The sequence below is a fragment of the Corylus avellana genome, chromosome 3 (assembly GCF_965113065.1).
Source record: "Corylus avellana chromosome 3, dhCorAvel1.hap1.2, whole genome shotgun sequence".
In the NCBI taxonomy this organism is placed as follows: Eukaryota; Viridiplantae; Streptophyta; class Magnoliopsida; order Fagales; family Betulaceae; genus Corylus; species Corylus avellana.
This window is the reverse complement of record NC_142492.1, coordinates 35243021-35380908: the sequence shown is the minus strand read 5'-3', so window position 1 is coordinate 35380908 and position 137888 is coordinate 35243021. Positions and strand designations below refer to the sequence as shown.

Genomic DNA, 137888 nt, shown 5'->3' with positions numbered 1-137888 from the left:
CATTCCCTCTCTCTCTCGCCGCTCCCGTCTCACTCTCGCCACTCCCTCTAGTCTCGGAGCACTGACCTAGCCGTTGCTCCCAGGTTTCTCTCTCACATCTCTCTCTCTTTCTTTGGGACTCAAAAAAAAGTTTTTACTATTCCTCTCAAAATTAACTCAAACATTCTTACTTTTTACATCACATCAATAACTTTTTATTATTATTCAAATTAAATAAAAAAATCACTACAAAATAATTTTTTTTTTTTTTTTTTTTTTTTTCACTTTTTCATACAAAATATTCTTACTTTTTTTCTCACAACAATTAAATCTGTTACAGTTCCAGCTCACTTCATTTTTCAAGTCTTTTGACAAACACAGCTCATGTGATTAAGGCTTTTGTGCATTCTCCCACCCATCTCCCCACCATCTCCTCTCAATTTTTTTTTTTTTGAAAAAATCAAGATATTAAAGAGAGAAGTCGCAATCCTCACAAAAGGACGCATCTCTAGAAAATAAAATATTTAGTTCGATAGAGTTTTGCTGATTTTCCAAATAATCGTCAGAAATGTGCAGTTGGACCATTAAATTTCTGACAAATTATAGCTTTGAATGTTGTATTAGTGATTCAAAGTTTCTTACAAATTAATGCGATTGTCCATGTGATTCAAAGTTTCTAACTAAACCATTAAATTTACTTTACAAATTTTATTATTTACTTCATTTATTTCATCTTGAAATTTGAAAGAGATGTCTCCATCTCATTTCTATAAAAGCTAGCTGCAAGCTCGATCTTTAGAAAAGCATAAAACTTCAGTGGGCGGGTTAGCTTCTGGTCTAAATATAAAAGAGATCTATAGATGGAGATGATGAAGGTTGAAATAATCTCAAAGGAAATTATTAAACCATCATCTCCAACACCCCATGAGCTTAGAAACCTCAAAGGTTCCTTCCTAGACCAACTTGCACCCACCACTTATATTCCTATCATCCTTTTTTATCAACCCAAGAGCGGCCATGACTTTGATCAAGCCAAGAATCGCCTTAAAAAGTCCCTACAACAAACCCTCAACAGCTTCTACCCTTTGGCTGGATCCGTCAAAGAAGACCACTTCATCGACTGCAACGATAAGGGGGTCGAGTTTTATGAAGCTCGAAGTGCCTGCAACTTATCACAAGTTCTCCAACACTTCAACTTGGAAATCTTGAACCAGTTTCTGCCATTTGAACCCCTTGGAACCCATGAAGTTCTCTTAGCTGTCAAATATAATGTCTTTGAATGTGGCGGAGTAGCCATTGGTGTGTGTTTTTCGCACAGGATCGCAGATGGAGCTTCAGCCACAACATTTCTTGGCGCCTGGAGCGCTACATCACGTGGGGAATCGGATGAAGATCATGTCTGTCCAAAATTTGATGTGGCCACGTACTTCCCACCAAAAGATTTGCCTTGGGGCATGGGAGACATTAAGGTCACAAAGGAAAAGATCGTAACAAGAAGATTGGTGTTCGACAAATCAAGCATCGCAGCTCTGAAAGAAAAGGCTTCCTCAACGCGCGTTGAGGCGGTTTCAGCGCTCATATGGAAACGTCTGATGGCGATAAACAAATCAAAACCGGCACCAGCAATAGTGCATGTAGCTGTTCATGCAGTGAACTTACGCCCCAGGATGGTCCCACCCTTGCCAACGCATTCCTTTGGGAATCTTTGGTACTTCGCCATGGCTGTATTATCACCGCTTGATCATCAGCTTGATCATGATGATGATCGTACGCTGTCGATCAAACTAAGTCATGTAATAAAAGAAATCGACGGTGATTACGTGAAGAAACTACAGAGCGATGAGTTTCCGGATACGCTGATGAAGGCGGTGGAGGTGTGCTCGATGGGTGACGAGGAGTTGTATAAGTTTACAAGTTGGTGCAGGTTTCCTCTTTATGAAGTTGATTTTGGGTGGGGGGAGCCCACCTGGGCGTGCTGTCCCAGTATGCCTTTTAAGAATCTTGTCGTCTTGACGAGTACAAGAGATGGACATGGAATTGAGGCAACTGTGAACATATTAGAGGAAGACGCTGTCGTTTTTGACAGGGATGAAGAACTCCTTCCATTTGTTTCTTGGAAAATAGCTGAGTAGCTACTGAATGCTAGCAGCTGGGGCCAATATATATATATTTGTTTCTGTCGGAATAAACTTTATTTAATCAATGCTTAATTTGTTTAATTATCTGGTGACGAATGGAGTAATTCATGCACGCATGCATTATTCTGAATGTAATTCGCTCTTCTTCTCTGGTACTGTATCTCCAAATTTAATTGGAGTTTACTTGAATAAAAATTAAATATGCTTGATGTTGATATATATGGACTAGTAAGCTTGTGATTCGATTCAATGATTAATTTGGAGGGGAATATTTGAATATAGGAGATGGGTTAATATGAGTCATATGACATGAATTAATAGGTGGGTGATGAATTGATACATAAGATAAGAGTGTCATGACATGCAGCACACAACATCCAATTAAGCGTAAAAAGAAACGAAGACTTTTATTTTAATTAGTTTGTTTGATTCTATGTTGGATTTCCATAAATCTCGATCCATGAAACAGAGATTCTTTTGTTTCTTCTGTGAGCGTTATAAAGCCCGTTTGGTAGCAAAAAGTTTTACTTAGATTGAATGATTGGATTACCATGAGACTTTCGCACATGTGGCAAAATTGGTAACCGTTGGAACCTTGCTTTATATTGCATCCATCAAGCAATGGTCCCTACATCAACTTGACATTAATAATGCCTTTTTACAAGGCGATCTTAATGAAGAGGTATATATGATACTTCCACCTAGGTTTTGCCGAAAGGGGGAGACACGGATTTGTAAACCGAACAAATCTATCCATGGGTTGAAGCAAAGATCACATAAGTGGTTTGCAAAATTTTCATCTACCATTATGCAAGCTGGTTTTTCTCAATCTAAGTCTGATTATTTATTGTTTTTTAATTATAATGGCAATTCTTCTACTTTTGTCTTGGTCTATGTAGACGACATCATCATTTAAGGAAACGATGATTTGGCTATTAACCAGCTCAAGCAATTTCTCGAGAAGAAATTTTTTATCAAAGATTTAGGAAAGCTCAAATATTTTCTTGGCACAGAGGTTGCCCGTTCGAAAAAGGGCATATTTCTTTTCAAAAGAAATACATCTTAGACATTCTCAAGGATACTGGTTTGATTGGAGGACGTGTCTCTGATTTTCCTATGGAGCAACACTTGCGTTTATCGCCAGATGATGGGACTTTACTTCCTGACCCCACTCCTTATCGTTGATTGATGGGACGTCTTATATATCTTACTGTTACAAGACTTGATATTAATTATTCGGTCAATATTCTTAGTTTATGCATTTTCCTCGAACGGCTCATTCTATTGGTAAGGGGATTTTTTTATCATCATCGAGTACTATTCATTTGCAAGGTTATTGTGATTCAGATTGGGCGGGGTGTCCTGTTACTCGACGATCTAGTACTATATGCTATTGCATTTTTCTTGGTTCCAATCTCATTTCTTAGAAAACCAAGAAGCAAGCTATAGTTTCCTGGTGGTCTTCTGCTGAAGCTGAATATCGAGCCATAACTACTTTAACATGTGAGCTTCAATGGTTAAAATATTTGTTGTGCGATATGGGTATTTCTCACTCTTCTCCAATCACAATATTTTGTGACAACCAAGCTGCCTTACACATCGCTAAGAGCATTTCTAGCAAACTCCCTATAAGAGAGTCTATTCCCTATGTGTAGAGAATATGTCCAAAAAATCATAAAAAAATGTCTCACAGCAGATTCCCTAAATGAGCATCAACCATGAGGATCGTTACAGTGGAATCCAAAGTATAGGGTTCCACTATTACAATCCTTATGATTATTAAAATAAAATTAAAAAAAAAAAAATGTTTCTCTCTACTCTCTCCTCTCTCATCTTTCCTCTTACAATTCTCTCTTCTCTCATATATATAATATAATTTTAAAAAATAAATATTTTAATGATATAGAGAATGATTAAGAGCACTCCCAGCAGACTCCCTATAAGAGAGTTTGTTCCCTATGTTTAGGGAATATACTCAAAAAATCGCAAATAACGTCCCATAGCAGACTCCATATATGCTTCCTTAAACCATTAGCTGCTACAATAGAATCCAACGTTTTGGGTTCCACTGTAGCGATCCAGATGCTTATTAAATTGAAGAAAAAACTCTTTTCTCTCTCCGCACACCTCTCATCATCTGTCTCTTTCCTGTCAACCCACCATCCCTCTCTGCAAAACATCAAAACTCCATCTTCTTCAACCTCTCAACTTTTATCCATGTTCTACACAAGGTAGGAAGGAGACCGAAAAGAGAAAAAGTTCGAGATTGAGAGAGAATGGTGATCGTTCTGTTCAAGTCGAGAGAGAGAGACTGAAGAACGGTGGTTGAGCCACCGTCGTCGTGGAGTGGGCAGCGCCTGGGCAAATCTGAACCAGCCCTCTGGGCAAAGCTGAACCAACCCGATCTGTACGTCGTCTTCATCATCATCATCTCGCCTCTTTTCATTTCCATCCAACTGTGCTTTGTTTGGATTTTGATTGTTTATTTTGGTTGGTTGTGATCCAAGAAATCAGTGATAACGGGGTTTGATAAAAAAGTTAGCTTTATCGACGAGGTTGGGGTTTTGGGTCTCTGATCAATTGAAACAAAAATAAAAGAGGGAGAGTGCGGTGATGATGCTATTTTGTGGACTAGAGTTTTTGATCTGGGTAATCTGATTGACAAACCCTTGGAAGAAGAAGATGGTTACCGGAAGAAGTATGATGGAGAGAGAGAAAGTTTGTTTAATAAATTAAAAGAATAAAATAAAAAAAGTAAAATAAAAAAAATAATATTTTAATGATATAGAGAATGATTAAGGGAAGCTATTGGAGTGTATTTTGACATAGGGAAGCAAAAAGTAGTTTGGATCCTTAAATATAGGAAAAATGACGAGGAAGCTGCTGTGAATGCTCTAAGGGGAGATATTGGGGTGTATTTTAACATAGGGAAGCAAAAAGTAGTTTGAATGCTTAAATGTAGGAAAAATTATAAGGAAGCTGCTGGGAATGCTCTAATAATCCAGTCTTTCACGAACGCACCAAGCATATATATAGAAATCGATTGTCACTTCGTTCAGGAAAAGCTACAGTCCAAACTCATTGCTTCAAGATATATATATATACCTGCATCTAATCAACTTGCGAATGTATTGACAAAGCCATTGGATAAAGATGCATTTCATGGTTTAACGCAGACATTCAATTGTATTTAGTTAGCCTTGAATAATCTTGACGCATGATTGCTTGTAAGGTAGACATTTAGTTGTATTTGGCTAGCTTTGAATTATCTCTTGTAACATCCATGGCGGTAATGTATATAGCTGGATGCTAGTAACGTAGGTACGTAGTAATAAGTAGGTCACAGTAACGTAGGTCTACGTACGCAGTAATGTGTACAGATTGCATTTCATTTGTTTTCTCTTTCCTTGTAATCTATTTCTATTTAAGCTACTGAAAGCAAATCAGATAGGTGTATGAGGAAATTATTCTTATTCATGTGTCAACTTTAACATGTTTGATGTGGTCGTATCAGACCAAAAAAAAAAAATTGAATTTAAAAATAACATATCTGTATGTTCCTGTAGATTGTTTGTCAGCTAAGAAAATGGAGGCAAGGAAAACTCCAATTCTCTCTATTTTCCCGGCGATCAAATCAAGTACTAGTTTTGCAAATTCAAAATTTAAATGGGGCCATTTCTTAATAATTGCAAAAAAAAAGAAAAAAAAGCAAGTTGAGTTTCATAAATATCTGCTCCAACTTGAGAGAGGGAATGTTAAGGAAGAGAATCCAAGGACAAAAGGAAATAAAGCAAGGGCCTCAACTTATCCACTCACCTACTACAAATTAATTGGCGGAGAAAAATATAAAAAAGCTCTTCAAAGTAACAATCGCTTGCGATAAAGTTTCATAATATTCAAAAGGTATTAAAGTAGTCCATCAAACTAATAAATTGTATCAAAACGGTTATTTTTTTAATTATTTTTTTATATTCTTATAATACCCCTATTCTTTTAACAAATAAAATAATTATTAAAAAAAAAACAATTTAATAAAAATACAAAAAAAAACAATGGGCGAATAAAAACAATTTTTTAATAGAATTTGACTCAATGGACAAATTTTTTTTTTTTTTTTTTTTAATATCTCAAGAACCTTTGATTTTACTTTCATACGACATGAAGCAATTTATAATTTAAGCCAACTACAATGACTAATTATTTATTTATTCCAAAGAATTTTTTATTTTTTTCAAATTGTTTGGTTTTTTTACAATTATTTTATTATTTTATTTGTTAAAAGAATAGGGGTATTATAGGAATATAAAAAAAATAAGTGGCATTTTTTATACATTTTGGTAGTTTGATGAGCTACTTTAATACATTTTGAACATTATGAAGTTCTATCGCAAACAGATGTTAGTTTGAGAGGCTTTTTTATATTTTTTTTAATTAATTGAGAAAGGAAACTCCAGGCTCCGGCCATGAAATTTGTGAGCTTGCAAAGAAAAGCTGATCATCTTTTCCATTAACGCTGGCAATTTCTTGTATAATTAAATACCCAAAAATGTAATCAATCAAAGCATGAAGAAAATTAAACACTTCTCTCTATTATTTTATTTTCTCTTCGTCATCATCTTCCTCCTTTGAAATTTATCATTGCCTATTGTGTTTCTTGTATTTGAGTGAGAATTTGAAGCTCTGTTTAATTCGAAATAGGTTCCCATCTTTATTTTATTTTTCTTTTTGCCTCTTGTACGTCCATCTTTTCTCCATAAAAGTGCAAGCTCTTTAGATCAAAGAAACGAACCTTGACACATAACCTTAATGGTCAAATCACCAGTTTGTAAGAATATGAGGTATGGTATTTATGTCATATTTATTTACTATATTTATTATCATTACGGTTACGATATTGAGTGATTTATTCTAGCAAAAAGATGTTAGGAAATTGATTTTTACTGAGTGGTTTTACTCCTTGATGGCAGGATCAAAATCAATTTTGATCCCTGAGAATTTCGTATTACAATTTTATTTGTCTTGTGATTTAAATTGTTCAGTATTAAAATTATTGTTTCTTTAATACATGAACTTATGAATATATTTATTCTTTTTATTTATGTTGTTTAAATATAAATTGCTTGATGCCTAGACCTGAGAATAATTAACTAAGCCACATATGTTGGTGAATGTTTATGATACTATCCAAAATTATAATGTCTAGGAAAGTTCTGACAATGAAAGTCTTGGGATTTAAGAAGAGTGTCCAATGTGCGCCCCCTCACTTTCCTAGTAATTTATTCGGTTGAACTTTGGAAAATGCTTTGGGGGAGGCCAAACCATCCCAAGGGCCATGGGGGTGGGTTTGGCCACCCCTAAGGGCCAGTCCAAGGAGGCTTCAAACCCACCCCCAAGGGCCGGACTGGGGTGGCCAAAGCCACCCCCACCCATGGCCCTTAGGGGTGGATCAACCACCTTAAGGGCCAAATCATTTTTTTTTTTTTTTTTTGATTTGGCCCTTGGGGGGTGGTTCGGCCACCTCCATGCCCAACTGGGGGTGGCATCACAAAAATGGGGTGGTCATCCGTCCCTTAATTTTTTATTATTTTCTTTTAATATTTTAATATTTTGTTTTTAATTATTTTTAAAATATAAATAATATTTTATTATTATTTATATTAATGGAACATATGTCTCATTTATGGTCTCAGAATCTCTTTAGATTATGACCATTAACTAGATACTCTCCAATCTATTTTGAACCGGAAAAAATCCGGTTCCATTATTACAATAGGTAGTTGGAAGTGCTTTCAAGGTACATTATAAAATTCATTAAGAAGTATAGTTGGAATTCTTCTAATTTCGAGGGAATAATATCCAAAGCCTTAAAGGTTTTAAATGCTCCTCACCAAATCCCAATAGGTAGTTGGAAGTGCTTTTAATGTACTTGTTAAGTGAAATTTGTGGATCAGGATCCCCTCCAATTGTGAGTAATTGGAGAATCTCATTTTTTGAAATCTTAGCCATCCAAAATATTCAAGGGTCTAAAATTATTTAAAAACACAAAACTCAAAAATAAATCCAACACACCTGATTATAAATAATAAAAACATTTATTTATTTATTTTTTTAAAAATAATTAGAGGAGAAGCCACCCCATGGGGCGGCTTGCCGCCGGCGGCGGCCATCCCATGGCAAAGGGGTGGCCTCACGCCACCCCTAGATCTATTGGGGGTGGCCGCACGGCCACCCCATGGCCAAGGGGTGGCCTTGTGCCACCCTCAGAAGCCCATGGGGTGGCCATGCGACCACCCCCCAGCAGATCTGGGGGTGGCGCGCGGCTGCCCCATGGCCAAGGGGTGGACTCGTGCCACCCCAGAAGCCCATGGGGTGGCCGTGTGGCCACCCCCAGCAAATCTGGGGGTGGTGCGCGGCCACCCCAGATTTGCTGGGAGTGGCCGTGCGGCCACCCCATAAGATTTGGGGGTGGCACGCGGCCAGCCCCAAAAGGACTAGAGTGGCCGAGCGCCTAGGACCGGCAATTTTGATACGACCCGTGAACCCGACATGAAATTAGCACGTATTGGGTTTGGGCTTATCGGGTTCGGGTCTACCCGATTAAGACCCGGCTAAATTCGTGTCTGGCGGGTCGACCCGGTGGGTCCACAGGTCGACCCGCCAGACCCGTTAACTTATTTAAATAATAAACCCTCCCCCCCAAGCGTAAGTAACCCAACTTGGTAAGAATAACTGAATAAGTGAAACCCTAAAATCAAAATGTCCTAATTCCTAAAGGCTAAACACGACTACTCAGAGCTGCAACACCCCCCCCCCCAGCGCCTCTCTCTCCCTCTCGACTTTCTCTCTCCCTCTATCGCAGCTTCGCAGGCACCAGGCAGCAGCCCCCCCAGGCCCCAACGCCTCCTTCTCCCTCGCGGCTCTCTCTCACCCTCTATCGCACCTTCGCAGAATCGCAGGCAGCCAAGCACCGCCACACCAAGCAGTAGCCCCCCCCCTAGCGCCTCTCTCTCTCTCTCCCTCTCGGCTCTCTCTCCCAGCGCCTCTCTCTTCCAGTCCGCCTCTCGGCTCTCTCTCTCCCTCTATCGTAGCTTCGCAGGCACCACTAGGCAGCAACCCCCCCAGCGCCACTCTTTCTCCCTCTCGGCTGTCTCTCTCTCTCTCATCTCTGCCAATGGCATTGGTAATTTGGTATATTATTAATTTATTATTAATATTACATTATTTTTTTCCATTTTTCATCAAGGGTTTTTTAAACGGGTCGGTTTGTGTGACCTATTTAGACACAGGTCGTGTCGGGTCATGTTAGATTGTGTCTACCCGATATGACCCGGTAATTTTAAACGGGTTAAGCGGGTTGTGTCGGGTTACCCGGATATTTTTCGTGTTATAATCGTGTCAGACCCGCTAACTCGTTTAGCTAAACGGGTTGTGTTCGTGTTTAGGGTAATCGGGTCGCTGGTCTTAACGGGTCGTAATCGGGTCTACCCGATTACCCGTTTTGCCAGCCCTACGCGCGCCACCCCATAGCAGATCTGGGTGTGGCGCGCGGCCACCCTCGGCCTTCTACCTAGAGGGTGGCGCGCGGCCACCCCATGGCCAAGGGGTGGCCGTGCGCCATCCCCAGATGGGCGACTATGGGTGGAGCCGCCCCTTGTTTTTTTTTTTTTTTTTTTTTAAATAATTAATTTTTTAATTTAAATTTGGTATAAAATCCTGTGTGGTTGTGTTTGTGTTTGAGTTTTGTGATTGGAATATTTTGAACCCTTAGATTCATTTAAGGGCTGAGATTAGAGAAAATTCCTCAAATGGAGGGGATCCTGATCCGAAATTTGTGTCGGTTGAACAATTAAATTTATCTTATAAATTTTGTTATCACTTTCGTGTACAATAACATAAATTTATTTCATCTTGAAACTTGAAAGAGGTCTCCATCTCGTCTCTATAAAAGCTAGCTGCAACCTCGATCTTTAGAAAAGCATAAACATTAATTCAGTGGGTTAATTAGCTTCTGAATAAACGAGATCTGTGGCGATGATGAATGCTGAAATAATCTCAAAGGAAATCATTAAACCATCATCTCCAACGCCCCATAACCTTAGAAACCACAAACGTTCCTTCCCAGACCAACTTGCACGCACCACTTATATTCCTATCATCCTTTTTTATCAACCCAACAATGCCCATGATGACGTTGATCATCATCAAGTCCAAAAATCCTGTCACCTTAAAAAGTCCCTTCAACAAACCCTCAACCGCTTCTACCCTTTGGCTGGAACCCTCAAAGAAGACCACTCCATCGACTGCAACGATGAAGGGGTCGAGTTTTATAAAGCTCGAGTTGCGTGTAAGTTATCACAAGTTCTCCAACACTTCAACATGGAAATCTTAAACCAGTTTCTGCCATTCGAACCCCATGGAACCCAGTAACCCACGATGTTCTCTTAGCTGTCAAATATAATATCTTTGAATGTGGCGGAGTAGCCGTTGGTGTGTGTGTTTCACACAGGATCGTTGATGGAGCTACAGCCACAACATTTCTTGGCGCCTGGAGTGCCACATCCCGTGGAGATGAATATCATGTCTATCCAAAATTTGATGCGGCCACGTACTTCCCACCGAAAGATATATCTTGGGGGAAGGGAGACATTGGGGACCTTGGGGTGACCAAGGAGAAGATCGTAACAAGAAGATTGGTGTTCGACAAATCAAGCAGAGCTGCTCTGAAAGAAAATGCTTCCTCAACGCGCGTTTTGGTGGTTTCAGCGTTCATATGGAAACGTCTGATGGAGATATCCAAATCAAAACCGGCACCAGCGAGAGTGCACGTAGCAATTCATGCGGTGAACTTACGCCCGAGGATGGCCCCACCCATGCCGGCCAACGCATTCCTTTGGGAATCTTTGGTACTTCGCTGCGGCTGTATTATCACCGCAGGATCAGCTTGATGGTGATGATGATCATGATAGTAATCGTACGCTGGCGATGAAGCTAAGCAATGCAATAAAAGGAATCGACGGTGATTACGTGAAGAAACTACAGAGCGATGCGATTCCGAATTCGATGACAAATGAGGTGGAGATGGCCTCGAAGGGTGACGTGGAGTCGTATAAGTTTACAAGTCATGCCTTTCAATAATCTCGCGGTGTTGACGAGTACAAGAGATGGGCATGGAATTGAGGTATTTGTGAAGATAATAGAGGAAGACGCTGTCGTTTTTGATAGCGATGAAGTACTCCTTCCGTTTGTTTCTTGGGAAATAGCTGAGCATTGAATGCTGGTGGGGCCAATAATAATTTCTGTCCGGACATGCATGTTTAATAAATTTTATTTAATCGTTTCCAAGATGTAATTCAATCCGCTTTAGACCACACATCTTTCAATCGAAAATTATTAGTTCGAATCTTCCTCCCATTGTGTGGCCATGTCAACAAAAAAAAAAAACTTTATTTAATCAATGTTTTGTTTGTTAACGTTTAATTATCTTCCGAATGTAATCCAATCTTCTTCTCTAGTTGTGTATCTCCAAATTTAATTGGAGTTTGCTTGAATAAAAATTAAATATCCTAATTGTGTTTTTTCAAATATAAGTTAATGGTGAACATCACATACTTAATGGTTGATTGTAAGAGGATATGAGCTAAATATGAAAAATTTATTAACCCCTAGCATTTGCCTTACAATCAATTATTAGATTTGTAGACTTATGTAGATTTCACATAAGTCAATAGTGAACCCCACAAATCTAATTGTTGATTGTAAAAGAATGAGTCAAATATGATGAACTTATTAACCCCTAGCATTTCTCTTCTCTAAATATTTCAAAGCTTAAGCTGATAGGAAGATGTAAATTTAATTACTTAATCAATACTTTAACATTTCCCTCACGTATGAGCTCAAACTTTCTTTTAATAGGTGATGCCCAACACGTGAAATATTTTTTAATTTAAATGTGGTGAATTGACGGAGTTAGTGTTCGATCCTAGCCCTTTGGCTCTGATACCATGCTAAATTATCAATTATCCCAAAAGTTTAAGCTGATAAAAAGAAATAAATTTAATCACTTAATCAATACTTTAACACCTTCAACATGATCAGTCTCTCCAAATCTCTTGTGGACAAAATTTAAATGTTTTCGATAGGAGTAATACTGTAATACTAAAAAGAAAACTCATATTTTCTTTATGTCTTCTAAAGATTAATGCGGCTATTGAAATTAATATTAAATTTGTAATAAATTACTATTATATATATATATATATATATATATATATATATATATTAAGAACATGAATGTAATATTTAGCATTACTCTTTCAATAAAATAATTTGGTTTTGCATGCAAGTAATGGCGCCCTAGATAAACTTGTTCAATAGATGACGACTTTCTTGAAGTTTTTCATCCAATGATAGATATTTGCCCTATATGCACGTCATTGACCAACCTTTGAGTAGCTTCTCCAAATCATGAAGAAAATTAATCAAATCTCTCTATTATTTCATTTTCTCTAGATCTTCGTCATCATCATCTTCCTCCTCTGAAATTTATCATAGCCTTTGTGTTTCTTGTATTTGAGTGCAGTGAGAGGTTGAATTAGCTTTGCTCAACTCGAAATAGGTGCCCATCTATATTTTTATTGTTCTTTTTGCCTCTTGTCCATCTTTTCTCCGTAAAAGTACAAGCTCTTTAGATCAAAGAAACGAACCTTGACACATAACCTTACAAGGTTTTTTCATTTTTCATTTTTATTTCTTCTATTTTCAGCTGGCAATCAATTAATTAATTTTTTTGTTTTTTGTTTTTTTTTTTGTTTTTCATGTTATTAAAAAGCTTTTTCCAACCACAGAATTAAAAATGTTTACAAATATATATAGTTCGAAGTCGGTACCTAACAAATATTCTAGATGCGAGAAAATAAAAGTCGATTGGATTCTGCCTAACTCTTGGAGAACGAGTGAAGGGTTTACTGTAAAAATGTTAGAATATTAATTAAATGATTTAATTTACTATTTTTTATTAATTTAAAATTTTGAGACAAATGATGATTTAACATAATATATATATATATATATATATATATATATATATATATCAAAGTAAATTATGGTTCATTCAAACTTAACTTAAGCTTTTGAGGATTTAAAAAAAATAAAAATAAAAAAAACCTCAACCGGCTTGAATTATTTCTCCACAAAATTAAGATTTGGAGATAAGTTGGTGAAGGATGTGCATATAGATGGAAGGCAACTATCTAACATTGCATGAAAAACTTCAAGATAGTCGTCATCTCGGGCACCATTACTTGCATGCAAAACCAAAGTAATCTGTTGAAAACGAGTGAAAAGTGTGCAAAAATCCCACCAACCACTTGAATTTAATTTGTCCACGAGAGATTTGGAGAGACTGCTCAAAAGTTGGTCAAAGATATATATATAATGCAAATCCAACGTAGAATCAAACTAAAAGAAAAGTCTTCATTTCTTGAACAACTTTCTTTTTACAATTTTCTCTATATATGGATTTTAATAATTAGACAGAAAAACAAGGATAAAAAGTAGAAAAGCTAGATATTGTAATAATTTTTAAAAGAAGAGAAAAACTAGATAAAAAGACACAAGCACACATAACTTCTTGAAATTTTTTAGATATGTCGTCATACTTTCATATGAATTAATTATTATTTTCTCAATTTACTCCTAATAACCAAATTATCTTTCTGAATTTTTTGTTTTGGACTGTTCTTTTAAGTTGAGTTTCTAAATGTGAAAAACTGTCGAAAACAACTAAATAAATTAACATAAAAATAAAAAATAAAAAATAAATCAAAGTACAAATTCAATTTATATATTTTAAACGATAATTAATTATATAATATTTAATTGCTTCATTCATTTTGTTACTTATATTATAATTCAATATTGTTTCAACTCTTTCTTTTAACCTTGTCTCCCCTTAACCCATGTGATTGAATTGAATATACACAGGTGCATGCATATATATATAGTGCATACATGATAAGATCAACGTCACCTACCAGATCCATCGTATCGATCACTTTGCTTCTCTTCTTTATTTATTTGTCGGGGCCAATAAATAGGAAACAGATAGAGAAGCAATGTGCCAAAATAAAGTATTTATTTATACACTCGGTTCATATTATTCATGTTTATCTTACTTACCATTCGACCGCTATCGATCGTGCTTTAACTGTAGATCGAGCTTTTTAGAAAAGAAAAGAAGCATAAACATTCCATCAGTTGATTAGCTTCTGATTAAGAGAGATGGTGATGATGAATATTGTTGAATTAATCTCCATGAAAATAATTAAACATACATACATCATCTCCAACACCCCATGACGTTTGAAACCATTAGCTTTAATTTCCTTCCTAGCTAGACCAGCTTGCACCAACCCACTTGTGTTCCTGTATATCATCCCTTGTATCAAGAATGTGTTAGGTGAACACCGGCCAATTAAGGATAAACACAAAGTCATTTCCCCCCCCCGCACTTTTTTTTTTTTTACTTGAAAAACCCTTGATAACCATGAGACCTAATCCAATTAAAACCACATGCAGCGACAATAAGAAATTCAATATCAAAAATGAAATACAAAATAGCAAAGAGAAAATCACTTAAAATTCAAAGTTTCAATATACCAAAATCTCAAATAAAATTTTTTCTCTAAGTAAAGACAAGAATACAATTTTTTTTTTTGCAGGGACAAATGACAATTTTGTTTCGATCTCTTCTTTTCTCTCATTGTCAATGCCAAGAAGAAAGAAGCAATCTCTCCTAGCACTCTTGTGCAGTGCCTCTAAGAAGGAACTGCATCCTCTACATTTCAAATGGTTCATTATATTTGAAGGGTAAATTTGTCATTTTACTTATCCTAATTGTAAGAAACTGGCTCTTCTCTAGTTCATTTGAGCTAGAGATTAGGATTCAAATTCCTCCGAGAACAAAGAAAAACAATCTCTCTCTTGCAACCCCATACGCGCTAATTATCTATTCAATAACATGGCTACACGTAGAAAACCATAAAAGGCATAACTTATGCAGAGCTGCTATTGCTAGATTTCCCTCGCAACCCCCTCTCTTTTCCATTCCCTTTTTTCTAAAAAGAAAATCAACATATTTTCAAAACTACTTTATTTTTCCTCTCACAAAAGTTAACGTTTTAATTTATTTTTATAATAAATCAATCACTTTTTATCACTCAATCAAAATTTTTTCATAAAAGGAATAATGTTGGCTATTCTCGAAGACCAAAACCAAGTTGGAGTAGTAGTAAAGGTACTAGTGGTAGGATTCATTGACTTGATGGGCGACAGAAATTTTCTCAAAACCGGTCTGGAGGAAATATCCTCAAACTCATGTAAAATAATGCAAGTGTTTCTAAACATTTAAAATGCACATTAAATTCTTAACCTCATTAATATCAGTTTATTAATTTAGACTAAATTTAATATACCTTTTAAATGTTTACAGACACTTGACACTATTTTACATGAGTTATAAGATATTTTCTCCATACTGGTTTGAAGGAAATTTCTGTCCATTGATGGGTGAAAGACACTTTTTTTTTTTTTCTTTTTCTTTTTTTAAGAGGGTGAGACACCCTAGCTCAACAAGAACATGCTTGCAAATGGGAACTAGGCGCAGCCGCAAGCTGCATAGTTAACCTTGAAATTTGATGGGAGGTATCCACATCATGCATGTCACTATAAAATTCTGCAAGCTCTTTGGAAAAGAAGCTTATAATTAAGCAGTGGTTCAGTGGGTTAATCAGCTTCTGAAATCTGAATAGAAGAGATGGCGATGATGAATGTTGAAATAATCTCAAAGGAAATCATTAAACCATCATCTCCAACACCCCATCACCTTCGAACCCACAAACTCTCCTTCCTAGACCAATTTCCACCCACCACTTATATTCCTATCATCCTTTTTTATCATGCCAATAATGCCCATGAAGACGTTGATCATCATGTCCAAAAATCTAATCGTCTTAGAAAGTCCCTAATACAAACCCTCAACCGCTTCTACCCTTTGTCTGGAACCGTCAAAGAAGACCACTCCATCGACTGCAACGATGAGGGGGTCGAGTTTTACGAAGCTAAAGTTGCCTGTAAGTTATCACGAGTTCTCCAACACTTCAACACGGAAATCTTGAACCCGTTTCTGCCATTTCAACCCTATGGAAGCCATGAAGTTCTCTTAGCTGTCAAATATAATATCTTTGAATGTGGCGGAGTAGCCGTTGGTGTGTGTGTTTCACACAGGATCGCTGATGGAGCTTCAGCCACAACATTTCTTGGCGCCTGGAGCGCCACATCCCGTGGAGATGAAGATCATGTCTGTCCAAAATTTGATGCGGCCACGTACTTCCCACCGAAAGATATATCTTGGGGGAAGGGAGACATTGGGGTGACCAAGGAGAAGATCGCAACAAGAAGATTGGTGTTCGACAAATCAAGCATAGCTGCTCTGAAAGAAAAGGCTTCCTCAACGCGCGTTTTGGCGGTTACAGCGTTCATATGGAAACGTCTGATGGCGATATCCAAATCAAAACCCGCACCAGCGAGAGTGCATGTTGCAATTCATGCGGTGAACTTACGCCCCAGGATGGTGCCTCCCATGCCAACGCATTCATTTGGGAATCTTTGGTACTTCGCCGCGGCTGTATTATCACCGCACGATCAGCTTTATGGTGGTGATGATCACGATAGTAATCGTGCGCTGGCGATGAAGCTAAGTAAGGCAATAAAAGGAATCAACGGTGATTACGTGAAGAAACTACAAAGCGACGCGATTCCGAATTCGCTGACAAAGGCAGTGGAGATGTCGTCAAAGGGTGACGTGGAGTCGTATAGGTTTACAAGTTGGTGCAGGTTTGGTCTTTATGAAGCTGATTTTGGGTGGGGGGAGCCTACCTGGGTGGGCTGTCCCAGTATGCCTTTCAAGAATCTCGTGGTGTTGACGAGTACAAGAGATGGGCATGGAATTGAGGCATTTGTGAACATATTAGAGGAAGACGCTGTCGTTTTTGATAGCGATGAAGAACTCCTTCCGTTTGTTTCTTGGGAAATAGCTGACTACTGAGTGCAAGGGCCAAACATATTCGATCTCTTTTCCTTTGTGTATCTCCAGGTTAGTTTCTTGGGGTTTACTTGAATAAAGTACGTAGAAACTTACATATATATATATATATATAATATGTTAGTCATATAATTAATTAAACCATATATGATATTTCTAAAGAAGATCAAAACAAGATATTGATTTGATTTAGGAGTGTTGATTTGAAACGATTCTCGAAAATTTAGAATCGTTTTCAGGATATTGATTTGCATAGATAGATATTAGGTGAACCTTACGGTTGAACCCACTCTCTTTTATTTTTTATTTTTAATTATTTTTTCTTTTCTCTTAAGTGATAATTAATATTATGTTAAGTTGCCAATGACAATAAGAACTTATATATATATATAATATGTTAGTCATATAATCAATTAAATCATATATGATTTAATTGATCGAAATTTAAGGAGAAAATCACGACCCTTATAACTAATTTACAAATATATATTGAAATGATAGATGAAGTTGTTCAGTTCTTCTCGCAACGCTGGGATATATATATTTTATTAAAAAAAATATCATGCTGATAATACTAATTAAAAGAGAAAACTTAATTAAAAGACGAAAAAAAAAAAGAACACGTTGTTTGATCATTAAAAAACTACTTTGTATATATTAATTACTTTGACTAAAAGCTAAAAAAGCTAGTTACTTTGATTTGTCGATTGACTGAATTTTTAAGCAAATTTAAAGGTATAATTACTGTTTGGCAATTTTCTAGGGTAAAAAATAGCATTGAAATTGACAAAAGTTTCAAAATTGACACGGACTCATAGAGTCATAGTGATGCGATAAAAAAAAAAACAAAAAAAAAAAAAAAGCAACTGCTAATGAAACGGTGTGTTTAGTAAAGTAGTAAAATATATCTCACATCGTCTTCTACCTCTTGTCTAACCTAAAACCTGAAACCCTGTAAGAAAAGAAAAAAAAATCAAGATGTCGCCGCCTCACACTTAAGTCATATGCCCTAATATCAGATGACTGATGAGTGGTTCAGGGCAATTTATTCCCTGTAGAGTGTTGAGGGTGGGCAAAAAGGCATTCAGGAAATTTTCAACGGAAAGTGGGGGAAATTTTTGGGTGTGAGGGGGCATTTGACCCCTCTCGACCCCCCTCCCATCCGCCCCTGGACCCAGTGACGGCGTTTCATCTAAAAACGCCGCCATTGCTTACCCATTAGACGGCGTTTCATCTTAAAACGCCGCCATTGATGGCCCATTACCGGCGGCCCCACAAAACGCCGGCATGTGCTGTTTTAGACGGCGTTTTTATAAAACGCCGGAATTGGAAACGCCGGCCTAAGGTGTTTTTTTTGTAGTGACTTTAATATCCTTATTGTGCTGACTAACAATCTCCTGTTAGAGCCTTGTTCATTAACATAAATCCCAAGAAAAAAATGAAGTGACCCCAAATCTTTGTAGCAAACTTTCAATTGAATTAGACATTTTCCCTGTGAATTGCCCATATAAGAAATTGAGAATGCATTTTTACAAATCGATCAATTTGTCGTATGAGCTAGTCGGGAGAAGTAGCTAGCTAGCTTGAGAGAGGATGTGCGAATGGTCGTGGGCTGTACCATTTGGGTTGCATGTATATATAGCCATAATCAAGGCCCGATTATTGGTGAAAACCCTTGGCAACTTAGCAGGCTTTTTGGGTGATCCATAAGCCTCAATTAATGTCTTTTCATCTTGGAAATAAACCCATTTACATTCCACAATGTTCATGTCACGTGTGGGAGGAACAAGAGTCCATGTGTCGTTCTTCATAGCAATTTCACTAGATCAGGTGGACTAATGGCAATAGCATCACATCACCGAGGTAATTTCACTAGAGCAGGTGGGCTCTGTTACGCACCGGCTTAAATATTAAGTCAATAAGTGAAATAATTGTCTTAAATAATACTAATTGTAGACTACATATCAATCTTCATTCATTTAGACTACCTACTTTTTTTTAATTTTTTTTTTTTTTAATAAATTATAGGCTAGCTACCTACTTATTCAAAGAAAATACTAGTTGTATTACATATATTATTCGTACGTAAGCCATTAAATAATACTGAATATTCAATTTCGGTTGGAGTCCTCCTATTGGCTTTCGGACTTGTTCGAACAGACATCTTAGTATAGTACTACAACTAGCTAGTTGATTCCTTGCTCCGAGTCACAATCAGATTCTTTTCCAATTGAAACAAAAGTATATGGCCTGCTTCGACAACATATGATATAGTTTTGCTGACCACCTTACCCCAGCATGCTAAATAAAAACGATAATAACTTAATTAATTTAATCAACATTAATATTAATTGCTTAGCTCGCTTTCCAGCATTATAATAACTCTCTTCACGTGCAGACAATAATGACGGCCCTATATATATATATATATATAGTTGAAAGGCTTAAAGCCTAATTGATATTAAAAATTTTAAAAGCAATTTTTTTATGTTTTTACTCTAAAAATGGCAAAATGCACTTTTGTCAAAAACTTAAACATGAAGTTTTGTTGAAAAGCTTGTTTTGATTTTAAAAACTATATTTTTTAACGTGTTAAATCTATCACTTATCCTAAAAGCTTAAACTGATAGAAAATGTAAATTTAATCATTTAACATTACTTTAATACTTCTCCCTCACCTGTAAACTCAAATTCTCTTTTAATAGGTGGGGCTCAACACATGAAATATTTAATTTAAATGGGAGTAAATTTGACAAAATCAATGTTCAAACTCATGACTTTTAGCTCTAATATCATGTTAAATTAATTACTTATCCTCAAAAGCTTAAGCTAATACGAAAAAAGTAAATTTAATCACTTAATCATTATTTCAACACAGCACAACCCCAAACATGCTTGCACTTGGTGCATGAAACATGCATGCTATGAGAGAACTTTAACCTACACTTACGTTTGATAATATTTTCGAGAGGAATTGATCACTTTAATTAGGCCATATATATATATATATACTCCTAATTGAGTTTCATGAGTACTAGTTCTGAAAGCAAAAAATATGGACAGGGTGAAGGTTGATATAAAAGCCAGAGAGACCATCAAACCATCATCACCAACACCCTACAACCTCAAAATCTTCAATCTCTCCCTCCTCGACCAGATTGCCCCTCCAGTCTACGTGCCAAGGATTTTTTACTACGCAAACAATGGCACTAAACCAAACCTCAAATCCCATGAACGAATTAAGCTGCTAAAGGAATCCCTTTAATTCCCAGGCCTTGACTCAAATCTATCCTCTTGCTGGAAGGGTCACAGATAATCTTTTCATTGAGTGTAATGAGGGGGCAGAGTTTTTAGAAGCCCATGTGAATTTCCCACTCCATGAAATTCTAAGGCAACCTGAAGTTTATGTGCTTGATCAACTCCTTCCTCAGGAGTATCATTCCAATAACTTGGAAGCCCAGTTGGCTGTTCAGGTTAACTTCTTTAGCTGTGAAGGAATGGCAATTGGTATGTTATAATCTTTTCTAGATTTATTTTATTCCTTATATTTAATTCAACTCCGTTTGTTTTGACGTCAACGTAAAATATTTTTTAAAAAATATTTTTCGGTGTTTGGCCTGTACAAAAAATGAGTTATGACAAAAAAAAAGAAAAAAAGAAAAGAAGGCAGACGACTTCTAGCAAAGGTTCGGCAAATTCCTGCGATTTGAAAAGGAGAAGCTCAAATTCGAAAAATTGTTTACGGAAAACAATCTTACAGAAATTAAAGAAGTTTTTTTTTTTCGTCAAATTAGAAATATTTTGAGTTTCACTATGATTTGTAGTCACACCTAACATTAGAAAATAAGAAAAATATTTTTTTAAAAATTATTTTACATTGAAACGAACAAAGCATTAGTCTATGTTTTTACTTGTTTATCACTCATAGCCTCTCTAAAAATACATGAGATTGTAGCCCTACCGCTTTAGAGCATGTTTGTGATTGTATTAGAAAAATAGAACTTTTAAGTTAAAAAACGTTTTTGCCAAAACGGCGATTTTGCCATTTTTAGGCTTTTTAGACCTTTAAAAACACTTTTTTTTTTTTTTTACCAAATGTGTATTTTTTTTCTTTAAACAAACTTTTTAAATGTTAAACGCATTTTTAAACTCCTCAAACGCACATCCAAACATACTCTTATTAGTTTCTCTCTTTTCTCTTTGATATTAATTCCATAGTCTATTTCTACAGGTACATGCATGTTTCACAAGATTGTTGATGGAGCCACATTCTCATCATTTGTCAACATGTGGGCTGCCATTGCTAGGAATTCTGGGGATTCTGTGTCTCCCATCTTTCCAGGGCCACAGCTCTTCCCTCAAAGGGATATATCAGCCTTGGTGCGAAGATTTGAAGTCCCAAAAGCCAAGTGCATTACAAAAAGATTTGTCTTCCCGGGCTCAATGATTTCTTCACTCAAGGAAAAAGTATGTATTAATAATAATAGTGTAATAATTAGTCCAACCCGCAATGAACTGGTGTCTGCACTAATCTGGAGATGCTTAATTGATGGAAGTGTCTAGAGCAAAATCAGGGCAATCAAGTCCGTCTATTATGACACATGCGGTAAATCTACGTCCGAGAATTGATCCTCCCCTGCCACACTCTGCTTCTGGGAATCTTTCTTGGCTGGCAATTGCACCAGCACCGTCGACAGATCAGCTGCAGGATTTGGTAAATGCAATCAGAAATGCAGTGAAGAAGATAGACAAGGATTACACGAGGGAGATGCGAGGGGGAAATGGGATTTCCTTGATGAGTGATTTTCTTGAGCAAATTGGAGAATTGGTGCCAGAAAATGTGGAAATATACAGGTTTGTTAGTTGGGCTAACTTGCAAAATTATGAAGCTGATTTTGGGTGGGGAAAGCCTGTTTGGGAAAGTACTGCTGGGTTTCCGTTCAAGAATGTCATAATCTTCATTGAAACAAGAGTCGGCCATGGTCTTGAAGCTTGGGTGAGCTTGGATGGGCATGACATGACCATTTTCGAGAACAACCTACAGCTGTGTTCATTTGTTTCCTCGATTGATCAGAATGTTTAATTAATTTCCAATGTTTTAATTACCAATTAGTTTAAGTGTTTTTTTCCCCTCTTTCTTAATGTGTTATGTGCTCGTAACGAAAAGGATTAAGATCTCCTACAATTTCAAATAAATTGTAAATTTTCAAATTACAGAATTTAAGTTATTTCTAAGCATTCAAACGCCTAAAAAATGTGCATATAACAAAAACGTGGCATGTTATCAAGGCATCAAAAAAAAAAAAAAAAAAAATCCTCGCAAAAAGCTTCTTCACTTTTCCAGAAGAATTCTTATTCAGAAAACCAAAAAATAGCTTTTGGATCAAAGTTTTTTATAACATATAGAACAAGAATCTATTGAAAATATACTCGATTCTTAATGGTAACATATAACATTTTTAATATGTGGCATTTTTGAAGCGTTTCGATGTTTAGAAATTGCCTAAATTTTGTAATTTGAGAGTTTTACAAAGGATTCTAATCCGAGTTTTGTTAAAATAATCTTTAAATAGACTATAATGAAATAAGATCCAAACTGATAAGAACTCTAATTTTGAAATAATGATAAAATTAATCCTAATTATTCATCATAATCTTAAACTAACCTAATTCTTATATTAAAGATTACTCTATAACTACTAGGAAGGACAGAAGAACATATCCCCTACTCGGATCATATCAATATTAAAGATTATTTTAGTGCCAAATCGTTAACCAAGAGGACCCACAAAAAAGGATTATGAGAATTAATTAAAGTTCTTCGATACTTCGGTCAGAATTTACTTTGGAGAAAGAATTAGGTCGAAGAAGAAAAGTGTTTCGCTAAAATTGAACATAGACCTGAATGACCGTAATTAATCGTTCCCTTTCATTTTTTAAGAGGTTAATGGGTTGTGGCCTCTACTTTGTTGGACATATAGATTCGTCATTTCTTGAGAATAATAGAATGTCAGTAGTCTAGGAAGGACCGGCCGAAATATAGTGGATGCGGCTTCTTTTTATGCCATTTGCCCTCTTTTTCTTAATCAAGCTAGGGTCAGCCAGCCTAATTAATCAGGTTGGGTTCGGCCAGCTGGCCGGTCTAGTTAGCTGGGCCAGGCCAGCCTAGATCAGGTTGGCTTGGGCTGGTTGACGGGTTTGGAGAAGCCCGTTTATACGAAATTTCTTGTGAAATTGCAAAACTGGTTGCACTAAGGATGGGATCTAGCTGTTCCATCAAGGAGTCCTCTATCATACCTTCCGGTTAATTAAACGAGTGAGTTAATCTATTAAGACCCACACGCAAGTTCTTCAATGTTACATGATTTCATGGATGGGCAAACTTTGTTTTGTAATTATCGTTTTGGATCTCTAAATTGTTGGTGATATTGCATTATTGCTAAAAAATTTGTTGTAAGAGACTGATACAAGAGTAGAGGATTGCCCAAGGTGGAATCTCCTTTGGGAGTACCTAAGTAATATTGTTTGTCGGTGCTTGGATTTGTTGTTGTTGTTTTTATTTTATATTTTATTTTTTGGTTTTTCCCCTAAACAAATTGGGAAAGGAATTTAGGATCAAAATACCGAAAAAATGATACGTTCTCTAACAATAAACCCGAAATGAAAAATACAATGTAGAAAATACAACCAAAGAGTAAGAAATGTGCTAAAAAATGACATGATTCTCTCTAGAGGACCGCAAAAAAGGGTAACTCAAACAAAGCCAAGGAGCATGGGAAGGGACACAAACTTCAAAAAGTGATCGGAAGGTGATTGCTAATACCTATTTGAAATTAAAAGACAACTAGGGCGGGCTAACTGAGAACATAGTGTTTGAGATACTAGAATACTCTAACAAACATATTTAGTTTGTGTCATGTGTCTGTGCACACAAAACATAACTTGAGAATGTCAAGCGTTCTTAATTACTGATGTGACACTCTGAACTTGCACCTTATGCCATACTTGTTTGAATGATCTTACTTACCGTTTGAACAGACGATGTATATCTTTATGAATTTATCATTTAAAAAGTCTTTGATTTAGGAATCCTTGTTCTTAAGAATTAAGAGTTTTTAATTGCAATAATTAGGGATTCCAATTCCTCAATTATTAGGCATCATTCATGATTTAATCCGAAGAATTGAGTTAAAAGAATTGCAAAATAATTGTCGATGGTCGGTTAGCTACTTTCCTAGGTAGGTGTTGTTGTCGTCCTTAGTGAAATGAACAACACCTAATCTCTCTTAAGCCTGAGAATTGAAATTTTTTAGATATGTCGTCATACTTTCATATGAATTAATTATTATTTTCTCAATTTACTCCTAATAACCAAATTATCTTTCTGAATTTTTTGTTTTGGACTGTTCTTTTAAGTTGAGTTTCTAAATGTGAAAAACTGTCGAAAACAACTAAATAAATTAACATAAAAATAAAAAATAAAAAATAAATCAAAGTACAAATTCAATTTATATATTTTAAACGATAATTAATTATATAATATTTAATTGCTTCATTCATTTTGTTACTTATATTATAATTCAATATTGTTTCAACTCTTTCTTTTAACCTTGTCTCCCCTTAACCCATGTGATTGAATTGAATATACACAGGTGCATGCATATATATATAGTGCATACATGATAAGATCAACGTCACCTACCAGATCCATCGTATCGATCACTTTGCTTCTCTCCTTTATTTATTTGTCGGGGCCAATAAATAGGAAACAGATAGAGAAGCAATGTGCCAAAATAAAGTATTTATTTATACACTCGGTTCATATTATTCATGTTTATCTTACTTACCATTCGACCGCTATCGATCGTGCTTTAACTGTAGATCGAGCTTTTTAGAAAAGAAAAGAAGCATAAACATTCCATCAGTTGATTAGCTTCTGATTAAGAGAGATGGTGATGATGAATATTGTTGAATTAATCTCCATGAAAATAATTAAACATACATACATCATCTCCAACACCCCATGACGTTTGAAACCATTAGCTTTAATTTCCTTCCTAGCTAGACCAGCTTGCACCAACCTACTTGTGTTCCTGTATATCATCCCTTGTATCAAGAATGTGTTAGGTGAACACCGGCCAATTAAGGATAAACACAAAGTCATTTCCCCCCCCCCACTTTTTTTTTTTTTACTTGAAAAACCCTTGATAACCATGAGACCTAATCCAATTAAAACCACATGCAGCGACAATAAGAAATTCAATATCAAAAATGAAATACAAAATAGCAAAGAGAAAATCACTTAAAATTCAAAGTTTCAATATACCAAAATTTCAAATAAAATTTTTTCTCTAAGTAAAGACAAGAATACAATTTTTTTTTTTGCAGGGACAAATGACAATTTTGTTTCGATCTCTTCTTTTCTCTCATTGTCAATGCCAAGAAGAAAGAAGCAATCTCTCCTAGCACTCTTGTGCAGTGCCTCTAAGAAGGAACTGCATCCTCTACATTTCAAATGGTTCATTATATTTGAAGGGTAAATTTGTCATTTTACTTATCCTAATTGTAAGAAACTGGCTCTTCTCTAGTTCATTTGAGCTAGAGATTAGGATTCAAATTCCTCCGAGAACAAAGAAAAACAATCTCTCTCTTGCAACCCCATACGCGCTAATTATCTATTCAATAATATGGCTACACGTAGAAAACCATAAAAGGCCTAACTTATGCAGAGCTGCTATTGCTAGATTTCCCTCGCAACCCCCTCTCTTTTCCATTCCCTTTTTTCTAAAAGAAAATCAACATATTTTCAAAACTACTTTATTTTTCCTCTCACAAAAGTTAACGTTAATTTTAATTTATTTTTATATTAAATCAATCACTTTTTATCACTCAATCAAAATTTTTTCATAAAAGGAATAATGTTGGCTATTCTCGAAGACCAAAACCAAGTTGGAGTAGTAGTAAAGGTACTAGTGGTAGGATTCATTGACTTGATGGGCGACAGAAATTTTCTCAAAACCGGTCTGGAGGAAATATCCTAAAACTCATGTAAAATAATGCAAGTGTTTCTAAACATTTAAAATGCACATTAAATTCTTAACCTCATTAATATCAGTTTATTAATTTAGACTAAATTTAATGTACCTTTTAAATGTTTACAGACACTTGACACTATTTTACATGAGTTATAAGATATTTTCTCCGGACTGGTTTGAAGGAAATTTCTGTCCATTGATGGGTGAAAGACACTTTTTTTTTTTTTTCTTTAAGAGGGTGAGACACCCTAGCTCAACAAGAACATGCTTGCAAATGGGAACTAGGCGCAGCCGCAAGCTGCATAGTTAACCTTGAAATTTGATGGGAGGTATCCACATCATGCATGTCACTATAAAATTCTGCAAGCTCTTTGGAAAAGAAGCTTAAGCAGTGGTTCAGTGGGTTAATCAGCTTCTGAAATCTGAATAGAAGAGATGGCGATGATGAATGTTGAAATAATCTCAAAGGAAATCATTAAACCATCATCTCCAACACCCCATCACCTTCGAACCCACAAACTCTCCTTCCTAGACCAATTTCCACCCACCACTTATATTCCTATCATCCTTTTTTATCATGCCAATAATGCCCATGAAGACGTTGATCATCATGTCCAAAAATCTAATCGTCTTAGAAAGTCCCTAATACAAACCCTCAACCGCTTCTACCCTTTGTCTGGAACCGTCAAAGAAGACCACTCCATCGACTGCAACGATGAGGGGGTCGAGTTTTACGAAGCTAAAGTTGCCTGTAAGTTATCACGAGTTCTCCAACACTTCAACACGGAAATCTTGAACCCGTTTCTGCCATTTCAACCCTATGGAAGCCATGAAGTTCTCTTAGCTGTCAAATATAATATCTTTGAATGTGGCGGAGTAGCCGTTGGTGTGTGTGTTTCACACAGGATCGCTGATGGAGCTTCAGCCACAACATTTCTTGGCGCCTGGAGCGCCACATCCCGTGGAGATGAAGATCATGTCTGTCCAAAATTTGATGCGGCCACGTACTTCCCACCGAAAGATATATCTTGGGGGAAGGGAGACATTGGGGTGACCAAGGAGAAGATCGCAACAAGAAGATTGGTGTTCGACAAATCAAGCATAGCTGCTCTGAAAGAAAAGGCTTCCTCAACGCGCGTTTTGGCGGTTACAGCGTTCATATGGAAACGTCTGATGGCGATATCCAAATCAAAACCCGCACCAGCGAGAGTGCATGTTGCAATTCATGCGGTGAACTTACGCCCCAGGATGGTGCCTCCCATGCCAACGCATTCATTTGGGAATCTTTGGTACTTCGCCGCGGCTGTATTATCACCGCACGATCAGCTTTATGGTGGTGATGATCACGATAGTAATCGTGCGCTGGCGATGAAGCTAAGTAAGGCAATAAAAGGAATCAACGGTGATTACGTGAAGAAACTACAAAGCGACGCGATTCCGAATTCGCTGACAAAGGCAGTGGAGATGTCGTCAAAGGGTGACGTGGAGTCGTATAGGTTTACAAGTTGGTGCAGGTTTGGTCTTTATGAAGCTGATTTTGGGTGGGGGGAGCCTACCTGGGTGGGCTGTCCCAGTATGCCTTTCAAGAATCTCGTGGTGTTGACGAGTACAAGAGATGGGCATGGAATTGAGGCATTTGTGAACATATTAGAGGAAGACGCTGTCGTTTTTGATAGCGATGAAGAACTCCTTCCGTTTGTTTCTTGGGAAATAGCTGACTACTGAGTGCAAGGGCCAAACATATTCGATCTCTTTTCCTTTGTGTATCTCCAGGTTAGTTTCTTGGGGTTTACTTGAATAAAGTACGTACTTTAATATCCTTATTGTGCTGACTAACAATCTCCTGTTAGAGCCTTGTTCATTAACATAAATCCCAAGAAAAAAATGAAGTGACCCCAAATCTTTGAAGCAAACTTTCAATTGAATTAGACATTTTCTCTGTGAATTGTCCATATAAGAAATTAAGAATGCATTTTTACAAATCGATCAATTTGTCTTATGAGCTAGTCGGGAGAAGTAGCTAGCTAGCCTGAGAGAGGATGTGCGAATGGTCGTGGGCTGTACCATTTGGGTTGCATGTATTTATAGCCATAATCAAGGCCCGATTATTGGTGAAAACCCTTGGCAACTTAGCAGGCTTTTTGGGTGATCCATAAGCCTCAATTAATGTCTTTTCATCTTGGAAATAAACCCATTTACATTCCACAATGTTCATGTCACGTGTGGGAGGAACACGAGTCCATGTGTCGTTCTTCATAGCAATTTCACTAGATCAGGTGGGCTAATAGCAATAGCATCACATCACTGAAGGTATTTCACTAGATCAGGTGGGCTCTGTTACGCACCGGCTTAAATATTAAGTCAATAAGTGAAATAATTGTCTTAAATAATACTAATTGTAGACTACATATCAATCTTCATTCATTTAGACTACCTACTTTTTTTTAATTTTTTTTTTTTTTAATAAATTATAGGCTAGCTACCTACTTATTCAAAGAAAATACTAGTTGTATTACATATATTATTCGTACGTAAGCCATTAAATAATACTGAATATTCAATTTCGGTTGGAGTCCTCCTATTGGCTTTCGGACTTGTTCGAACAGACATCTTAGTATAGTACTACAACTAGCTAGTTGATTCCTTGCTCCGAGTCACAATCTGTTGGGTGGTCCCTCTTTATGTGGGGACCAACCCACGTGGCAGGAAACACAAAGGGTTTAAAACCCTTTGTGTGCTATATATATACATATTTTGTTTTCTTCAGAAGAACGAGAGAAGAAAGAAAGAAGCGTGCGGCGCAGGGGAAAAAGAAAAAAAAAGAAAAAGAACAACATCCGTCAGAGATTGGAAGGTCGTTTGTGGTTCGATCTTGATGCAATTTTAGAGTGTTGCTCCTGACGACGAGTGCTACGTATTGACTGGTGTCGATCGTTGGAATTCCTCTCCAATCGTTTGGTTGCTAATACCTACTTGGTGAGATCTTTCTTTATTCTTGTTGGAATCCACTTTAGGGTGATGAATTTATGTTTAATCCAAGAATGCATGTATTCTTGATGTGGTGATAACCTCTAGATATTTCTCTAGGGAAGACAAATTGTAAACTCATTATTGTTGATAGTGGAAGATTTAACTGGACTAGGTCCCGTGGTTTTTTACCTTCGCATTGGAGGGTTTTCCACGTAAAAATCTTGGTGTCTTGTTTGTGGGTTTGCTTGATTATTATTTTGCTATTGTGTTACTATTTAATTTGCACAAAGAGGGGTAGATTAATTCCGCTGAGCATCTGAAATTGGTGTTCACCCCTAACAAAGTGGTATCAGAGCTTTTGGTTCATTGTTTGTGTGGAGTTCTTGTGTGAATTAAATGGAAGAGTCATCTAATAGCATGGTTAAACTCACAGCTTCCAATTATTCAATTTGGAAGACTAGGATGGAAGATATTTTGTATTGCAAAGAATTGTTTGACCCCATTGAGTTGAAAGGTGTCAAACCAGCTGCTGCAACCAACGATGATTGGAAGAAATTGAATAGGAAAGCCGTTGGATATATTAGGCAGTGGGTTGATCAAAGTGTCTTTCATCACGTAGCCAAAGAAGTTGATGCATATGGTCTTTGGCAGAAGTTAGAGAGTCTTTATGAACGAAAGACTGCTCAAAACAAAGCCTTTGTGATAAGAAGGCTTGTGAATTTGAAGTACAAAGATGGGCATAGTGTTACGGAGCATCTGAGTAATTTTCAGGGAATGTTGAACGAGTTGTCTACTATGAAACTTGCACTAGATGATGAGGTGCAAGCATTACTTGTGTTGAGTTCTTTGCGAGACAGTTGGGAAACCTTGGTGGTGTCACTCAGTAATTCGGCTCCCAATGGTGTGATAACTATGAGTATGGTAAAAGACAGCATGTTCAATGAAGAGGCAAGAAGGAAAGAGCAAGGTATTTCTTCTCATTCAGAGGCACTTGTTATAGAAAGGCGGGGGAGAAGTAAAAGCAGAAAACCTCATAGGTATGACAGTCGTGACAAGTCAAGAGGAAAGTTCTATTCAAAAATGGACATAAAATGTTTTTACTGTAGCAAGCCTGGGCATATAAGAAGAGATTGCAGAAAGTTTAAGAGGGAACAGTTGAAAGGAAAAGACGAAGAACGTCAAGAAGAAAAAGACACTGCAGCAGTTGCATCTGATAGTGATGTGGTATTTGCTTTTGATGAAGCTTATGCTAATCTCGCATGTGATGAATCTACGTGGGTAGTTGATACAACAGCATCTTTTCATATTACTCCACATAAAGATTTCTTCTCTTCCTACACCAGTGGCGATTTTGGTTGGGTTAGGATGGGAAATGAAGCAAAGTGTAAAGTTGTGGGCATGGGAGATATACAGCTAGAAACCAGCATTGGGTGCAAATTGATTTTCAAGGATGTCAGGCATGTTCCTGAAATGCGCTTCAACTTGATTTCTATTGGGAAACTTGATGATGAAGGCTACCACAATTACCTTGGAGGTGGACAGTGGAAACTGAGCAAGGGTTCTCTTATTTTAGCCAAGGGAAAGAAGACCAACACTCTCTACAAGACAGCTGCAAGACTAGTCAAGGGAGATGCGATTGTTGTTGAGAATGAAAACTCCACTGAGCTATGGCACAAAAGGCTTGGTCACATGAGTGAGAAGGGACTTCAGATTCTCGCCAAGGAACAGCTCCTGCCTAATAATAAAGGTACGTCACTAACGCCCTGTACTCATTGTCTTGTTGGAAAACAAAGAAGAGTTTCATTTCAAAAATCTTCTTCATCAAGAAAGTCTAATATTCTTGATTTAGTTCACACTGATGTCTGCACTATGAACACTAAAACTCTAGGTGGTGCACTTTATTATGTAACTTTTATTGATGACCACTCTAGAAAGGTATGGGTGTTTGCTTTGAAAACCAAAGATCAGGTATTGAGTGTGTTCAAAGTTTTTCATATGAAGGTTGAAAGAGAAACTGGAAGGCAGTTAAAATGCGTCCGTGCAGACAATGGTGGTGAATACAGAGGACCGTTTGAAGAGTATTGCAAAAGCCATGGGATCAGGCTTGAGAAAACTGTACCCAAGACTCCGCAGCATAATGGAGTAGCAGAGAGAATGAACAGAACCATCTGTGAGAGAATCAGGTGTATGCTCTCTCATGCAAAATTGCCTAAACATTTTTGGGGTGAGGCAATGAGGACAGCAGTTGACTTGATAAATCTTTCTCCTTCAGTCCCTTTGGATGGCAACATTCCTCAAACGATTTGGACAGGGAAAGATGTTTCTTTTGAGCACTTGAGAGTGTTTGGCTGCAGGGCATTCGTCCATATTCCTAGAGATGAGAGGTCAAAGCTTGATAGCAAAGTCAAGCAATGTATCTTCATGGGTTATGGGCATGAGGAGTTTGGTTACAGACTGTGGGATCCAGTTAATAAGAAAATCATACGAAGCAGAGATGTCGTATTCTTTGAAGATCAAACCATTGAAGACTTGGATCAGAAAAAGGCAGAGTCTCTGAGTGAATACCGTGTTGATTTGGATCCAGTTATTCCTCCTTGTGTGATGCATGATGAACACATGGGAGATGTACAAGAAGAACAGGTTGATACAGTTGGTGAAAATGGTGAGCCTACAATTGATAATGTGGAGTCAGAAGAGCATCTAGAGCAAGCTTCTTCAGAACCATCCGCTGAGATTCAGTTGAGAAGATCTACCAGAAACCGACAGCCTTCTAGAACGTATTCAGTCAATGTGTATGTGCTACTTTCTGATGGGGGAGAGCCAGAAAGTTATCAAGAGGTTATGCTACATGACCAGAAAAATCAATGGTTAGAAGCCATGCAAGACGAGATGAAATCCTTGCATGAGAATCACACATATGATTTGGTGGAACTGCCTAAGGGCAAGAGAGCACTCAAGAATAAACGGGTGTTCAGATGCAAGATTGAACCAAACAGATCACAGCCAAGGTACAAGGCGCGACTAGTTGTAAAGGGGTTCGGTCAAAAGAAGGGCATTGATTTTGATGAAATTTTCTCACCCGTGGTAAAGATGTCTTCTATCAGAGTTGTTTTGAGTTTGGCTGCCAAAATGAATTTGGAGATCGAACAGCTTGATGTGAAGACTGCTTTCCTTCATGGTGACTTGGAGGAGGAAATTTATATGGAGCAACCAGAGGGGTTCACAGCTAAAGGCAAAGAACACTTAGTGTGTCGGTTGAAAAAGAGCTTGTACGGACTCAAGCAGGCACCGAGACAGTGGTATAAGAAGTTTGATTCTTTTATGGTTGATCATGGGTATGAGAGAACTACAGCAGATCATTGTGTGTTTGTGAAGAAATTCTCTGATGGAGAATTTATTATTCTCTTGCTGTATGTGGACGACATGTTGATTGTTTGTCGTGACACTAGTAAAATTGACAGACTGAAGAAAGAATTGAGTAAGTCCTTTGCTATGAAGGACTTGGGACCCGCAAAGCATATCCTTGGTATGAAGATCTCTCGTGATAGGAAGAAAGGAAAATTGTGGCTATCACAAGAGAGTTATATCGAGAAGGTATTGGACAGATTCAACATGAGCAAGGCAAAACCGGTGAGCTCTACACTTGCAGGTCATTTGAAGTTGAGTTCAAAGCAAAGTCCTACAAGTGAGAAAGAAAAAGATGAAATGAAGAAAGTGCCTTACGCATCAGCCGTGGGTAGCTTGATGTACGCCATGGTGTGTACGAGGCCTGATATCGCTCATGCAGTTGGAGTTGTTAGTCGGTTCCTTTCTAATCCTGACAAAGAACATTGGGCAGCTGTGAAATGGATTCTCAGGTATCTCAGAGGTACTTCGAGAGTATGTTTGTGCTTCGGCAGTGGTCAACAGGTGCTTGATGGGTTTACAGATGCAGATATGGCTGGGGATATTGATTCTAGAAAATCTACTTCAGGGTACCTGATTACTTATTCAGGGGGAGCAGTGTCATGGCAGTCCAGATTGCAGAAGTGTGTTGTTTTGTCTACCACAGAGGCAGAGTACATTGCTATCACTGAAGCGGCCAAAGAATTGTTATGGATGAAAAAGTTCTTACAAGAATTGGGTTTACAGCAAGAGAGGTATGTGCTTTACTGTGACAGTCAGAGTGCCATCCATCTCAGTAAGAATTCAACTTTCCATTCAAGATCGAAACATATTGATGTTAAGTGTCATTGGATTCATGATGCACTGGAGGATAAGCTGTTACAGATTGAGAAAATCCATACTGATGATAATGGGTCAGATATGATGACTAAATCGTTGCCTATGCAAAAGCTTGAAATTTGCAGAAGCGCGGCGGGCTTGGTGGAGCCCCCCACATAATCGGGAGGGGGAGATTTGTTGGGTGGTCCCTCTTTATGTGGGGACCAACCCACGTGGCAGGAAACACAAAGGGTTTAAAACCCTTTGTGTGCTATATATATACATATTTTGTTTTCTTCAGAAGAACGAGAGAAGAAAGAAAGAAGCGTGCGGCGCAGGGGAAAAAGAAAAAAAAAGAAAAAGAAGAACATCCGTCAGAGATTGGAAGGTCGTTTGTGGTTCGATCTTGATGCAATTTTAGAGTGTTGCTCCTGACGACGAGTGCTACGTATTGACTGGTGTCGATCGTTGGAATTCCTCTCCAATCGTTTGGTTGCTAATACCTACTTGGTGAGATCTTTCTTTATTCTTGTTGGAATCCACTTTAGGGTGATGAATTTATGTTTAATCCAAGAATGCATGTATTCTTGATGTGGTGATAACCTCTAGATATTTCTCTAGGGAAGACAAATTGTAAACTCATTATTGTTGACAGTGGAAGATTTAACTGGACTAGGTCCCGTGGTTTTTTACCTTCGCATTGGAGGGTTTTCCACGTAAAAATCTTGGTGTCTTGTTTGTGGGTTTGCTTGATTATTATTTTGCTATTGTGTTACTATTTAATTTGCACAAAGAGGGGTAGATTAATTCCGCTGAGCATCTGAAATTGGTGTTCACCCCTAACACAATCAGATTCTTTTCCAATTGAAACAAAAGTATATGGCCTGCTTCGACAACATATGATATAGTTTTGCTGACCACCTTACCCCAGCATGCTAAATAAAAACGATAATAACTTAATTAATTTAATCAACATTAATATTAATTGCTTAGCTCGCTTTCCAGCATTATAATAACTCTCTTCACGTGCAGACAATAATGACGGCCCTATATATATATATATATATATATATAGTTGAAAGGCTTAAAGCCTAATTGATATTAAAAATTTTAAAAGCAATTTTTTTATGTTTTTACTCTAAAAATGGCAAAATGCACTTTTGTCAAAAACTTAAACATGAAGTTTTGTTGAAAAGCTTGTTTTGATTTTAAAAACTATATTTTTTAACGTGTTAAATCTATCACTTATCCTAAAAGCTTAAACTGATAGAAAATGTAAATTTAATCATTTAACATTACTTTAATACTTCTCCCTCACCTGTAAGCTCAAATTCTCTTTTAATAGGTGGGGCTCAACACGTGAAATATTTAATTTAAATGGGAGTAAATTTGACAAAGTCAATGTTCAAACTCATGACTTTTAGCTCTAATATCATGTTAAATTAATCACTTATCCTCAAAAGCTTAAGCTAATACGAAAAAAGTAAATTTAATCATTTAATCATTATTTCAACACAGCACAACCCCAAACATGCGTGCACTTGGTGCATGAAACATGCATGCTATGAGAGAACTTTAACCTACACTTACGTTTGATAATATTTTCGAGAGGAATTGATCACTTTAATTAGGCCATATATATATATATATATATACTCCTAATTGAGTTTCATGAGTACTAGTTCTGAAAGCAAAAAATATGGACAGGGTGAAGGTTGATATAAAAGCCAGAGAGACCATCAAACCATCATCACCAACACCCTACAACCTCAAAATCTTCAATCTCTCCCTCCTCGACCAGATTGCCCCTCCAGTCTACGTGCCAAGGATTTTTTACTACGCAAACAATGGCACTAAACCAAACCTCAAATCCCATGAACGAATTAAGCTGCTAAAGGAATCCCTTTAATTCCCAGGCCTTGACTCAAATCTATCCTCTTGCTGGAAGGGTCACAGATAATCTTTTCATTGAGTGTAATGAGGGGGCAGAGTTTTTAGAAGCCCATGTGAATTTCCCACTCCATGAAATTCTAAGGCAACCTGAAGTTTATGTGCTTGATCAACTCCTTCCTCAGGAGTATCATTCCAATAACTTGGAAGCCCAGTTGGCTGTTCAGGTTAACTTCTTTAGCTGTGAAGGAATGGCAATTGGTATGTTATAATCTTTTCTAGATTTATTTTATTCCTTATATTTAATTCAACTCCGTTTGTTTTGACGTCAACGTAAAATATTTTTAAAAAAATATTTTTCGGTGTTTGGCCTGTACAAAAAATGAGTTATGACAAAAAAAAAGAAAAAAAGAAAAGAAGGCAGACGACTTCTAGCAAAGGTTCGGCAAATTCCTGCGATTTGAAAAGGAGAAGCTCAAATTCGAAAAATTGTTTACGGAAAACAATCTTACAGAAATTAAAGAAGTTTTTTTTTTTCGTCAAATTAGAAATATTTTGAGTTTCACTATGATTTGTAGTCACACCTAACATTAGAAAATAAGAAAAATATTTTTTAAAAAATTATTTTACATTGAAACGAACAAAGCATTAATCTATGTTTTTACTTGTTTATCACTCATAGCCTCTCTAAAAATACATGAGATTGTAGCCCTACCGCTTTAGAGCATGTTTGTGATTGTATTAGAGAAATAGAACTTTTAAGTTAAAAAACGTTTTTGCCAAAACGGCGATTTTGCCATTTTTAGGCTTTTTAGACCTTTAAAAACACCTTTTTTTTTTTTTTTTTTTTTTACCAAATGTGTATTTTTTTTCTTTAAACAAACTTTTTAAATGTTAAACGCATTTTTAAACTCCTCAAACGCACATCCAAACATACTCTTATTAGTTTCTCTCTTTTCTCTTTGATATTAATTCCATAGTCTATTTCTACAGGTACATGCATGTTTCACAAGATTGTTGATGGAGCCACATTCTCATCATTTGTCAACATGTGGGCTGCCATTGCTAGGAATTCTGGGGATTCTGACATTCTGTGTCTCCCATCTTTCCAGGGCCACAGCTCTTCCCTCAAAGGGATATATCAGCCTTGGTGCGAAGATTTGAAGTCCCAAAAGCCAAGTGCATTACAAAAAGATTTGTCTTCCCGGGCTCAATGATTTCTTCACTCAAGGAAAAAGTATGTATTAATAATAATAGTGTAATAATTAGTCCAACCCGCAATGAACTGGTGTCTGCACTAATCTGGAGATGCTTAATTGATGGAAGTGTCTAGAGCAAAATCAGGGCAATCAAGTCCGTCTATTATGACACATGCGGTAAATCTACGTCCGAGAATTGATCCTCCCCTGCCACACTCTGCTTCTGGGAATCTTTCTTGGCTGGCAATTGCACCAGCACCGTCGACAGATCAGCTGCAGGATTTGGTAAATGCAATCAGAAATGCAGTGAAGAAGATAGACAAGGATTACACGAGGGAGATGCGAGGGGGAAATGGGATTTCCTTGATGAGTGATTTTCTTGAGCAAATTGGAGAATTGGTGCCAGAAAATGTGGAAATATACAGGTTTGTTAGTTGGGCTAACTTGCAAAATTATGAAGCTGATTTTGGGTGGGGAAAGCCTGTTTGGGAAAGTACTGCTGGGTTTCCGTTCAAGAATGTCATAATCTTCATTGAAACAAGAGTCGGCCATGGTCTTGAAGCTTGGGTGAGCTTGGATGGGCATGACATGACCATTTTCGAGAACAACCTACAGCTGTGTTCATTTGTTTCCTCGATTGATCAGAATGTTTAATTAATTTCCAATGTTTTAATTACCAATTAGTTTAAGTGTTTTTTTCCCCTCTTTCTTAATGTGTTATGTGCTCGTAACGAAAAGGATTAAGATCTCCTACAATTTCAAATAAATTATAAATTTTCAAATTACAGAATTTAAGTTATTTCTAAGCATTCAAACGCCTAAAAAATGTGCATATAACAAAAACGTGGCATGTTATCAAGGCATCAAAAAAAAAAAAAAAAAAAATCCTCGCAAAAAGCTTCTTCACTTTTCCAGAAGAATTCTTATTCAGAAAACCAAAAAATAGCTTTTGGATCAAAGTTTTTTATAACATATAGAACAAGAATCTATTGAAAATATACTCGATTCTTAATGGTAACATATAACATTTTTAATATGTGGCATTTTTGAAGCGTTTCGATGTTTAGAAATTGCCTAAATTTTGTAATTTGAGAGTTTTACAAAGGATTCTAATCCGAGTTTTGTTAAAATAATCTTTAAATAGACTATAATGAAATAAGATCCAAACTGATAAGAACTCTAATTTTGAAATAATGATAAAATTAATCCTAATTATTCATCATAATCTTAAACTAACCTAATTCTTATATTAAAGATTACTCTATAACTACTAGGAAGGACAGAAGAACATATCCCCTACTCGGATCATATCAATATTAAAGATTATTTTAGTGCCAAATCGTTAACCAAGAGGACCCACAAAAAAGGATTATGAGAATTAATTAAAGTTCTTCGATACTTCGGTCAGAATTTACTTTGGAGAAAGAATTAGGTCGAAGAAGAAAAGTGTTTCGCTAAAATTGAACATAGACCTGAATGACCGTAATTAATCGTTCCCTTTCATTTTTTAAGAGGTTAATGGGTTGTGGCCTCTACTTTGTTGGACATATAGATTCGTCATTTCTTGAGAATAATAGAATGTCAGTAGTCTAGGAAGGACCGGCCGAAATATAGGGAGTGTTTGTTAAACAACACCCCACCACACCGCATTGTTCATAAACCACGGCACTGTTCATGGATTAAAAAAAAGAAAAAAATAATAATAATAATTGGTATAGAAAAATGAAAAAGTAGTATTAGGAAGTAAAAAATTTTGTTTTGTAGTATTTTTTTATTTGAATAGTAATAAAAAGTAAATGATTGGATATAAAAAGTGAGTGATTTGATATAAAAGTAAGAATATTTTTTTGGGAAAAAAATAAAGTGATTAGTGTGGTGGATGTGGGGGAATGTGGGGTAATATTGTTTGTCTGTGCTTGGATTTGTTGTTGTTGTTTTTATTTTATATTTTATTTTTTTGGTTTTTCCCCTAAACAAATTGGGAAAGGAATTTAGGATCAAAATACCGAAAAAGGGATATTTCTCTAACAATAAATCCAAAATGAAAAATACAGTGTAGCAAATACAACCAAAGAGTAAGAAATGTGTTAAAAAATGACATGATTCTCTCTAGAGGACCGCAAAAAAGGGTAACTCAAACAAGCCGAGGAGCATGGGAAGGGACACAAACTTCAAAAAGTGATCGGAAGGTGATTGCTAATACCTATTTGAAATTAAAAGACAACTAGAGCGGGCTAACTGAGAATACTCCAACAAACACATTTAGCTTGTATCATGTGTCTGTGCACACAAAACACAAGCTGAAAGTGTCACGCGTTCTTAATTACTGATGTGACACTCCTGACTTGCGCCCTATGCCATACCCATTTGAATGATCCTACTTACCGTTTAAACAGACGATGTACATCTTTATGAATTTGTCATTTAAAAAATCTTTGATTTAGGAATCCTTGTTCTTTAGAATTAGGAGTTTTTAATTGAAATAATTAGGGACTCCAATGAATTTGTCATTTAAAAAGTCTTTGATTTAGGAATCCTTATTCTTAAGAATTAGGAGTTTTTAATTGAAATAATTAGGGATTCCAATTCCTCAATTATTAGGCATCATTCATGATTTAATCCGAAGAATTGAGTTAAAAGAATTGCAAAATAATTGTCGATGGTCGGTTAGCTACTTTCCTAGGTAGGTGTTGTTGTCGTCCTTAGTGAAATGAACAACACCTAATCTCTCTTAAGCCTGAGAATTGAATCAGCAACCCTCACCGCATGATGATGGTGGATGATGGTGGATGATGGCTGAATCAAGAGCAGAATATATATGTGCTGATACCAATTCATTGTTGTGAGGATTTAGTCCCAAAGAATATGCTTATATAGAACATAACGAACAACATAGAATTCTCTTGAGATATTATATGTACACTTTGTAGCGTCTAGGACTCAAAGGCAGCCCAATGTAATCTCACAATTATGTGTTTTGTCTTTTCTCTTTGTTCACACAAGAGACGGCAACAATAATTAATCCTCATATAAAATGCTTTTCTTTTATTTTTTATTTTTATTATTTTTTTTTTTTTACATGTCCACACAAGAGAAGGGGGATGAAGAATTCGAACTAGTGACCTTCTCTTCATTAGGCGTGGTCCACAGCCGATTAAATTACCCTTGAGAACAAATGCTTTTCTTTTAGGCCAGGAAATTATATAAAGAAAATCCACAACTTTATGTTCATATTGGTCACTTACTGTAGCTCTCAATGTCTTCGGAACAAGAATCATATTCATTTACTTTGGTAGATTTTTCTTGTCAGAGACATTAGAATTTGTAGATTCTTTATGAATATAACATGCAATTCTAGGAATCAGCTCCATTAGTGTATGTATCCTAAGAAACCAATATTGAATATTCTATATATAAAGTTCCCGCTTCTATATTATTATTTTAAAAAGATTATTCAAGTTACAATTTGAGCGGTTTTCTAAAATCACTAAACTAAATATGTGACTTAACACCCATGAGCATCTTTATAATATACGCATTCAATGACAATCTACTCACTCAACATGGAATTAACTTTCAGAATAATCTAGTAACACCATGTGGCCGGCAACGAGTACCTTAATGATTTGAGTGGAAGAGATTGTCAACGTTTCGAAAAGTTAGTTTTACATTGAATTGGTGGATTATAAGTCTCTTACATTGGTTATTTATTAGGTGATTTTAGAAAGTTTCAATTATAATTTGGCTAGCTAGTCCTTATAAACGGTTAAAGCAAACGTGGTTAATCAGTGCTTTCACTTAGTCGTTACATTTTTCAATCAATTCAATTGGTTAAATGAGCCACCTGCTAATTGAAAGCACCTACCAAAAGATCACATTAACGAAACTGATCATGAGGGTATGACTCAATGAACTTGTTCATTGTAGTATATATATAGATTTAAAGAGGTGAAAAAGGGATGAATAGTTTCTCACCAACTGTTCATGTTCAACCAAAAACCGTGGTTGTTGCACTACTGCTTGGGGGCTCCTAACGGAGTCTTTTTGCACTTATATACCGTTTTGTGCGGCCCTTAAAGAAGTTTGGAATCTTTTTCGAACCATTGCCTTGTATTTGTGTTTTCCTCTGTATTAACTTTTCCGTTTGAGTCTTCTTGTTGAGGAATCCACCCCGCTTTGTTTGTTTGTTCTCTTGTAACACTTGTTCCATTATTGAATAAAAAATTCTTTTTTTAAAAAAAAAGAGGTGAAAAATGGATGAACATGTAGAGAGTGGGACAATTTGATCCGAAGAAGACATTCACCTTTTAAGATTCTCATCTTATTATTGCGTATTAAATATGTTGGCGTCCTGCGCATGGAATGGAAAAGTGGGACAAGAAGTAAACATCCAAATCCCTTGGAGAGGGACAGATTATAATTGGTCGATATGATTATATTAATGTGTCTTGGTGGAAGTGAGACACCCATGTGTCTTCTGTTCCCAGCTAGAATTGCTATACCTTGTAATTATCACCAATGCCTCTATATATATCATCCTTATTCGATCAAATAGTCTTTCAGAGCCTTGTTGAATATTTCTTAATTAGATCAAAGGGAAAGAGGCAAGGATAGATTCCAAGTAATGGCTCAAAAATACTTGTCAAATGAGGTCTACAACAATGAAAACTGTGATGCAGAGAGTGCAGATGATCTCTGTATTTCAGCCATGGCTTACTATCCTTTCCCATATATGCCTATGTTAGAGGACAATGATTCTACCTGGATCGATATCCTCTCCTTCCCAGATGAAACAAGAGATCATAAGAAGCTGAGGCGAACTATAACAACTTTTGCTGATCATGAAAGCAAAGATAGTTGTTGTATTGGCCGCAGCAGCAGCAGCAGCAGCTTGAGTAGCATGCCAGGGCAGAATTTCCGGGATCATATATCCACTTATAATCAAAGATATCTTGCAGCTGAAGCTGTTGAAGAGGCTGCTGCAGCAGCAGCCATGATCAATGCTGAGGAAGAAGATGGAAGTGCTGATGGGATGAAGCTTGTTCGACTTCTCATTGCTTGTGCTGAAGCTGTGGCTTGTCGTGACAGATCACACGCCTCTGTTTTACTCTCTGAGCTTCGAGCAAATGCTTTGGTTCATGGCTCTTCCTTTCAGCGTGTGGCTTCTTGCTTTGTCCAGGGCCTTGCTGGTAGGCTGGTCCAACCATTTGGAGCAGTCGGTTTTGCAGCACCCATTATGAACATAATGGATGTTTCCACAGAGAAAAAAGAAGAGGCCTTTAGCCTTGTTTATGAAAATTGCCCAAATATTAAATTTGGTCACTTTGTTGCCAACGCAACAATATTGGAAGCCTTTGAACGAAAGAGTTTTTTTCATGTGGTGGATTTGGGGATGACCCTTGGTTTGGCACACGGCCATCAGTGGCGTGGGCTGATCGACGGCCTTGCCAACCGAGGCAGCGGTCAGCCGCTCTGCCACCTTCGAATAACCAGCGTCGGTCTTTCCATTGACCGATTCCAGATCATCGGAGATGAGCTCAAGAGTTATGCAAAAAGAATGGGGATAAAATTTGAGTTCTCTGTGGTGAAATGCAACTTGGAAAATCTGCAGCCTCAAGACATCAAAGTGTTTGAGGGTGAAGTTCTAGTTGTGAATAGCATCCTCCAGTTGCATTGTGTAGTCAAGGAAAGTCGAGGAGCTCTTAATTCAGTCCTGCAGTTAATTTACAAGTTCTCACCAAGGCTTTTGGTTCTGGTTGAGCAGGATTCAAGCCATAATGGGCCTTTCTTTCTTGGGAGATTCATGGAAGCACTGCACTACTACTCTGCAATTTTCGACTCCCTAGACACCATGCTACCTAAATATGATACAAAGCGTGCCAAGACGGAACAATTCTACTTTGCTGAGGAGATTAAGAACATTGTGAGCTGTGAGGGGCCAGCAAGAGTGGAAAGGCATGAGAAGGTGGACCAGTGGCGCAGGAGGCTGAGCAGGGCAGGATTTCAGGCTGCACCCATTAAGCAGATGGCTCAGGCCAAGCAATGGCTTGGCGAAAATAAGGCCTTTGAAGGTTACACCATTATGGAAGACAAGGGTTCCTTGGTGCTTGGCTGGAAATCCAGGCCAATTGTCGCAGTTTCTTGCTGGAAGTGCTAATTAACTCGCAAACAATTTCCAATAAACAGATCCAACATCATGGGCACAGATGTGTGGTTATGCAACTAAATAATTTGTATCACAAATACAATCAGTGAGTGAAAAACACAGCATTTGGAGTGAAAAATAAGTGATTTGAGTTTGAACTACTTAAAGCTGTTCAGGGTGACTGGACAAATGAAATAAGAGTAGCATCGGCGGTTTGCTTTGCATATAGGCCCGGTTCATGAATTGTAGATACAGGCAAACTTCAATTTGTTTTATTTTTTAATGACCAAAACTGACTGTAATTGGCTCTCTTTTTTTCTGAATCCTTTTGTAATATTGTCAAATAATACAAGTGAGGAAGTAGGGTTTGCATATATTTTCTAGCAAAATCTACAACAGAGAATATTTTCTTTTCCTGTGCAAAAATAGTACAACATTAAGGGGAAAAAATAACCCAGAAAAAGAAGTAGATGTAAATTCTAACATCAGCGCTACCAAACGGTTGTCTCCACATCACTCCAGCCAATTGTAAGTATTCATGCATCATAAGTCATAGCTAACATGTTCTGATTTATGATGTTAGTATTGAGGTGCAATAATGCCATTTTGTTCACTTGGACGGCTCTTACCTTGTAGGAGTACAATTTCGAATACAATAAAAGGCTTTGACTTCTTTTACTAGACACCAATTGATTTTTATATGAGATGGTCAAATGCTCGATCCACCACATGATATCAGAGCTATAATCATGGGTACGAGTTGCAGGAAACTCATGTTGAGAGAGGGATTGTTGAGGTGTAACAATGTCTTGCTATGCTCACTTAAACGGCTCTTAGAATATGTTTTACGATTTGCAATTTCGAATGCCATAAAAAGCTTTGACTATAAATAACTTTTCTCTATGCACATAAAATCACTATGATCAACTTCAATTCTTGGTTTCTTTGTCTAAAGGGTCTTCATATGCACCACTAAAGCAAGTGATTTGTCATCGCTTCAACCCTTATTTACCTTAAGACCAGCTACCATATTTCTACCAAAAAAATGTGCTATTCGTTAAAGTAATGGTTAAGTGATTAAATTTACATCTTCCTACTAAGTTAAGCTTTTGGAATAACTAGTAATTTAACACTCTTTGTTATGAGATGATTTGGTATGGATTCAAAATTCTTAAATATATATTTTTTTAATTTTTTATTTAACTTTGACCATTCGATCGTGTCCTTTCGCGCTTTTAAAATACGGTTTTAACTCATGCATGTTGCTTGATGAGTTCTTTTATATTACTCAATTGAAGGGACAATGTCTGCACTTCCTATATCCATTTCTGAAAAGTTAAATAGAAAATGAGGAAATTAGACGTTTAACTTTTCATAGTCATTGGTGGTAAAGTTACCCTTTAATCAACCAATTGAAAAACAAATAGCATGACTTTAACCCAAAAAAAAAAAAAAAAAACTTTCCTAGCTATATGGCAACATAAATTGTTGTTTAGCTGCTATAAATTGAGGCTTAATACAAGACATTCAAACAACAAAAGTAATTTTACAGAAGGGAGGAGTTTTGTGGCTATAAAGGTTAATTATGAAAATATTTGTTTTAATAATAATGATGGTGTTGGCCATCCTTGTTCAAGCTGCGGTGCAAGCAAACAACCCCTCGTTTTCTGATAATCTCTTTCTGAATCATTCCCCCTCGCTCGCTTCTTTTCCGCGTTCTCCTCCAATTATCTCCTTCTCTCCATATCATGATCCTAAATTTCAAAGTAACCCTTCAAACTTACGAAATAATCCCAAGGGGAAAGAAAATCTTGGTTCAAAAAATACTCAAGATGAAGAAAAACTTCCTGGTTCAGAACTAACATATTCAGAAAGAGTATGTTTGGATCATTGCAGAAAAATCATAACATACCGACGGCTTTCTGATCCCTTCCTCAAGCTGGAATATCTTACTTGTGTTAGAGATTGCTTGCGATATTGAATTTGGTCGGTACAAATATCTTACATACCGACGGCTTTCTGATCCCTCTCTCTACTTTTATTTTCTCAAAACATATATTATACAATGCTCACAAGATCAATTATTTTATCTCTATTACTTTCACTAAAAGAGTCGTGACCATATCCATTTTATCTTCAATTTTAATTCCTTGTTGAAAAAAGAATCATAAAACTAATTAATACTTTTTTCGGTACAAAAATAATCCTAGAATGTGGAAAAAGAAATTAAACGACGAATTTGAGACATAAATCCCAATAATCTCTGCCTTGAACTAAATTTTTTTCATTTCTCGAAATGTTTTATTCAAAATTAGGGTAATTTATGTTATGTTTTACAACAATATTGTACTCTAAATAAATATATTAAGATCTAACATAATTAACCACAAGAAATGGGATTGAAATTGTGTACGTGTGTGTGTGTGTGTTTTTTTTTTTTTACCTCACTAATTAATGTTACTTATGCATGCAATATCATGACCTGCAGGCCCATGAAGATAAATCCGGCTGCTATCATTCGCCTAGTGTGCTATTTCCTGTTTTTTTTCCCTATTTTTTGTTGGCTTCCTTTTTGTTGTTTTTTTTTTTGTTTCTCTGTATTTGTTTTTTCCTTCCTTTTTTTCCCTGTACATTTTTCCTTTCTGTTTTTGTTGCTTGTAATAAGGCTATGTCGTCTCTTTTGATCTGCCTGCTTGATACTCTGTGGGGTATTTGCTTTTGGTCCAGACCTTTGGTTGTTGTTGTGAACGATATCCCGGCTTTCGGGTTGAGGATGATGAGTTTCGGTTCGGGGGTTTTTTGATCTTAGGGCCGAGAAATAAGAGCTACCCATGCATTGGATTGAGTTTGCAATGAATGGTTATTGACACGAAACACATTTCCACCATACGGCAGTAGATCTACACTTTCCTATTGAGGAATGCATAAGTATAAGAGTGTGATTGGTCCCATGAATTCTCATGTCAAAATGTGTTTTTAAACAAAATTACTCAAAGTGTTTTGTTTAAGAGTGTCTTTGAAAAAAAAAAAAAGGAAATCCACATTTTCAAACCATAGATAAGATGTGCTTTTTAAAATCGCAAAAACAAATGCGTAAGTTTGGAGGCCATTGTTTAATTGCTATATATGATATTATGTAAATTGAGCTTGAACATAAATAAACAATGAAGTATGTAACATGAAAATCTTTTGGATATATATGTTCCATGAAAATCTTATATTGTTTGCAGTGTCATTCTTCTTCCGATAGCCATTACATTCTACATCAGTTGGGGTTTCATTCATTTTTGTGAATGGTTTCTTCTCCCCAATCTATAATCATCTAGGGATGATAAAGGGATCAATATTTTTGGTGAGTAAATTTACTTGTTCTGTGTTTTAGTAGTTTTTTGAGGATTGGGACGACTTGAACCTTTAATAGTTATAACCGGCTAAGATCAATTTGATTGGGTTCTACTACATCAAATAGTCAGGATATATACGACTTCAAGTCAATGCTAATTCATCTGAAGAAGGCAAATATTCTTCAATCTTTACCGAGATGGAGGGAAAAATAGTTTTAACTCTTATTACAGGGAGTGCTTGTTTAACCAAGTCAATTGAGTTGAACATTTCATGCCATGTGCTATTATTTTAGTTTTCAACATGTGCATAATTTGGATAACCTGCATGCAGGTCTTGGATTCGTGACCTCCATCACTTTCATATTCTTAGTTGGTATTTTCATGTCATCGTGGTTGGGTGCTTCTGTTCTTACGACTCTTGAGGAATGGTTCACTAAGAAAATGCCACTTGTAAGCTACATCTATGCTGCCTCTAAGCAAATTAGTGCTGCAATATCGCCTGGTAAATATACATATCAATATATTTACGCTCTTGGCAATTTGGGTTTTGAAACTCATACTCACTCATCTGGGCATTACCTTAAAGATCAGAGCTCTAATGCCTTCAAGGAAGTAGCTATCATAAGGCACCATTGCGTTGGAGAATATGCGTTTGGATTTATCACGTCTACAGTTATTCTTCAGAGAAGCCTGGGCGATGAAGAACTCTGCTGTGTTTATGTGCCCACCAACCACCTTTATCTAGGAGATATTTTTCTCATTAATTCGAATGACATAATTAGGCCCAGTCAGTCAGTTCGAGAAGGAATTGGTATGATTTTAAGCATGGAAATCGACTTTTTTTGTTTTTTGTTTTTTTTTTTTTTTTTTCTCTCTTTCTAATATGAATTGTTGAGAACAGTTTTCCGAGGAGTAACGTGGCACAATTCCTATGGGGAGTTGTGATGTCCGAGGATTCGCCGGGCTACAAAATAACAAAAAATAAGATAAGAGCTGTCGGTGGTATGCCGGCAGGGATAGCTCGGATGCCTAAGTTAGTGATATGGTAAGAAAGAGTGCGTAAGCTCAATGAGAATTCAAGAAAGAGAGAATTGATTACCGAATAATGAGTTGGAGCTCCCCTTTTATAGGTGTTTGCTCGCATAGTAGGCCCCACTTTCTTGAGGATCCACGTGTGCCATGTTGGCAGAGTGGATTGTGGAGGGAGGCCACGTGTGTGAATAACACATTCCAGAGTGTTCCTCGAGAACGTGTGTTTTGTTTAGGTAACGGGTTATCATCTAAAGGACTGAGGAATCCTCGGTGGACCGCTCTTTTAGTCGGTTGGACCAACTAAGTCTTGGCCTGAGCCTAGTCCTTAGTGTTAGGGATGGACACACCCTTGAATTAATGATCGTGCAAACTCTACAGAATAATAATAATAGAATAATAAATACAAAAGATCAACACACAGTATTTACGTGGTTCGGCAGTGGGTATACATCCACGGGACTAACTTTGATCAATCCACTATAAACAACTTATTATAGTGGTGTTTACTCAAGTTATGAAAAACTTGAGTTAATAAAGCAGTAAAATACTACAGAGAGAAACAACCTCTGTTGAAACTAATATACACTCTCATTGGTGTATTAAAACACTCTTTTCTTAACTCTCTCTTTGGAGTATAACTGAAGCTCTCCTCTCTCGGCTTCTCTTCACGTGTGTTGTTGTTGATCATCATCGATCATCATTTGAGACATAAGGCCCCTTGACTATTTATAGCCAAAGTTAGAATCATCTAGATGATGAACTTAGCTCCCAAGTTAGAACCATCTAAATGAATGAACTTGGCTTCCAAGTTAGAACCATTTAGATGATGAAGACAAATTGAGAACCTTCTAGATGAATGGAGAACTCTCTAGATACATCTTTGTAGAGAACCTTCTAGATGGATGGAGAACCATCTAAATAAATCTTTGAAAATAACTTTCTAGATGGATGGATAACCATCTAAATAAATCTTTGTAGAGAACCTTCTAGATGGATGGAGAACTATCTAGATAAATCTTTGTAGGACTTGCTCCATTTTGTTTAATCAAAATCTCATCTTAAGTAAGGAAAAACCTTGTCGGCAGCCAACACTTAGTGGGCTTAGACCTCGGACCAGGCCTAATGGTCTGTTAGGCCCAATGTGGCCGATCCATGACCCAACATAAATCTTTAACTAAAACGGGTTTGATTGTCATGGGAGGTGCAGAAATTGTCATCTCCGGAGGCATGTCAGTACCTCAAATACTGACTACAGCTGATGCCCGGCCCAGTCCAGCTACAAGGATTGGCGACTATGGAGCAGTGAAAGTATAACAATTGACTATGAATGGTGGGAATACATTTCAATTTTCTTATTCCTTTTTCTTTTTTTTCTTTTTTCCTTTGTTCTTTTTCTGAGTAATCATATGATTCTGTCCTTGGACTAATTCATGAGGGGTGATGCTAAACATCACGCCAGGCGTGCATTATTTTAAAATAATAAAATATTAATATTTTAATATTTTAATGAGCCGTGATTCAGAGCACGCAGTGCTTTGAACGCCAAGGTAAATTTTTTTTTTTAATATTTTAATAAAAAATAAAAAAATAAAAAAATAAAAAAATTTTACCAGCGTGCTATTTATCTTCACCCTATTTTAATTATTTAAAAAAAAAGAAGTCTGGCGTACATGAACAGTCATACACGCCAACGTTCTTAGAATCATGACCCATTGATGAGAGCTGGAACACAACAGCGCTAGTCAAACAAGTTTTTTCAGAGAAAGTGTTGAGGCTTGAAAGTTGCTAGACGCTTGTTCAGAGAAGGTGATGGCAGTTCACGCATTGAGGTGACCAGTGGAGAAATCCCAAGTGAAGCGAAGAATCAAGAACCTCTAGAATGACACATGTACAGGCACAACTATGGCCGTTCTTTTTCTATTTGCTTATAGTGGGAATTATCTCAATTTAAAGCGTCTCCTTCTGTTTTCTTTATGAAAGAGAGTGTATTTCTCCAACTCCAAGCAGCTTACTTGTGGTATTTGATGCAAAGATTGGGTGAACGGCCCATGTCAATGTATTTTATAATTATAGGCACATAACCGTTTACATTTGAAAAAAATTTACTCTCCTACACGATTGAAAATTGCTGTATAACTGTATAAGTCCATTGTCTTACTGTCATTGAACCTGAGCCTCACTTTAGGCCTCAATGAATTAATATTTCATTTAAGATTTAGTTCGACTTAATCCAAACTCGACACACTAACAAAAATTAACACCTTTAACTTCATTTTACTAATACCACACTACCATCCACCTCATCAAAACGTATTTTGTTAATTGGCAAACAAGATATTCCGGAATGTCCTTTTCTTTATTTATTTATTTTTTTAAAAAAAAAAAAAATTGCTGTTCTGCAAATATCCAATGTGGCAAAGAACATAACGAAAATTCCAGGAAGCATGACACGGGACCCATGCTTCACTCCCTAGTCCCTACCAATCAAATCATTGGAGAAAAGGACATTTTCTTTTCTTTTTTTTTCACCATGTATTGTGTCTGCCACTTTGAATCATTGGAGAAGGGGATTTATTTATTTATTTTGGCTTGTTTTTAAAGACAAAAGGGAAATTACAGCATATGGCTAGGAAAATGTTTGTATTATTACTAATCATGTCATACTAATTAGGATTAGAGTTATGTTTCATGCTTAACAGGATTATTCGTTTGGGGTAAGTTCTTTAGAGGCAACTCTAGCCTTACGACAAAGAATTTGTTGATCATAATTTTTCAACATGCTTTATTGATTCATACTTGTGCAAACACCTCATCACATACCGACAAGTCCAACACCTTCACTTCACTTCGGCGATAGAATGTCAGAAACTATGATTTATCTCTGGAATTTAACATAATAAAAGTAAAAATCTTATTTATAGTCTCAATCGAACAAGAACTCCGTTGTCGTCCAGCGGTTAGGATATCTGGCTTTCACCCAGGAGACCCGGGTTCGATTCCCGGCAACGGAACCTTTTTTTTTTTTTTTTTTTTTTCCATTTTTGAAAAGCAAATGTGAGAAGTGTTTTGAAACGGCGACGTTCGCATCTCATCAGCATCACAAGGATATACCCTACAATACGCCACATCCTCTTCTTTTCTCACTATCAAGTGTCAACTTCTACCGTATAAACTAAGCGCAACTCTCGCTCTTAGCGACATTCCTCCCTCAGGTAACGCTCTCTCTCTCTCTCTCTCACTTCTCAATTCCAATTCTTTTTCTCCTTTTCTTGTCGTTGCTCCGATTCGATTTATTGCTTCTTGCTTTTTTATTTGTTCTCCACCATCAAAATCGGTGATCGGTTTTTCTTGGAACTAAGTTTAATTATTGTATAATTGTCTTGTACTTGTAATCATCAGCTGCAATGCTTTTTATTGAATTGATTTTATTTTTTGCGGAGTTCATATCGTTGATTTCAACGATTTTGTTTATCGGAGTTTGACTAAATCAGATTTGCCGCCCTACTGAACAGTATACGGTGTATACCACACAGTGTCATAAAGGAGTTCTTTTTTTCCCAGAAACTAAAAAAGAAAAAAACGAAATAGATTGCTATTTGCAGTCTTTGCAACAATCAAAAGGAGGTAATGGGGTTTGGTCTACCTATAAGGGATGATCTTGTGACAAGTATAGGATGAATATGCAAAATTTGATTCAAGAAATAACTGTGGAATTGCCTTGAGCTTGTTTTGGACAAAGAAAAACGATGAATTATGAAGATAAGGACTCCTTTAAACCTTGTGGGATTGCATGGTCTATGTAACTCTTTTTCTTCCATAGCTTTCTTTGTCACCCATCTGTTCCTAATGTACTCAATTATAATAACACTGTTTGGAACAGGTTTTGGTTGTTCAGTGCTTTTACATAGTAATTTCAAATGGCTTCACCCACTCTAATCTCTGACACCGAGGCTTGGAAGGACTTGAAGGTAGCTGGCATGATACTTGGGCTTTTTTTTTTTTTTTTTTGGGACAAGTCAATACAGGCAAAGTGTATTCTGAATGTATCATAAAATCTGTGTATGATATGTTTTATTATGTAGGCCCATGTTGAGGAGATTAAGAAGACTCATTTACGTGATTTGATGAGCGATGCAGACCGATGCAAGTCAATGATGGTGTATGATTCTCCATTGGACTTTTAGATGCTATGATTATCTTAATATCGTTATCTCATTGTTAAGAGCAAAGGGTGAAACATGGAGTAAAGAGATGAATATTGGATTATTGTAATTAAGTTAATTACAATTCTGTCAATAACAATTTACTGTGTATATCCTCTATAGTGAGTTTGATGAGGTGTTATTGGACTACTCGCGGCAGCGCGCCACTCTTAAAACCATGGATAAGCTCTTCAAGTTGGCAGAGGTGTGCATCTGAGCCATTAAGTTTCTGGGATATTGATTATATGGTCTTTTAATCACTGTTATCCTTGTCTTAATGTAGGCCGCACATCTCAAAGAAAAGATTGAACGCATGTACAGTGGGGAGCATGTGAGTTGTATTATCTTCCTTGGTCAAGTTTGCCTTCTTCCCCCTCAAATCCCCCCAAAACCTAAAGAAAAGTTGTTTACTTTTGCATCTTTTTTTGGTGGCACTCCAGATAAACATCACAGAGAATAGGCCAGTACTCCATGTAGCTCTTCGTGCTTCAAGAGATGCTGTTATTCAGAGTGATGGGAAGAATGTGGTCCCAGAGGTCTGGAAAGTTTTGGACAAGATCCAGGAGTTTTCTGAGAGGGTCCGCAATGGTTCTTGGGTAATCTACTGCTGTTATTTAGTATCTAATTTGGACATGAAATGTGTGAATTGTGGAGTAAGAGGGAAATTGTGGTAGGTCGGAGCAACAGGAAAAGCACTTAAGGATGTCGTTGCTATTGGTATTGGTGGCAGCTTCTTAGGTCCTCTATTTGTGCACACTGCTCTTCAAACAGGTTGGACGTCATATTCCTTTATAAATCTGCACCACCCTTATGCAGTCTTATCTTTTTGAAGATAGTTTTGTTCTTTTCCTTGTGAAATCTTTAAAAAGCTTGTTGTACAGTCAACATGTTCATGGTTTAGTGTTTGCATCTTACAGATCCAGAGGCTATCGAATCTGCAAGGGGACGCCAGCTTCGTTTGTAAGTATTCATGTTTCACTATAATATCATGAGTAATGAAGAACAAAAATTCTGGTCGTATGAATCTTCTTTCAAAGGCCTTAGTTGTGTAGTTGTGTGGTTGTGTGTGTGTGTGTGTGAGAGAGAGAGAGAGAGAGAGATTCCTAGTTTTGTCTGAGAAGGCTGATTATAGTGAAATTGTGCATGCACTTGCTAGGGATTTTAAAAGTATTTCACAGGACTTACGAATGAAAATGGTGAATTTTTTTCTTCCACTTAAGTAAAACGTGACGTGTGTCTATGTGTTTGTTGTGGTGGTAGGTTTATGAATTCCACGTAGAATAGTTAAATGCTATACTGTTGAACTATTTTATTTCTATTATAAAGCTAACCTTCTATTTTCATCTGCCTGCAGTCTTGCAAATGTCGATCCTATTGATGTTGCTAGAAATATCACGGGATTAAACCCTGAAACTACCCTTGGTAAATGAAAATATTTGGTTTATTTATCTACCTAAGTAATTCCGTTTAAGAGTAACCTAAGCGCTATTTGGGTTCTCATTAAGCTCACTATGTTTCACTATTTATGTGTAACCTAAGCTCTTTTATTTTTCTTTGATATATGCAGTTGTGGTGGTTTCAAAGACTTTTACGACAGCTGAAACTATGTTGAATGCGCGAACTCTTAGGGAATGGATTTCAGCTGCTCTTGGGTTAGTGATCTATGAGAGTAGTACTTCAAGGATATGGGTGTAGTGGTTGTTTTGGGATTCTGAAGTTCCAGATTTGATAATATATGTGAATTAGTTTGGAACTTGGAAGATACTGGAAATAATTCAAAAAGAAAGCTTAAGAATGAATTTGAGACTGGTACATGATTGAAATTATTTTTTTTCAGGCATTCTGCTGTTGCAAAGCATATGGTGGCAGTTAGTACTAACCTTACGGTATCATCATATCCTTGCATCTCTTGTTTGAGTGATTAAGCATCTGCTTCACCACAATCTTTATATATTCCGTTGGTCATGCTAAACATATATTCTGCAAAAGAACCCCCTTTGTGGTTGTGTGTGCATGTGTGTGGGTGGGTGGGCGTGTTGTGGGACCTGTCCGAGCCATCCTCAATAAAGGTATGTGAATGTCCACCATTTACTAACCCATGAATCTATACATATACTTATAGGCACACACGCACGCATGCACCCACACATGCACCCGCACACACAACATGCACGCACACCCACACACTTGCGCACACACACACACATGTAAAGCTGTAAAATAGGGGAATTCACAAAGGGGGTTCTTTTGCAAAATATATGTTTAGCATGATCTGTTTTCCATTGGTCATGCTAAACATATATTCTGCAAAAGAACCCCGTTTGTGAAGTCCCCTATGTTACAGCTTTTCTTTACTTGTGTGCGTGTGTGTGTGGGTGCATGTGCATGTGCCTATAATTATATTTATAGATTCATGGGTTAGTAAATGGTGGACATTCACATACCTTTATTGAGGATGGCTTGGACAGGCCCTACAACAATTAGAAAACCAATTCAGTCTGAAAATTTACAATGTTTTAAAGATCTGCCCATTATAACTTAATGAAATCAAATGTTTAGCAAACATATTGGGATTGGCCAATATATTTTCCTCCCTTTTAGCATTTCTTATGCATATGGATGTGGTTGAAATTTTCTTTTGTTCCCCTAGGCATGTGATTTTGTAAAATCCATAAATATAGCTGACCTCATCTTAATTTTTGTTTGATTCTCATGCAGCTTGTGGAGAAGTTTGGCATTGATCCTAATAATGCGTTTGCATTCTGGGACTGGGTTGGTGGCCGCTATAGTGGTAAGTTATTTGCCTTTCCTTGGAGGCACTTATGGCTAATCTATTGGTCAATTGGTAATTTAATTGCTGCTGCAGTTTGCAGTGCTGTTGGAGTGTTGCCATTATCTCTCCAATACGGGTTCTCAGTTGTTGAGAAGTACGTAACTTATAATTTCTTTAAATTTTTTGCTAGCACTTCGTCAATAGGAAGCACTTCTTAATTTTGTGACATAGAAACATTTCTTTTTGTAAAATGCATGAGCAAAGAAGCAAAATCTTATCCTACATTCTTTTTGTAACATTTGAAGTGGCATGTATTTTCCTCAAACAAAAGAACCTATTAAAGAGTACCAACTAATGTGCAATGCCTACTGCTGTTTTATAAAATATTTGATAAGATTTTGCTTCTTTGTTCATGCATTTTATATATCATGAATCGGAACCTCTTGTGCTTTCTACAGACTATACAAGTTAATTTATTACTTTTTTCACATTTTAGTTGCTAAAATTTGCTGCTTGCTTTGATTCCCAATGATTTATACCTTTTAAATGCTCTGACATTTATCTTTAAAAGATTTGACATAATTTTGTCATTTGCTTGATTTAAATTATATTTTCTTAATTAAAGGTTCTTAATGGGAGCCTCATTCATTGATCAACATTTCTTCAAAGCACCATATGAGGAAAATATACCTGTAAGTGCCCTAATATTGCAGATTTTAAGTAGTGTTATACTTCTGTCTCACCCACTGGATATAGCGTAGGATAGATCTATTGGGGTGCACTGCATTTACAATTTTTTCTCTTTTTGGGGGGAGTAGATTATCCTGATGACCTTCCAAAAGCTATATTCAATATTGCACTATTGGATAAGTGATGACATGTTCAATAACATTGTGTTGGTGCTTCAGGTGCTTTTAGGTTTGCTGAGCATTTGGAATGTTTCATTTCTTGGACATCCTGCAAGAGTAAGTACTAACCATCTGCCCCAGACTTTATTTTCAACTCCCACTTATAGCATTTTCTATGTTGTCTCTTTCTTAGCTATTGGGTAACATTGAGAATTTTGGTATTCCTCCAGGCCATTTTACCTTATTCCCAAGCCCTTGAGAAGTTTGCCCCACACATTCAACAGGCATGTATATGACAGGATTCTGCTTGCATATTATTTTGTGGGAGCTGCTCTTCAAATGTTCTTATACATTTCTAGTTTAAGCAATTCAGGTTAGCATGGAAAGTAATGGCAAGGGTGTATCAATTGATGGTGTGCCACTACCTTTTGAGGCTGGTGAAATTGACTTTGGTGAGCCAGGAACAAATGGTCAGCATAGCTTTTACCAGCTAATTCACCAGGTGATCTAGGCATTTCTTTTTAAAATGATGGTAAAATCATGTTATTAGCATTTACATCAAATCCTTGAATACTTATAAAAATAAATAAATAAATAAATCCTTGAATTTTTTTATTCTATTTCTCTTATGAAATTATTTTTTAAGTATAGAGGGATTACACGTTGAAGGCCAGTGCAAAGTGGTTAAATTCCAAGTGATCTAAGCTTATCATTTTATCTACGTCATTCCTACACAAATATAACTTTTTTGTGACTGAGATGATTATGTTGATGTCCTGTGGATTCTTGGTTGATTTGTGGGAAGTACTAGATCTGATAGGAAACATATTTTTTAATATGCATAAATTGATAAATAAATATGAGGAAAAAACAAGCGCAGTTTTAATTATTTGATATTGTTTTGGTAATTGGTTGCATAATAGTTAGGGAAACAGGTCTTGTTTTAGATTGTTTAAGTTAGTCATCAAATCAGTTATCTCCATCAATTAAACAGAGCTGGAATATGTCAGGACTCACTAGTGCCTGTTATTGTACCATCGAATGTTTGTGTTACCTGCCGAAGTTGCCAATTTCTGTTCAAATATGGCACTGATGGATTAGGAAGGCAAAAAAAGGCCCCCCTATGTAAATGTGACGATAACTTGATATTGTGCAAAAAAGAGGGGAAAAAAAAGATGCGTTGGACAGCCTTAGTTATGGCTGTCTAGATTATTTTTCAATATCCTTGGCTATTTTTATGATTTCTTTTTTAAAGATGTGAGTACTACCTGTATTAATCTAACTGCACACTTGTTTTCACACAATGAACCGACTTCTGCGCTTAGAATGTATTAGAGATTTGAATTTAACTTTTCTCATATGTGAGTGAACATGTAAGGTCTTGCAAATGGTAATTTGTATATTGGACTCTATTTTTTATTTCCTGAGTCTCACATAACTAAGCTTTACTACAAATTACATTGTCTTTAACCTACAAAATTTGTTAAATGATTTTTTTGGAACTTCCAGGGACGTGTTATTCCTTGTGATTTTATTGGTATTGTGAGGAGCCAGCAACCTGTTTACCTTAAAGGTATCTAACACCAATCTTGTTGGATTTTTTTATTATTATTATTATTATTATTTTTTTTTTTTATGGCTTGTTTGAGTGTAGTGCTACACACCACACCGGTGTGAGTGAGCAGTACTCACACCGGGTGGTCTGTCACCTAGGATTTCAAAAAATAAAAAATAAAAAACAGTAAAAAATTTTAAATCCTAGGTGCCACACGACCTAGTGTGAGTACTGTTCACTCACACCGGTGTGATGTTTAGCACTACTCCTTGAAGTCATATTGTCATGCATTGATTTTCAGTATGTGATATTGGATTCATTTTATTTTAGGTGAGGTGGTGAGTAACCACGACGAGCTCATGTCGAACTTTTTTGCACAGCCAGATGCCCTTGCATATGGGAAGGTAAGTTTTATGCTCTCTCCTGTCAGGGATGTTCTTTTAATGTATGATTTAAAAGTATTCCAGAGAATGAAGTGTTCTTAACTATCATCTACCACCCCATCTCCCAACCAACATAAAGGAAATAGGAGAAAGAATGCTGTTTTGTTTTTTCTGTAAATTAAGTTTGCAAGCTTGTACAGCCGTCTTGTTTATGATCTATAAATTATAAATTTGCATTATTAGGTTTAAAATGTTTTTTGTATATATTTTTGAAATTATAAATTTGCATTATCAGGTTTAAAATGTTTTTTGTATATATTTTTGAATTTGTTATGTCTTATCCTCTCTCTCTCTCTTATGTACGTCCGTCCATTGTCCAAAAATTTATAATAATAAAAATGAATAGCAAAATCATGGGAATTTCTCATGCTGCTGGGACATGCAATTTCATCTGACTTATGATGAAGCATCTGCTTATAAATCCAACTGTCTAATCAAACAATGTTTCCATGTAGACCCCAGAGCAGTTGCATAAAGAGAATGTTCCGCCGCATCTTATTCCTCATAAAGTGAGTTTCTTTCTGCTTCTGTACTAATCTTCATGACTAACTGCTGAATGAATACTCCTAACTATTGGCTCATATTTCACAGACCTTCTCTGGCAATAGACCTTCTCTCAGCCTTCTGCTTCCATCATTAAATGCTTACAATATTGGACAGGTTTGAGATTTTTTACTTTTTCTAAGTTCTTCAATGAACATTTCATGCGTGATTGTTCAAATTACTGAAGGAGATAGGAAGCTTCTGATGCTTTCTCTGCATCGGAGTGTCACATGTGAAGTTAGATGGTCAAATGAGATTTTGTACATAATTAAATGCTTGAATTTCTACAAATGAAAATTTGCAGTATGAATGAACTTCGTTGATGATAGTGGGTATGCAACCGTCATACCAAGCATAGAAACTGTCTACTTATATCTCTCACTGTGGTTGTAGAAAACATTTCATGGATTGGTTTTTTGTTGAGCCTATAGAAACTCATTTACATAATTGAATCACTGCCCCTTTGATATCTGCTTTTGCATCCAAAATATTACTACTAGCCTCTATTTGTTGGAAAACGAATTTGCATTTTCATATATGAGTGCATTGCCTACACACTATTATTTTAGTTACAATTCATTGTTTTACAGTATTTGGTTGAACATTGTGCTACGTCTGTTCTACGGTTAGTAGAGATTCCCCAGTGTAAATATAGTATGCACATGTTTTATGGCATTGTTAATTTCTTAGAGAATGGATTGGTTATATCCTGAAAATTCTGTGCATGGTCTCATATACTTACTTACATGTCTTGCATGCAAAAAGTGATTGGAGATGTAATTATATAATTCATAACTTAAAGCATTTTTTAATTAAATGTATTAATTAATTTAATTTTGTTAGATGGATGAAATAGTACTTTTTGTTTTCTTGAGAGGTGGTAAATGTAAACTGCTTCTTTGGGCTAATACTACAATTTCTTGCCTGTGTTCTGCAGTTGTTGGCCATCTATGAACACAGAATTGCTGTGGAAGGTTTCGTATGGGGTATCAATTCTTTCGACCAGTGGGGAGTGGAGTTGGGGAAGGTACGTATTACCTAAGAAACCTTATCATATTGTTCCCTTACCACACAAGCTTGCTGTTGTAAGATAAATAATTTGTTCTTTGTTTCTGATAGGAGCCTTAACTGCCATTTTTTTAGCAATACAAATTTTACCAAATTTTCCACATTCCTTATCATATCCGGGTCGTATTCATGAATGCAGTCGCTGGCTACTCAAGTCAGAAAGCAACTACATGCGTCTCGCACAAAAGGGGAACCAGTGGAGGGCTTGAACTTTAGTACTACAACATTGTTAACTAGATATTTAGAGGTATAGAAAAGCATCATCCTACAGTCTTTAGACAGGTTTTGTTGTACGTATATCTGGCACTGTAACTAAAGTCTTTCCTATTTTGCAGGCTACTGCAGATATCCCTTCTGATCCACCTACCCTTCTACCAAGGATATAATTGCTTAACATTTGGCTTTTCAAGTGAGGAGACCTTATGGTATCAACCTCATATATCAGCTGTTGTTGATCTTCACTATTTAACTTATTGTCAACCTCAGAATCAGATGAGCTGATTGTATCAGCCTAATAATTGGTACCAATCCATGCAATTTTGTTAATGTTTTCATGCGAGTTTGCTAATGTTACGCACATGTTTTACGTCTTTGCTCTGTTTAAACTGCTTGTTGGTGTCTCAAGTTCAAAAAAGGAAAAATTTAGCACTACGGCCAGAACATAACCACAAAAAATAAATAGAACCAGATACCAAAATTTTATTCAAAAAGGAGAAATGAGTTAAATTAAAAAAAAAAAAAAAAAAAAAAAAAAAAAAAAAAAAAAATTAAAGAAACCAAAAGTTGGGAATGATTATAGAAACTCAAATAAAGATTAAAACTAGGGTTAAATACTAAATATCTCCTGAGGTTTTATTGCTTTATTTTTTCCCCCCTAGGGGTTTATTTTTATCACAAAAAGTCCATGTGGTTTTGATAATAGACCAAACTAGTCCTTCTGTCAGTTGATCGTTAGTTGACTTAACGGAAATTCATGTTGATCAATCAAATATTGACACGTGGCACATACTGTCATACTTAATGTTATATGTTCTAGTTTGGTCTATTATCAAAATCACGGATATCTCCTATGATAAAAATCAAACCCTAAAGGGAGAAAAAATAAAACAATGAAACCACAAGAGGTATTTAGTATTTAACCCTTAAAACTAATATTTTTGAATTTCTAAATAATCCAAATGAAAAGTTTCTTACCAATATAGAACATTTCCCAAAACCGCCCACTCCGCTTTTGTGGAAGATTTCACTTTCAATTTTTTTTTTGTTGAAAAAGAAATTAATATTACCTTCATAAATCAAAGCAACATAGAAGAAAAATAACCACTCGAAAAATTAATTTTTATTCTTTCTTACGTATAGAAGCCTCAAGATCAAATAAGAAAAATAAAATAATCAGCATCCAACTACCTCTTAATACTAATTTAGATATTAATTATATCAACAAAAACATATTCACTTTGATAGCTTAATTCATCTGTGTGCTCTGTCAACCAAATTTCATTGACAAACACCATTAATAATTCCAAGAGTTGTTCCACAATATCACGTAACTTTGACGCAAGAAATATAACAGAGAGAGACAACCTGTGCGTTTTGTCATCAGTGGGAGAGAGGGAAGATGGATTTTGACAATGGGTTGGGGTTTTGAAATTTGGGGATTTTGACGATGGGTAGCTCGTTGCCGGAGATGTAGGTGGCTCGTCGTCAGCGGTGCTTGGCATTCGTGGTCTCCGGTGGTCGGCCGTCGGTGAGAGGAGAGGGAAGAGGGAAGAGGAAAGAGACATTTGTTTGAAAATGTGGGAAGAGAGTGTTTTTAACCTACGAAAGGGAGAGTCACGACTCACACGTGACGTGTGCGTTTTCTAACCTAAAAAGTTTCAAATTTTTTTTTTGGTAAAGTCCATGTACCACTCAATTGATAATGTCTCCTCAAACTTTCAATTGCGACAATATAACCCTCAAATTACCAAAACATTGTCAATATCCCCCAAGGCTAGCAAAAAGATCAAAATGCCCCTATATATTTCTCAATATAACAAAAATACCCCTATAATTCAAAAAGAAAATTAATTTTTTAAAAAACGAAAATTTTAATTTAAAAAATATTTTTTTTTATTTTTTAAAACGAAAATTTTTTATAAAACGATTTTTTGAAAAAAAAAATGGAAATTTTTTATTTTATTTTATTCGATTTTCTTTTTTTTTTTTAAATATGTTTTAAAAAACAAAAATTTTATTTTTTTCTGGGAAACTTCAGTTTAACCCCTGAACTTCCACTCGATTTGACAAACCCCCAAACTTTCAAATCTCTCACTTTGGACCATAAACTTTCAATTGCTCTTAATGTGGGCGCTTCCGTTATATTTTAAATGTTACATGACGTTTATACCCCTGATTTTTGTATAAAATTTCAACTTTACTCTTAATTCCAAAATGTTTTTTTTTTTAATTTTAAAAAAAATGAAAATCAGGGATAATTTGATCTTTTTTGGTATTTTTAACTGTTAAAATTGACGAGGGATCCACATTGAGAGCAATTGAAAGTTCAGGGGTCCAAATTGAGAAATTTGAAAGTTTAGGGGGTTTGTCAAATCACATGGAAGTTCAAGGGGTTAAAGTAAAGTTTCATCTATTTGTTTTTAAACGATTCTTTTTTTTTTTCAAAACAGAAAATTTTATTTAAAAATTTAAAAAATACAAATTTTTAATAAAAACGAAAAACTTTCAATTTAAAAAAAAAAATCGAAAATTTTTAATATTTTTTTCTTATAAAAGGTTTTTTTTTTTTTAAGGTTTTTTCAAAAAAAATTAGTATTTTTGTTTTTATTTTGCTAAAAGTAGTTTCGTTACTAAGGGAGACATTGACAATATTTTGGTAGTTTGGAGAGGACACTGCCACAATTAAAAGTTTGGAATAGCATTGTCAATTGGATGGTAATTTAAGGGGGTATGTGAATTTTTTTTTTAAGTAAAAAATTAAAAATTAACGTGAATGGGGTTTGGTGTTAAAATACAATTCACATAAATAGGATTTGGTGTTACAGTTAAAAAATAAAAATAAATAAATATTAGGGTCAAGTTACCCACCAACAATTACAACACAAATAAAAATGGGGAAAGTCCACGTATCCCCCTTAAACTACCACCCAATTGAAAATGTCATTTCAAATTTTAAATTGCGACAATGTACCCCCAAAACTACCAAAACATTGTCAATGTCCCCCTCATTGACGAAACTATCCTTAGTAAAATTTTTTTTAAAAAAAAAATACTAAAATTTCTGGAAAAACCTAAAATAAAAAAATATATATATAAAAAAAAAATCTTTTTATTAGAAAAAAAAAATTAAAAAATTTCGATTTTCTTTTTTATAAAAATTGAAAATTTTTCGTTTGTTTTCTTGTTTTTTTTTTTTTTAATGTTTTCTTTTATAATTTTTAAATAAAAATTTCTGTTTTAAAAAAATTAAAATATTTTTGTTTAAAAAAAATAAAATTTTCGTTTTTTAAAACATATTTAAAAAAAAATCTAAAAAAATAAAAATTGATTTTTTTTAAAATAAAATTTTCGGTTTAAAAAAATCATTTAAAAATTAAAATAATTTTTTTAAAAAAAATTAAAATTTTCGTTTAATTTTTTTTTTTTGAATTTTAGGGGTATTTTTATCATATTGATAAATATATAGGGGCATTTTGATCTTTTTGCTAGCTTTGGGAGGGATATTGACAATGTTTTGGTAGTTTGGGGGGTACATTGTCGCAATTAAAAGTTTGAAGGAGACATTGTCAATTAGGTGATAGTTTGAGGGGAAAATTTAGATTTTACCCAATAAAAATAGTAAAATAGAAAACCCATTTCCCTCAGTTTGTTTTCTGAGCAAACAATTGGTAAAAGAAAAGAACTTCAACTACTGGAATGTATTACTAATTAGGGTAAAACAAAAGAGCACGCGGCGTGCTATGCTAAGAAAACTAATTTATATCCTAAGAAAACTAATTTAATCTTAATTAATCAAGGTGACTTTTATTTTTTTCTTTACTGTTCTCAGCTTTCTTAGCTGCCAAACATTAACTTACCGGAAAATAAGACAGCTCCAAACTGCAAAAATTCATTAATTGAGGAATCGCGTTGCGCATATCCGTTATAAAAGTACGTTTCCCTTGAAGAAAATGCACTGGCGGCCTTAGAGAGAGAGAGAGAGAGAATGGAAGCTAAGGCAGTGTTTGGCGGAAGTCCATGTCTTTCATCATCTCTTCTACGCTTACCAGCTCAGAGAACCTGCAGCGTATCCTACACTCACAAGCCTATCCTAGACACCATCCACCATGACCTTCACTTAGCTGCATTCCACTCAAAATCTCATCTTTTCTCATATTCCCCATCTCGTCCCCATGCCAAAACCCTCTCCCACAAAACCCGCATCTTCCTTCCCCACTTGGTTGCTTCAATGGTTTGCTTCTTTCCCACTCTCTTTTCGACTTTTGCCTCAAATTACAGATACGCAATTGAGCTTTCTCCCATTTTCTTCAGTATTTGCTAAGTCTACTAGAACCCCATTTGAAAATTTTCACTTTATTTTTGTGCGTGTCGTTGTGTGTGCAGGAACAAGTTGAGGAGACTTACATAATGGTGAAACCAGACGGTGTTCAACGGGGACTCGTAAGCTTTACTCTAATTTGTTTGCCATTTTTGAAAATCTTGTCATGTTTGGTTGCTGAGAGAGTGGAGAAAAAGTTTTAAGATTTTTACATTATACCTCTAATAGATTAAAGCCTTTTGCCCAATTGCTTGTCTTGGTTAAGGGAATTTTAATTGTTTCTCTCTGGTCTTGGATTGGATAAGAGAGAATTTTAATTGTTTCTTTCTGGTTTGAATTTATCTTATTGGTTTGGGTTGTTATAGGTTGGAGAGATTATTTCAAGGTTTGAGAAGAAGGGATTTAAACTAACTGGCTTGAAGCTCTTCCAATGCCCAAAAGAATTGGCAGAGGTTTGTTGTAGTAGTGATACTTGTATTTACTTTATTATTTTGCTTGGAGAAGCCCCAAATCAGTATTTCCATATCTATATTGTGAATTGGAGTGTTTTCTGCATGTTTTTACATTATCTGAATTGAAGTAAACTAAAAGCATTTAGCAGTTGAGATGTAAAATAATTGAAGTCCTGCATGTGAGGATAACAGAACATTTTGCTCCCATTTTAATTGCTGAGAAAGTTGTAGGCAGTGTAATGAACTTGAAGTAATACGACAGGATGCTCTGTTCCATTATAATTCCATCTGTATATTTCCATGCTTTCTGGACATTTAGCAGCACAGCATTTTTATGGACCAACTTCATACCCCTTGTTATAGTTAGTCTCGATTCGGTGAATGTTTCAATGGTTACTTGAGCATTGATTTTTACATCTTTGAGATGCTTAAATTGTTATGCATATCATGTGTATTGTTAATGGTTGCAGGAGCATTATAAGGATCTCAAGACCAAGTCTTTCTTCCCTAAGCTGATTGAGTACATTACTTCAGGTCCAGTTGTGTGCATGGTATGATTTACTCTTTCTTCCCTGTCCCTAACACATCTACATTGTAAATAATGAGTATGAGATATTTGCAAGTATTAAGCTGTTGCAAAAAAAAAAAAAAATGATTATGATGTTATTTTTGAAGGCTTGGGAGGGTGTTGGTGTTGTTTCGTCGGCACGTAAGCTTATAGGGTCTACAGATCCTCTTCAAGCTAACCCTGGCACAATAAGAGGGGACCTTGCTGTTCAAACAGGAAGGTTAGTGCCTTTTATCTATGGTGTTTGAGTAGTTTGTGTAATTTAATCCCAGTGGGTTGGAAAAAAATTGTTTATTTTCTTGATAGCAAATTACTTGTCTACAAACAAGGTCTTATGTTGAATGTCTTTTGGCAGGAATGTGATTCATGGGAGTGATAGCCCCGAGAATGGCAAGCGTGAAATAGGTAATATCATCTTATGGTTAAAATTGATCTTTCCTTGAGTTTTTAATCCTAATTGAGATGTACATTATGGTCAAAAACTATAATAAATCAGATGACTAGGAGGCTACAGACATGCACATATAGATGTATGTGTGTGCAGTGTGCAGTGTGCCCGGCAGCCCGGACACGTGTGTATGTGTGCTTGTGTGTGTCATTGTCTATCGATGACAAAACATATAAGATCTAATTTTTGTTTGTAAGTGCCATGTAGTTTTTGTCAATATCATATATGTTTTTCTGTCCATATATACCCATACAAGAGCCAAAGTTCATGTGTAACAGTCAGCTAGACTCTCTTGTGTCTTCATTAGCTACTATTTGACGTTATTTTTTTCAGCTCTTTTGATCTCTCTCTCTCTCACACACACATAATTTGCTTCTCTGCAGCTCTGTGGTTCAAAGAAGGTGAACTATGTCAGTGGACACCAGCTCAAGCACCATGGCTAAGGGAGTGATCTTTCACTTGACGCCCAATTCTTTGATCCACGCAGTTTTGAAGAAACTCTCTGAGCACCTGTACTTTCAATGCCAAATTCTTCCCCCCCTTTTTTTTCTTTTTTTTTGGTGATTTTGAACAGTAAATGGAATATTCAATGTTAAATCTGAAACTTTTGCTGAAGAAGGTTTTGGAAAATTTCTGATCATAGTTCATAATTCTCGGGCCCATGCAGTTTCTTCTTTTCTTTCTTTGAACTTCCCGAATGAATTTATTTCAATTTGCCAATCCAACTATCTTGAACCAATCACCTATCTCACAAACCCAAGTTGGGTTTCGAAGTACAGAACAGCAAAATCAAGCTCAAATTAAGCGCCCCAGCAGGCAACAATCTAATTTGACCAGAACTCCAGTTCAGATTTTACATTTGACAAAGAGGTAACGAGCTGACACATTGCTGATCCATCTGCAGTTCCATGCTACCCAGTGATTGGCAGTCACTTGAACTTGTTGAAATTCTAGCAGAACAAGCATCCTCTATTGCCATTGCTTCATCACAGGGTGAGCTTACAGCCTGACAAGAATTCTTGAACTTAGAAAAGAGGTAAAGAAGAGAGACATTGCCATTCCGTCGCTGTTTCGTGCCGCCCGGAGAATGAGAATCAATCAAACCTGGTGAACCGCTTCCAGAAGAAGACTCTGCATCTATCGCCATTACCTCTTCGTGGGAAGAGATTACAATGTCTTGAGAATTCTTTGAAGTAGTAGCAGAAGAACAATGCGACTTCATCTCCATAACCCCAGCACAAGCAGAATCAATTTCTATCTGCCCTGCCTGCTGGGAGGGTGTACTTAGCTCGCGTTGAGAACCTAATTTAAGCTTCATGAGTGTGGCTTCTGCAACAAAAAAGAATCGAATTTAACACGATGCCCATGATTGGCAGCTGTCAAATAAGCCCTAAAATACCATTCTACAGGAAAATCAATGAGTCAATTCAAAGAGATTGTTTGAAAAAAAAGCAACCTTATCCCAAAAACAAAATAAAAAAGATATCACTAAATCACCACTATCTCAAAAGTTTAAGCCTCAACAATTAAAACTCCAATACGTCAAAATACGTAACTGAAAATGAGAGAAATTGTGGAGTCAAGAATACAAGTTGTCCCAAATGTTTCAACTAACATCATTCTATAAATTCGACCTTAAATCATCAATTGTTCCAAAAAAATATATATATATACCATATTAAATTAACAATTGTCTCAAAAGTTTAAATCGAATATAATGTTAGTTGTTTAAAATTTGAAAGTAAATGAATTTAACGATTTAATTATTGTTTTAACATTAGCAAAGTAGAAACGTAATCCACCAACAAACAATGTGTAAACCTCCTTCCATTTCCGCTCGTCCTTATCATGAACATTTCCAAATTAGTAGTAAAAAGTCATGAATCATAGTGGAATAAATACGTACGAATATACAAACAAAGATTGAGTGATTGATATAACAAATTGGCCCAATTATACAAACATTAATTCACCGCAGGAAAAATTAGTAAAAAACAAAACAAAAATACAATCCCAGAAGAAACTAAGCACAGAGAGAGAGAGAGAGATTGAGGGTACCGTAGATGGAGAGAGGATCGTCTTTGAAAATCTTGGAAGGCGGCCTCTCCAAGCTCTCCGGCGACGAAGACGACGCTCTGATCCTCCCGAACATTCTCGCTCTCTGTGTCTAAGATTGTAGAGAGAGAGAGGGCGGATCTTAGTTTAAAAGAGGGTCAATGCGTGACGCAGGAGGATTGAAAATGGACATCTCTCTTTATTCTCAGCTTTCTCTCGGATCAATTGGACTAAAGGAAAAAAGAAAAGAAACAACTGGCCCCTCTTTTTGCAGCAAATTTTGAATAACACTTTCTTATGACATAATTACAACACCAGACCTTCTGCAACTATGAAAATTGGGAGAGAGATGTGATATCGCTGTGTAAACTGAAAATATACCAGGCGCTTCGACAAGAGAAAACAGGGGATTCTACAATTTTTCATCCCCAAATCCAAAAATCAGCAAATACTCTCAAATCATCCAATGGATGTGTGTTAACATGAAGCGTAAATTTCAGAAATATGCACCAAGATTCGAAATTAAACCAAAGCATGGACAAAACAAGGTTCCGAAGAGGGAGAATTTAGGACAGTAACGAAAAGAGAGAGAATCTTCCTTGCTGTGCAACTAGAGAGACAAATGTTCATGAGTGAGAGGGAAAAAGAGATATACCTAAGACGACGTTCTGATCCTCCTGAACATTCTCGCTCTCTGTGTCTGAGATTGTAGAGAGAGACAGAGAGAGAGAGAGAGAGAGGCGGATCTTAGTTTAAAAGATGGCCAATTTGTGACGCGGGAGGGTTGAAAGAAGAGCGGGAATCGTATTCTACACGATTCAGCTATGCACTGTTCATTGGTATGGGCCACCCGATATTATTGATCAACTGGGCTTTTTCGTGGTATCGGGCGTCTATTGGGTTGGTGGGCTTTATAATTTTGGATTCTTATAGTAGTTGAATATGTGTCAACGGAATAAGAAGAGAAATAAGAGTAATGTTATTTACTTTATCAATATTTTATTACTATTTATTATGCTGATATGACAATGTTAATTGTTTTTTTTAATAATGGATGATCTAAGGTGAATTAACAATTGTCATGTCAGCATAGTGTGATAGTGATGAGATATTGATGCGGTATATAACATAACTCGGAAAATAAAGTAGATTCATTTTATGGTCAGAATTGTTTTTAAAGTAATGCAAAACCATACTTTTATTCAATCACTATTCCACCTTACTGACAAGGCAATGCCAATCAACCTGAATTAACACTATCATATCAGTAGAATGAAACAGTGGTAAGATAAAAGTGTAATTTCTTGCATATATCAACAAAATAAGATGAACACGTTATATATTCTATTATGTAGAAAGATACACAAAGGTTGGTTTATTGATCCCAAAATGGGCCTTGTAAGTTGGGTTTAGGATTGCTTTAGTAGCATGATGATGACTGATAGAATTTTGTCTTTTCTTTTAAGAAAACAAATGATGCTATGTACAAATATCTTTCAAGTTTCTTCCTCTCTATTAAGGCTATGTACAAATATGCTATGACAGCCTTAAATGGTTTATATGGCGTGATTAAGCTCAAACTCATACAATTAAAGTTTTTGGGTCGTCAAATCGTGGCCATTGGCCAATACCTTACATCATCGTTTCCTTTGATAGTTCATCTCACATCAGTGACATCAATTCCCCTATTAGCCCTTTCCTTTGTATTGCTGTAAAAGAAGATTACGAACCAAAATATGCCAAGTCTCTTGAGGGCCAAAATAGCTTAAGATCAACTTTGGTGAAAAATTCCGAAGGAACCAACTACCAATTGCTTTTGGGAGATAATTAATGGGCAAACGATTGGCAAGTGTTACACCCATGATGAGGCCTTTCCATCCTCTAGAGAAAAAAAAAAATGATTTAAGGAACTTGAAACTGCATTTGAAGGTACGTTCAAATGGACGAGCACATAAACATTAAAAAGACATGTATAGGGTGTCCTCACTTATGCCACCTAGACTCCTAATACCCCTTTATTCTCGGGGGCTAAAAACCGTTTGCATAAAAGACTGGAGGTCACAAAATTAAATCAATTATCTTTTGGACCTCTCTCTAACCAACCAAGCATGGAAAAACACCCCATAAAGAGAAAGAAAGGAATTCGCTCCCGAGGTACACACAATTCTAACCAAACACTCTTTCTCTTCGAATTCCTCTCATTACTTTTTTATAACCAATACTGACTTAAGGCATCAGCATGACTCTACCTAAACCTAGCAGGATGCTTCGTACTTGACCTTCATTTTTTGTAGGTTCTCTCAATTTAGGATTCGGTGTGCGATCAACTAATTCTTCAATGTCAAATAACTGAATATCCATTGGGGCCAATTACTTGTAAAAAATAATAAAGAGGAAATGACTGAATATGTTTGGATTGAAGTTTTCGCTTTTCTTTTCTTATAATTCTTTCTTTTTATTAGTAAACAGTAAACAAATAGGAATCGTTTGCTTAATACATTAACAAATAGGAAATGTTTAATAAATAATGTTACTCTTCACACTTATTTATCATACTCATTTCACACTGGCTGACATGACGTGTTTTAAATAACTTTCTTTTTTTTAAAAAAAAAAAAAAAGTGACTGACATTAGAAATCACTTAAAACACGCTATGTCAGTCAATGTAAAATAGATGTTACAAGTAGCATTACTCTTGATTAATACAATCACAAACAAGAAAGAAACATGTACAACTCCAAATTGTCTCATGCCTAACTCAGGTCAACAAGCCTGTTAGTGTCTTCAAAATAATCTTCTAAAAAAACTGCGTCTTCGAGTGCTGGGCTTGATATGCTTACCTGCAATAGTGCCAGTTGAGGATGTTAAGCATGAATACAGAAGTTGGAGAAAGTCCCATACAGACGAAATGATTCCACTTCATGCATATAGGATAAACCCCACAACATAAAAAGTTGCCGCTAAGTATTGAAACACCAAAAATGGCAACAAAATGCAAAAGACATCGTTGGCAAGAGCAAATGAATGCAAGTAAAAGGCAATCTCAAGCAAATGATTTCCTTGTCATGGAATGTCCAAACGTCACCTTTTCAATTAACTTAAAGAGTTCAGAAGGGGCACCTTTTAACCTGCCGGCACGGTACAAAGCTTCTTCTGCAATGGGTCTCCACTGTTCTGCACAAGAGTAGTTGATTCCAAGACCAACACTAAGTCCTCTCAACAGATGCACTGTCCGAAGTACAGAAAACAGCTCCTCTGGAAAAGCCTACCATAGTCCAAGTTCCAATAAGGAATCAATATATGGCTGAGCAACAGCAAATATAGCAGCATAGAGTTGCCTACTTCATGTAGGGATGGAGCCAAGGGCGGACTGGGAGCAGCCATGGCCCCTCCTCCCACCAAAAAAAGTGCTTAAATTTCTTTTTTTCTTTTTTTCTTTTTTTTAACTTCATTATGATGACTCCTAAAAAAATTAATGCAGTCCAACCCCTTTAGAGTTAAGTTCCTAGTTCTGTCCCTAGCTTCATGGAATTGTCCACGAAGGGAATCACATTGGATACTTGATGAAACTTCGGAGTCCAAAGGCATACCCGAACACCAATCTTTTTTATTGAAGATTCTTCAGCAAAAGGTTGCAGCATCATCACTCCAGGGGGTAGTTTTGTATCAAACATCGTCTGTGCCAACTTCAGCAATTCCTCTAGTTCATTTTTGCATTTGCTTAAGGTATCAATTCCCAGCTCCCTATGAAATAGAAGAAATCAATTAGAAATAAATATAGCAGTCCAAACCAGTCAAACCTCAAAAAGTTCTTGGTCATCATAGGCTACAAAAATCAGACACTAATTTAAACAAATATAGTAGTCAGTTCAAATATAGCAATCAATAACTAGGATATCCAATCTCTCATTTTCTCATTACATTTGAATCCCGAGTACCAAATGCAGTAAAGTGTAGTTTGCAGCACCAAATTTTGGGCTATAGCTCTTGGCAAACCAACTGCCAATGCATTAGAAGCAACAGAAACAAACCGACTTACAGGCAAAGATTAGTACCTGTAGCTCTCTGATGCTCTTATAGGGTCACTATCAGCAATGGCAAGAACAAGATTAGCATAACCAAGCCTCAAACTTTCTGGGAGATCTTTCACTTGCCCATAGTCCAGCAAGCCAACCTGACTTGGGGGAAAGAAGACACCAGGTAAAGCTTATAAAAGTTGGTTTATCATGCAAATATAGCATTGGAAAACCAGAGGTTTAATTAGTTTGACATATTCCGTCTCTTCTTCATATCATGTATCTACAATTTAAGCTATTCATTGGAAAGAGAACTTTAAGTAGCATTCTAGCAAATGACGACCAAAACTAAAACATAAAAAATTACAAGAAGATAAAGGAACTAAAGATTTTAATAAACAGATATTTCTTGCCCACTTGCCTCTGAACCTTTACAGATTAGTATATTTCCTGGATGGGGATCTGCATGGAAGAAGCCACTCTTCAGAATCATTTGCCCATATGCTAGTGTCAAACTTTGAAGGATTTTCCTGGAGTCACAGAAAATATAAATATTGTGCCCCATTTCTTCGAAGAAGATGATATCTTATTAGAAAGGTGACCCAAAAAGAGGGGATTCATTACTGAGCCAATGTAAAGAATTACAACAGATCTTCCTATAAATTTATATAAATCTAAAGGACAGTAAAACTGATTTCAGAGAAATATATGTTCAAGTAACAACTATTTATATAAAAAATATATATATGGAAATAGGAACCCAAAATATAGGGAACAGTCTAGACGCTTACTGCTTTGCCACTGCTGCAATCTTACCACCAGGATTTATTCCTCTTTTTGCCATTTCATCACCAAGGTTCAGGATTGGAATTCCATCAAAATATTCCATCACTAAGAACCTCCTAATCAAACAGAGAAATAACTAATTACCAAAAGGTTTATTAGATGAAATTATAGCACCATCAATGCAGCAGTACAAGAAATTGACAAAGAGGAAATGCTAAATGCAACAAAGAGACAAAGTTACTGTAGTCTCTAGAAGCAAACATCTTTATGCCTTCTTCTATAGCTAAATAGTTTTCTTTTTACATAAGATGTTTCTGAATGGAGACAGCCACTGTCTAAGCTCCAAAATAACAAGGGACAGTCTCATGTTATCAAAATAACTTAATCATCATCCAAGTCTGTTTGCAAGTCCTGATCACATGACAACAGGTTGTAGCATCCTGTACCTGCCGACCATGTCCCGTATCACTCTTGGAACCAAAACAGGAGCCTTTTTGTTATTCTCGTATAGAAAATGTCGAATCTTTTCCATTGCATTAGCCTCCCTCACGAAGTCAAATTCATACCCAATCTTGAATGGCACAAAATGACAAAGAATTAGTATCCAGAAACTGATGACCAGATTCAGAGTCATGCAGGAAGCTACATTTAAGTAAATAGGAAAGCATTACAGTTAAGAGCATAAATTCAGCAGATAAGAATTTAAGTCCTCCACAACTAACAACCAGACTCAACAACTAACATCTAATCTTTTCAAGGCACTATCATCCTCAGATGTAGGGGAAAACCAAACCAATATCATAAGTAAGATACAAAAAAGAAGGAAAATAAGAGGAAAGTGGTGATCTACAAAAAAAAACTAGTAAAGAAATAATGTGCACCTGTTTCTCCATTTCCTTAGTTACCGAGTACAGATCAAATGTGATATCTGTCTTTTGCATGTATAAGGCAAAAGCTTGCAAGTTACGGATATCTGTCATCATCAGATCCTGAATTCCTGGATGTTGCACCTATTATATGCCACAAGAAGTTAAAATATGGCTGACATTATGGAGCTGCACAGTAGCCCACCTTCCCTCACCTTGACAACAACATCACTCTTATCACCTCTCAATCTTGCTCGATGAACCTAATTTGAGCATAAAACACAAGTCAGGTTGAAGGTTATGAGTCTTTATAAGCACCATAAAACCAGTTCCCGTATGACTCACTCCCTACAGAAAAGCCATCCTGGCAGAGAATGAAGGTGAGAGAAAGGGATAAAATAAACTGCCAAAATTTGTGAATTTTTAAGCCACAGATTGAAAAAGGTTTTAAACTTTGTCTCAAATTAAATTTGACTAGAAGGCATAAAATGTGCCCCATAAATGTGTTCAATACTGCCCTGGTTATTTAAGGGTTCAGAATATGATCGGATCTATGAAACAAAAGTTGGTTATGATAAACAGTATCACCCCCCCCCCCCCCCCCCCATTTGTTTACTCGAGTAGTGTTCATTTTCACTCATCCATTCTTCAACTCCAAAATCATGATGAAAAATTACCCAAGAGTATTAACATATCAATTCAGTATGCTTCACCCTTAACATCAATTATCCGCTGCCGCGACTGAAAATTCAGTGATTTCCTTTGACAAGCAATGGTGGGTATAATCCCGAAAAAATTCTCCATGTGGGAGTGATAATGTGTATTATGTGTGCGTGTCATGCTTCATGCTTCATTTCACTCCACATGATAGAAGCCAGAAATTTCACATAGATAGAGGTACCTGGGCAATGGAAGCAGAACCAAGAGGATCCACATCAAATCTTTCAAATACTTCGCCAACACTCCGACCCAACTCTTGCTCCAGCACAAGTCGAATTTCATCGAAAGGGGTTGCAGGAGCTCGATCGCATAGGGTCACAAGCCTTCTCACCCAAGGGGCCGGGGCCAAGTCAGGCTTCCCCACAATTTGAGCAATCTGGTTTGAACCCCATATCCATGATGTATATGAGAAAAAGACAGCACATATATCATAGAACCAAAACCATCTATAAATTGTGACTTCCGCCAAAACTCTTATCATAATAGCTACCACAAACTAAAACCGCAATTGGATAATAAACAGAGATGAAGCACAAAGGGCAAACAATAAAACATAATAGCAACGAAAAATGTGCCATAACCCATTTGAGATTTTTAACACATATTACATACCAAAATCCTAAGCAGCAAAAATCAAAACACCGAATTTGACAATAAACAAGAAAACAGAGGAAACAGGACATTTATCAAGAAGGAAAGCAAATAGGCCAAAACCCATTTCCATCAGACCACTCCCTCGCCATTAATTCAAATTCAAGTACCTTCAGGAAAAACCCACCGAGGTCGGAGCACATGGCATAAATCTTCTCAGCCGCAAGCTCATGCTGTCTTTCCCACATTGCCTCTTGCTTATGCATATCCTTCTCGAAACTCACTCGAACTTGAAACACCTAAGAGACCCCAAACCAAAACCGAAAACAAACCCAATGAAATTCCTCAAAAGACAAAACCTTTCACGCATATACACACTCAGAGAGACAGAGACAGAGACAGAGACCTTGTACCCAGTGTAGATATCAACGGCTCGTACCCAGAACTGCAAGGAGCGGTGCCAAGGTCTGACATGGGTGGAGAACTTTTCTTTAATATCATTGAAATCGAGAGAAGGCAACATAGTGCCGTGGCTTTCGCTGCTGAGCACACCCAAGTGCGATCTGAGCCTCTGCCCTCTTAACTTCAAATTGTTTAATGCCAGTGGTTTCACATATTACGACACATCATCAGCTCATGGGAGTGAGATGGACTTCATATCCAAATCCAAATCACCACGCTTTTATCAATGTGAGCGAGAGGCCGAGAGCTCAGTGAAAAGCGTAAAAGGTTTATATTGCTTGGCTTGTAAGGCTTGTGTGAATAAATTCCCTTGGTGGGAAGTCGGACAATTTTTCTTTGGCCTTTTTTCTTTATTTCTTTATCTCTTTGTTTCTTTTATTGCTTGTACTACCAAGCAACTGTTCTTTTGGATTAAACCCATAATAAATAAATAAAATTGTTTTTAGATAATTCCTGGCCTTTCCTTTTTAATTTTTTGGGCAATTATGAATACCTTGTTGCAATTATAAATATTTATAGTGGTAGTGTTTGGTAACTCTACAATTTTTTTTTTTAATATATATGGGGAAAATTACACTTACTCCCAAAGTTTGAGGCGATTTGTAATTTGACCTTCAAAGTTTCAATTTTGACAATCTATCCCCCAAAGTTTTAAATTTCTACAATTTGACTAATATTATTTCAAAATTCCCATATTGCCCATAATTTTTATTTTTTATAGAAAAAAAAAATTAGGGTGCAAAAATTGCCAGATGGTCAAAGGGGTGGCTACAGTCACCTTGAATTTTTTATTAAAAAAAAAAAAAAAAAAATTATGGGCAATATGGAAAGTTTTGGATACAATTGGTCAAATTGCAAAAATTTGAAACTTTAGAAGGGTAAATTGCCAAAATTGAAACTTTGGAAGTCGAATTGCAAATCGCCCCAAACTTTGAGAGGGTAAAATATAATTTTCCCATATATATACTTCTTTTGCTTGTTTGGATATTTATTTTGTAGTTAATTTTCTCTAATTTATTATTTCTATAAATAAATAAGAATGAGAATTTTTAAAACCTTTTAATCTCATTCTTCATTCCACTTCTCTTTTCTCATTTTGCTCCATTTTCTTTTCTCATTTTGCTCCATTTTCCTACACCACAAACACATCAACACACCAACACACACACAAAATAGTCCAGACAAAGTCAACTACAATCCACAAAATACTTTGAGTAGAGTTATCAGACACTAATTAATCTCCTGATTTCAATTATCCAAAAACTAAAAAATGATATGTTCATAAATATAAAGGGTAGCTCTTTGCTTTGTTTGCTTTGTGGGATGCTGTTCTTAACTTTATAATTTTCAGGTTCATCTCTCTTTTTTTTCTTTTTTTTGTGAGGTGAGCAGTAGGTGCACTATGAACATAGATTGGTGTAGTAGTTTATTTATTTAGTAGGTAAGCAATGGCCACAAATTAAAGAAAGCATTAAAGCAATGAAGATATTTATAAGCCAACAAATTATAATGTTGTTCACACTGAAAGGGAGAAGGATCCTCTCAATTTCACTTGAAATGAAGATGATTCATTTCCGGCTCGAATCTACTGCAATTAGGGTATACAATTGACAATGATATAATTTATACCGAAGAAGTCTCAAATTGCTCAACTACACAAATGAATCCCATCGAGGTCCCTCTCAATTGCAATCGAGCCATGCGATTAAAGCCATCGAGGTCCCCTCCCAGTCTTGCAAGTTGCAATCGAGCCATGCGATTAATTAAAGCCAATCCCAATCAAACTTTTGGAGTTATTGGAGAAAAAGCATCATGCATTTAATTTTCATAGTGAATATTTTCGCTATTCATTTTCCTATAAATTTGGTTGCACTTCTTAGTTGAATCTTTAGACACATTTCTAGTCAGTTTCCAATGCTATTCTGTGTTATTTATTTACCCAGTGGATTGAATTATGAGAATCTTCATAGTGTTAGTAGGGCTGGTCCTGGACCTACAATTGAGACAGATTTACAAATATTATCGTTCAATGCAAGTGATTGATGAAATGATAGATTTCTAAGTAAACAAGATTATAATGGAGTGGCAAGGCAACAATATTGTTGAAGACCCATCCATCCATCTTACAATGGCGTGGAATCTAAGCCGCACTATATCAGGGCTCAGTAATCAGATAAGCTCTAAGGAATAGGATCTTTTTTTAGTCCGAGTGAAATGAAAAAAAAATATTCATATAAAATACTTGATTGGCGTCAAGTTGTGCAGATCAATCACAAAGTGATGATGAATCCAATCAAAAGCTCTGAACAACATGGAGCTTTCATGCATGGCAGCCCGCCCTACCGGCTGGCGGAAGGTGCACCCGTTGCTTCAGGACAAGAGACTGAAAGCAGCTCCAAGAAAGGAAATAGATCATGAAGCTTCAAAAATCTAACCCAATTAGCTTGGACAAAATAAGTCTACAGTCGCACCACATTCATCATAAAATTTTCCGTGGACAATTTTAATTTGTCTCGAGGGCCACAGACAAAAAAAAAATATCAAAAAGGAATCAGCAAAACAAACAGAGAACTGAATTGACATCTGAAATCAGTACGTTCAATGCCTGGATAAATTCGGAAAACAGATGGACTATGCTAAAGTTAATATCAGATTTATCAAATAAAAGGCATCCATCAAGATTTCCTTGTGCTCTGTATTCCTCTGAAATATGCAAATTCTTGCGCCATTCCAAATTGCATGGAAGTCCAATGTACTTCACAGATCAATCACACGAGACAGCTTCTGGATCCGGTTTAATAGGAAGTCCCCTTGCTTGATAGTTGCTTGGTAAAGAGCATTCTTTGCATCAGGGCGATTTGTCTCAAGAACACCTGCAACTTTATCAATCTTACAATGAAGCTTCCCAGCCGCAATAAAACGCGAGAGCTCCCTATAATAGAAAAAGGATGGATTAGAAACTCAATTAAATACACCAGTCTCAAAAGAAAATCATAAACTCCTTTTTCTTTTTTCTTTTTTTATGACGTGAAACCTCACTAAGGCAAGGCCCCTTCGTACCCACCCCTAGCAAGTAAATTCCGAATACACGACTCCACCCATCGGAACCGTGTATCAGGTAATCTAGAGGGTGCAGAATCGAACCCAGGATGTCTAAGTCTACAGCTCATCTCAAGCCCACCCTTGACCACTAGGCTTCACCTATCAGAAACTCCTTTGAATTAGGACTCTTAACAGCATCAAAGAATTTAAACACTTACACATCAATAAACTCCACTGTAACTCCGAATGCCTTAGCCATTGCTTCAATTGTGACACTCTTGTAGGATTCCAAAAACTGGGAATAAACCACAGTTCTGACCTCCCTCATATAATACCGGAAGTGTGGATGCAAATAGCGATCCAATTTTATTTGCTCAGTCAGGCCAGCTGAAAAGAAAAATTAGAAACATCAAGTTTGAGATATAAAGAATCACACAAGTTATGAATAAATAGACAGGTGCAGATAGGAGTAGCTCTTATCCCATATCACATAATTTTTATAAAGCCCAAATGATTAAAGACGGGAAAATGCCAAAGAGCCCAGAATATCACAAGAAAGCAGACCATGCAGACAAACCAAAAGAACTTATATTTCTTAACATATTCAATTGTTATATAAAAGATTAAGGCTCATATTAGACCTCCACTTACCAAACGCCAAGAAAAATGATTTATATTGACAATCATATAAAGAGTTCAAAAACTCTGAAAGATGAGGAATTTTTCCTATCACTGTCAAGATCTCCGGAGCATCCACTACCTACCAAGGATCAAATGATTGTAAAATTACTAGCACAGAACTGGGTCAGGAAAATAGGAAAAAAAAAATTGAAATAGGTTACATGCATTGAGAAAACCTAAAATACCTTTTGCTTCAGGGAAACTCTATCCAAGGATATAATGCTTGTAAGGACAGTGTAGAAAATGAAAGTGTCATAAGGAAAAAGTTCATAAGTTGTGAAGGTTGAAATAGAATCCAAAAATAGATCCGCTGCCTTCTTGAAGTTTCGAGTGGACATGCAGTACAAGCCTTCATACACCTTCAAACGATTCTTCCTTTCCCAATCTCCTCCCTCTTCAAACAAGCTAACACCATTACGCAAACAGTTATAATTAAATCACTCATGTGCCCAACTTTCTTTTTTTTTTTTTTTTTGATAAGTACATGTGCCCAACTTTCAAGAAGAGAACCACAGAATATTGTTGACAAATTTCATATCATTACTTACTTCTTTGCTTTATCAATGCTTTTGGAAATTAGATCAAAATCCATGTAGAAAAAAGCAAGCTGCAGCGTGTAGAACACCAAGTCCATCTTTTGGCCAACTGCAACTGTTTTGCTTTCTGTAACCTTTAGTTGTTCCAATGCTTTCTCCTGGGTTTCATGGGGGAATAAGTCAAGTGTGAAAATTAAATACCACTGTAAGAAGACAACACTTTCAAGAGTAATAAGTTATGATACTTATGTACCTTGTCACCAATTCGAATGAAAAACAAGGATTTTGCCAAATGAGCTTCTCGAACTTCACTTTCACCCAAGTTCTCTTCAGCATCAGCTATCCTGAACGAAGTCCAACCAGATAGAACTGCTTAAGTGAAAAAATGAAAAATGAATTGATTAACTAGACCTCAATAAACACTTTAAATCCCAATAAGTACTCACAGTACCGTCAAACTATACAAAGAAATAGTTTGACTTGAAGACTTAATTAATCGAGTAGAAACAGTATTTGTCTTCCAACACACCCAAAGACGTGAGTAATTACACAAATACTACCAACCAGGAACCATTCTGTTTATAACAGACCCAACATTCACTTCTTTAACTCGAGTTTCCACATGACAAAACATATCAGCCTTCAACCTATTAGTCATTCCCTTTACCTCTTTTTGTTTTTTGGGGTCATTCAAACCCCTTGCATCCCAAATGAAAATCTTCATTTCAAAGCACAAGTAGGGGAAAAACCTCTCAGGATATATCCCCTCAGCTCCAACTACTTGCTTTATTTCTATTTGCACTTTTGTTACTCTCCACATACCTAGGGACTTAATCACTTCCAAACCTAGCTCTAATTTCTGCTCATCCAAATGCTTAGAATTTGTCTAACACCCCAGTTCCACATTGAGAAGATGAATAGCCCACATAGGGTGGATGAATTATAAAGGATCTAATAAATGCTAAGTCTCACATTGGTTTCTTCCTATGTAAAACTGAGCTTTATAAGTGATTTTAGAGAGCTTAAATTGCAACTTGACTAGTCCTTTTGGAGTGATAGCGCAAATGCGATTAGTACTTTCTTTGGGTCGTAACAAAGGTTCTCATAACCTAATAACGCCATGTGCTATTGGAGCACTACATGACAAGACCCTAACGAGAATGTCGGGGATTTAAGGGGGAATTGTAACGCCTCAGTCCCATATTGGGAAGACGAATAGCTCACATTGTGCGGGTAGAGTATAAAGGTGTTCTTAGGTATTAAATCTCACATTAGTTCTTTACTATGTGAGATTAGGCTTTATAAAGTTATTTTAGAGAGCTCCAATTGCAACTTGACTAGCAATGATAATGCAGATGTGGCTAGCGCATTTCCTAGCTAGACACCTAACTCCATACTTGGCTATAATACTTGGGGACTTAATCACTTCCAAACTATTGAGGCAAGCAGTATTTAAATGCCCATATACCTTACACTGATCACATTTAGAATGAATCCATGGATATTCAATTCCCACTAAACAAGATCTACCATTACCCTTATCCACTTCTATATTTTTTGGAAAATCAATATTAGTGTCCACTTCCACTAGAGTTCTAGCAAAACTCAATCTTTGATGGTTCTCAGTAAAAGAATCAACATAGAATAACCTTCCAACCCCACTAGCTACATGTCCCAAACAAACCAAGTTCTAAAATTCAAAAGGAAGATGCCAAATATTTATCCATATAGGGACCTTGGATGATGATAAATTGAGTATTAGCATTCCAAGTTTCCACTTCCTTAAAACCAATGGTTTATTTGCCACAAACCAAGTTTTGGCATCATGAATTGCATCATGAATTCTGCAATCAGGATGAACGGAAACCACCCTTTTTTCCATAGAATGAACTTGAACAGGACCAAACTATCTCCATAAATTTTCAATTGTATTCTTTATCGACAGAAAAGGTAAAGGTTTATCCAATACCTGCCCCACAAGACTCGTAGCCCACTCGAGAATATCTTCTTCAACAACTTCAATGAGAGGTCTCACCACAACTTTGCCATTTATCCTCTCTGGTTTCGTATAAGCAAGTTCACCAACTTCACTTTGATCTTCACTGAAGAAAGACCTCAATTCAGTCTTCTGGGCTATGTTTGCTTCCTTGTTAAAAGAAGGCCCAAAAAAGTTTGGCCCATAACCATCTTTACTAGTGAAACCTTCCTTCTGATTAAGTGAAGGTACATGTCACAAATATTGGTTAACCTGCTCAACCACAGGAGAGGTTTCAGAGGAAATCTTCGCCCACCTCCCTCAATGCGTGAACTTCGCATGCCTTCCCCAAAGAAACCCCAGCACCATTCTGAGCTATCAGAGCTGCATCCATGGAGTCATCTTCAGATAATTTGCAAGAACTACCCCAAATAGCTTGTTTGGAGCCACAATTCACCCTAAAATTGCCATATTCCTCCACAATAGAATCACGACTAACTTTAATGTCACTACTAACATTCTGATCAGAAAGATTCCTCTTGTCAAAATCATAAATTTGACCTTCCTCCATAGAACAACTCTCATTATTCCCAGCACCATTTCTCACCAGATCCATTTCCTCCACCACTACTTCCGCCCTTACCAAGACCACATCCTCTACCTCCACCTCCACCTCCACCTCCACCTTTTTTTACCCCATAGATCACACACAGTAAGAATAAGGAAGAAGAAAAAAATCACAACAATCCAACCAATTATAATCGGCTTCCAATGAGAGCCCCAAAAGCTCGTCAAAACTATAGAGATTCAAACAATCTCTGAAACAGAACTAGTAGGAAATGACAGAAACTATTCCGAATCTGCACTCCGGCCAGTCTCCGTTCAAAATCCAATGAAGAAACACAAAGGTTCCCAAGAATCTCCCGGAAAGACTCTGCATGTTAGTGCCCGAAGCACGCCAGACTAAAGAAAAAGTTTTTTGAGAAAGTTTGTGTATGAGTTTTTATTGGGTTTTGTGAGAAATTTAGGGTTTTTCTCCACTTGACTGCTGAGAAAATGCAGGAAATTTGAAGAGAAAAGAGAGGGACTTTTAGGATTGTAAGTTTTGGATTGTGTGGAATCTTGCATACCACAATTTTCATATTGCCTTGTTGCGACAACATACTGGTCAAAAGAAAAACCCTAGTATGACAATAAATTCACCAATTAATCACGGAACCCTTAAGCCCCCTCTGTCGATCCATAGGTGAACCAAAGAAATGCGTTTGGTTGCAAAGAAAATGCGTGACATTAAGAGCCAATAGGGATCTAAATCTCAAATTTTAAAAACGATTCGGATCCAAAAGCACCAAAAAACCATCACGGCACTACCCCTAATATAACAGTTTCCCTACATCAAGTCTAATTCTAAACATTAAGACCAAAAACATAAAAAAATTAATTTCGTTTCCCCTCATTCTCTCAGCAACCAAACAGGCATTACGTGAAGTTCAAACATCTAAAATAAACAAATTAAATAAAATCAAACACAAGCTCACTTTTCGTCGAGCTTCTTAATCTCGCCGTCGTTCTTCTCGCGCATCGCGTCCAGAACGCCCTGATCTCTCTCCAACACGGAATCGGCGATTAGGGCTTCATATAACGCAGCCATATCTGCACCACACACAAAAACAACAAAAAAGACCGTTTTGTGAGACGGAGTCGGAGGCCTAACTCGGAAAAACTCGGTAGGAATCGGAGACTCACCGTCAGCTTTGACGACAGCGAAGACCTCCTCTTTGAGGCGGACCTTCTCGATGTCCTGCACGTCGGGGTGCCTCAGAAGGAAGAGCTTGTGGGCGAGCACGAGGTGGAGCTCCTGAGTTCCTTCCTGGCCTTCCATGGCGGGTCGACTCTGTTCGGACTCACTGAGTTGGGAAGGCTATCCGAGTTTGCGCTCTGTGCTTTGCTTGAGCAAGGAGACACTGACCGCACTGTGAAAAAGAGAAACGAAAGTCGCGTTGTGTGTTTTATGGGGAAAGAGGTGTGATCGCATGCTTCTCAGTCGTAATTTGCTACGTGTTTCCTTTTTTTTTTTTTTTTTTTTTTTTTTTTTTTTCATATTCTTACGTTTCCTTTTGAAATATTAATACATTTCCTTGTATTAATAGATTTGAAAAAAGTTTTTCACAAAAATGTTCATAATTTAATTTATTAGATTGACATGTATTTTATAGAGTAATGCTATGGACCATCTTTTTATTCTCCTAAAGTTGATGTGGCTTTCAAAATCACCATTATATCAAAATTCAAGTATGATTCATCTAAAATTTAATAATAATTTTAAAAGCTACATCAGCTTTAGGAGAATAAAAAGATGATCCCTATCATTACTCATTTTTATAATATATGATTCTTTACAAACATGTAAATAAAATTTCAAATCACACGTATTTTGAAAATATATGTATACTCAAAAGACATATGTCAATTTTATAAATTTAAATTAAAGAAAATTATTTCAACTTAATTTGAAAGAAAATTTTAACAAACAAATTTTTGTATATGTAAATTTGGATTGATTAGAGATCACATGCATTTTTAAAATATATGTCTACTCTAAAGACACTCTAAAGATATATATATATTAATTTAATAAAGGAAAATTTTATCAAACAAATGTTTGTATATGTAAATTTGGATTGATTAAAGTATTATTTTGAATAAAGGAGATGAAAAATATTAGGGGAAACTTCACTAAGCCCCCAAAAGTTTCAGCTGATTTATCAAACACTCCCTGAATTTTCAAAACTCTCACTTAGGCCCCCTGAACTTTGGTTTGCTCTCACTTTGGACCTTTTCTGTTAGTTTTTAACGTTAAAGTCAAATAGTTTAACTTTTTATGCCAATTTTGCCCTCACCCTAAAACTACATCGTTTTGTGCCATAAAACTACAACACCTACTCAGCCCAAAACGACGTTGTTTTATGTATTATTATTATTTTTTTTTTTAAAAAAGCAAAATATTAAAAAAAAAAAAAACCGAAATCGAGGTGGCTCCAGCCACCCCATGGCCGATCTGGGGGTGGTTCAACCACCCCCATGGCCAACGGAATAGTCCGGCCACCCCAAAGCACCCGATCCCCCCCCCCCCCACCTCTTTTTTTTTTTTTTTTTGGCCTTTTGGTGGGGGTGGCCGGACCACCCCCAGACTGGCTAGGGGGTGGCTGGAGCCACCCTGATTTTGTTTTTTTTTGTTTTTTGTTTTTTTTTGTTTTAAATGTTATGCTCAAAATAATGTCGTTTTGGGTTGGGTGGTGATGTAGTTTTGGAGTCCAAAACAACGTAATTTTGGTTTAGAATAAAATGAGTATAAAAAAGCCAAACTGTTTGACTTTAACGTTAAAAACTAACATAATGGTCCAAAGTGAGAGTAAACCAAATTTTAAAAGGCCTAAGTGAGAGTTTTGATAATTCAAGAAGTGCTTGTCAAATCGATTAAAAGTTCAAGAAAACTTACTGAAGTTTACCCAAAATATTCATATGCTTGAAAAATCACCCCACATTAATTTTGAAAATAAAAGAGGATAAAATGATGATGTAACTAAAAGAAGTCGTAAAAGAGTACAGCTCTGCATTTATGATTTATTTTTTGAGAACTTCATTCAACTTTCATGCCTTTTTAAAGTATCTTTGAAGTTCGAAATTAAGGATATCCAATTTTTAATTTATTTTAATTATCTAATTTCGTTAAAATTTTCATTTAAATTTGGTCAAAATTTTTAAAATATTTATTTTTATTAATAAATAAATAAATAAAATTGTAAAGATTCAGATGTTTTTTTTTTTTTTAAAAAAAAAAAAAATGGGGTAGGTTGTGAATTTTGACAAAATTTAACGAAAAATTCGAAAAGAATTGGGTAATTAAAATAAATGAAAGTTTGATATTATTAATTGAGAGTTTTTAAACTTTTGATACTAGTGTCAAAATAAGGGAAAGTTTAAGGAGGTTTTGTGAAGTTTTTCATATAATTTTTTTTAAATTTTTTTTTTTTTTTTTAAATTTTGAGTAATTTTACTTTAAACACTTGAATTACTTTGCGACTTGACAAGCCACCCAAACTTTAAAATCTCCTTAATTTAAATCTTTGAACTTTTAATTGCAGTCAATTTAAACCCTCACTTCAAATTTTAAATGTTAAAAGTGAGACATTGACGTTTATACTCATGATTTTTTTATAAAATTTCAAACGTACCCTTAATTCCAAATTTTTTTTAAAAAAAAAAAAAAAAAACAAGGGTTCAGGACTTGTGACCCGTGGGTCAGGCCAGACCCACGCTGGCCTTGGGTTTGGCTAGCGTGGGTCTCTTCGACCTTGGCAGCGAGAGAGAGACAAGCCACAGCAGCTAGCTGGGTCATCCATGGCTTCCCTTGCTCATCTCAGAAGCCGAAAAGGAACCTAGCGAGGTAGTTAACAACGAGAACCGCCGTGAGAGCAGAGAAAGAGTAATGGGCATTAACCTTCAGCATCCACTCCACCGCCTCCCTGCTAGCCCCAGCTAAATACGGATCCGTCTTGATGTTTCCATAGAGTTCGTTTTGCTGTTCTTTCGAGAAGAGGGAGATTAGCTCCTCATCATCCTTCTAGCAAGACCGGAAAAGGGTCTGGTTTATGGGTATTTCGGTAGCAGTAGACCCACGTTGGGTCCCGACTGAGGCTTAGCATTGGGTTTGGCCGTGACTGGATTCCGGCCAGACCCGGCCGTGGATCTGCTGACCCAGCCGGGACCCAGCGTGGGTCTGGCATGATTAAAAAATTAAAAGAAAAAAAAAAAATTAGAGATATTTTGGTCTTTATAAGTATTGTCAACTAAATTTGAATGAGAGATTTAAATGATTTAATAGGCTTATTTGTGTTTTACTAAGAATGATGTAACTATTAAAATTACTATTGGACTTGTAATTGATTATTATTAAGTTTTGAACTAAGAATGATTTGAATAACCACATTATTTTTAATAGAAGATAAATAAAATGGTCAATTAGAATTAGATGATAGTTGAAAGTTTAATGGTAATTTAATTAATTCAAATTAAAGTTTAATTGCAACCGAAAGTTTATTGAAGGTTTTTAAGTTGAAGGCTTGTCATTTTATTTTATAAAACCGGCCTTGCAATTAGGTTTTCAAAGCCAGATTCGACGGTCCAGATTCTTCCACACAGTCAAACTTGCACCGAGTCACTTCTACGGCGAAACTCTCTCACTAAGCCTCGAACTATCGATGAGGAAGGGAAAGAGATCCTCACGGTCAAACTTGCACCGAATCACTTCTACGGCGAAACTCTCTCACTAAGCCTCGAACTATCGATGAGGAAGGGAAAGAGAAAGCTCGTCCCGGAGATTATCTCAATCGACGGCGATACGTCCGCCTCTGGTAAATAATCATACTCCGCCGTTCGATCACTTTGCTTTTTTGTTCTTATTATATTATATCCATATGTTCTTAGGTAATTGTTTGGTTTCTGAGAAGACGTTAGAAAGTTCAAAAAAGAAAACATTTTTTATTTGTAATTAACCGAACAAAGTATTAACTTTTAATGTTAATTTTTTTAATGGTGGAGGAGAATTGCCGCATTTGCGAAATGTTTGTATTATTGCTCAAACATTCCAGTCTGATGGTGGTCCAGTGACTTGGTTTGCATTTTTCTTTTCAATGAATTGGGGTTTTGAGCTGTTTTAGTTGAGTTTGCTTGCAAATTAAGAGTGACATTGGCCCCCGCGATTTTGCAGGCCAAATGTGCTTTTGTAAACAAAATCGCTGAAATTGTCTGTTTGGGAGTTAATTTGAAAAAAATGACGGTTTGAAAAGGTGAAAAAAATTCATGTTTTCAAACGGGTGCGTTTTCTAAAAACGCATGATTTTAAAGATCGAATGGTTAATTCCATTTTCATTAGTTGCTTTTTGAAATTGCTATTTTTTCAAACTGCAGATTTTGAAAGTATTAAACCAAACTGACACTAAAGATATCAGTGAGTTTTGGTGTTGATGGAATTTTTTTATTTTTTTATAAGTAATATTGTATATACCAAAAAGCGCAAAAGGGCACAACCCTTGTACACAGGAAATATACAAGAGAACACTCAACTAGAAGAAGAAAAGAGAACAAGGAAATCGGAAAAACTAATCACTAAAGGAGCTAAATAAGCAGCTGTCCGAGTGAAAAGAGTAAAGAAGAAAAAGGACTTGAGCTCCTCCAAAGTCTTCTCAAGACCCTCAAAGCATCTCACATTTCTTTCCCTCCATAGGCACCACAAAAGGCAAAGAGGAACCATTTTCCACACAATAGCACTCCAACTCTCCAAGAACTACCTCCCGTCCACCAACAAGCAAACACATCCGCCACACTACTTGGCATAACCCAAGAAAGGCCAAAGCGATGCAAAATAGCATACCATAACTTGATGGAAATTAACAGCCACTTTGTGATCTGGGTACTATTTGTTTCATTATAATTTGTATTTTTCCAAAGGGAAAATTGCATAAAATGGCAGCCTTTGGCATGGTTTGATTTGGAATTTGCTTTTGTAACTCTTGTGAAGTGCAAAAACTGATCTGATACCATCAAATGCGACAATGGCTTGAACTGTACTTGATATCTGTTATGGGCTGTGGGGATATGTACCTTTCAGATGCTATGTTAAGGAAGGTAGAGTCAGCCACTTTCCATGGGACGATCAAAGTCCGATGTGTTTTTATGGTTAAAAGGATAGAGAGTTTGATTAAGGATGATGATCATTTTGCTACAGAATAAGGTGGCGAAGATTGTGGACTGTAATAATGTATGGACTTCAACTACATGTAGTTTGAATATGTGTGATCAATAATTCTTTTAGGTGGAATTGAAGAGAAAGTAGTTTGTTAATGTATCGTTTGTGCAATTACATTGATTTGGAGAAATGCTTTCAGCTTAGTGTTAAGAGTTAGTGTGCTTGCTCAATGTATGAATTACAGCATAAGAAAGTGGCATGCCTTGTCATTAACTCATGTTTATTTTGTTTGATATTGTAACTTTACGTTACAGGAGTGTGTTTTCTGAGTCTCTGGTGTGCATAAGGAAAAAAAAAAAAATCCCAACTGAACAAAGTTTTGAATGTAATTTTTCTAAAACCTCTTTGTTTCTACTGATTCAGAATTCTTCTTAGCTTTTGTTATTGTGAACTTTTCAAATGTTGTTCTTTGTGATGAGCCATGCATTGAGGCCTTTGTCTACCCGTAGATACTGGGTTTTGGTCTTTTTTTGTTTATTTTTTTATTTTTTTATTTTTTTATCATTAGTGGATGCTTTAATTGTAACAGAAGATGTGTATTTAGTCTCCATGGATTTTAGCTGATGCTTTTGCATTTTGGTCATACTTGTTGAGGATTTGTATGGTGTGATGAATAATGAAGTTCTGATGGAGGAGCTTTATTGCTCTGACAGTTTTTGGGTAATCAAATTTCAGAGAATGTTGTAGTGTCCTTGTCTGCTTGCAAAAGGACGGGTGAACAAGAAGCTGAAGATCTAAGGAGGAGCTTTGCATTAACAAGGACTTTAACTCCCTTTTTTCCTCGCGGTCAGCGATCAAAGAGGAGAGCTAACATTAAGTATGCTATTTCTAAGCAAAAGAAGCTAGATAGTGGAGCTTTTGGATGTCACTTTGAGTGAGTCATAATCTCAATTAATATGGTGTGGGAACGATGGTCTCAATGTTTTTCCCTGTTTTCTGAATAAAATTGTTTGACATGTGTAGGAAATTATGGGGAAGCTTTTCTGAAGATAAGAGGACCTCCTTTACGTACCTTGACTGCTTATGGTTTTACTTGTATAGGAGACAACCCTATAAAGCCAAGGTGCTAACATGGATTAAGAAGAAGCACATTTTTTCAAAGAAATATGTTTTGGTTCCTATTATTTGCTGGTAAGTTCTTTCCATTAACTTGGCCGCTAAGCATTATTTTTATTGCAAATGCATGAGATTTTATTTTGTTGTCTTGTTTCTTTGGCGTATAGATTGGATTGGATTTTATTGCAAATGCATGGGACTTTATTTTGTTGTCTTGTTTCTTTGGCATATAGATTGGATTGGATTTTATTGTTTGAAATACCATTTCTTTAGGCATCACTGGAGCCTCTTGATCTTCTGCCACTTTGGTGAGAGCTTGCAATCAAAAACCAGAACACCATGCATGTTATTGCTGGATTCGCTCCAAATGGGAAATCCAAGGCGGGTTGAACCAGATATAAGAAAGTACGCATCTAAACAAACTCTGCCTCCTTGTTTCAGTGTGGTAGTTTATTGATTTTTTGGTCTCTTTCAGGTTTGTGTTGGACATTTATAAAGCAGAGGGCAGGCCTGAGAATGAGGACTTTATCCATCGAATTCCTCTCCTGGTGCCTAAGGTGACCACAATATATGCTCTTGATTCATTTCCACTTTAGTGCTATTGTATTTTCACTTGTATTTGCATCCTGGGAAAAAGTGGATTTTTTTTTTTTTTGTTCAGGTTCCTCAACAGACAAATAATGAGGAATGCGGCAGATTTGTTCTTTACTTTAGTAAATTGTTCGTGGAAGGCGCTCCGGAGGATTTTAGGGTTGAGGATTATCCTTATTTTGTAAGTTTATGCTGGCTGTCATGTTTATTGTATGAAGCACCTGAACATATATTTAGTGATGGAATAAATACCTTTCTGTAATATGCTGCAGATGAACGAAAATTGGTTTACCCCTAAAGGCTTGGAGAGCTTCTGCGAGAAACTTGGCACCTTGAATGGTTTACCCCTAAAGGCTTGGAGAACTTCTGGGAGACTTGGGATCTTGAAAAAGAAAACGTGATGTTTACAAGCTAAGCTTTGTTAGATGAAATGACTTTCTGTTGTCCCTAAATTCGATTGCAGATGGCTTGATGAGTTGAGGTTTTGCTAGCCCTTTGTAGATAGCATGATAGGTTTAGTTTTAGTGGTGCATGAGGAAATTGGCTTGTGTGTCCACGGATTTACTTCCTGTGCCATGTCAATGAGGTATACATGTAGGTTATGAATAGGATCCTTTCGGGTCAAGATTTTATCTGATTGCATCTATGTAAGATCACGTTATTTAAAAATTTTAAATGACATGACAACACATTCACCTCATAAAAATATATTTATTATTGGATATGTAAAATCTAATGTGAATGAATTCACTCTATTTTAAGTGTTTCGATCTACACGAAATAGTACATATTACTATATTAGGATGCCCTCATTGCAGAGTTAGAAAAAAGATGTTAATAACTTCTAGAACAATTTGAAAGACTAGACTGATGAAATACAATATGTTCAAGTCAAGATAATCTAGAGCTTCAAGAAAATTTCATTTCAGACTCGTTCAATAATACATTCTCAGTTCAACACCAACTGCTCTTCACGACGATTATGCATCTGCAGCAAGGCCTATTGCATGCCCCAAGAGAGAAAATGTTAAAAGAGCCTAAAATTTGTGTACACAAGAGCTTACATTGTCTGATCAACAAAATTTGTATTCTATGATTGAGTGGGGGATTTTAATTGTCCCCTTGGACAGATCGGAAGGAAGACCAACGCCCTTCGCCTTGAAAGTAGTTTCTGTTGATTCTAGCGTTCGGGCAGCTTGGAGTGCCATCTCAGAATGGAGTTGGAGACATGTCACAGCCATCTAAGATAGAGATACAAAATCGGTCATGTGGGTAAATTTTCAAGCAATTTCATTGTTGATGAAATCAATAAAATCAGAGAAGGGGAGTGATGAAAGAGGAATGCTATGGTTTCTTTTGGCGTTTTTTTTATCATACATGGATATTGTTTTCAAAAAAAGCAGAAAAATACCTACCCCACTGGTCCCTCATATTTTTTTGTTTAGAAAATAATATCTATATAAGATCAGGGGAACACCATAAAGAACCGTAGCATTTCTTGTGATGAAATCAATGAGTGTGTTAGGCACTACAATTTGCATAAGAAAAGTGCAATTTTAAACTAGATCGCAGAAAATGTATAGTTTGGGAGTGTATTTTTTAAAAAAGTGCATTTAAAAATGTAGAAAAATCTGCGTTTTAAATAGCAGGCAAGGGAGTGCATTTTAAAAAAAAGTAATAATAGTAGTCTATGAATCTTCTAGACATTGCACCACCACCACCTTTTAGAGCTCTCCAATGAAGTTAATAGTGAAGAAACGATTTTGCAAGTTCATTTTCACAATATTCATTTTAGCATATTCCTTATTATTTTACTAATTAAATAGCTCCAGAAACATCTACAAGTTTAACAAAAAGGCAGATATATCCATGCAGAAAGAGAAGGTGAAGATGAAAAATGCAGGCACAAATTCTTACCGTATAGCAGTCTCTATCTGTGTCTGACTCAGCTACACGAAGGGCCCATGTACGAACCCATTCAAGCCCTATAGAAACTTCAAGATTTCCCTCCATCAAGGAAGATACTACATAAGAAGGATGAAGTGCCACCAATATGCATGAGGCAGCAAAGAGAGCAGCTCGTCTGACATACGCTTCCTTGTGATGGGATATCTCCCTGCACAAGTTGACACCTTGAGTTCAGGGACATAAACAAATGCTTTCCAGAATAGTTAAACAGGCAAAATGAGATGCACCAAAAAAAAAAGAAAAGAAAAAGGTATACATATATCCATGAAATAATCACAGTAAGCCACCATTCAACCACCCAATTGTCACTTCTTTAAACACACATACTTGTATGTTTGAGCGCCGGGTCAAATAGACATTTCTAGCCTGCCATTATATACATACCGTCTCCTATGAGGTCTATCTCTAGGGTCTCACATCTTATCAACATATTAAAGAACTGATTTTTTAGTTCATTACCTGGATCTTAACAAATCTAGAAGAGGGGGAGCCAACGCAGATGCTTCTGGGTGCATGGCTGCGCATTTCATACAAACACCAAGCATATGGATGAGTTTCCCCAGGACAATAAAATCCCTGCCAAGCAAGTCAACACCATGCCTTTTCTTATCAAAGCCCTGCATGGCGGGTAGCATAAAGGCTGCTGCATACATGGGAAACTTGTTATGGGACCATTCCATCTGGTTTTCTAGCATATTTGATGATCTTAGGCTCCATCGACGTGTCTTCCCTCTCCTGATCTGACTGGGTTTTGGGGGAAGTTCCCTCTCATAACGACTTGACCAGTTCAGTAAAGTTCCTGTTTCTGAGATCTCTTTCCAGGAACCAGCTCCAGAAGGCCCTGTGCTACTAGGCAAGAACCATGGTTGACTTTCCGAAATGCTTGATATGAGGGGCCCTTTCTGATGTTTAGATTTCATAATTTTAGCATCAGCAAGCTCCTGAGCTGCATTTGTCATGACATCAAGTATCATAATGCGCTGGCTGATATCTACATTTGGTGAATATAGTAGTTTGTTTAGAGTATCCAAAGACTCGAATGGACATGTGACAAGCAAGGCAACCAACGCTCTCTGCCTCTTGTCTTCGGCTGATTCTTCCTCACCTTCAACAGCTAAATCAGAGCAACGAACCTGTACGAGAGTTCTAGCAAGATCACTAGCTACTTGCCTAAGTTCATCAGGTGATGCTCGCACAAGCTTTTCAGCAACATCAAGAGCCCTCTCCACCTGCAATATAAAAAAGGAGCAACAATCAATTTAGAAGACATATTCCTTCACCAACTTTTCAAGTAATAGGTTGAAACATCACCAAAACCTACAACACTAGGTAATTGCAACCACTTAGTAAAGTAACTCTACTGACATCTCTTACAGAACGGATGAGGCATTATTAGCTTGTGTGAAATTTTACCAGAAGAGATCTCACAAAATGCAACGAAATGTGGATGCATCAGATGCCACAATTGATAAAGTTTGCTCTCAGAAGAATCTTTTGAGAAAAAAATTACTGATGAACTTATGACTTACCCCATCAGCATCATCAGATTTCCGTAGTGCCCCAACTACATCAACCAACTGGCAAATCTTTCTTTTCAAATCTGTGTCATCATCTGATAAGTCATATGGCTGTAAAGATGAGTCACTCGAGGAATCAGAATTCACACTTGCATTATCATCATCTTCTTTGTCAGACACTGGTTCAATGTTTAGTGTTGCTGGATCAATGATCTCATCTGGATCAATAAACTTAAATTCAGATAATTTCTTGTTTTTTCTCTTCACATTGTTGCTTATCCCATTATTGGCCGCATAATTGGAGTTTCTTTCCAGCTCCAAGCTTAATGTTTTACTTTCGTGAACATCTTTTTCTTTGCAATTTGAAGTATCCAGATTCCCTTTTTCAGGGGTAGTCAACCCAAACTCCCAGTCAATAATGTCACCACTGCAGCTATCATCAAGGTATAGTGGATTTTTTGGGTCAATTACTTTTGAGAACACAAAAGCAACACTGCTAGCCATTTTCCGAACCAAATGATGAGGGCTCTCCAACCTACCTGCCAGCAATAAAAAAAAAGAAATAAAAGAGGAATACTAGCCAGTTACATTGCAGGATACACTACCAATAGAATGAGGAACAAGCATCTATACAGCTAACTCCTTGAAGAAGCAAGGACATCACATCTCTAGTCTCATCCAATTCCTCTTTAGACACTTTCTCCAGGGAAAGGCCCACAGCTGCAGATACATCTAAAATAAATTAAGGGGAACCCGAATTTGAAGAGAATGTGTAATAAAAGAATGAAGATTTCTGTAATGCAACAGGCTCGACACAGAAGAATAAAACTAAATTAACATACGATATCCAGTTCTTTCTGATTAATGTTGAAGCTTCTACAACTTGTTCTGTTACAGAAATTTTACTGAAAGAAAAGTGAACTTTTGAGTGAGAAGGGTAAAGGAGTGACAAAGGATACAAGTTTGCTGCTCCATTGAGGCTGATTGCACAAACTCGCTTTTAGACCAGACTGCTAGTAGATGCTGCACGGTGTCTAAAAGACCACGGTTATTAGGACCTTTTGTGAGCAAATTAGCATCTGGTGGGCATTCAAGAACAGTAAATTGAAGGATCCATCGCAGGCAACAAATAGGAAATGTTTTCCAGAGTAAAAATTTGTCAACAAACATGGACCTGAGAAAGAAGAAATATGAATATTAACACTAAAAAAAATTACATAAATTACTATATATATTATTCTGCAACTAACATATATATACTCACACAGTCACACACATATGTATTTGCATTACAACATAAATATTAACATATTAGCATCCATTAACATATATGTTGGTGCATGTGTATAACTATATAAAGTATAGTTAGTATATATACCCTAACATATTTTAGTCGTGTATACATATGTATTAATATAATAGTATTATGTTATTATTATATACATATGAGTATACTAGCGTCCACCTATGTCCGACACCATTTGACCACTTAAATAAGCCCACCTTTATTAACTTCAAAATGTGCACAACAATTTTATGTCTTTACTGTTGTGGAACAAAATATACAAGTTACTTCAGTTATTAACTCGCATTTAATGGTTGTGTCATTGAGAACCTAAACAAAAGCTGTACATTTGCATGTGCGTTGAATGCAATGAAACCTAAAAATCATATACATATGTCCATGTAGCTGTTGCCAAATTTTTGAGAGTTAACATGACCCAACGTCCTGGTTCAATTATTGAAATAAAAAACCTGCATCCATATCACAAGGCAAAATCATATTGATGTCTATGAATAATAAGATTGAAACCAAGCCATGTTGTCAAAGGACCAAAATTTGGAGAAGAAGATAGAGCTTTTTCTTAATATTGAAATCAATACTTTGAGAATTTTAAAACAACACTCTTGATTTACAAAACATTCTTTCACATGGCAAAAATAAAAACAAGGAGGAAACTTTTTTAGGGTCGTATCTAATTATCTCTGGCCTGTATTTCAGCGTATCAGAACTAGTAATGATAAATGCAAGTTCTTCATACCGCAATGAAATTATTGCACGTGCCAATATGAAAAATCGATTTTCACTCTTCAAATTCACAATATTCTCTATGCAACACAGAGAGAGAGAGAGAGAGAGAGAGAGAGAGAGAGAAGCACTGGCAGTACCAGCTCTACTTGACTAAAGAAATTAACTAGGAAGCGTGCTCACTAACCTCACTGATGTCTGATGTTTAAAAGTTCGATGAAACAATAGCCAAAGAGTCCAGTAAGCTTCAACATCACTTGCATGTTCAGCTGCTAAACGATGCAGAAGCAGCTCAGACATTCTTTCCACAGCATAGGGATCTTTGATTGCTTCAATCATCTTCAACCAAAACTGGGAACCAGTATCTGAATCGAATACATCGGCAACAACTGAATCAACATTTGATGATAAGAAGCTCCGAACATGCCCGAGAACCCGTGGGGTTATTTCACTTAAAAGCACATCTGTAGTAAAAGAAAGTTCAAACACTTTAGTTGCAATTTTAATCCATCTGGCTTGGCAGGATGGAAGAAACAATTATTGGAGAATCTTAGATCCAAAAGCCAAAACAAAATACCAAAAACAGCAATGATTTTAACGTAGGACAGCCCCTCAAGTTAGCTAGTAGGAGCAGCCAGCGAGACTGAGACGCAATTACTACCTAGGACCAACCTACGACAGACTACCAAAAGAGTTAATAGGGTTCAGGTCTTTCTCAGCATGTATTACTTAAACCTTTTTGGAGAGTTTCTTCCATTAAAATAAGCAAGTGCATATGGACAGGCCTAAATGCTATAGATTGTCCTTAGGAACACCAACACCCAAATTTCTTCCAGTAACCACTTGTCCATGTGTTTCAATCAGTTACACTCACGCAAAATTGAGATTCCATTATCAGGTAAGAATCAGATTAAGTAGGTCTAAATGTTAACAAAACTTATAGTTTTTGGAAAATAAAATTAGTGAAACTGTTTAGCCCATGATTATAAAACGGAATACTATTCCATTACTTGTTACCATTTGTTATTAGGGCCCAATCATTATAAAACGGAATACTATTCCATTACTTGTTACCATTTGTTATTAGGACCCAATCATTACACGAAATACAATATGTCAGAAAACAGAAAAATTTAAAATGTCACTCGTATGTAAAAACATTTTCATTGTCTCACATAAATCACAACACATGATATCATACTACATGTGTCATACAGGTAAAGGTTCACACCAACTCTCAACCTTTCCCTTAAGGAGTTGGTACATATTATTTTTTCTTAAGCACTCAAAGATTTAAATAAAGCAATTAGAGAATCTTCAGCACAATTTACAAATGGTTGAATAGTTATTTGTACACCCGGCAAGATGCCATCTCTCTCTCTCTCTCTTGTATGTAAAAACATTTTCATTGTCTCACATAAATCACAACACATGATATCATACTACGTGTGTCATACAGGTAAAGGTTCACCAACACTAAACCTTTCCCTTAAGGAGTTGGTACATATTATTTTTTCTTAAGCACTCAAAGATTTAAATAAAGCAATTAGAGAATCTTCAGCACAATTTACAAATGGTTGAGTAGTTATTTGTACACCCGGCAAGATGCCATCTCTCTCTCTCTCTCTCTTAAGATAGTGTCCTAGTGTCCCCCCGCAACTACAGGGGACACACCAGAATCACTGTGAAACAAGAAGGTCCACATTGAATTGAAATTCAAAAAAAAAAAAGGAGTTTTAAGCCCCCCCCCCCCCCCCCCCCCCCCAACTATTTTTGTTCAAGAAAACAGTTGCTTCATCAGGGCAAAATAACTTTTTGAGAAGCAGCGCGCACACAAATATATCAAAATTTTAGCACTTAAAATATCAGTTACCTGCAGATCCACGTCGACAAATACGAGAAAATGTTTCCCCAACAAATAGCAAGGCAGCACCCATTTCACTTTTATTGAAAAATGGTTCTTTATCTAATACATTGGCATCCCTTTCTTCTGCTAGCAAAAGAAGTTGAATGGTAATCTGCTTGAAGAACAAACTGCAATATTCTTGTTAAGTATAAACAATTAACAAAATGGCAACGGGACAAAAGTTTGATGCAAATTAAGTAGGGATATTAAATAGCTAATCTTTTCCAAAATCAGACTAGTGCAAACTAAAAAGTGAATAATAAACACTCTGGAACATGAATAATTTTAATGTAAACTGGGAAAGCACAAATGCATTCATGCATGTATATTACTTATACATGAACCCCAGTGATATATAGCAAAAGAGAAATAAGGATACTGTGATGAAAGTGAAATTGGGGCTCTCAATCGTGCTTTATCAGGAATAGATGCAACTAACTGTGCCATCCTGGATACAGCTGGTTTAAACCGTTCTATAGAATCTTCTGAGTGGCAAAATTCTCTAGCTATTTGGAGTACCCCATCATTTTCCAGCAAGCAGAGTGCAATTAATCTGTCATAATCATACAAAATGTAAACAGGTAATCTATTAGTTTGTTATGATGTCTTGCATGTTAGGACACAAGACCAACTGAACATACAAAGCAGTCATTAGACAATTCTTTCATCTGGTGCAACTATTGGACTTTTACAATGCATACATGGAATTCAAATGTACCACAGCAACTATTATATCAGGGCATTTATCCAATGAACCAAGAACATATCCTCAAAACATAGAGAAATATGATATATATATATATATATATATATATATATATATATATATATATATATATATATATATATTTTAGAAGTTCAAAACATAGAGAAATATATGCATAACATAAAAAAAGGTGCTTGCACCAGATAAAAAACTGGTAGTCATAGGTCCTACAAAATTCACACAATGGAGCTCAATCAACACACTAAACCTATATCCAGGGGCGGACCTACAGCTAGTGTTGGGGGGACGAATGTCCCCCCAAAATCTTTCAAAATTTTCTTAATTGCCTTAAAAATCTACCCATTTTATAAATTTGTCCCTCCAAAATGATATTTTGTCCCCCCAAAATAATATTTGTATCTCCTTTTAATTTTTTCTCTTAGTTTTGCTCCCCCAAAATAATATATGTGTCCATTTTAATTATTTTTTATAGTTTTGCTCCCCCCAAAAAAATAATATTTGTTTTCCCTTCATTTCTTTTTTTTTAAAAAAAAACCTTGCACCCTCCTTCAATATAAAAAACCTAAAATACCCAATTCATTTAGTTTCCCTCTATATTCTAGTTCGCTTCTAATTAAAAACTCAATTGGATTTAGGACTTTGATTGAATATGTGAATGAAAAAAGTTAAATGATTTGGGATCTTTGAGTAGCTTCTAACCAACAATCAAAAAAAAAAAAAAAAAACCCAACAATCAGTTTTTTGAATAGTTATTTTGACATCATTTAGGTTTATAATATTTGTTTTGACATCACAAATTAAATGGTTTAATCATTTATGATTGCACCATTGTTTGACTCAACTTTTAGCATTTCTCTTCTTGTTATTTGGGGCTTGTGGGGATTGTTACGAAAAATAGTTAACGCTCAAAGGTACTTTTTTTCTTAGACCCTATAAATCGTGTTTAATTTATTTTGCTAATTTTTTTTTTTAAAAAAAAATTTATTTTTTATTCTACGCTATTTTGCTAGTTTTTTATATTATTATGTATTTGTGATGCCATGAGATTAGATGTAACACTTTTATACTTTTATTTTATACAAACATACATATAAAGAGATTATGTGTATCTATATGCTTTTGTATTTATACGAGTCCGTCCATTTCTCCAACCCAAAAAAAAAAAAAAAAAATTCCGTCCCCCCATACCTCAAATCCTAGTTCCGCCCCTGCCTATATCAAGTTCTTAAGACGACCATCATTTTCTATTTGCAAGTGGATTGAAACCTCCAACAACAGTAAATGCACAGCTAAAACTGCATGATATACAACTTCAAAGTGTAGATTATAAAAATCAATATCAATGTTCTACTCATGGACCATCGCAACAATAAATGCTGAGGACCAACATAAACCGAGGATTCTTCTACCACCTTCATATTGCTTTGCGACCATCACTAAAAGTCTGGGAAGAAAATAGTCATCTATATTGATCCATTTTCTAATCAATTATGTACAACTTCAGCTACACAAAGGTGTCTGAAAAACAATGGAATTAGAAAGGGGAAAACAGACCACAGCTTTAACAGCTGTGCATATACGCAAGTGTTGACCTCATACCTTTCAGTGTTAGAGTGGACATAGTTAACATCAAGACCATCACTTGCATTCTGTTGTAGACAAGGAACCAAGGTCTGAACAACCTCAGTGACAAGCCCATTAACAAAGAAAACATCATAGACATGCATACGTGCTGAACGGGGGAAACAAGCTAGCCAATTAGAAGCAAGATCTGCATGCAACAGCAATCTGTATAAGAAATAGTGGACATAAAGACTGTCAAAAGACAAGGAAAATACAGGACTGGAATAGAAAAAACAAATGCTAAATCCTTCTCAAGCATGAGTGGAGAAGTCACATACTTAATACTTTTAAATTCTAGGAAATCGACCATCAATTAGAATATTTAGGTTAAAGAAACCATCTAACTCATGACCTTGTCTAAGGAAGACACTCTTTGCAATTTATGAATCTATAAGTAACTTCTTTGCCAACTTGTCTAAAAGTTCTAAAACTTATGGCTAGAATCAGAAGCCTGAAAACTCAAAAATCAGATAAGCTGATTTCCCAAAAATATTTCCAGTTATTCTTTTCTTCTTGGCCAATGCTTTGCCATATCGCAATTTTTTTTAAGGCTAAATCTTCCATTTGTTCCCATATATCTGTTTTGCAGCCAAATTGACATGGATTCCTTTAATCCTAATTTCATAGGCTTTAATTTCTGCAACTAGTATATGTGCAAACAGATGAGCTTGTAAAACCATAGATAGACAAACACACCATCCAATTACTTCCTGATCATGATATAAGCACAAGACAATATAAATATGAAGCAATCACATTACCATGTAATAGAACCCGAGCTAATGTTGGATACGCTGCACCTCGGTAGAATGCCTGCCACCACTCCTTCCTCTCTTCTTCTAAAGGGACGGTGGCACTAAGGACCTGTACACTTCCAGGAAAAAAGTGCAAAAAAAAGAACTGAAAAATTGGAACTTTCAAGAACATGATCACAATCCACAACTTTTTGAAAGTTCCATGTAACAAATTGCACAGACCTGGTCTCTATGCCGCTGATCAATACTACCTGCAATTCCAGCACATACATAATTAGTCAATTTTGCAAGAATTAAACAAAAAGCAAAATGATACAAAATCAAAGTAAACATTAAATCATCGACCATTCACTAGCTTGCTCATGAAAAGGATAGGCTTTTTTTTTTTTTTTTCGCGTTGTTCTGGTTCACGGTTAATTCTCAATAATATTGCTTATCCATCCACCAATCTTAACATATCTCAGCTCCTGATTCCATTTTCCACTTAAACAAACAGAATAAAAACATTTTACTCGGTTCTGTTTCCAACGAAATGCAAAACACGTTTCCTTATCCAGTTTTCCGGACTCGGTAAAAGCAACGAGAAATCAAAAATTTGGGTTAGTTTCTTTCTTTTCCAAAATTTTCCGAGCAACCAAACAAACGAGCAATATGAGGAAGCCGAAAGCGGAGAGCTGAGAGCTCGGGACTGACCTGCGAGAAGAGAGGGATAGTCGAGAGGGAAGAGAAGGACCGCGAGGGAGTGTAGCGCGCAAATGACTTGGTCGACGCGCTTGGCATTCTTTATGGCTGAGATTACCTCCCCGACCTTGTCGAGCACTGCGGCTTCAAGTTCTCTCTTTCTCTTCGAAGCGTCCTCCATGACCGATTCGGGTTCTCTTTCGCTGCGCAGTGCACGCTTGCTGAAGTAATGTTTCGGTAATTGGCGCCGAGAAGACTCCGAGCTAGACGGTGAACGACGACGTTGTCGTTTTCAGAATCGAAAATGGTGTCTTGCAACAAACGATGCGTTTAGAGTTGTGAGAATAACAGCGACTCTATTAAGGCTTTATGCAAGTAATCTATTACTGTTAGGACGCTACTTTCAGCTACGGACGACTCTTTTCGCCGCAATAAAATCAGATAAGTCTATATGTGAAAACTTCTAAAGAAACGGTGCGTTTACTGCTCCCAGTTTCGCGTAAGCCTCAATCGTCATTGTCTCAGCGCCGGGCTTCGTATCTTCGTGCTTTTCTTTCTACCCTTTCTGTGTCCCTCGAGAGCTATGGCGACCGCGGCGGTAGCCGTCGAGCTCACCAGAAAGCAGCCCCGACCGGGTCGGGGCGGATTCGAAGCCCACGGGCTGACCGAAGAGGAGGCACGGGTCCGGGCCATTGCCGAGATCGTGAACTCCATGGTGGACCTCTCGCGCAAGGGCCAGAACGTGGACCTCAATGCGCTCAAGTCCTCCGCGTGCCGCAAGTATGGCCTCTCGCGCGCCCCGAAGCTCGTGGAGATGATCGCCGCGCTGCCCGACTCGGACCGCGAGTCCCTGCTCCCCAAGCTCCGGGCCAAGCCGGTCCGGACCGCCTCGGGAATCGCCGTCGTGGCAGTCATGTCGAAGCCCCATCGGTGCCCCCACATTGCCACCACCGGGAACATCTGCGTGTACTGCCCCGGCGGGCCGGACTCCGACTTCGAGTACAGTACTCAGTCGTACACTGGCTACGAGCCCACTAGTATGCGTGCGATTAGGGCAAGGTAGGGTTTCATTTTGCTTTTCTTTGTTTTGGGGTTTTTGTTTAATTTGGAAATATTGGAACTTTTAAGGGTTTTGTTGGGTATTGTTTGTGTTTTGTGTGGATATATTGTTGAAAGTAGCACTTTTTGAAGGGAAATTTCGGATTATTGAGTAGTAGTTTCCGAGTAAAATGTTGAGTAATGGGAAAAAACTAATTTAGTAAGAAAGTTGAGCATTGAATTTTCGCTGGATAGTATAAAGATATTTTTTTTTTTATAAGTAAATATGATATAAAAGAGCGCAGAGGGGCGCAACCCATATACACGGGAAGTATACAAGAGAGCGCCTAAGAGGGAGAAAAATGAACAAGAAAATCAGAGAAGCTAATTCCTATAGGAGCTAGCCAAGCGGCCGTCCACGAATACAAAGTAAAGAGGAAAAAATGAGTCAATTCCTCTATAGTCCTAGTGGAGTTTTCAAAGCATCTAGCATTCCTTTCATTCCAAATACACCACATAAGACACAAAGTATAAAGATATGATTGTAAGCAATGCTTGTATTAGATTTCTTGAGTACTAAGGTACACATGCACCCAATGGTTTTTGAATCTGCAGTACCAGTATTGGATTTGTTACGAGTATATGAAGGTGTGTAACTGCCAAATTGATGGCTTTACGCATGCATATGGTTTATTGTTGCTAGTGACTTGTAGAAACACTATACGATATGCAAAACCTTAAATAGAAACTATTATGAGGTACGCTCAATGGGAATATTGGAAAAGTAACAGTCAACGACCCGAATTTTGTTGTAACAGCTGAGGTTCTGGAACACGCTGGCGGGAAATCCGGTTAGAGTTAGGCTGAATCAAAATTCAGTTATGGTTAACATGTATTTGCAGTTGACGTTGTTTAGTACTTTGTGATATTCTTGTTTATTATGTTTGGGAGTTAATACATCTTGGAATAATTATTGAGTTCTCCTTGCAACCTTTGTGGTTGTGGTTCCAGATACAACCCATATGTCCAGGCTAGGAGCAGAATAGATCAGCTAAAGCGATTGGGTCACAGTGTAGATAAGGTTTGGCCTGTACTAGTTTTAAATTTACGTGTTCATGTTTAATAGGTCAAAGGCAATGATAATTCGTAAGCATACTTTGATCTTCTTATTTATAATTGCTATATGCTTTCAGGTTGAATTCATCTTGATGGGCGGCACGTTCATGTCACTGCCAGCAGATTACCGCGATTACTTTATACGCAATCTACATGATGCTTTATCAGGACACACTTCCGCCAATGTTGAAGAGGCAGTTGCATACTCTGAGCATGGTGCCACAAAGTGTATTGGCATGACCATTGAAACGTAAGTTACAATATGAGATTTTTGGCATGCAAATACATGGTTTCATTGCTCCAATGCTGAAAACGTTTTACTCATGTTCAACTTTTCATTCACTCCCAACTGATTTTCTTAATTGAAAATATATAATTGTATTAGTTGTTCTCCCTGGCAACTGGATACAATGAGGATGAGTATTTATTGAAATAAAACTAAAATAAATAAATAAATAAAATAAAAAATAAAAAGAACTAGGTATGATGAGTAGTCTTTCTTTCCATTAAGGCGGGTTTGGTGTTCATTAGAGATATACCTCTTGATAAGTATGCATGCATGGTAAAACAGAATAGGAAAGACAGTTGTCAGACATACTAAAGATGTTTGAGAAATTAGTTTGCATATTCTTGTTCAGATTTTTATTTTACGAGTGTGGGAATGCTCATGTATCATAGTAATCATAACAACAAAAAATTTGATTTTATTTCAAAGAAGCTTGGAATGTCTAATTTCCTTGATGAAAGTAAATGATTGTCTTCCGCACCTGTTAAATCTATCAGGAGGCCAGATTATTGCCTTGGACCTCACTTGCGGCAAATGCTTTTATATGGTTGTACGCGCTTGGAGATTGGAGTCCAAAGCACATATGAGGATGTCGCTCGTGACACAAATAGGGGACATACTGTAGCTGCCGTGGCTGATTGTTTTTGCTTGGCAAAAGACGCTGGTTTCAAGGTGTGCTATAAATGATCTTATGTTCAGATGCTATATTTTCAGCAGCTGGAATTTTTCTTCTTGGACATATTTTCAGAAAAAAATGTTATTCTCTTTCTCGATACAATGTGAAAAATATTTATCATTTTTTTATCTAGTGCTCCAGGAGGCATATTTGTCACCATTATATTTGTCACCATTCTTGCTGCTGTATGGAGCCAATTTCATATCATCTCTTTCTCTTGAAAATTGTTTTACTTGCTTCAATTGGAACCTTATAGAATAAGATACCAAGTTAATCATACATTTTCAGAGTAACCAGCCTTTCTTTTCATGATTTTTTCTCCCTTGTAACTTTCATACCTTTTTGTAGGTTGTTGCACACATGATGCCTGACCTTCCAAATGTGGGTGTTGAGAGAGACATGGAAAGTTTCCGGGAGTTCTTTGAGAGCCCCTTATTCAGAGCTGATGGGCTTAAAATTTATCCTACGCTTGTGATTCGTGGAACCGGTCTTTATGAGCTTTGGAAAACTGGCAGGTATGACGTTGTCATTATTACGTATTGGATTTTCTCCCCCCCAGACCCTTCTTTTTTGGGTGGGATGATTTAGATACAGGCCATATGGATATGGGAATGTAAAATCCATACCTCAACTCAAATACTTAAATAGAAAGATTCCTGTTGCATAAACTTTTAGTTGTGTTGTGCTTGGTGTACGTTGGGAAATTCTACTTATAGAACTCCAATTGCAGGTATAGAAATTATCCTCCCGAGCAACTTGTGGACATTGTAGCGAGGATCCTAGCCATGGTACCCCCATGGACACGTGTTTATAGAGTTCAGCGGGATATCCCCATGCCTCTGGTTACCTCTGGGGTTGAGAAAGGAAATCTTCGGGAGCTAGCGTTAGCTAGGATGGAAGACTTGGGTTTGAAATGCCGTGATGTTCGAACTCGAGAAGCTGGAATCCAGGTAAATGGACAAAACCATGCTTATACATAATTGTTATGTGCTATAAACTGCAAAAACTTCAAATAATTGTAAAACGTGTGATGAATTTAGGATATTCACCACAAGATAAAGCCAGAAGAAGTTGAACTTGTTCGTCGTGATTATATGGCAAATGAAGGTTGGGAAACATTTCTCTCATACGAAGATACACGCCAGGTATTTGGAATGTCCCTCTCTTTTTGCTCAGGTTGGATGTATGCAAAACATTTCCCTTATTGAATACTAATATGAATACCATTCTATGCTCGTCACATGCAAATACGACTAGTTGCCAGGATATGAATTTAAACTTCTTAGTGATTGTGGTGCTGTCTAGAATGATTTATTTCTTCTTTGCATTGGCAGCTATAAGTGAATTTGACACATTTCTGTCATTTACGTTAGTCAAATCTAGATAAATTGAGCTTCCCATAACAGTTGCTACTTAATATGATCTTGTTGAAGCAGCTTGTGCTTGCAGAGATATATTGTTCCCTTGTTTTCATTCTTTTAGTTGGACTTAACTTTATTTTTCACTGTCTGTTTGGACACCAGGATATTCTTGTTGGGTTGCTGCGGTTGCGAAAATGTGGCAGGAACACCACTTGCCCAGAACTCATGGGGAAATGTTCTATTATCCGTGAACTCCATGTTTATGGTACTGCTGTTCCAGTTCATGGGCGGGATGCTGACAAGTTACAACACCAGGTAATATATAGTAAAGCTTGTTCATTAATTATTACTAATTTAAATAAGACCATTTAGTTGAATTTATTGGCAATGAAAATGGCTCATGTAAAGTAACTGTTTAGTTTACAACCTTGGCTTGATGCCAATAAAATTTAATGCTTCAAAATCTTCGAACATGGACAAATTTGTATGCTATATTTGCCTTGCCTTGGTGCAGTGCCTAAACTTGATATTTTTTTTTTCAATTTTTCTGGTCTCCGAATTTTCATTCCCATTGTGATCCCCACAGGGATATGGTACACTTTTGATGGAGGAGGCAGAGCAGATTGCACGCAGGGAGCATAGATCAACAAAAATAGCCGTCATTTCAGGCGTAGGAACCCGCCATTACTACCGGAAATTGGGGTATGAGCTTGAAGGGCCTTACATGGTGAAATGTCTTGCCTGACCAGTTCTAGCCTGTGATATAACACAGTTTTGTACACATATGGTTGGAAATAAGTATTAATTTAAGGAATTTTTTTTGGCAATACTCAAGTCTCCCTCAATGCTGTCATTTATCTTTCAATATTCTGAAAGTGACCACGGTCGGTAACCATGCCAACATTTTTTTTTTATTAGGGAAAAGGGAAATGACCACGCCAACTTAAGAGTAAGGAAAATGCTAAACATCTCAAATTTTCTTTTCAAATGATGTGTTACAATTTCATGAGTTGGTGACATACTTTATAAAATAATAAATATCATGAGATAGTGATACATTATTTGGGAATAAAATTTGGGATATGTAGCATTTTTCATGCATGGGAAAGTTGGAAACCATGATTTCACGTTTTCTTTCTGCCGAAGTCAGTAGCTCTGAAGGAGTCTAAGGAGTCTATTTCTGTCCTATCCTTGGCAAAGTCGGCTGGAAAAGTCAAAAATGGCCAGAGATGAAGAAATCTCATAGCTCCGAATGGCAGGCTTGCTTTGTTGCTCAGGCTGGCCCCTACTCAGACAAAGAGCCCCCTCTGCTCTACAATTATCCTAACCTTTGTTTTTGGGGCAGAGGATTGTAGAGGAACCCATCCCTATCAAATGGAGGAGTACAATCGGAATCGAGATCCTCCGCTTTAAGGCATAACAAGCACCAATAAAGGGGTTCATTGGAAAAAAGTTCCAAACCAGTATAGAAAGGGAAAAAAAAAAAAAAGGATAAAACTAAAAATCTCATATATCTTTGCTGTTCCATCAACAATTGGATCCTTATTGGGGAAAGAAAAGTTTACACCAGCTAATGGAACCCTAGCAAGGTTGGCTTCCAGGTTCCTTCAAACATATCCAATGTCAGTCCTGCCGTTCCGTATGCTTTTCGTGACAAGATACAGACTTACAAAGAAATCTATCGGGCGAGAGAGTTGAAACATACAATACATCTCGCGATTATCCTGCATGTTCACCTTAATTACTTGATGATTGCAACAGCCTAATCTGCCACAATAGAACAATAAAGATGAACCCATGCAACATCTACTGCTATAGATAAACGAAACTATGTATTAGGCAACACAATCAACTCATTCGGAGGAAAATATGCATATTGAGTGCTCTGGCTTTAATAAATTGGCACCCAAGTTGCCCTAAAGGATAGGGCACTCGGTCAGAAACCATAACTCATGAACTCACCCTAGTCGTTCAAAGCAGCCCATGTTTTCAATAGCAGCCACTACATTGTCATAATGCTCTTACGGGAAGCATGATATCACTATACATTGAAACAAGTTCTGGCTTTGATAGTTAACATTTGTTTTATGTTTTCAAAACAAAAACATTAACAAACAGCCCAAAGCATAAAACATTCAAAACTACTTTCATCTTTATGTCATATCAGAACACATTTTCAAACAAAAACCAGAAAACACTTTCTAAAAAAAGTTAAAAACCGGAGCAAATTTATGCTTTAATAAAGGTTGTTAGACGGCTATAATGTTTATTAGGGTGAAACACCACCGCAAATTATAGAGAATTACAAAGATATACCAACATTAAGGTACAACAATAATTTCCTGATATTCTCAACAGATTTGTACACAATCTATCCTCATTAATATCTATTTTTTATTTTTTATTTTTTTAATTCAAATGCTACAAAAATGTCACCTTTTAATTGAAATTTTCATTAACCTTTCTGGTGACTCTTTGAACCATTATACCAACAACTGAAAACTAAAGTAACACTGTTATGATCCCCAAGGTCATTACCTTGAAGCTTGACTTAAAAATCCAAGGATATACTACATTTTGTCAACCTCAGCAATCTATTCATGAAGTTTCTCATTTTATATGAGGTGTGGGAATAGGTTACCAGCTACGAGGGTTTTGTTTTCCCTCCAACTTTTGGGATGCGCTTAAGCTCTTGCGTTTTCTTCCTCATTTCACTGCAAAATACAAAAAAAAAAAAAAAAAATTATTAAAAAATCATTGCGTAGGCTTCTCAAATAGCAAATTGAAAAGGCTGAAAATGAGTACCTTTGGTGCAAATAAACAAGTAGATAAAAAATAGGGAGCAGCATCAAAGTCAGTATTGAAATAGCCAGGTAGAATACACTTGTTTGCTTCTGCATAGATGAAAAATGGGATAGTGGCATCAAATATGAAGAAAATATTTTAAAAAATAACATTCAATATTCCAAAGGATGCCTAGATTGTCTTTCTAATGTATGGATTTGTGTGTGTGCACGTCTAAGAGAGAGAGAGAGAGAGAAATCTATTGCCTGAAATTGTGAACCTTCTAGCACAGAAAAAAGTCCTTTTTATGAATAAACCTTTTTTTTTTGATGAATAATATGACCTTAAAGACTACTTTAGACTGCTTGAAAGAACAAGCCATCCAGAAAAGCATCATGACTTAAGCAAGTAAAATCTTTTCTCCATGAGCTTTCTGGAAGGCATGACAGAAAAGCTACTGGCAAAGCATCTATGCGAGCAGGAAAATGGAAACTCCCATGTTCTGTAATAATATTGACCAACATAAATTTTTTTGACAAGTTTGACTAACATAAATGATTAAGCACAAACAGAGCTCTACCCTAAAATCCAAACTACTGCAGTAAGAGAATGAAAGCCTTACCTTGCCTCCCTTAGAAAAAGGTTTTCGTTTTCCTGAGCAGGTGTGAGCATCACAAAATTGGCGCAAAAAAAAATCTACCAGCATATCAGAATGTCAACAAAAGATATTAGTAAGAAGAAATGGCCTTTAAGAAAAGGAAAATTATAATAGTAACGTCAATAAACATAAAAGTTACAGAAACAAGACAGATTGTCTTCTTGAAAATACAAAAGAATACCATGAAGAATGCCAGCTGAGGGACCGTGGTTAACAGGAAAACAACTATCTGCAAGACTCTGCATGGAATATTAATAAATATAAGAAGCAAAATATAATAAAATTATGAATGCAAGCAATTATATCTCCCATAAACAACCTCACATAAGTGACGATTTCTTGCAGCAGCAGCAGGATTGCACTTGGTTTTGGGTGACTTGGTATTCATCATGATGTCACAATGCAATGCTCCACATAAATCAGCCAAGCACTTGCTGCGACTCTGCATTCATTAAAAGTTTGTTTCGTAATGTTAATACAATTTTTTATAATGAAAATACCATAATTTTTAAATATTAAATGAAAAAATTAGTTATTAGACAATTTCTTGAGAACAGAATTCATGAATTCATTATCACATCTTGAAATCTAAAAGGCATGAAAGTTTCATCTGGCTAGTTTGACGTGAACTGGAGGCAATCTTACAGAATCAAAAGCAACTACAAATGCAATGTGCAATTTCCACCATTGTAGAATAATAAGCACATACCCTTCATACAAAATGTTTTTACATTTAGGTTTATTTCTATTTTTTGCTTGAGATAGAAAATATTTCATGATGCTATGGTACACACTTTATAGAACAATATCCTGTGAAAAAAATATTAGAAATTCAATCTTTAGTGCAGTACTAGGCATGAAATACATTTAAAAAAACTTATTGATTTAAATAATAAATCATGATATTTCAAACAAATCACCTCATATAAGTAAATTTAAAGTTGAGCACGAGCCATGCAAACTCAACCAGATATTATGAACTACCAGCATTATGTAGTCTATATCATGAAAATAAACCTTATAAGTTATAGGGAGTTGTACCATAACTTTTTCAAAGAATTAAAAAAATAATAATTCTATAACCAATGAAATAAATAGGTTTATCCAAGTAAAGCTAAATCTGTAGTGCTTTTCTTCGAATTTTATTTCAAAATAAATATAATGCTAAATCATAGAGATAATAAGGAAGAGAAAAACATAAATTAGTAGATAAAAGTAAAGGGCATGGTCAACTCAACATGAAAATTTATGATTTACAATGGCCAATGAATCCTCCATTTATTTAAAATTAGATTAGAACCAGGGCAGTATGTCATAGAGAAATGACAATTCGAACGTAACATTCTTCACATGGCGGAAATTTGAATATTGCAACTTGTTATTAGCAAATTAATGCTCCAAAACATATAAAGACAAGGAACCCAGGTCCACATACAACATTCAGTAGATTGTAGTGTCTGTTGTCAAAATGCTGATCAAGAAATTTTTCAGCACGGAAGCTTTTCTTACAGTATCCACACCGCCATTCGTTTACATCCAGGTGAATCTTGTGCTGCTCCTGATCCCTGAACAGATCATTGTCAGGATGAAGTCTACACCTACTTGAAATCTTATAGTCTTCTCGTTCCACAAACGGCATCAAATACTACACAACGTGTGCAAAGTCATGGATGTTATCCAAATCCACAATTTCACAGGATACAGTCTAGTAACACTAAGAAAAGCATACCTCCTCGATTACTTCCCAAGCTGCCTTACTCCTTTCTCTAGAACAATGTACCTCATGAGCTTGCTCTTGTTCTTGCTCTTGCTTAAGAGTTCTAACATAGAAAACATAACGCTTTCATGATCCTACTTGATTAAGCATTCAAGTAGACAGCTATCTTACTCAAATTCAATACTGAAATCCCACAATGATAATGAACCCAAATGCTAAGTTATGTGACTAATCTGACTAAGAAAGCAGTATTACCTTGTAGCTGCAGATCCTTCAAAACCCTGCACCACAAAATAATAAATATAAAATTTATATCTCTCTAGAACAGTCATTCTATATATCTTATGTTTTTTTAACACCATAAATCAAGTACCAAATCCATTACACAACAGCTATTGCGTTCACTTACCAAAATCACAATGAAACCCATTATTCAAAATATGAAATTGAAGCTACCCAACAAACCAAAATCCCTTTTTTTTGTTCACTAGAGTAGTTCAATTCCTTGTAGATTAACTTCTATATCTATGTGTTTGAGCTTTGTCAGAGTACCTGGTTTCGCCCTGTAAGAGGTGAAGCTGAAGAAGCATGGGATATTTCATGATGGAAAAGAGATACCAAGAGAAGAATTGAAGCGATTGCTGTAACTTCCTTCATCTCTCTCCCAAGATTGATCAGAGTTTGTGGGCTTTCTTCAAATGTTTCCTGGGAAAGAAAAAAGCTTTCGAGGGAATTTGGTTTTGGTTTCTTGGAAGTTCATATGGGTGTGTTTGGATGCTTGGGGTTTTACACTCCAGCGAAGGATAGGGATATTCCTGCACCCATCGAGAATGTTGTAATACCAGCAAAAACAGGGAAGTGTCAAATTGGGTAGTCAAATATTATTTTATTGTCTTATTTAAAAGAATACTTATCTTTTTTTCCTTTTCTTTTTATATCAAAAAAAAGAAAACTTATTTGGCGTAGGTAAGTGGGAATCCCAGAGATAATGACGACACATAATTTTGAAAATTTAAATTACCAAAGTCAACTCACTTACATATATAGTAGGTAAGCCATCCAAAACTTGCTCGGGCAAGTAGGCTTTATAAGAGTTCTATCACATTAACTTCTCAAATTGCTAACAATCTGAATAACAAAATTATTGGTATCTCGATCCATACTTACAAGGACAAAATTTTCCTTCAAATTGGATTCGATAAAATTTACGCACGTAAGAATCATACTCTAAGAACAAATATCAGATTAATAGAGTAGTGCTTAGCCGTGAATTGCAGTGTTGTAGTTAATAACTATTAAAATCATTTAATTAAAAAACCTAAGATAATAAGAAAAAATAGACATTTAAATAAATATTCTAATACGTCTCCTTGCAACTTAAATTCTCTTTTTAACAAGTGTACGTGGGTGAAAATGGAAGGAACTCAAGATTCGAACTCGTAACATTTACTATGATAGCATATTAAATTATCATTTATCTCAAAAGTTTAAAAATGATAAAATTAATATTCCAACAATAACAAATGACCAAAGTTTTTTCTCTGGCGCACTTTATTATGGTTAAGTTTGACAGTTGATGAGATGGCAACCAACCTTAAACAACCTAGAATATAATAGTTTAGTTGGAAGGAAGGCAAACCCTAGAAAGAAAGTGCAAGGAATTAGAGAAAGCTGGCTATTCTTTTTGGGTCAAAGCTTGGTAACTCATCACAGAAGAATGCATTTTGTTTGCTGGTGTTTGGGCTCTTAATTGGTATGCATATTTGTAATGTTGTTGCTTCTTTTGCTTGTAAGTTTTCTGGTGTTATATCCTGTCTCTTTTGCTTTTGTGCTCTTTCATGGGTTTCTGGTTTGCTGTGCTGCTGCTGTCTACTTCTTCCTCAATTGAATTTGAGAAAATCATTCACAGCCACATGATCTGATCATAGGGGAAAGCCTCCTCCCATCATTTTCTGTACACCATGAATTAAGCTGAGCATCTTCTCTCAAGCCCTCTACAAGGATACTAAGGACTTGATAACCAAAGATTTGGTCTTATTAAATCATAATTTTTCCTAAAAGCTTCGAGTTTTTGAGATAACTGTGGTACCCGCTATCCCAAAGATGCAGAAAAAAATTTGTAATTTCTTCAAGTTTCTTCGCCACCTTCTTCCCTCTTTGACTATTTTCTTACATTTCATTAGCATGATTTAAGTTAGAAGTTCAGGTGAAATAATATATAACATAAAATTTTCTTGCTAAACTCAAAATGGTTTCCTTAATCTCTTATTAATAAAAACACAAGTTCATAAAAAGATTTCATAAATCAACTTTTTTTCATCAAACTTGACATAAATCATAATTTGTAATCGAGTAAAAGTATTTCTTTTAACTTGTTACTTATGACATGTTGTACGATCTAACCTCCAAGTATTTGAAAATACCCGTGGCTACAGATGCACTATGACCAACAAATAAACTACTAGATGCACTCAACATGAACAAACGTAGTGATAGTCACACCATCACGCAACCATAACATCTATGTGATGCACTATATCCTAGCCAGGTTTCATGCTTCTATCTTTCTCTTATGCCAAATAGTTTATTAAAATATGGTTCCACCTTACACATGCTCATTTTTTTTTCTTAAAATTTCAATAATTATATAAACTTAGCATGTGTGGATGAGTGTCATTTTGTAACACCTCAATCCTAACCTTAGTTAAGAGACAGTAATTTGGACTCTATGGTTAGTTGAAATTAAGTTAGGCTTGGTCAGACAAGTTTTTAGACCCGAAAGGACCTCCGAGCTAGTTTATGGCATGGAGGTTCCCCTCAAGATCAATAATGGAGGTCTAGAAACCCTAAGGGTCAATCATCCCGTATGAAAATCCAATTTCAGGGTTTTTTAGCCTTTGGTAAGACTGTAACTTTTATAAATTCATCCTTAACTTTTGAGAGCAACAATTAAATACATCTTCATTCGACTTCAATTAGATGAGCCATTGATAAGATGAGTCATGGATAAGAGCAAAATTACTAGGATTGACACGATTAATTAAATGGATAAGAGCATAATTAAAAAGTTTGACACGATTAATTAAATGAGTTTGTCTTCTACCATTCATTGCAAGCTTAGACTTTGAAATCCCAACACTTCAAATTGAGACCAAAATAGAACATTATCTTATAATCCAGCTTCAGGAAATTCACTAATATCAGAACAAAATTTTACCCAATCAATTAAAAAACAAAACTTTACTCAATCAATTAAAAAACAAAATTTAATAGATGACATGACTAAATTTAAAAGAGAGAGCTCGCACACATGCATACGTGCAAAGGCACGTCTTCGTGCACGTGTGGGCACATCAAGGGGATGAACAAATACTAATTTTACAACTAAAACAGACAAACATATCACACTTCAGGGCATATAGTCATGTACTGAGTTGGAACTGTTGATGTTTAATGCTTATTCTTCTTCTTGCCTCTCTTCCTTGAACTAGTTTCAGGCCCTTCTTCCTCTTCAGCCTTCTGTTCTGCCTCTAATATGGCCAGCTGCATTATGTGCACAAAGAAAAGAACATAAAATATAATGTAAATTTGGATGCTTTTATTCCCAGGTAGAAGCCCTATATGAACCTTGAGATGCAAACCAAAAAGTTTACCTCATCAAGAATTGGTTTGAGTTCCCGGTATCGAGCTTCGGCAAGATCAAAACCATCCTTACGGAGCTCCTGTAAGCCACGACAATTTTATGTCACACATACATGAAGACACTCACCGGTACATTCATTTTCAATGCTCTATGCTTTACTTGGGGACTCAATAAAATTGGGATTACATAGGTTTGAGATCAATCTAGACTGAAGGGTCTGTATTTCCCCATCTACACAAAGCCACCAAAAATACACCCGTTCAAGTCAATCACTTCCAGAAGGTACTTAATGGAGCTTGTTTCATCCCAATTGTAAGTGGACAAGACTTGGGTTTGCCTTGCAGCATTAGAAATAACTGAAACCCAAATATTAGTATTTTTTTTATGTTTTACTTTTCAAGTTGGAACTAGGACAAAACCCTTTAATGAGTAAGTTGTTTTAAATGAGCCAAAAAAACCCTTTCCAGATTTCTTAATTAACCAACCGAATAAGAACAAAAAGCATTAGGACAGAACATGTAGTTAATTACAAGAAGAAAATAGAACCGTTCATAAATGGATTTACAAGGAAAAGAACAGACCTTCCCAGTGTGTTGAGTATGTTCATGAGCTGCCATTTGCCAGTACATATTTGTACGTTTATAGAAATCCTTCAAGGATTCTCCAGGCTTCAGATAAAAGATGAGAAGCTAACAGTTAGCAAAATTATGGGATGAAGCAAAGAATATATTCGAAGTCTAAGGTTGTATTGGGATGAAGAATATGAAAAAAGAAAATAGAATTTTGCAATGACAGGATTTAAACTGATGGGAACTTCAATCCCACCATTTAAGTTTCCATTGTTTGAATGAGTATATTTAAGAATGGAGAAATTAGAGTATCATAGTAGTTAAAAGAATTATAGTCATGGTGATGATGATGACATAGTGTCATGGTAATGGTAAAGGTACCACAGTCTAAAAATAATATATTTAGATCAATACACAGCCACGTATGTAAAAGTACCACTGGGGTTCTTTGCGAATCCGAAAGGCCTAGACTGGCTCTGATCTGCTCTATCCTGGCCCGTTTTTCCTTTCTTCTTAGACTCTTTCCCTTGCCTTTGATCAAGGCAACAGCATCCTCCATTTGAAGATCCCCATCACTCCTAGCCTACAAGCACAGAAGAGTGAAGCCAAAATTCAAATAAGCGGCAGACTTTCTTGAGTTTTATCCAATATATTTTTTTAAAAAAAGTAGAAACCGAAACATCCGCTTTATGCCGAATATCAGCAGCTTACCCACGCTCATGAGGGTTTAAAAGATCGCATATTTGAATATGATTTTATGGTACATAAAGAAATCAAGTACTCACGATTCTGATAAAATCAATAATATCAAAATATTGTATGACTTAGTTGATATCGGCGACACTTTTTGAAAAGCATTAATTTCCCACTAGAAACTGAAATACTAAGCTCTTCATATCCAAGGGGAAAAAAAAGTAAAGGGATCTATGATGATAAATGTAGTCAGTATGAAATTACGCATACTCAAAATTAGAGTAGGAAGAAGAAGAGAAAACAGGAGACAAGATTTCAAAGATCAAAATTTCATGCAATGGGAGGGGGAATGTTTAGGGTTTGCTGTTAACACGTAGAAGAGGGAGGGCACCTAACTCCTAAAAACCAACACAATTAATTTTTGCTGAACAAGGAAAACAAGAAGATGCACCTCCATATCATTATCATCATCATCATCATCGGTAGTCTCCTCACTGTTGCTACCGCTATTGCATTCGTCCTCAGTATCATCTTCATCTTCATCCTCATCTTCCTCCTCTGAGGCTTCTACCCATTCAGATTCCGATGCCTGTATCAGCAACATAAACAGTAGTCAGGCTAAACAGACAAACTTTAACAAAGCAATGATCACCGGTAGGATTATTTTCACATTGTTTCTCAGTATCAACTGAGTTGGATATGCAAAGACATAATATTTAAGAAAACAATTTGGTAATGGTGTAATTTAATATGACAATGACAATTAGAGAAATGTTATGCACACTCCTTAACATGGCAGTGAAAATCACCATTAAATTTTGGATCCAATAGTAATTTTCACCAACACGCTTGAGAGTGTGTGTAGCATTTTTCTGATAACTTAGCCACAACATCAGCTTTGACGTGAAATCTCATAGTAAAAAGGCAACCAATAAATTTCTAAATTGATTTTAATATCTAGCCTTGTAACCATAAGAATTGGTTCAGGATAGAAAAGACCAGTTTCAAACAATAACAAACTGGATTTACAAATTTATTTCTCCTTTTTATGCTTTCATAAGGTAAACCTATAAAGACAAGAGATTATGTCTTTCAAAAAATACTGTGGAAAAAAAAAGAAAAAAAAAAAAAGAAAAAGATACCCACTCGGCATATAATTTTTCTATTAAAAAAATTAAGCTAAGCAATCTTTGCCAAAGGTGTCATTTTACATGGGGCTCAAACATAACTCCATACAACATTTAAGAGTAGAGTACATCACGGTACTACTCTGCCATCTCAAAACCACAGAAGATAGCAATAAGCATTTATAAGTAGAGAGGGAAGCGGAACAAACCGGTATGATGCACTTCCACTCATCTAGTTTGCTGAGATTAAGGGAATGCAAATCATCAAGCGAAATTTCTTGATCTTTAACCTCCATCATGCCCCCATATATGTATAATGTATCTCTTCCAACAACCATGCAGGAGTTAATGCGCCCACAGGGTTTCACTATCTAAAAATTTGCACTAGGTTAATAATCCAATTGCTGGACAAATCTAACTGCACATGAAAAAATCTCAATCCAGCATGACAAACCTCTGGCAAAACAGAATTTTGCATATCCAATTTAGCACTAGATTCATGAGACTTTCCACCAGATTTGGCTGCCATCCCTCCATTACTGACAGTCACGGTTGTTTCCATATGCTGAGATATCTCATCAACGTTGCTTTCCATGTCATCTCCTTCTTCATGGTACTCTGAATTCACATCTTCACCATTTGCTGCACACTCCTCTTGTTCAATTGGATTTGTCTTATCATCAAGATCCACATCAGTATCTTTCTGACCAGAACTCCCTTTTAACTGCAAAACACCAATGCAAAATGTAGCCTCTATTAAAACAATCTTAAATGAATGACTTCCATATCATATACACAAAAAATGTAAATAGAATTTTCAATGAGAAAACAAATTGTGAGACAATTAGCTGGTATATATCCTCATTAAATATACTCATTTATGACTATACCTTAATTTTATCTTTTGTTGACTTCTCCTTCCGTAGCTCCAGTGGGTACCTATATACAGAAAATTAATATTTTTAAGTGGCACAAACTAGATCACATTCTCATCTAAAGGATTCATTGCCAGTACGCAAAATCACAAGTCATTCATTATTGAAGAATGATTAGAGAAAGAAAGAAAGCAAGATACAGGTTAGACAGGAAAAACAATACTATGACATTGCTATGGATTAAAAATATAAACGTATTACTTTTCAAAGAAAACATAATAGGCCTACATATCACAAATATTTACAGATAGCCAAGATTTAACTGAACTGAAAGTGCCAAATAATAGCCATAGAATATGTCAGCTTAAGGGGCTTTGACCACGGTTTGAATAATCTCAATCGTTTATAGAAATAATCTCAAGTAGAACTTACCAGCGATTGTTGTCTAACTGGAAGCCATAAAGTTCATTCAGGAACAAGCTCATTATTACATCACCTGCAAATTTTGGGGAAAAAAATAAGCACACACCGAAAAAGGAAAGGACAATCATGAAGTCAGAGACTTGACATTATAAGAAGCATGAATCTAATGTAAAGTAGTGAACAAAATTGAGTTCATCAAACAGAAAAAGCCACCAATTCAACTCAACAAAGCCCTAACATAATCATTTGAGCTCAATGACAACACTTGTATTTCACAATTCTGTTTCAACCTAGTGCAATATTTTTTTTTTTTTGATAAGTAATAAGTATTTTATCAAAACATACAGAGGGGCGCAACCCATATATACAAGAGGTATATAGGGAAACCCCTATTGATTAGAAAAAGATTTACAGAGGTCTAAGAAATCAGAAAAGATGGACTCATTCGAGTTCGACCAAGTCCCGTTCCAAGAGAACAAAGCATGTAGCGGCAACTTCCTCAACTCAATCATGCCACTCTCATTATCCTCAAAGCTGCGTACATTCTGTTCTCGCCATAAACACCACATCACACATAGTGGGACGAGCCTCCACATACACAAAGCAGACCTATTACCCAATTGACCCCTCCAACTTTCCAAGATTTCACTCACCTTTCGCGGCATAGCCCAACTCACTCCAAAGAGTTGAAAGAAAACATTCCATACCTCATTTGCCACCTCACAATGTAGGAGTAGATGGTCAATGGACTCTCCACAGTGTTTACACATATAACACCACTCAATAAACCATGGACAAACAAGTTTTACTTAACACCTTAACTCTTGTCTCCTTTTTTCCAGTCATGATTAGTACCTTGAACCATACAATTTCACTTTTCACAAATGCATATATTGGTCTTCACGAAACATAGCAAAATACAAAAATGCACTTAACTTTCTCCCATCTTGCCCCCATTTGGGGCTACCCTACCATCTCACAAGCATTTCCGTCACTAATTTGTTCCTTTTACATTCAAAGAATCATTCAACAGCAGACAGATGGGTTCCAAAGAGACAGCGGGTTAGAGGTCACAAGTTCAAGCCCACAGAGTAGGGGACTCAAATGAAATAGATTATAATATTCTTATGAGTAACAAAACTATAAATCCACCAAAAAAGAATCCACTTTGATGGGTGATAACCAAGTCCAGGAGTGACCATTTTATAATTAAGGATTGAAAATATGTAAGGCAGAGGTTGAGGGTGGTTTGCAGTTCAAATTTCTTAGGGGTTAGTTTCATATGGTATCTGCAAAAGAATGCATGCCACACAAGCACAGATTTGATATAGAAAGCAAGTGCGAAGAATTGAACAAAAGGTGTTACATTCCTGTAAAGATAAAAAAATTTAAAATAAAAATAAATAAAATAAAAAAAGGACGAAAAAAAAAACTGATAGAAACACAGTAAAACAGAGCAGAAACAACTAACCATCAACTTCCATATCCACCACACCCCCAAATAGCAAAGCCCGCCTCTTATGAACACACATGGAAAACCCAGCACGAGGCCCAGGAGGCATCCCACTTTTCTTTACCTGTTATAAAGGAAATTATATTAGTAACAATAAGACACATTAGCTACAATCTCACCAAATGAGAACCTGAAACATGAAAGATGGGTGAAACTTCATGAAAAGGTAAAACAGTACAGAAGTTGTTTGCTCATATTGCATAAGTCATTTATTTTTATAAAATATTAAAACATAACTAAAATAAGAACATAAGAGTCTGCAAATGTCATAATATGATTATTGTACTGAAAGGATTGCTCTCGTTTCAGAAGTTTCAGACAACGGCTTCAGACATCCTTAAGATGGTGTGAAATTGTAAAGGCAATTACACTGAATAATTAACCTACAATCATGGCGCAGCTACAGTTAATGCAATAAAATCAAGGATTCTCTACATATATCATATTTTAAGAAACAAAGCAAAGAAATAATGGAAAAATAATTATGTATTAATATGAAAGAAAACAGAATGGAAAAGCATGGTCATAAAGAGAGTTACATATGTACAACTCGTATGCCAAGGAGCCAATGAAGAAGGGTGTAGATGATCACTAATTCAATCTTGTCAAGTAAATCTGCCTATAGAATTACAGAAACTAAAAAGATGCAGACTGTAATTTAATGTCCATAAAAGAAAAGGTAAATAGTAGAATGTTGCAATTCTAGGTACAACAGGCATCAGTCTAGAGGAATAAGTAATTTATTTTTAAAGGAAAATACAACTCACACTCCTTACAGGAGTATGCCTGACCGCCCACCCTTTGTAATGAGAAGGGGGGGAGGAGAGCGGCTAAAGACCCATTGCACTCATGATCCTTTCTCAGTGCTCGATGAAACAGTCAATATATGATTTACGTATAAAAGATGATTTTGTCAGAAAATTACAAAGATCATCTTGTGGTTTTCATAGACAAGATGATGAAGTGCAAGTGACTCCTACACAATTGTGTCTATTATCATCACAAAACAATGCTTGCCTTTCCATTTCAACACACATCTATATATTCTTTGAAAAAACTAAAAAAAAAAAAAAAAGCATTGAGATTACAGACCTTGTTCCATTCCCAATTCCTGGGATCAAGGGACCACATGTCTGAATGAACAATTCCTTTCTCAGAACTGTTCTTATCAGATGAAATCTCTTTGGAATAGCCACCGTATAAGAAAATCTGCAATGTCAAAGGAGCTCTGTAAAATATATGGTTTTATTGTTCTCGTGAAATCACTTCAGTCTAGAGATGGCAAAAAAGACTAGTGTCAAATTCATCGAAAAGGATAAATTAAATCATAAACACAATATATCTTTTATAATATAATTATGAACGATAACTTAAAAAATAGTCTGGAAACCAACTATATGTACCAACTATATATATATATATATATATACACACACACACACATATATACATACATACCTGTGTATAAATATATACACACACACATATATAATCAAAGAGCAGCTTACACATTTCAGGCATTGCAATGTTCAAGAAACTAGGACTAATAAGAATATTAATTAACTTCTCCTTTCTACTTTTCCTTTTTTGGGGGGAGTTGGGGGGAGAAGAGAGGAGGTTAGCATACTTGTGACTCTGTCCAAAATTGAGAACCAATTTTAACAGCATGCATCAAATTAATGACCATTTATGTAGATAAATCACTACAATCCTACATCATCTCCAAGCGGAATCTCAAATTTTCTTTAGAGAACCTACCATAACTAAGTAAATATAACACTAAGCCATTACTGATACAAAGGAAGAATTGTTATCATTTCTCAAAAATACAATTCAAATTAATACTGGGACATGAAAAGAAGTGTAAGATTTGCAAAATTTATGAAATACCCCTAAAGTACAGAAAATAAATTCCTCCTGAAGTCCAGCAAAATTCGACATTCTGATGGATAATTATATGCCCACAGCCTTGGTAATACATCTTGGTCAAAGTATGGTAGATTTACAACGCAAAATAAAAGCATAAACTGCATTTCTAAATCACTGACCTCATCTTGGTTCACAAAAAACTGAAAACCACTGCGAGCACTTGGCCACATCGATCCAGGCCTAGGCTTTATTTCTTGCCACTGCAATACAACATGCACTAGCATCAGTTTATGGACAGAACCGTGATAGATAAGCATATTACTACCCACTACAAAAGGGGCCAAAAATGTTCACCTTGAACTGATCCAGGTCAAAAATATACAAATCATTATAATACCTGCACAAATTGTTTAAAAGAGATGCATTAATGATCATATGGCAGAGAGAAAATGGCATTAAGTGTATAAACACAAATTAATGTTTATTGTTGTAGACATTTAAAAAGAAACTTATTCTATTTTTAGATGGAGCACAGCAAACCATCCAGGAAGACAAGAGCTCAATAGTTTTCATCTTAAAAACATGTATTGCAAACAACATCAACAATAACAACATAATTAAAAGTCCCAATTCCATGACAACTGACAAGTATATAAGATAAGATAAAAAGATTCTGATTCTTGGTTCAGCCTCCATCTGTTAGAGAACATTCAAATACTTTGCTTAAGTTTCTCCAAATGCCAGAAATTTTGAAACCTGCATCTCTTGGGCAAAAAATTTTGACAGTTATCCTCAATTAAAAAGATGTACTATGAAGGGGACATTAATTAATTCATCCAAAAAAGAAAAAAGAAAAAAAAAATGAATTCTTTCAATCAATTTAAAACATCCAAAATCTTCCCAGTTGAAGTTAATAATCCCAATGCAGTTATCAAGAGACTAGAAGTACACATAAGTCAAAATCCATTCAAAGGTTAACGGTCTCTAGAAATTTTTTACAGAAACAGATATGTGACAAAATAAACTTAGCATTAGAGTCCCTATGGTGTTTTGGGACAGAGCCTTAAAGATTGAAGCAAACAGACAATCAACACCGATCCATAAGTTAACAATGATGAAACCTTCAACAATGTTGATAAAGACCCATCAACAACCTCACTTCTCTAAGAGTATCGTAGAAGCCACCGAAAACAATAATCTTGTGCTTGTATAAAACCTGTAACAGAACCATATAACATTATTGAACAGAAAAAAGGTCCATATGGGACAAGAAAGGGACTAGTATATAATTTATGGAATTGTGTGAAAACCTGAGTGGACATTAACCACCATAAAGATGATATAATGTAAGAAACATGATAGCATTCAAAATAGAATTGGGCATAAAACTAAAAAGCCTATGACTATGTTATTCAACAAGAAAGGAAAAGATAAATACTTGTGTGCATAATATGTTGGTCAGCATGTGCAGAGGTCAGTGTGCCGTGGAGAGAGAGAGATTTTGAAAGTTCCAAAGAATAAATTTTTTTTGATAAGTTCCAAAGAATAAATTTTTTTTTTTTTTTTTTTTTTTTTTTTATAAGTTCCAAAGGATAAAATTAGCAAGAAAGCAAACTAGGCAGTAGACAAAAAGATGCAAATTAAAAGCAATCCATTAAAGACGTTGGTGCCAATAGCATATGAAGAATATTGCAATACATTAACTAGTCAACAATTTGAGGGAGGCTGCACAGTAACTGCCGAGAACATTTTACATATTCTATGAGCATCTACATGGCACAGATGTCTTAACAAAGACAGACTGGAGAGCCAACTAATACTATAGCATCGATGAGAACCGAATAGCATGGTGCTCACTTTTCTAGCTTTCAAATACATGTAGGACTTATATAAATAAAATGTGCTCCTAATTTAACTGGACCAGATTAGAGAAAGAAAGAGGTGCCCATTTTTCAAATATGATCAAATCGGGTTTAACCACAAACGCATTATTTGATATAATGTATGTTCAATCCAGCCACATCCTGAGAGCATACTGCTTTTCTCCTCCCTATTGTTTCTCTTTTTAAAGTATCAAACTAATACTAACTGAAGCCTTTTTTTTCTTTTCGGTTAAGGACTACTAACAGAAACTTTTGTTGCCATGTCATACTAAAATCAACTCCGTATGGAAACATAAATATTGGCCGCAAAACCAATTTCCATCAAATTTATTTGAAACATTCATGTTTCAGCAACATCATTTTTGGGCATGCTCCATTTGTTTAGATATGTTTGTTCATCAAGTTAAGTTAGAAGTTAAGACGTTATCAATTATTGCTTCTATGTTGCTTTAATCCTATACAAGTCTCAGTACCTTTTTACCCAAATGTAATATAATGTGAACTAATGTTACAAATCGATTCTTAATATACATTAAGTTTCAATTGATGCATTTCCTTGTAATTCGACTGCATAGCTTGAAATTGGTATAGTTAGGATCCTAGCTAATTAAGTAAAGGGTGTATCAATCTAAAGCAACCTGAACTTACCATTCGATGACCTGAGCGTGGACTAGGGCACCCTTTTAGATTTAGCTGTTCCCATTGATTTGTCTTCAGGTCCAACATCCAAAAGTCCTATGACAATAATCAAAAGGGAACGCTGTTACCTTAAGCACAAAATTGACTAATACGTAGTTAAAAAAGTTCAAAACCTAAACTATAATGAACCATGTATTCTTGAAAAAAAAAAAACAAAAAAAGAAGCAAGATGACATAGGTTTCACCTTGTAGTGATGGAACCTCTCTTGATTTGGGGATGTAAATTCACCACCTAATGACAAAAGAATGTAACTATAAACATGATGCAAAAGAAACTAAATGTATGTGATCTTATGTCTGTGTGTGTCCGCAAATTTGTGCTTATTAAGCAAATATGTTATTGCTTTACCAAAGATATAGAGATAATTCTTCCAAGCAACTGTCTGATGAGCACTACGAGGAGGTGGACTATTAGGGCTTGAAATTAACTTCCATTCCTGTTTTTCCACATCATACCGGTAAAGATCACCATACACAAATGTCTGCAACAATTCAAGTTAACACAGAATCTAGTGAGTAAAAATAAAATGAACACAAACATCCTTTTTTCTTCAAATGAAAAAATTGTTCACACTGATGATATTAGGACCTAACCTTGGTACCATTGTAGAATTCACCCCCATAAAGGATCAGTTCCGTCTCTTTCAAGGGATTAATGTTTAGCTACACAATAAGTCAGCACAGTCATCAAAGAAATTTTTTTTTTATATGTAATCACCATAAACCATTAAACCACATGTCATCTTCGATCATCAAAGAAATATTTTAATCATATGGGCAAAAGAAAAAAGACAAAGAAGGGCAAGCTCAATAAAATTGCTAATAACTAAGGTAAGAGCATTACCGTACAGTTAAGGTAAGAGCATTACCGTACAGTTGGATCGGGGAGACGGCGCTGGGACATTCTCCTCAACATGGACTTCCTTCTTCTTTGCTTCCTCCTTTTGTATACTCAACTGTAGAATCAAATGCATCCATTAAAATTGTAAACTTTCAAGAAAACATCCACTTCTTCATAGTTTTTTGAAGCAACCAATATTACATTGGCACCAATAGGAAACATTTCCGTTCAATTCATAAACTAAACTTAATTTGAGCACATCTCTTTCTGAAAAACCACATTACATCTAAACATACAAAAAGCTCCATTTGTTTCTGAAAAAAAAAAAAACAAAAACCCAAAACTCGGATTCCACAAAATATAATTCCAAATCTTCATTTACCTCAAAAGATTATGTGGCACAAGAGCTTGAGGATATCCTACTACAAATTTCCGGCTCACCACTAAGAAATAAAGCATCCTTTTACACCTCAAACCATTTCTCTCCAAAAAAAAAAAATTCCAATGTTGACTTTCCAGTGAAACAGACAGAAGATAGCGCAAACTCTAAACACTGTAATTTTTTTTTATAAGTAATAATCCAATCTTATTAAAAATTCTAACACTGTAATCAAACAAGTATTATACGGTTTTCAATTTTCAATCAAAGAAGTTCAAACCTTAGAAGCATAATTCGACCATTCTCAATAGACCCATTAATTTATGCAACAAACTCAGCCGAATTAACTCATATTCAATTAATAATCACTTCAATGAAAAAACAGGCTTTAGGTAATATTGCAAATAGTGAATGAGTACCAAAATGGCATCGATATCATCCTCGGGAGAGAGCTTCTTGGACTCTCTGCGAGCTTTCTTTTCATCTGCTTTCGCTGTTTTCTTCTGTGTTTTCTCTTTGCCTTTCCCGGGCTTCTTCGTTTTCTTCCCCATCTTACCAGCGCGGCTCTAGCTCTCGGTACCAGGTGGAGGCAGTGAGTGAGACACACTATATAAATGACCGTGTTGGATCTAGACGGTGTGTCGTTTTGTAATAGGCGCAGGACAAACTAACCGTTTTGTGTCAAGGGAGCTAAGCAGATTACCCTAAGCGAACCTCCTTTTTTTTAAAAAAAAAAAAAATGATATTCTATGGAAATACATATAGCCATATAGGCCAAGGAGGCCTATGACCTCCCCTTATTTATCAAATTTTCTCTTATTAAGTTTAATATAAATGTATTTTTAAATTTAAAAATTAGGTTAAACCCCTTATCAAAAATACGCTCGTTCATACTTTGATTCTCGTATAATAAATCACGATTTCGTCTACACTAACCATGGTCTTAGTCAAGAGCTATCCCTTTTTTGTTAAAAAAATTAAAAATTAAAAATTATACTTTTATTTCACTTTATTAACATTAACATGACAATGTTATGGATCTCCACTCCCTGCAAAACCAGGGATGATTGTGCATTATTATCCAGATAGCTTGCTTGCACAGTAGGATTGGGCTTACTAATTGCATTGGTGGGCCTGCAAGTCCACATGGGTGTAATAAATAGGGTTGTTGGTGGGATTGGGCTCTAGATTGCTCTTAGCCCTCTATGATTACACTATAGTAAATACTAAATAGGGTTGTTGTTGGCGGGCTTGGGCCTGCAAGTCAATAGAATAACCATTCCAATGATGTATTCTGCAAACCATATGAGCCCTTAGTTTTGGCCATTACAACCAGAAAGCAGTCCATGTTATTGAAACAAGTTATGTGCACGAGATGCCTCTAAACTTATGGATTAGCTCATGTGAAAGGTTGTTCGGATCCTATATGTTTGAATAGGTATCAGGCAGCTTAAGCACCACCTGTTTTAGGTTGCTAACTTGAACATATGTTCGAACAAATAAGACCCGAACATCGTCATTACACGAAATTCCCATAATATGTAGGAGGGTGGTAACTTTTCTAACAACGTTCTTTCTACTCTTGAGCCTGAAGTGAACAATGAAAAAAAAAATTGAAACAGCTTAGTTATTCAACTATTTACAATAAGAGGTGAACTGGGATCCAATGCAACGAGCTTGTTTATTGCATGTGCAATGGGTAAGCTCATATGAAAGGTTGTTCGAGCTTACATTTTCGAATAGGTGTCAAACAGCTTGAGCTTCATCTATTTGGGTTGTCCAAACAAATAGGATCCATATAGCTACATTGTATTGTACAGAATGTAGGGATTAACAATTTTTGACATCATAAGCGAAGGGTTATAACTTTTTCCAACAACATTCATTCTACTTCTCGATTAAGTTGTAATATAGGGGTTGACAATTTTTGACATCATCAGCGAAGGGTTATAACTTTTTCCAACAACATTCATTCTACTTATCGATTAAATTGTAATGTAGGGATTGACAATTTTTGACACCATCAGCGAACTTAACACAAAATTAGCAGGTTAAGATACAATGATCTAACATGTTTAATTAAATGAATCGGGTCAATACAACTCAAACCCAACCCGACACACAAAGTGAGGAGATTGGTTTAGTTCATAATTTCATATAAAAAAAAAGTGGGTGAAATGATGAGGGAAAGACAAATCTCAAAGCCCTTTAAAAAGTAGAGCCTTTGTTATTCTACCTCTGGAGTCTGTACCATTAATGGCAGTGCCAGTGCCACTGTCCATCCATCTCAACTTGGGACTCTTGAAACCTTTTATTAGTAAATGCCAAAGCCTTATCACAAAAGCAGACTTTTTCTCCTCCTTTGTGGTTGTTTTTGTCTCTCAAAAGGAGAATCCACTGCCTGTTCAGTTCTACAGAAGATATAAAAAAAAATTGAACCGTTTTGCGCATGCGAGAGTTATATTTGTATAATATCCTTAAAGCTCTTCCTCCATTGGAGATTTGCCCACCTGCATACAAATAACCAGTATCCTACTACTGCTACTGCTTTTACAGCTCATCACATGCATAGCTCAATATTACTATTTGTGCCTACATTTACTGTTGCAAAAACATTTGAGAAAAAAGGTTTTTTTTTATTATTATTATTTCAATAATTTACATGCCCAAATGGAATCTTATAAGAGGCTGGGAGACTAACTTTTTTCTTATTTAAGTGCCTAATTATTGGAGGGCTCTTTGTTAATGTATTAGACATGAAGATCCTAATTCAGGCTCATTGCCAATTACTATGTGTAATAGGGTTTTTGTCTGTAGTGATTTGAGGTACGATTTTGTTTTGCTGTCGAGATTTTGTTTCTGAGACGGTTCTTTTTAGTGTTCTCATATCCTATGTGAATATATTTTTAAAACGCAGAAGAAAAAAAAACTTACCACATTGGTCCTTCATATTTTTTGGAGAACACTAAGAGGAATTGTAACATTTCTTTTATATCTAACAATGTACATGATACTACATCGATGCTAGAAATTACACTTTTTTTCTCACAACTCTCTCACCATGTTGACGTGGAAATACTAATAAATCTTTGATTTATTTATTTATTTATTATTTTTTTAAAAATAATGATTGATTGGCATTGCAACGTCAGCAAGAAAAATAGTAGTGGGATATAAGTGTAGTTTTTAGCATTACTAAAAATTTTAAATGGCACGATAACATATTTATTATGTAGCAACATACAAGTCATTAAATTTATAAAATTTAAAGTAAACCATAAAATAAATTCTCTTTAATTTCAAATGCTTGAGCTTTTACCCTCTCTTTTGTGCCTGGGAGACTCACCCTAATTGAATTAATGTATCCAAAGACATGAAAGAGCTATTTAGGGATAACCTGGCAGCCTTTGTTATTATAATTGCACGCCTTAAACACGTCTTTTAACGTATATTCCCACCTCTACAATTTTATTATTGCTTCACAATTCACATTTTCATACGCACTCACCTGGTGATAGCTGATAGGTCCCCATCACTTTTTCTTCTTTTCATGCCAAAGCAAAGCAACTAAGAGTAGTATATTCACATTAGATGCTTTAAACTTTAAAGGGTCATTTTCTTTCATTTTTAAAGGGTCGCACCATGTTTTTATCTTATTTTTATTTAATTTTCTTGTTATGAAATTGTCTATTGCTCTTTGCATCAACTATTGGTTTTTTTCTTTTTTCTTTTTTTTAAATACAGGCTAATTAATAGTGCCACATCATAAAAATGAGATTAAAATACAGTATATAGCATGACTCTTACTCTTAAATTTTGCTGATATGATATTGTCAATTAGTATTTGGGGTAATTACCATTTCTCCCTATCAATTACAATACATTGGTACTTTGCTCCCACGAACTGACAACCTTACTTATTGCCCGATCCCATCAAACTACCATTTTGTGTCCAAAACCTCCCTTCTGTCAGTTAAAGGCGTTAACTCAGATGGTCAAAGTGACAATGCGTTGTAGTTCATAAGGGCAAAGTGACAATGCGTTATAATTTAAGGAGGCAAAGTGACGAGTTGACATTCTGAGTTAACACCTTTGACTAACGAAATTGAAGTTTTGGGTACAAAATAGTAGTTTGATGGTGTCAGGCAGTAGGATTATCAGTTCATGAGGACAAAGTGACAATACGTTATAGTTGATGGGGAGAAAAGGTAATTACCTCTTAGTTTTTTATTAAGCCATTATTTAAAATATAAAAAAGATTTATGCACTGATTGACACTACCACGTAAGAAAGATGAGATAAAAAAAATAAAAATGCAATGTATGGCATTACTATACAATTAGCCTTAATATACAATTATCCAGTTTTTCCCAATCTGTCATTTTAAAATATATGCTACAGTCAGCCTTGATCTACAGTTATAATACGAAGGATCACTTTTATCATTTATATACTATTTTATTAATTCCTCTCTTCTTTAACTTAATAAAAAAACAAACAAAATTTCCTCTTTATCTCTCCATAATTTTTCGTTATGTAAGACTCATTCTCCAAAATAAATAAATAAATAAATAAAAAAGTCATTCTTTATAATAAAGAATAACAGGAAATAGAGTGTTTTTCAAAAGTGACTATTCAAAATAGAAAAGGTGAAGTTATTCTTCCAAATTTTTTTTCTTCATAAAAAAAAAAAAAAAAAAAAATGTAATCATTGTTGATGATAGAGCCATGCTCTTGTGTGATTTGAGAAGCCAAGTTTATTCTATTTTCTTTATTATATGTTTATTTTTTGTCTAAAGAGGCATCAACTTTATTCGAAGGTCATCAAAATAGTTGAGAGAGGAAGTTACGATGCCTTTATTTTACGGTTCATTTTAAATGGATGACTCGGATTCTGATACATCACTAAAAACGTAAAATCTTCTCTCTTTTTAGATGTCGCTGACCCTATTGCCGAATCCGAATCCGAATCCGAATCCCCACACGTTAGGGTATAATTCGGAAACCTAAGTGCAGCAAATCCTCATTCCCTATAGCTAATCTCCATCCCATAAAAATGAAGTTCTTGAGGACAACTTTTAAGTGTGACTTGAAGATAGTGGTCCATGACCTAACCCACAACCTTGCAGGGCACAGAAGCCCTAAGATTCCCTTCAAGTGATATCTCTTTAAAAACCATTGAAGATCGTTCAAAGATACTGATTTTGGAATTTTGAAGCAACTGCTTATAATGCAATTGCCTAACAACAGCAAGAAAGAATTAAAAATTATTTTTTTTCCAGGCATAAATAATTGATTAAAAATTAATATCTAATCGATAATAAAGACTTGAGTCACTTGATCAATCTTAATGGATGGTGACGATCTAGCACAGATTCTTATGGTTGTCATCAAGGGTCAAATTTTCATATATATTTAGTCAATGATGGGATTACCAACCTATTAAACTATTGAATAGGAAAAGTTTATGCATATATATATACACACATATGGGTTTGTTGATAAAAAAGGACAAAAGAATTGATCTTCTTGCAATAGGATTGCATGGCTTATGGCTACGTTTATTCCTTTCTTCATTTCTTTCTCTGTTTTTTTCTAAGCATTTCTTTATTGCTCTTTGTATTCATATGCTTCAATAATAATTCAGAAGTTAATCAGGAATATTCATCAAAATATATTAATTGCAATCAATGGTGCTCGGTGCATGATTCATCACTTAAAAGGATTCAGTCTATAGAAGTTTCTAAACTTGTGTGTTTATGAGCTTCTAAATCTTTTAAGGCAATTCTTTAATGAAGTTCTTCAAACCATAACTATTATTTATAATTAATTAACCTCTAAAACAATGCTATTGATCAATTTCTAAAGACATTGGTAAAATGGAAAGAAAAAGAAAACCCAAAGTAAGAATTTTCTCTTAATGGCTCAAAAATTAGGCTTGATCGACCTCTCATTCAGGGTTCTATCCCGTTGAAAAATCTTGATTCCATCCCTAATAAAGCCGGGTAATGAATTAGGTGCCATGTTAATGTTAATGCTATCTCCCTTTCCAAAACCAACATTTTGTTTAATTTTCTTTGGTGGGTAAGCAAATCTTATTATAAAAGAAAAAAAAAGATCTTTCATGCAACCCCACATACAACTATCCCATAAAGTATACTGCTCCCATGTAACTCCTAATTCTTATATTCACCATTCAGATTGCATGGTGCTCACTTTTCTATATTATCTAAGAAGATTCCCTTCTCTCTGTAGCATATTATAAGTACAAGCACCTCCATGCTTACACACACAGAGAGTTTGAGAGAGAGAGAGAGAGAGAGATGGGGGGTGAGGTGTGTGCAAGAATGGGAGGTGGGTTATGCAGAAGGATAGCCAAGTCATGGAGTAATATGCAGAAAGGCCTAAACGATGCCGTCTCAAAGAGCTTCATAGGCAAATACTTCAAGTTAGAAGCTAGAAAGAGCTGTTTTACAAAAGAACTACGTGCAGGCACTGCCACTTTTCTCACCATGGCTTACATAATCACCGTCAATGCCACCATCATCTCCGACTCTGGCGGAACGTGCTCCGTCGTCGACTGCACGCCTCCCGCCGCAAACCAAACAGCCACCCCGGATTGCATGTTCAAGCCCAACGCCGGGTACCAAAACTGTCTTTCAAAAACAAAAAACGACCTTATTGTTGCCACTGTTCTGTCGGCCATGATCGGGTCAATTGCTATGGGAGTTCTTGCTAACCTTCCCTTGGCCTTGGCTCCTGCCATGGGCGCTAATGCATACCTCGCCTACAACATAGTCGGCTTTCATGGCTCCGGCGCCGTCTCGTACGAAACTGCATTAGCAGTGGTCTTAGTTGAAGGTAAACACGTAAAATATTTAATTAAAATTATATATGAATGATGGAGACAATATTTGAACTCAAAATCTTTGATGTAATAGAACGAGATGAATTTAATTATTTAATTTATATTCTAACAGGTTGTGCCTTTTTCGTGATATCTGCTATTGGCCTCCGCGCAAAGCTCTCCAAGCTTATTCCTCGTCCAGTTCGGCTCGCGAGCGCGGTGGGGATCGGCCTTTTCATTGCATTTGTAGGCTTACAAGTGCAGCAAGGAGTAGGCCTTGTTGGTCCTGATTCGTCTACATTGGTGACCATCACTGCCTGCGCAAATACAAACCCAGAAACTGGTGAGTGCAATGGTGGAAAGTTGCAGAGCCCGAAATTCTGGATTGGAGTGGTTGGCTTCATGATCACATCTTTTGGTTCAATGAAGGAGATAAAGGGCAGCATGATATATGGCATTCTTTTTGTGACATTGATATCATGGATTAGGGGAACCTCAGTGACAAATTTTCCCAACACCCCACTTGGTGATAACAACTACAACTACTTCAAAAAAGTTGTTGATTTTCACAAAATCAAATCCACAGCTGGGGCTATCAGCTTTAGAAATTTCAACAGAAGTGAGGTTTGGGTGGCACTAGCAACCTTGTTCTATGTTGATGTTCTTTCTATCACAGGCACAATGCACACAATGGCTGAAATTGGAGGGTTTGCTAATGATGAAGGAGGCTTTGAAGGTGAGTACTTGGCCTACTTGGTTGATGCAGGCTCCACAGTCATGGCATCCACCTTGGGAGTTTCGACGGTCGCCACTTACGTCGAGTCATCGGCGGGGCTGCGAGAAGGCGGTCGGACAGGATTAACTGCCGTGATCGTCGGTTTATATTTCTTCGTTTCACTGTTTTTCAACCCACTGTTTTCTAGCGTTCCTCCATGGGCGATTGGCCCTTCGCTTGTCATGGTTGGGGTGATGATGATGAAGGTGGTGAAGGACATAAATTGGGAGAATATGAAGGATGCAGCCCCTGCTTTTGTGACCATGCTTCTTATGCCACTAACTTATTCCATTGCAAATGGGATCATTGGTGGGATTGGTCTCTATATCGCTCTTAGCCTCTATGATTTTGTTGTGGGCTCGATCAGGTGGTTGATCAAGATGAGGAGGAGGGTAGTTGAAGAACAAAATCAAGTTTCTGCTACAGTTGGTGTAGATCCAACTGTTGAAGCTGTCTAACTATGGTAGAGCCTTAGGGCTTAGAGGTTAGTTATTTAGTTCAAGTTTTGTTTTTGTAACAAGAAATGCTACTCTTCGTATCTATTTATTATATTCATTTCATACTAGATTGATGTAACGTATTTGAAGTGCTTTTTCTTTTTTCTTTTTTTCTTTTTTTTCTTTTTTTTATGTGGGTGTGAAATGAGATTTGAAGAATAGCATTACTCTTTTACAATAGTAATTTGAGATTAACATTTCAAAAAAGACAGTTTTCCTCTAAGAAATACATGTGAAAACACACTATAAGGACATGTGTCAATTTAATAGACTAGATTGCAGAAATTTTATCCAACCCCAAAAGAAAAGTCTATCTAGGCCCCTACGGTTTGTTTTATTAATATTCCAATCAAAGACTTTATTTCTCAAAAGGATTTAATCCTTACCTATCCATGAAAGATTCAGGGAAGAATAGACATTCTTGTGATATAGCGGATTATGATTGTTGTAGAGAAGCAGCGTTTTGTTTAAGAAATCAAACCAAAGATCATGATTGTTCATGTTGCACAACAGACTTCACCCGATCATTAGGTAAATTGTATTAACATTCCTAAATATAACCAAAAAAAAAAAAAGGAGGCCCATAGATGTTGGATTACAATTCCAAGAGTTCTTCACATAATTCTGGTCTATTTATATATACAAAATATGAGGTTTGAAGCAAGTCCAGCTTTGTTTACCACCTTCGGGCGATTTTGACACTATATATACCCTCCGAGACACTCTCAACCCCAAAAACACACTCGTCTCCAGGTTGAATGCCATTTGCCTTGCTAAAATCTTCCCAACAATTTGTCAAAAGTATGAGACGATACTTCTCTTGGTAGAGTACTGGCCACAATCTCATAGCTGGATCTCGCAGGAGAACAACCTTCCTTGACATTTTTGCTCTTCCCTGGTTAGATGACAAACATGAAGGCAACACCTACACAAGTATTTGAGGGAGGTGAAAATAGTCAGTAGGCACAAAATGAAAGACCGATACCCGGGTATGAGATGGACGCAAGAATGAGGAACCGACGTCAAGCAGAGTTCATCTACTAGAATGATCAACTTAATCATGAAATACATTGAATGAAATTCAGGTCAGTCAAATGCATGATTTCTTTATTTAGAGAAAACATGATACAAGACGGTTTTTATCCTCACTCCGGATCGATTTCTACTCACAATCACTTGATCAATAATAAAAACACATTCACTAATTCACAAACAAATACAAACACGCATATGTTTGCGTGTGCGGGCGTGTTTTTTTACATTTAATGATAATATAGTGTTACTGCTTGCATATACTGATTAAAAGGTATGATTTAACTATTTCAGATTAATTTACAGATGCCATGCCACCAAGAAGTGACTCAAACATTTCATTCATACTTAACAGACTTCTGTCAAACGAGTAGAAGTAATAATAAAGAAGCATACAATTTCCAGGTGCAGCAAATGGAATGACAATATTAAGGACGAAATAACAGGATCACTGAAACTAAAAATTAGCAACTGCAACATGAAACAATATTGTAGATGAAGAACAAATTTCTGGAGTAAAACCAATTTTAAAGTCGATAGTAACAAACACAGAAAAATGCTAACTCGATAGGCTAATGAATAACATACAAGAAAAGAATGACTTTCTGTGGCCACCACTCTAATTGGTGAGGAAATTCCAACAGCGTCGATACTTTCAACTTTCACCACTCCAGGAACAATATCTTTATCTCTTACAATCATATCAGAACTCTGATTATTCTCCTCCTTAATCAACTTTGGCTCCTTCCCTGGATTTTATTGCACACAGTTATTTTGAGATGATAAAAAATAAAAAAATAAAAAAGCAAAACAAGATGCATAAGCATGTGGGTACACACACACAAACAGAGCTTCAAATGGGCAGTGACTCCTTAAATGACAAAACATGAAAATAAAACTTTACCACATATTCCTTGAATTATCTTCTTACGACTGCAAAAATCTGGAGTCAGCCCCACTCGCTCTTCTTTATATATTTTATTTATTTTACCTGTTCAACATAGCAATTAATTGTAGTTGAGACATGAGATGAAATATATTAAATGGCCACCATAAATCACAAAGGAAATGTAGTTTTTGTGATGACACATTAGCAAAGTATGCTCCCAGGGGACATGGCCACCTGATCGTTTTCTGATATTGACTAAGAGAGGTTTCCAAGAACAAAACAAACAAAACCAATAATCAGATCATAAATGAAACGATAAAATGAATATAAACACAAGAATTCCCCACAAGAAAGCAAATAGAAGGGACTAACTTGATGCTGCAGCACCTGATCCCTTGGCAATTGGGCACCTTGTAATTCCTCTATTTGATGTGTTAGATATGTTCTCTTCATTTTCTTCAAGTCTCACAGCCGATTTGGTCAAGGGATGCCAAGATCTCTTATCATCACAAGATATTTTATCTGAAGTGGATGCCTTCTTATCAATTGGGCACCTTGTAATTCCTCTTTTTGATATGTTAGACATGTTCTCTTCATTTTCTTCAAGTCTCACAGCCGATTTGGTCAAGGGATGCCAAGATCTCTTATCATCACAAGATATTTTATCTGAAGTGGATGCCTTCTTATCAATTGGGCACCTTGTAATTCCTCTATTTGATATGTTAGACATGTTCTCTTCATTTTCTTCAAGTTTCACAGCCGATTTGGTCAAGGGATGCCGATTTGGTCTAGGGAATCTTGCATCTTCGACTGCAGCTTTATTCCTAACATCACCAATTGTTTCCAGGTTAAACAAGTCAAGTACATCGCTCCTCTCATTTCCTTGTTTGTCTCTAACCTCTCGATCGATAATGTAATATGGCTCTTCAATGTATTCTGCATTGGACACAGGTTTGGCCCTTTCCTTGCTCTTCTCACCATTCAAAATATTTTCAGAGGCTTTTAGTATTAGTTCCACATCATTTCTCTCGCATTGGCTTTGACTAATTTCAACATCTGACACAGATCCAATGGAGATGTTTGAACTGTGTTTATTCATTGAACCTTCACCAATTGTGTAGTGTTTGCCATGTTTGGCAGTACAATTCCAATCAACCCTAGCTCTTTTCTTGGCATTGCTGTTCTCAGGAAAATCTATTTTTTCACACCCAGTTGTATCAAAAACCTTAACATCAAAGTGTGATCCCATAATGTAACTGAACATCAAAAAATCCCCAACTTGTAAGCCATGGTCTGATGAAAAGGAACTCCATCCTTGTTCAAAAGCAAGAGAGCCATCAAGATTGGATATTGTTACTCCCCATTGCTGCCCACTTGAGTCCTCAAGAAACGTTTTCTGATTTTCCAATGATGACACTGTAGCAACGAATTTAGGGGGCAAATACTGCATGACAAACATCATGTTTAGAAAAGACATGCATGGAAGTAGTTCATCAGAATAAAGAAATGATCTGCAGATACGCCATTTCTAAGTGAAATGCACTAATTATCAGTATGAGGAAAAGTTCAAAAACATGTCAGGGTGTCAGAGAAGTCTCTTTTACACCCCATAATTTACATCAATTCTCAATAAATAGATATCAGTATACATTAAATAAAGTACATCAAAAGAAAAGTGAATATGAACTAAGGTTCTTGCACTTGTGCATTTACTATGGGTTCTTGCACTTGCACTTTTTTTTCTTTTTTCTTTTTTTTTTTACATTAAAAAGGTGTCGGATTCAAGGGATAAAGAAGTAAATAAGTAAATTTTGTCAATTTACAGTAGGATGTACTTTTCAAGAAAAGATCAATCAGGAACTATTAAATTTTTTGCGAGGCACTGTTCAGCAAATTTCAGCTGTATGCAACCACAAAACCTGAATTGTTATATATTCCATTGGATAAGAATGTACTGAATAAAGTCCAACATACATTTGAGAATTACTGAAAATAACACTTGGAAACCGATCATTCAACACCCCAATAAAATTCTATAAGGAGATCTAATTCTCTGTTTCAAGCAGCTGCCAAAACAGATCAAGATTTCACAAAAAGATCTAATAGTAGAAGGAAAGAACATTGTTAAATCAATTGAAATTCAGTCATAGTAACACCACAATACATAAACACAAATAGCATAATGAAAGCAAACATACTAATGGTGCGCTAAAGCCAAAAGTGAAAGCAATAAACATATAGAGTGGCACAAAGAGAAGAAAAATAATTAAAAATTATCATACCAAGACTTGTGAAAACCGATCACCAATCATGACTTTGAAAAAAGAGGTGACTAGAGGTGATAAGCTTTTCTTCCTCCCATGAACCAGTAAACATTTCTTGGTGCACTCCGGACAAGCTTCCACCTTGCAAGCCATCGCCCCCCTACTTTGTTGACCACTTGCTCCACTGCAAAACCTTATTGTTTCAAACAACAAAAGAAAATTAATTAGGAAGAAGACAAACACAAACCAAGAGATCCTCTCAAATGCAAAATTAGAAAAACAAAATTCTTGCCAGGAAGTTGGTGGGCTCATCATGAATTAGGCCGGGGTGGCTGGTGGTTTCGGGATTCCGTAGAAAATGCTTCTTTTATGCCTCTGGTTTAATTGATAGCTACTTTTGGGAATTGGCAATCCTCTGGATTGCTCTCAGGGCAACTTAAAACACATGGTATACGTAGTTAAAGCTATGAACTTTTTACCAATAAAGTCTTTCCAGAAACTTAGGCCCTGTTTGTTTCATTATTTGGTAGATTTTTTTTTAGAGAACAAGAAAGATTAGGTCCAAAAGTTGCATTCTTTGACAAAGGGCAACATAAAGCACGTAAATCTTCATACTTACACTGACAAGAAAGAAACTTTTCCCAGAAAACTTTTCCAAAAAACCATTTTTCCATTGCAACAATCCGAACCTCTATGCTTGTGATTCTAGCCGAGTTTGAGCGTCTGACAAACTAAACATAAGCCCCACATGAACCAGTTTGAAGCACATTGTTATGATCAAACCATGGACATGAATATATTTTATGAAGCACTTAGATTCAAGCCAAAATTCTCAGTGAAAACCTGAAATATATAAGAGAGAGAGAGAGTGGAATCACTTGGTTCTACTGCTCTTTGGGTATTGCAGGGATGTGCTCTGCATCTTCTTTTGCTCTGTTTTTCTGTGCGTTTGTCTTTCAGAGTAGGTCTACGCAGTCTCCATCTCCAACCCCAAGCACGCCAAATGACAGTCTCTTTTCAATGTTCATAATCCTTTCTTTTTGTCCTCTCCTCAATTATTTTTCACTTCTTCCCAAAAAAAAATAGATATGGGAGTAATTGGATTGTTTGGATAATTTACAATTTGACATAAATTTTCTCCAAATCCGTAAGGGGGAAATATCTCTTCATCCATATAAAATAGTATTAAATGTCTATAAATATTTAAAAAATATATTAAATTCAAACTGTAAACTGCTATTAATAAGATTAAGAATTTAATATTCTTTTTAAATGTTTATAAATACTTTACACTATTTTACATAAATTTTAAGATATTTCTTACGTTTTGAGAAAAATTTTATACTTTACAATTTAAAAAAATTGTGTAAAAAAAAAAAAGAGTAAATGTAAGCATAAATAGAATTCATCTTTCCAATTACATTGCTTCCTCCTCCTTTTGGCCATTTTAGCAATGGACATGCCAAATTTTTATTTTTTTTAACTTTATAATATTCTTACTTTTTATATTACCACATCAACCTTTTTTTTTTAATATAATATTATTCAAATAAAAAATTAACTGCAAAAC

At 36.0% G+C, this 137888-nt stretch overlaps 16 protein-coding genes, 1 non-coding gene and 4 pseudogenes across 30 annotated transcripts; 14 read left to right on the top strand and 7 right to left on the bottom strand.

The window, feature by feature from the left end:
* The first annotated feature begins 773 nt into the window (after nt 1-773).
* LOC132175165 (stemmadenine O-acetyltransferase pseudogene) lies at nt 774-2332 on the top strand (annotated as a pseudogene).
* A 7816-nt stretch (nt 2333-10148) lies between these two features.
* LOC148587122 (stemmadenine O-acetyltransferase-like) lies at nt 10149-11388 on the top strand (annotated as a pseudogene).
* Nucleotides 11389-15930: 4542 nt separating this feature from the next.
* On the top strand, nt 15931-17244 carry LOC132173319 (stemmadenine O-acetyltransferase pseudogene; annotated as a pseudogene).
* A 3028-nt stretch (nt 17245-20272) lies between these two features.
* On the top strand, nt 20273-22300 carry LOC148587121 (akuammiline synthase 2-like). Its single transcript, XM_088514497.1, has 4 exons — nt 20273-20392; nt 20490-20724; nt 21449-21688; nt 21774-22300. Exons 1-4 carry the CDS (start codon nt 20273-20275, stop codon nt 22298-22300), a joined length of 1122 nt encoding a protein of 373 aa, XP_088370623.1.
* A 4387-nt stretch (nt 22301-26687) lies between these two features.
* Nucleotides 26688-28067, top strand: LOC132176734 (stemmadenine O-acetyltransferase pseudogene; annotated as a pseudogene).
* A 7057-nt stretch (nt 28068-35124) lies between these two features.
* Nucleotides 35125-37168, top strand: LOC132173504 (akuammiline synthase 2-like). The gene is made up of 4 exons (XM_059585020.2): nt 35125-35244; nt 35342-35576; nt 36309-36494; nt 36642-37168. Exons 1-4 carry the CDS (start codon nt 35125-35127, stop codon nt 37166-37168), a joined length of 1068 nt encoding a protein of 355 aa, XP_059441003.2.
* Nucleotides 37169-41138: 3970 nt separating this feature from the next.
* On the top strand, nt 41139-42671 carry LOC132173569 (GRAS family protein RAD1-like). The gene has a single exon (XM_059585085.1). It carries the CDS (start codon nt 41139-41141, stop codon nt 42669-42671), a length of 1533 nt encoding a protein of 510 aa, XP_059441068.1.
* Nucleotides 42672-45896: 3225 nt separating this feature from the next.
* On the top strand, nt 45897-48349 carry LOC132173506 (protein LIKE COV 3-like). The gene is made up of 4 exons (XM_088514786.1): nt 45897-46011; nt 46335-46505; nt 46590-46814; nt 48243-48349. Exons 2-4 carry the CDS (start codon nt 46385-46387, stop codon nt 48347-48349), a joined length of 453 nt encoding a protein of 150 aa, XP_088370912.1. The 5' UTR covers nt 45897-46011; nt 46335-46384.
* A 1625-nt stretch (nt 48350-49974) lies between these two features.
* On the top strand, nt 49975-50046 carry TRNAE-UUC (transfer RNA glutamic acid (anticodon UUC)). The gene has a single exon. It is a non-coding gene; the product is annotated as a tRNA-Glu (tRNA).
* A 115-nt stretch (nt 50047-50161) lies between these two features.
* Nucleotides 50162-59057, top strand: LOC132173671 (glucose-6-phosphate isomerase, cytosolic 1). The gene is made up of 24 exons (XM_059585235.2): nt 50162-50247; nt 50916-51003; nt 51118-51194; nt 51361-51442; nt 51521-51568; nt 51678-51833; nt 51912-52008; nt 52155-52197; nt 52592-52659; nt 52805-52889; nt 53075-53123; nt 53956-54028; nt 54104-54164; nt 54636-54702; nt 54919-54975; nt 55089-55142; nt 55232-55360; nt 56368-56431; nt 56744-56817; nt 57312-57365; nt 57448-57516; nt 58337-58426; nt 58607-58714; nt 58803-59057. Exons 2-24 carry the CDS (start codon nt 50953-50955, stop codon nt 58851-58853), a joined length of 1707 nt encoding a protein of 568 aa, XP_059441218.2. The 5' UTR covers nt 50162-50247; nt 50916-50952; the 3' UTR covers nt 58854-59057.
* Nucleotides 59058-62567: 3510 nt separating this feature from the next.
* On the top strand, nt 62568-65024 carry LOC132176540 (nucleoside diphosphate kinase 2, chloroplastic-like). The gene is made up of 7 exons (XM_059588778.2): nt 62568-62917; nt 63070-63126; nt 63370-63456; nt 63927-64007; nt 64132-64244; nt 64380-64429; nt 64856-65024. The coding sequence occupies exons 1-7, from the start codon at nt 62672-62674 to the stop codon at nt 64921-64923; spliced, it is 702 nt and encodes a 233-aa protein (XP_059444761.1). The 5' UTR covers nt 62568-62671; the 3' UTR covers nt 64924-65024.
* Nucleotides 64997-67253, bottom strand: LOC132176541 (uncharacterized). Of its 2 annotated transcripts, XM_059588780.2 has the most exons (3): nt 67183-67253; nt 66531-66639; nt 64997-65801 (listed from the first exon to the last, which is right to left on the bottom strand). In XM_059588780.2, the coding sequence occupies exons 2-3, from the start codon at nt 66622-66624 to the stop codon at nt 65326-65328; spliced, it is 570 nt and encodes a 189-aa protein (XP_059444763.2). In that variant the 5' UTR covers nt 66625-66639; nt 67183-67253; the 3' UTR covers nt 64997-65325. The 2 variants fall into 2 exon arrangements, with proteins under 2 accessions (XP_059444763.2, XP_059444762.2); XM_059588779.2 differs by having other exon boundaries at nt 66531-67245.
* Nucleotides 67254-68993: 1740 nt separating this feature from the next.
* LOC132176091 (uncharacterized) lies at nt 68994-74274 on the bottom strand. Of its 3 annotated transcripts, none has more exons than XM_059588215.2 (12): nt 73914-74262; nt 73678-73806; nt 73098-73292; nt 72412-72459; nt 72212-72340; nt 71777-71901; nt 71336-71446; nt 70966-71074; nt 70584-70702; nt 70119-70272; nt 69649-69793; nt 68994-69368 (listed from the first exon to the last, which is right to left on the bottom strand). In XM_059588215.2, the coding sequence occupies exons 1-12, from the start codon at nt 74028-74030 to the stop codon at nt 69313-69315; spliced, it is 1437 nt and encodes a 478-aa protein (XP_059444198.1). In that variant the 5' UTR covers nt 74031-74262; the 3' UTR covers nt 68994-69312. The 3 variants fall into 3 exon arrangements, with proteins under 3 accessions (XP_059444198.1, XP_088371076.1, XP_059444199.1); XM_088514950.1 differs by having other exon boundaries at nt 73921-73992; XM_059588216.2 differs by lacking the exon at nt 68994-69368 and having other exon boundaries at nt 69655-69783; nt 73914-74274.
* A 2246-nt stretch (nt 74275-76520) lies between these two features.
* LOC132174922 (26S proteasome regulatory subunit Rpn7) lies at nt 76521-82191 on the bottom strand. The gene is made up of 8 exons (XM_059586675.2): nt 81950-82191; nt 81742-81856; nt 78482-78572; nt 78241-78386; nt 77878-78097; nt 77663-77771; nt 77230-77398; nt 76521-76901 (listed from the first exon to the last, which is right to left on the bottom strand). The coding sequence occupies exons 1-8, from the start codon at nt 82083-82085 to the stop codon at nt 76727-76729; spliced, it is 1161 nt and encodes a 386-aa protein (XP_059442658.1). The 5' UTR covers nt 82086-82191; the 3' UTR covers nt 76521-76726.
* Nucleotides 82192-85342: 3151 nt separating this feature from the next.
* LOC132174870 (Cysteine proteinases superfamily protein) lies at nt 85343-89382 on the top strand. Of its 3 annotated transcripts, none has more exons than XM_088514684.1 (7): nt 85343-85617; nt 87687-87885; nt 88053-88142; nt 88341-88472; nt 88543-88624; nt 88729-88839; nt 88931-89382. In XM_088514684.1, the coding sequence occupies exons 1-7, from the start codon at nt 85551-85553 to the stop codon at nt 89057-89059; spliced, it is 810 nt and encodes a 269-aa protein (XP_088370810.1). In that variant the 5' UTR covers nt 85343-85550; the 3' UTR covers nt 89060-89382. The 3 variants fall into 3 exon arrangements, with proteins under 3 accessions (XP_088370810.1, XP_088370809.1, XP_059442580.2); XM_088514683.1 differs by having other exon boundaries at nt 87975-88142; nt 88341-88448; XM_059586597.2 differs by having other exon boundaries at nt 87975-88142.
* A 178-nt stretch (nt 89383-89560) lies between these two features.
* On the bottom strand, nt 89561-100177 carry EMB2423 (telomere length regulation TEL2 family protein). Of its 3 annotated transcripts, none has more exons than XM_059585132.2 (13): nt 99877-100177; nt 99406-99434; nt 99190-99292; nt 98405-98576; nt 96458-96631; nt 96046-96206; nt 94360-94636; nt 93103-93317; nt 92777-92875; nt 92156-92682; nt 91086-91855; nt 90576-90774; nt 89561-89899 (listed from the first exon to the last, which is right to left on the bottom strand). In XM_059585132.2, exons 1-13 carry the CDS (start codon nt 100043-100045, stop codon nt 89732-89734), a joined length of 3063 nt encoding a protein of 1020 aa, XP_059441115.2. In that variant the 5' UTR covers nt 100046-100177; the 3' UTR covers nt 89561-89731. The 3 variants fall into 3 exon arrangements, with proteins under 3 accessions (XP_059441115.2, XP_059441116.2, XP_059441117.2); XM_059585133.2 differs by having other exon boundaries at nt 92777-92863; XM_059585134.2 differs by lacking the exons at nt 99406-99434; nt 99877-100177 and having other exon boundaries at nt 98405-98593; nt 99190-99279.
* Nucleotides 100178-100359: 182 nt separating this feature from the next.
* ELO3 (radical SAM domain-containing protein / GCN5-related N-acetyltransferase (GNAT) family protein) lies at nt 100360-105185 on the top strand. Its single transcript, XM_059585135.2, has 9 exons — nt 100360-100923; nt 101914-101983; nt 102096-102268; nt 102802-102976; nt 103329-103495; nt 103711-103930; nt 104021-104125; nt 104504-104656; nt 104928-105185. Exons 1-9 carry the CDS (start codon nt 100448-100450, stop codon nt 105084-105086), a joined length of 1698 nt encoding a protein of 565 aa, XP_059441118.1. The 5' UTR covers nt 100360-100447; the 3' UTR covers nt 105087-105185.
* A 631-nt stretch (nt 105186-105816) lies between these two features.
* Nucleotides 105817-110233, bottom strand: LOC132175095 (C2H2-like zinc finger protein). Of its 3 annotated transcripts, none has more exons than XM_059586914.2 (10): nt 110053-110232; nt 109756-109781; nt 109513-109603; nt 109219-109428; nt 108103-108225; nt 107965-108022; nt 107748-107821; nt 107147-107235; nt 106983-107055; nt 105817-106108 (listed from the first exon to the last, which is right to left on the bottom strand). In XM_059586914.2, exons 1-9 carry the CDS (start codon nt 110155-110157, stop codon nt 106986-106988), a joined length of 846 nt encoding a protein of 281 aa, XP_059442897.2. In that variant the 5' UTR covers nt 110158-110232; the 3' UTR covers nt 105817-106108; nt 106983-106985. The 3 variants fall into 3 exon arrangements, with proteins under 3 accessions (XP_059442897.2, XP_059442898.2, XP_059442896.2); XM_059586915.2 differs by having other exon boundaries at nt 105819-106065; nt 110053-110233; XM_059586913.2 differs by lacking the exon at nt 105817-106108 and having other exon boundaries at nt 106716-107055; nt 110053-110231.
* Nucleotides 110234-112645: 2412 nt separating this feature from the next.
* LOC132175471 (Galactose oxidase/kelch repeat superfamily protein) lies at nt 112646-124598 on the bottom strand. The gene is made up of 20 exons (XM_088514828.1): nt 124434-124598; nt 123664-123750; nt 123389-123457; nt 123144-123276; nt 122980-123026; nt 122744-122830; nt 121367-121428; nt 120567-120609; nt 120392-120472; nt 119436-119552; nt 118302-118407; nt 116840-116903; nt 116423-116471; nt 115987-116256; nt 115742-115903; nt 114857-114994; nt 114149-114295; nt 113725-113811; nt 113154-113222; nt 112646-113043 (listed from the first exon to the last, which is right to left on the bottom strand). Exons 1-20 carry the CDS (start codon nt 124563-124565, stop codon nt 112951-112953), a joined length of 2043 nt encoding a protein of 680 aa, XP_088370954.1. The 5' UTR covers nt 124566-124598; the 3' UTR covers nt 112646-112950.
* A 5724-nt stretch (nt 124599-130322) lies between these two features.
* On the top strand, nt 130323-132094 carry AZG2 (Xanthine/uracil permease family protein). The gene is made up of 2 exons (XM_059588652.2): nt 130323-130875; nt 130995-132094. The coding sequence occupies exons 1-2, from the start codon at nt 130338-130340 to the stop codon at nt 132092-132094; spliced, it is 1638 nt and encodes a 545-aa protein (XP_059444635.2). The 5' UTR covers nt 130323-130337.
* A 557-nt stretch (nt 132095-132651) lies between these two features.
* Nucleotides 132652-137364, bottom strand: LOC132175350 (uncharacterized). 5 transcript variants are annotated; one of them, XM_059587266.2, is made up of 8 exons: nt 137197-137216; nt 136938-137049; nt 136337-136502; nt 134427-135498; nt 134289-134309; nt 134070-134156; nt 133754-133914; nt 132652-133058 (listed from the first exon to the last, which is right to left on the bottom strand). In XM_059587266.2, exons 2-8 carry the CDS (start codon nt 136982-136984, stop codon nt 132810-132812), a joined length of 1803 nt encoding a protein of 600 aa, XP_059443249.2. In that variant the 5' UTR covers nt 136985-137049; nt 137197-137216; the 3' UTR covers nt 132652-132809. The 5 variants fall into 5 exon arrangements, with proteins under 5 accessions (XP_059443249.2, XP_059443248.2, XP_059443251.2 ...); XM_059587265.2 differs by lacking the exon at nt 136938-137049 and having other exon boundaries at nt 136337-136511; nt 137197-137364; XM_059587268.2 differs by lacking the exon at nt 136938-137049 and having other exon boundaries at nt 136337-136511; nt 137162-137254.
* Between the last annotated feature and the right edge of the window lie 524 nt (nt 137365-137888).

Excerpts from the sequence above, each read along its gene's own strand:
- LOC148587121 (XM_088514497.1), top strand. The coding sequence starts at position 20,273 with ATGGACAGGGTGAAGGTTGATATAAAAGCCAGAGAGACCATCAAACCA. Across the intron at positions 20,393-20,489 it reads AGATTGCCCCTCCAGTCTAC|GCCTTGACTCAAATCTATCC; the intron begins GTGCCAAGGATT and ends TTTAATTCCCAG. Across the intron at positions 20,725-21,448 it reads CTGTGAAGGAATGGCAATTG|GTACATGCATGTTTCACAAG; the intron begins GTATGTTATAAT and ends CTATTTCTACAG.
- LOC132173504 (XM_059585020.2), top strand. The coding sequence starts at position 35,125 with ATGGACAGGGTGAAGGTTGATATAAAAGCCAGAGAGACCATCAAACCA. Across the intron at positions 35,245-35,341 it reads AGATTGCCCCTCCAGTCTAC|GCCTTGACTCAAATCTATCC; the intron begins GTGCCAAGGATT and ends TTTAATTCCCAG. Across the intron at positions 35,577-36,308 it reads CTGTGAAGGAATGGCAATTG|GTACATGCATGTTTCACAAG; the intron begins GTATGTTATAAT and ends CTATTTCTACAG.
- LOC132173569 (XM_059585085.1), top strand. The coding sequence starts at position 41,139 with ATGGCTCAAAAATACTTGTCAAATGAGGTCTACAACAATGAAAACTGT.
- LOC132173506 (XM_088514786.1), top strand. The coding sequence starts at position 46,385 with ATGTCATCGTGGTTGGGTGCTTCTGTTCTTACGACTCTTGAGGAATGG. Across the intron at positions 46,506-46,589 it reads TAGTGCTGCAATATCGCCTG|ATCAGAGCTCTAATGCCTTC; the intron begins GTAAATATACAT and ends ATTACCTTAAAG. Across the intron at positions 46,815-48,242 it reads GTCAGTTCGAGAAGGAATTG|AAATTGTCATCTCCGGAGGC; the intron begins GTATGATTTTAA and ends TGGGAGGTGCAG.
- LOC132173671 (XM_059585235.2), top strand. The coding sequence starts at position 50,953 with ATGGCTTCACCCACTCTAATCTCTGACACCGAGGCTTGGAAGGACTTG. Across the intron at positions 54,029-54,103 it reads GGTTGGTGGCCGCTATAGTG|TTTGCAGTGCTGTTGGAGTG; the intron begins GTAAGTTATTTG and ends TTGCTGCTGCAG. Across the intron at positions 54,976-55,088 it reads TTCTTGGACATCCTGCAAGA|GCCATTTTACCTTATTCCCA; the intron begins GTAAGTACTAAC and ends GTATTCCTCCAG.
- LOC132176540 (XM_059588778.2), top strand. The coding sequence starts at position 62,672 with ATGGAAGCTAAGGCAGTGTTTGGCGGAAGTCCATGTCTTTCATCATCT. Across the intron at positions 64,008-64,131 it reads CAGGTCCAGTTGTGTGCATG|GCTTGGGAGGGTGTTGGTGT; the intron begins GTATGATTTACT and ends TTATTTTTGAAG. Across the intron at positions 64,245-64,379 it reads CTTGCTGTTCAAACAGGAAG|GAATGTGATTCATGGGAGTG; the intron begins GTTAGTGCCTTT and ends GTCTTTTGGCAG.
- LOC132176541 (XM_059588780.2), bottom strand. The coding sequence starts at position 66,624 with ATGTTCGGGAGGATCAGAGCGTCGTCTTCGTCGCCGGAGAGCTTGGAG. Across the intron at positions 65,802-66,530 it reads CGATCCTCTCTCCATCTACG|AAGCCACACTCATGAAGCTT; the intron begins GTACCCTCAATC and ends TTTTTGTTGCAG.
- LOC132176091 (XM_059588215.2), bottom strand. The coding sequence starts at position 74,030 with ATGTTGCCTTCTCTCGATTTCAATGATATTAAAGAAAAGTTCTCCACC. Across the intron at positions 72,341-72,411 it reads AGAGTGATGTTGTTGTCAAG|GTGCAACATCCAGGAATTCA; the intron begins GTGAGGGAAGGT and ends GGCATATAATAG. Across the intron at positions 71,902-72,211 it reads CTAAGGAAATGGAGAAACAG|ATTGGGTATGAATTTGACTT; the intron begins GTGCACATTATT and ends GTGCCATTCAAG.
- LOC132174922 (XM_059586675.2), bottom strand. The coding sequence starts at position 82,085 with ATGGAAGGCCAGGAAGGAACTCAGGAGCTCCACCTCGTGCTCGCCCAC. Across the intron at positions 81,857-81,949 it reads CGCTGTCGTCAAAGCTGACG|ATATGGCTGCGTTATATGAA; the intron begins GTGAGTCTCCGA and ends TGTGTGGTGCAG. Across the intron at positions 76,902-77,229 it reads ACAGTGGAGTTTATTGATGT|GGAGCTCTCGCGTTTTATTG; the intron begins GTAAGTGTTTAA and ends TTTCTATTATAG.
- LOC132174870 (XM_059586597.2), top strand. The coding sequence starts at position 85,551 with ATGAGGAAGGGAAAGAGAAAGCTCGTCCCGGAGATTATCTCAATCGAC. Across the intron at positions 85,618-87,686 it reads CGGCGATACGTCCGCCTCTG|AGAATGTTGTAGTGTCCTTG; the intron begins GTAAATAATCAT and ends ATCAAATTTCAG. Across the intron at positions 88,625-88,728 it reads TTCCTCTCCTGGTGCCTAAG|GTTCCTCAACAGACAAATAA; the intron begins GTGACCACAATA and ends TTTTTTGTTCAG.
- EMB2423 (XM_059585132.2), bottom strand. The coding sequence starts at position 100,045 with ATGGAGGACGCTTCGAAGAGAAAGAGAGAACTTGAAGCCGCAGTGCTC. Across the intron at positions 99,435-99,876 it reads CTATCCCTCTCTTCTCGCAG|GTAGTATTGATCAGCGGCAT; the intron begins GTCAGTCCCGAG and ends CTGGAATTGCAG. Across the intron at positions 89,900-90,575 it reads CAGATAGAGACTGCTATACG|ATGGCTGTGACATGTCTCCA; the intron begins GTAAGAATTTGT and ends TCTCTATCTTAG.
- ELO3 (XM_059585135.2), top strand. The coding sequence starts at position 100,448 with ATGGCGACCGCGGCGGTAGCCGTCGAGCTCACCAGAAAGCAGCCCCGA. Across the intron at positions 101,984-102,095 it reads TGGGTCACAGTGTAGATAAG|GTTGAATTCATCTTGATGGG; the intron begins GTTTGGCCTGTA and ends ATATGCTTTCAG. Across the intron at positions 104,126-104,503 it reads CATACGAAGATACACGCCAG|GATATTCTTGTTGGGTTGCT; the intron begins GTATTTGGAATG and ends TTTGGACACCAG.
- LOC132175095 (XM_059586915.2), bottom strand. The coding sequence starts at position 110,157 with ATGAAGGAAGTTACAGCAATCGCTTCAATTCTTCTCTTGGTATCTCTT. Across the intron at positions 109,782-110,052 it reads CTCTTACAGGGCGAAACCAG|GGTTTTGAAGGATCTGCAGC; the intron begins GTACTCTGACAA and ends TTTGTGGTGCAG. Across the intron at positions 108,023-108,102 it reads GAAATCGTCACTTATGTGAG|AGTCTTGCAGATAGTTGTTT; the intron begins GTTGTTTATGGG and ends TATTCCATGCAG.
- LOC132175471 (XM_088514828.1), bottom strand. The coding sequence starts at position 124,565 with ATGGGGAAGAAAACGAAGAAGCCCGGGAAAGGCAAAGAGAAAACACAG. Across the intron at positions 123,458-123,663 it reads CTCCCCGATCCAACTGTACG|CTAAACATTAATCCCTTGAA; the intron begins GTAATGCTCTTA and ends CTTATTGTGTAG. Across the intron at positions 116,257-116,422 it reads CAACAAAAGATAAAATTAAG|TTAAAAGGGAGTTCTGGTCA; the intron begins GTATAGTCATAA and ends GGTGTTTTGCAG.
- AZG2 (XM_059588652.2), top strand. The coding sequence starts at position 130,338 with ATGGGGGGTGAGGTGTGTGCAAGAATGGGAGGTGGGTTATGCAGAAGG. Across the intron at positions 130,876-130,994 it reads AGCAGTGGTCTTAGTTGAAG|GTTGTGCCTTTTTCGTGATA; the intron begins GTAAACACGTAA and ends ATATTCTAACAG.
- LOC132175350 (XM_059587265.2), bottom strand. The coding sequence starts at position 137,240 with ATGCAGAGCACATCCCTGCAATACCCAAAGAGCAGTAGAACCAA. Across the intron at positions 136,512-137,196 it reads CCAAAGAGCAGTAGAACCAA|GTTTTGCAGTGGAGCAAGTG; the intron begins GTGATTCCACTC and ends TGAAACAATAAG. Across the intron at positions 135,499-136,336 it reads ATCGGTTTTCACAAGTCTTG|TATTTGCCCCCTAAATTCGT; the intron begins GTATGATAATTT and ends TTTGTCATGCAG.